Source organism: Equus asinus, chromosome 8, assembly GCF_041296235.1.
Source record: "Equus asinus isolate D_3611 breed Donkey chromosome 8, EquAss-T2T_v2, whole genome shotgun sequence".
NCBI classification, from domain to species: Eukaryota; Metazoa; Chordata; class Mammalia; order Perissodactyla; family Equidae; genus Equus; species Equus asinus.
The window spans coordinates 11,702,394-11,846,572 of record NC_091797.1 but is presented as its reverse complement, the minus strand read 5'-3'; the positions used below and the strand labels follow the sequence as shown (position 1 = coordinate 11,846,572).

At 36.6% G+C, this 144,179-nt stretch overlaps 1 protein-coding gene across 2 annotated transcripts; it reads left to right on the top strand.

Annotated features, from left to right (window-relative positions):
* The first annotated feature begins 26,163 nt into the window (after positions 1-26,163).
* On the top strand, positions 26,164-132,072 carry HCRTR2 (hypocretin receptor 2). 2 transcript variants are annotated; one of them, XM_070516822.1, is made up of 8 exons: positions 26,164-26,559; positions 97,600-97,778; positions 105,106-105,349; positions 110,036-110,151; positions 124,283-124,503; positions 127,165-127,286; positions 129,371-129,597; positions 131,900-132,072. In XM_070516822.1, exons 1-8 carry the CDS (start codon positions 26,337-26,339, stop codon positions 131,951-131,953), a joined length of 1,386 nt encoding a protein of 461 aa, XP_070372923.1. In that variant the 5' UTR covers positions 26,164-26,336; the 3' UTR covers positions 131,954-132,072. The 2 variants fall into 2 exon arrangements, with proteins under 2 accessions (XP_070372923.1, XP_014707254.1); XM_014851768.3 differs by lacking the exon at positions 131,900-132,072 and having other exon boundaries at positions 129,371-129,879.
* The last annotated feature ends 12,107 nt before the right edge of the window (positions 132,073-144,179 follow it).

The window sequence follows — 144,179 nt, the reverse complement described above, 5'->3', positions numbered from 1 at the left end:
AATCGGGAAGCTTGAGAGAGTAGCTAGCTAAACGACCAGAGCGATTTCACATTTTAGAAATCAAAGAAAAGCCTGATTTAATGGACAAAGGGTGAGCTGCAGTGTTAAACGTGCTGGCTTTGGTTCTTGATTATGCCATTCATTGAGCCTCAGGCTGGCTGAATATAAGAAAGATATAAACATTAACACCTGTCTCATTGGGTAATTGTGAGGAAGCAATAGGAGAATTTGTATGAAAGCATTCTCTAGACTGTAAAGCACTGAAATAAAACTTAGCTATTATTGAAAGTTGCGTTGATAGACAGGAAGTGAAAGACCAAATTGTCTGACACATAAGAACCAGGGTCTGACCACAGAAAACGTGACCCGAGGAAGTTTCTGCTCTCAAGTTTCTTTCCTTCCTAGTTCTTACTGCCATTCTAAACATGGTGTACTCTCTTCTTCCTTCCTCTCTGCAGGTACAAGGAATTTAGAGGTCGTTTTATAGGTAGGAACAATAATCACTTTTAGAACTACTTTTTCTAAATCTATTTACATGATCAGTGAAAAGCCGTTACATCTTATCAGTGAAAAGGTAAAAAAGAAACAAAGAAGAAAAGAACCTGTAAGTTTCCAATCATGCTGAAAAAAATGTAATAAAGATTTTGTTCTGATTTGTTAGTCTATAAAGATATTCTATATGATCGATATGATGAGACTTACTCCATTTCAAGGAAGATGTAGTTTGCATATTTATTTCCAGCAAGTAACATGAACTCCTTTAAACAAAATGTATTTCTGTGAGATCCTGCAATTTTTCATTGCTGAGGTGAACTTGATTAAATAAATGAATAATTTGATCAAACAAATGAAGAAACTAATAATTCACTAAAATTAAATCTTTCCTGCATAAAATACATGGCCAGTGTTGCAAAACAATATATGGATCCTGGCATGGTGCTGGTATTTTGGTTCAAGCTAGTGGATTGGGGAATAGAACTGTTTATTGGCTATAAACAGTGTTTTATATGAACAAATTCCTTCTCAAGTGTAATCATCATCTTCAGATTTTTTCTAGAGCCCAAATTTTAACATGTGCTTTCTTTGGAGGGGTGGGGGAGCGGGGTGAGGAGATTGGCCCTGAGCCAACATCTGCTGCCAATCTTCCTCCATTTTGTATGTGGGTTGCCACCACAGCGTGACTTGATGAGCCGTGTGCAGGTCCACACCCTGGATCCAGACCTGTGAACCCTGGGCCACTGAAGCAGAGGGCGTGGGCTTAACCACTATGCCACCAGCCAGCCCCACATGTGCCTTTTTAAACTGCCTAAACAACCAGAGGGTTAGACATTTCCTGGAAAGAAAATGCTTCCAAATGCAGGTAGTTAGTCACATCTCCAGCACACTTATGAATATTTCCATATGGACAGCCTAACATGGGCAAAAACCCAACCTTGCTATATCTCTTCCCTCTCAAGTGGATTCATCCATTTATTTACTCATTCATTCATTCATTCTATGTATATTTGTTGAGACTTATTTTGCTAAGCACTTTTCTAGGTGCTGGTAACATAGCTGGGTAACGGAATAGAAGGCAAATGTGGGTGTCATGGAGGGCCTCCTTGAAGAGTTGTGAGTAAGCAGAGACCTAAATCAGTCAGCCATACAAAAGTGGAAGTGCAAATTTGGAAGCACAAATTGCATTTGTGTCCGGAAGGAGAGTGTTCCACAAAAAAGCTCAAAGTCAGACCCTTGGTGTATTTGAGAAAGAAGCAAATGTGGCACCTTGGCATAAGGAAGTGAAAGAAGCGTCTTTGAAGCTAGATCCTGGAGGGCCTCAGAGTCAGAATGAGAAGCATGGATTCACTTTTGGATATGATGGCAGCTATTGGAAGTTTTGGGGTAGGAGAGTGACATGACTAAATTTGTGTTTTAAGGACTACCCTGGCTGAATTCTGAAGGCTAGACTACAGAGGAGTAGTGTGCAAGCAAGGAAACAGTTAGCAGACAACTGCAGCAAGTCAGAAGCCCATAGATATCCGTATGTCAAAGACACGGAATGATTGTTATCTACGGTCAGATTAGCATACTACCCTAACTGAAGACTGGAAGCTCGAGAAGCCCACTTTTGATATGTGGCTGAACTTTGTGACTCTGTTTTCTTACTTGCATAATACTCCTTGAGGAAGTAGACAAGTTCTGAAATCTTTAAAGTCTCCATTCCACTTATCAGTCAAATAGAGCGACACTTGTATTTCTTTCCACATGTAATGGTGGCAGGACCAAAGGAGATAATGTGTAATAAAAGCATTGGGAAAATCATAAACTTGAAAGCATGGCTCTCTACAAATGGCGGGTGTTATTCTGCGTAATTATTGGTCCTGATTTGATTTTCAGCAAAAAACTGTTTGTTTTCTGTAGATTGGTCAAAGAGGAACCAAATATTATCGTAAACTACAACTAAATCTTGCTACCTAATACCCCAAGTAAAATAAGTGGAATCTGAAGATGATCATTTAAGATTTTTTCTAGAAAGGGTGTTTTCCTTTGAAATTTGGGAGGCGTAGAATTGACCAATTTGAAAGACTTTAAGCTGTTGGGGTAACTTTTCAAAAATATCTCTGAAGTGTCACTGTTGTCCTTATGCACCTGAGCCATGGTGGTTTACTTGACTATATGGAGGTTTATAGCTAGACCTCACAACACTCCGACACCTGTCTGTGGCCCGGGCACACTGACCTCCTGTCCCCACAAACCACGAAGTCAAATGAAACAATACTCTTGATTTTTGTAGAACTTAATCTAATCTAACCTTTTTGAGTGACTAGAGAACCGACGGATGTCTCCCACAATCTCCCCTTTCTTCTTTCCATCTTACTTGTCCAGTCTCCTTTGTTTCCCTCATTATATTAAAAATAGTAAGGCCTATAGAGAAGTTGAAATGACTAGTGAAGGAGCCCCAGCCTGTTTTTGAAGCGTTCTAGTCTATGAGGGCGTCCCTTGTTCTGTATTTGACTAATCGTTTCTTCATAATTAGATTCGGTCCTTTATCTAAGCCCTTCACTCAGATCTTCTTGCCGCAGTTTCCTGGGAAATGATTCAACAATCAAAAGCCTTTTTATTCAGGAACAGATAGAGGTGAGGAAGGGAGGAAAGAGAAAATCATTTTTCAAATGTTGCCGTTCCCTCCCATCAAGCCCGTTTTTGGATAATATCACAACACATTATTTGCAATCACAGCTAGCATTTATAGAGATTTAGATTTTACAAAATGCTTTTTATATATTATCTGCTTTAAAAAAACGTAGACACACATACTCACTGTGAAAGAGCTCACGTCATTTTCTGATACAGAACCTGAAGCAGATGCACAGAAGTTGTAGAACCAGGAAATTAACATATGCCTTTCCATTTTAATTCCAATTTTCTTCTACTGACTCCTAGTTACCTAGAAAAAGTGTGTTGGTATGGTCTTACAAATGTACACTCACAAGGAATTTAGTATTTTAAATCAGACAGGTGTATCTGCCCTAAGGGACATTGCGAGCAGAGAGGAAAGGGGGCTTTTAGGAGATGGCTGCACCTGGGCTGGAATTCCTGCCCCTCCCATCACTGGCTTTTTAATAAGTGTTCATTTATTCAACAAGTATTTATTGGTCACTTATCAAATGGTGGGCACTATGGCAGGTCCATGTGTCAGAAATAGCTAAGTCTCATTTTCTAGATGAGAACACCAGGAAAGAGAAGCAAATTACCTAAGCTTACAAAGTGAGGTGAGGAGAAGGAAATATTCCTGAACTCCAGTTTAATTCTCTGTGCATTACGTCATACTGTTCTCCAATTGCTCGTAAATATACTGATTTTATTTTTTTAAACAATATGAGTTTTGCTTAAAAAATATTTCAATAAAAGAGCTTATTCTTTAAAAGAAGATGTATTTCAAATGGATAAAATAGTTTATGGCATGTTTGGATCAAGCTGTCAGGTATTTAAAAATCTACAATTCCCAAAGAGGCATCTATTCTTAAACAACCACAAGTAGACAGAAGTTGGAGAAAGGCAGGAAATGAAAAATCACTTTAACAGATAACATACCAGTGATGGCTATTAACTTATATATACATATTTAGAACATATGAGATATGTACAAAGAAACTATTGCCAAAAACAAGAGTAAAAGCTGTCAAAACCTAAATAAAATATACCCAAGAATTTTTCTTCATAACTTATGAGACATAGAATACCAAAAAAGGGGAAATATATTATAAAATTATGCCAGTGAAACGTTTTACATTTTAATCATCAAAGAAAGGACAGACAAGTCCAATGTGGTTCAAGAGTGAGATCAAGATGTGATGGATGTCAAAACAGTGGATAAAGTAAATTAAATGGTGAGATTTATCTTCACTAAGTCTTAAACACTTTAATAAAGAGAATTAAAGAATCTTCAAGAGAAATGATGGCATTTATTAGAGCACATTTCAACAGAGCATTTAGTTTTTTTAAAAGTGACATTAACAGCGTACTTATTTTCTTGCCTACAAGTCTGTGTGTCAAGGGGTTTTAAAAACCTAAATATATAAGTAGTTGATAGAGGACAAATATGTCATTTTTCTTGTTTTTAAAGCACAGTTCTCCAAGTGTTTGCTTTTGCATCTTTTTAATTAAAGAGGTAGCACTGAGCTAGAATGGACACACCAAGATTTAATGATAATGTATTTTCCAGCTGTGTGTGTTACCAGACCCATAATTCTGAGTCATCCACATTACTCTTGTTCAAGGAAACACCTATGATTCAAGCCCATTAAAAGTGGTCAATAGAAAGAATATTTTGAGGTAAGGAGGTAACATTTTTGAAATGCACACACTTCCATTCCCATAACATCTCAGAACCTGGACACAATCTACGTATAAATAGATAGAGGCAGATGATAGGTAGGTAGGTATATAGATAGATTGATAGATGATAGATAGGGAGATAAATACTGTAAAACATTATGCATGGAAATTGCTATTTCTAGATAATCAGAGAGTTTTTAACTGTTGGGCAAAATGTGCTGCTTTAAAAACATTTTTTTGTTAATAGAAAAGCAGTTTCCAGTATTTATCAATTACTGTATAATTAATGTTCTAAACAGCTTGAAATGTCATCCCTCAAATTCTCCTATTTTAAAAAACAGCCTTGTTGAAGTATTATTGATATACAAACAACTGTCAACAGTTAATGTGTACACTTTGATGAGTTTCAATCTCTTGATTTCTTATAGTATGTTCCAGACATTTGATTTTTTAGTTTAGGAACTCTGCCATCCTTATTTACCATGTCTTCTTTTGTATTTTTCCTTGCGAGGCAGAATAAAATTATTTCCTCCAATTTCTGTAATTATTTCAATACAATGAATCCACAGACCCACTATTTGGTTCCTGCTATTGAAACTTTCAACCCAAATATTTCTGCTTTTCCCAATGCAAGGTTAAAAAAATAATAATTCTTTCAAAGGGAAAGGTTGCCAGAAACTTTCTGACTTGCCTGGAAAATGCTTTCTATTTCTTTGTGGTTTTTGTCTTATTTGGAATTGTGAGTGTGACTGATATAACCTTGGAAGATCCGAGGCAAGCTAAAGAAACATTTTGTTTATAATATTAGCTAACATTTATTTAGTGCATATGTTTTGTGCCAGTTCTTTCTAAATGCATGAACTTTAGCATCTCATTTAATCCACATGATAATTGTATGGGGGTGGGTAACAATGATACCCATTTAGTAATTGGGAAAACAAGACATAGAGGGATGTAAGTACCAAACTTGGGATCATTTACATATGATGGTATGATGAGTAGAGCCAAGCTAGGAACACAGGTGGCCTGGGACCAGTCTTCCCACCTAACAGCCTCATGCTGACTGTTCTGTGATATGGATTAAAGCCAAATTTTAAGCAGCATTGAATTAGTCATTAACAGTTTTTGTTGTAATATCTAGGTTGATGTATTGGTTTTATGTAATTATCAGCCCTTCAAAAAGGGATAGAACTCACACATTAGTCATGAATTATGTTTGGAAAAACTGAACAGCAGCAGACCTTGACTGACACACAATTATTCTCAGTTCACTTATTAAAAATGCATTGTGACATCACTCCTTCCTGTCTCTCTCACTTTATCACAGCTCTTTCTCAATGTCATCGCAGAATCATTTTCTTCTATGTTTTCTTCAGATATTGATGGTGTACAGGATCTTAGGCTCTGATCTCCTTTCCATCAATTTCTGAGTGATATGAACCCTTCAGCATCAATGGCCATCTGCGTTCATTAACGACTTCTGAATCCTTTTGGCTAGACCATGCTTTTCCGTGAGCTCTGGATTAGTATATACCATTCTCTCCTTAAGAGCAACACTAAGGTCTTCCACAGGGATAAGATACCAGAATTAAACTCACCAATGTACTCCCTAGCCAAACTGCATTTTCTTCCTATTTTTCTTTGTTTCAGGTATTAGCCTCATCATTAGCATATTACCCCAAAGAAAAGCCACTAGTCGCTTTGTGGCCTCTCTACCTTTCCTTTCCATATTCTCCCAATCATTAAGCCCTGTAGATTTTACTTCCCAAGCGCTGTTTAAATGTGCTCCCTCCTTCTCATTCCTTTTATTACTGATGTACTTTATGTCCTTATATTCTGATATAAGGAGTTAAAACAAACCCCTACTTGGTCTTCATTGATTTTTCTTCCCTCAGCCTTTTCTATTTTCCACTTTAAAACCCAGTATCCTTTCCAAAAAGAACCACTTTTCTTGATATTGCTTGCATGTTGCATCCTCTGACATTTCCACATGCTCAAGGAAAATGGCCTGTATCTTTGATGTGGCATATAAGGTCACACAACAATCTTGCTCAACCTTCATTCCCCCCTCCTTTACCTCATCTCCTCTCACACTGCACTATAGCCACACCCAACTTCTTTCTTTTCCCTGAGTATGATATCCTTTTTGCATTTATTTTTGAAAACTGGCATCCAATCTCTTTGAGCTCTCTTTCTCCATTTATTTAAACCAGAATAGTCCTACATCTTTTACCCACGATATTAATTGCAATCTTTCCATCAAAGAACAGTCACTGCTAGGAAAATTATTCCCTTTTCTCTGTTTGATTACACTCTGTTCTTTCTGCTGTTGCCATGATGAATTTCATTTTTCTTAATTTATTGGTTTCCCAACCTAAATTTCTTTTTTCCTTTTTTTTCTATGATCATCAGGGATATTGGCCTGTAATTTTCTTTTCTGGTAGTGTCTTTGTCTGGTTTTGGTATCAGGGGAATGCTGGCCTCATTGAATGAGTTTGCAAGTCTTCCCTCCTCTTCTATTTTTTGGAAGAGTTTGAGAATAATTGGTATTAATTCTCTTCTTTAAATTTTTGGTAGAATTCACCAGTGAAGACTTCTGGTGCTGGACTTTCATTTGTTGGGGGACATTTGGTTACTGATTCAATCTCCTTATTAGTAATTGATCTGTTCAGATTTTCTGTTTCTTTGTGATTCAGTCTTAGTAGGTAGTATATTTCTAGGAATTATCCATTTCTTCTAGGTTGTCTAATTTGTTGGTGTATAATTTTTCATATGATTCTTTGTATTTCTTATGATCTTTATATTTCTGTGGTAGCAGTTTTAACATCTCCTCTTTCTTTTCTGATTTTATTTATTTGAGTGCTCTCTCTTTTTTTTCTTGTTGAGTCTGGATAAAGTTTCCTATATTTTGTTTATCTTTTCATAAAACCAATTCTTCGCTTCATTGATCTTTTCTATTGTTTTTTTAGTCTCTATTTCTTGTATTTTCACTCTGATCTTTGTTATTTCCTTCCTTCTACTGATTTTGTCCTTGATTCTTCCTTTTCTAGTTCCTTGAGGTGTAAATTAGGTGGTTTATTTGAGATCTTTCTTATTTCTTAATGTAGGCAATTAGCCCTATGAACCTCCCTCATTGAACTGCTTTTGCTCCATCCCATAAGTTTCGATATGTTGTATTTCCATTTTTGTTTGTCTCAAGATATTTTTAAATTTCTCTTTTGATTTCTTCTTTGACCCATTGATTCTTCAGTAGCTTGTTGTTTTATCTCCACATATTTGTGAGTTTTTAGTTTTCTTCTTGTAATTGATTTCTAGTTTCCTAACGCTGTGTTCAGAAAAGATGCCTGGTATGATTTCAATTGTCTTAAATTTACTAAGACTTGTTTTGTGACCTAACATATGATCTATCTTGAAGAAAGTTACATGTATGCTTGAAAAGAATGTACATTCTGCTGCTTTTGGATAGAATGTCTGTAAATGTTTAATAAGTACATCTGGTCTAATGTGTCATCTAAGTTCAATGTTTGTTTGTTAATTTTCTGTCTCAATGATCCATCCATTGATGAAAGTGGGTTATTGAAGTTCTCTACTATTATTCTTTTGCTATTTCTCCCTTTAGATATGTTAATATTTGCTTTATATAAACCTAGTTTTCAAGATGAATTCTATAAGGTATTAGTGGTAAAGACTTTGTAAAAACTTCCCCTGTAAAATTTTTTGGTACATAGTAGACAAGCAGCAAATATTACTAAACTAATAAATGATTGAATAGTAGAGAATAATTATAAGATTTACATGGAATTGGCATAATTAATATTTATCTCCAAATGCAACAATATAAAATATAAGCTATCTAGTTTGGATGCCATGAAACCTGAAAAAAGAATACTTGCATTAATGAAAAAGCAATAATTTATTCACATAATAGCAAAAAAAATTCCACATTGTTATAAAATTCTTATTCCTACACTGAAAAAGACTTGCAGACAAGACATTAATTTTAACAATACAGATCTATAACAAAACTGACATTTTAAGGTCAAAAATGCTAATTAAGTCTTGGGCAAATGCAAGATGCCTTATTGGGAATAAGTTGGAATAACTTATCTTGCAGATAAAGTACCTGATGTTTGATTAATAAAATCAGAATATCAGGTTAGGGTAAAGCTTGGTGAAACAAATGAAGGCTTTTCTTTTCCATTAAGATTATCATTACAGACACTTTTGATGCCCACAATTTTGCTCAAACTATTTTCTATATATATTATTCTACTTAGGAATTTTGTTTAATTTATCTTTTAAATTGCATTTAGTGTTTTTCAAAATTCAACATGTGTATGAATCACCTGGAGATATTGATAATAACATAGATTCTTGATTTAGTGGGTCTCGGATAGAGCACATGCTTTTGAATTTCTAGCAAGTTCTCAGGTGATTCCAAAGCTGCTATGCTTTAGATAGAGAGGATTTAGGGCAGTGTTTCCAAATTTTACTGCACATTATTATAACCAGAGGATCTCTAAAAACTGGTGCCTGCACAACAAAAACAAAAATCAACAAATGGGACTACATCAAACGCAAAAGCTTCTACACAACAAAATAAACAATTAACAACATGAAAAGACAACTTACAGAACGGGAGAGAATTTTTGAAAACCATATACTGGATAAGGAGTTAATGTCCAAAATATATAAATAGCTCACACAACTTAAAAAAACAAACAATTCAATTTAAAAATGGGCAGGAGAACTAAATAGACACTTTTCCAAAGAGGATATCAAAATGGCCAACAAGGACATGAAAAGATGCTCAACATCACTAATCATCAGGAAAATGCAAATAAAAACCACAATGAGATATCATTTCACACATGTCAGAATGGCTATCATCAAGAAGACAAGAGGATGAAGTAAAAAGGGAACCCTTATACACTGTTGGTGGGAAGGTAAATTGGTCCAACCACCATGGAAAACAGTATGGAGGTCCCTCATAAAATTAAAAATAGAACTACCATATGATCCAGCAATTCCACTTCTGTGTGTATACTCAAAGGAAATCAAAACAGGATTGTGAAGAAATATATGCATTCTCATGTTTATTGCAGCATTATTCATGATAGCCAAGAAATGGAAACAACCTAAATGCCCATCAACAGATGAATGGATAAAAAAGATATGATGTATATATATATATGTTATTCAGCTATGAGAAAGGAGGATATCCTGTGATTTGCAACATCATGGATGGACCTTGAGCACACTATGCTAAGTGAGATAAGTCAGACAGAGAATCACAAGTACTGTATGATATCACTGATATGTGGAATCTAAAAGTCAAACTTGTAAAAAAGAGAGAAAAATGGTGGTTATCAAGGGATGAGGAGTAGGGGTGTAAGAGTGATGTTGTTTAAGCGTACAAGCATACAATGAGTAGTAAATAAGCCAAAGCAATCTAATGCACAATATTATGAATATAGACAATAACATTGTATTATAATAATTGAACTTGCTAGGAGACTGAAATGTAATTATCCCAACCACTAAAAAGAAAGAATAATTATGTAATGAGATAGAGGTGCTAAATATTACTGCAATGGCAATCATATTACAATATATAAATGGATCAAATTAATACATTGTATACCTTAAATTGACACCATGTTATATGTCAAATATATTCAATACAAAAGTGACAGGTCCACTTCGATTGCAAACATTGACACAGAAATTCTAAATAAAATATTTACTAATTAAATTAAAAAAAGAACTACTAGTGCCCGATTCTCATTGCAAAACATTCTAACTTAATTGGAATGAGATATTACCTGGGCACTGTGATTTTTAAAAATTGTGAATCGATATTTGGATAGAAGTATAGAATATGAATATATCCATGATATTTTACCAAAAATCTACATAACTGATGAAAATAAATACTATACCATGACTCTCTTATAGTGAATATACAAGGAAATATGTGTTATTTTGACCACTAAAGTTGTGGGCTTAATAAAAATATTATGTCGGCATATAGACTAGATGTTCTTTCTCTTGTATTGAGTGACTGTCAGACATTGACAGTCTTACCTTTCCCCATTCTATCACCCTCTTTTACAGGTGTTTACATCAAAATTGAGTGAAACAGTTGTTCCAGAAGCAGGTAGCTAGAGTAGCCTGCAGGATGGTTGCTAGGGAAACCTAGCTCTGCGATGTGATGGGAAACGAATTCCCTCCTGCTATGGAGCTTTGGTTTATGGATGCTCCTTAATCTGTGGCAGGAAAATGGCATATCTCCGAGGTGCTTCCAATTGCTAAGATTCTACAGGGCTGCAGTTCTGGACTTGGAAGTTCATGGATGGGTTGCAGGCAGTATGCACATATGTTTATCTGAACCTTTTGATGGAAATAGGATTTATTGCATTTCATTAAACACTTAAATGTGTATGGGAATCACCAAATTTTAAGAACCACCACTTTAGAGGGATAAGTGCATTCAAACGCCATTTTACAGACAGAGAATTCGAAGCATAAGAAAATGCAATGGCTATTTCTGGTGGAAATTTTCTTTTTTTCCCCCTATTTCATTCATTAGTTGTAAGCTTAGATATTGTCATGAGTGAGGAAAGTTAATATCTTTCATTAAAAAATATTTACATGAATACTTATAGCCTAAGGACAATTATCTAGCTGATTACTCTAGTGTTTTCATCAACAGAGGACCTTATAAAAAAGAAAACTTCCCTGTCACATACACCCTCAAATCTTTTTGTTCTCTGTCATTTGTTACCTTTGTCATTTTTCTAAAGTTCTGCTTTATTTTCTTTCAACCAAACACAAAATTTATTTTGCGGGAAAAAAAAAAATCACTTTAGTGCTGAGAGTCCAAAGTCTGTTTGCTCATATTTGTTATTTTATTTCAAAAGAGGTCATCAGCGCATTTAATATTTAGACTAGTGTGGGCACCCAACAGGCTTTAATGTGACACAGCGGGGCTCGTCTCTGAGATAGTGCAGATGTGGTCACTCTTTTTCAGGATCTTACGTGCAAATGCAAGTGGACACAACAGACGGTAGAAAGTGAGATGGAGAGATGGCTATTACGATTAATTTTAGCTGTGCTTTCTGTTCTCTTCTTTTTATCAAGCATGAATACAAGACAGGTTAAATAAGGACACATAAAAACTTTTTGACAAAGCCAAACACGCCATCCATAAATGAACAATAAATTAGCAATTAAACCTAAGCCCTTTAAACACAGTTTTAAATAAAGTGTGCCAGCCATCATTCACACTTTTTCATCATGATATCAATGTCTCAAACGTATGAACAACTTAAAAAACATTCTAATGACGAAAATGAATTTAAATGATTTAAAGTATATTCTAAGAGAAGAGGGAATTTACCTGTCCTGAATCTCTATCTTTAATTGCATCTATATAAAATTTAGATACTTATTTTCAGAAATTGTTTGGAATACACTACTTAAACAAGATAAATATGCTTGGCTCTCAGAACTCGTAATTGGAAATCATTTAGAATGTTTGATAAGATTAAAACACTTCAATGCTGCACTTGGCTAAACTTCAAATTTCTTAATTTTGAGCACTGTCTTTCATAAAAATAAAAAATAGTGATCTAATATGGACCCTGTCTTTGATAGAGGCACCAAGGGACATTAGCAGTTATGATGTCTCCCTCAGGTCACCTCAGCATCCAGAATGTGACCCCAAAAGATACATATGACTCACTTGCATTCTGTTGGAAACACATTGGTCACATGTCTTTAATGCTATATGTTTAAACTGATCAAACCAATCCATGGTTTTACTGCCAGCTTATAATAGGTTTTCTTTTATTTTTCTGACTGACTTCACTAAGTTTCAAAGCCTGGTCCTTAATTTTTATGTGAAATATCAGATAACAAACCCAGTTAATGAACAGAAATATCTTAGAGTTCTAAGCTTCCTTTAACTGCCAAGTTTGTATTTGAATAACGTTTTACATGTTAGCCCAAAAAACAGTTAAGGACGTCTAAGTCAACCCCAATTCACATTATTACCAGAGATCTAAAGAAAACAGACAATAGCTTTGTTTTTGTCTTTAGGGGAAGATATTCTGCCATTGGTAGTAAATGTTTTCTGTAATGTGCAGTGTTTAATTTCAGAAACACTTGTCTGAATTGCCAAGGCCTAAGAGGTATTCACTGCAGAAGCATGCAAGGGTGGTAGGTAGGCATTTTCAATATGCATGATGTTAATTCATTCCAGCATTATATAAAAAAAAAGGTTTAAAAGAAGTGAATTTTCAAGGTGATAGGAAAAACTAAGTTAATTCACTCTAAGTTTTAAAAATTTAAATCCCTTGGTTATTTCCAGAAATGCACAAAGTTTTTGAAGAATACTTGAACAAAATTTGATTTATCTTATTTACGTAGACATGAAATCAGCTCCCAAATGAGAGTGAAAAATGACTAATTTCATGAGTATTACTATGTCACAGATTTAACTGATTTTCTGTGACTTTCGAGCTGTGTGATCTTGGACAAGTTATCCGAACTTCAGGTACCATCCTCACTTAGAAAATGAGGGACAATAATGACACCTTCATCAGGGTGTTGTGAGGATAAAATAAGTTAATATATGTCAAGTACTTGTGGCAGTATTTATTCAATATATATAGTATTAGTAATATATTATTACTGTTATATCATTATAGTTATTATTAATGTGGTTATTGTAGCACAACTAGAATAATTGTGACTCATTTTGTAGATGCTGTAATGAAGACCAAGAGAAATAAAGTATAAGAATCCTAGTTAAGGTCCATATGTTTCTAATTCTACCACTCCACATACTGCTTTTCTTTCCTAACACCCACACCAACACTTCTTATAGTTTGAGATAAATCCTGTGATTGACAGCTTACAAAGCACTCAGAATAATCTTATTTACCCCTCACCACAATTTGTATGGGGTTATTATTAACCCAGAGATGAGGAGTCTAAAGCTTTAAGTTATTGACTGGTTTCTCAGGTTCAAACATCTTGTGACTAGTAAAACTGAAATCAAAACTGGAGTCTCTCTATAAGGCTGGTATTACTCTGGTATTAAAGTACGACAAACATCTTACAAGAGATAAAATTATAGACCAATAGCTCTTAAGAATGTAGATGCACAAATCCTCAACAAAATGTAAGCTAACTGAACCCAGCAATTTATTAAAGGGATTATATACTGAGGACAAGTAGGATGTATCCCAGGAATACAAGATTGGTTAAATTTAACCAATGTAATACACCATAGTAATAGCATAAGCGGGGAAGAAACCTCATACGTGATCAGCTCAATGGACATAGAAAAAAGTTGACAAAATCCAACACGTTATCGTGATAAAAACACTTGACAAATTAGGAATAGAAGGAAGCGTCCTTAATTGGACAAAGAGCATCAGTGAAAAACCACAGCACATCATACTTAATAGTGGAGGACTGAAAGCTTTTTCTCTAAGATCAGGAAAAAGTCAAGGAGGTCCACCTTCACTATTCTATTCAACATTGTACAGGAAGTTTTAGCCAATTAGGAAAGAACAAGAAATAAAATGCACAAGATTGGAAAGGAAGAAATAAAACTATCTCTGGCTGATGACATGATCTTATATATAGAAAAGTCCGAAGACTCCACATATACAAACTGCTAGAGTTAATAATGAGTTTGGCATTGTTGCAGGATAGAAAATCAATATGCAAAAATCCATTGTATTTCTATACGCTAGCAACAAATAAACTGAAAATGGAATTAATAGAACAATTTAATTTATAATAGCATCAGAAACAATATAACGCTTAGGAATAAATTTAACCAAAGATGTGCAAGTTTTAGAGACTAAAAGATATAAAATGTTGTAGAAAGTAATTAAAGAAGATCTAAATAAACTGAAAGCTCCTATGTTTGTAGATTGGAAGTGTTAATATTGTTAAGACATCAACACTCTGTAAATTCATCTCCAAATTCAAGACAATTTCTATCAAAATTCCAACTGTCCTTTATTTCTTTTTTTCAGAAATGGATAGGGTGACTCTAAAATTCATATGAAATTGCATAGTATCCTGAATACCCAAAACAATCTTGAAAAAGAAGAACAGAATTTGTATGTTCACGTTTCTTGGTTTCAAAGCATACTACAAAACTGAAGGAATCAAAACATTGTTTTTTGGTATAAGGATAGGCATATAAACCAATGGAATAGAATTGAGAGTCCAAAGATGAACCAATATATCTAGGGCTAATTGGTTTTCAATAATAGTACCAAGACCATTCAATGGAAAAGAGGAGTGTTTTTTTTTTTTTTTTTGCTGAGGAAGATTCACCCTGAGTTAACATCTGTTGCCAATCTTCCTCTTTCTGCTGAGGAAGATTCACGGTGAGCTAAGATCTGTGGCCAGTCTTCCTCGTATTAGGTATGTGAGCTGCTGCCATAGCATGGCCACTGACAAGTGGTATAGGTCTGCACCCAGAACTGAACCTGTGCTGCTGAAGCAGAGCAAGCTGAATTTAACCACTAGGCCACCCAGGTTGGCCCAAGAAGGGTTTTCTCAACAAATGATACTAGGACAACTGGATATCCACATGCAAAAATATGAATTTGGACCTCTTTCTCAAACCATTAACTCACAAATTGACTCAAAATAGATCAAAGACCTAAATGTAAGCACTAAAATGATAAAAATATTAAAAGAAAACATAGGTGCAAATCTTTGTGACCTTAGATTATACAGTGGTTTTTAAAATATGATGCCAAAAGCCAAAATAACAAAAGAAAACAGATAAACTGAACTTCATCAAAGTTAAAAACTTTTTTGCATCAAGAGACACTATGAAGAGTGTGAAAATATAATGCACAGAATGAGATAAAATATTTGAGAATTATGTTTGATAAGGATCTAGTAACCAGATATATTTTTAAAATGCTTACAAATCAGCTGTGAAAATACAAAAATAATTTTTAAATAGGCAATTAATTCAAATAGATATTTCTCCAAAGAAGATATATAGTTGGCCAACAAGAATATGAAAGGATGCTCAGTATCATTAGTCATTAGGGAACTGGAATTCAAATCCACAATTAGATATCACTTAGCTACCAGCATAGCTAATAATAATCACAATAATAAAAAGAATGGAAAATAATAAGTATTGGTAAGAACACGGAGAAACCAGAAAACTTGCACATTGCTAGTGGTAAGGTAGAAGAGTGTAGCCACTGTGGAAAACAATTTGGCCATTCCTCAAAAAGTTAAATATAAATTTACCATATGAAACAGTAATCCCACTCGTAGGTATATCCCAAGGAGAACTGAAAACGTAAGTTCAGAGAAAAACGTATACATAAATGTTCATACAGTATTACTTATAATAGTTAAAAGGTTTAACCAACACAAAAGTCTATCAACTGCTGAATGGATAAATAAAGTGTGTTATATTCATTCAATGGAACATTATTCAGCCCTTAAAAAAATACTGATATATGCTACAATGTGGAAGAACCTTGAAAATATTATGCTAAATGAAAGAATCCAGAAATGAAAGCCTACGTATTCTACAATTACATTTATAGGAAATTTTCAGAATAATTAAATCCAGTTGCTAGCATATGGGAGGATAGGTGAATAGGAAGTTATGAGGTTTCTCTTTGGGATGATGCAAATATTCTGGAATTAAGTAGTGGTAATAGTTGCACAACATTATAAATATATTAAAAACCATGGAATTGTCTCCTTTAAAAATGTTGACATGGTGACCTTTATGTTATGTGAATTTTATCTCAATTATAAAATAAAAAATAAACATCAACAACAACAAAAAGAGATTTCCATCCAATGCAGGTTCCATAATGCCACTGTGCCATTAATGATTGTATTTTTACCTGAGTAAAAGCTTGAAGTGTTGCTTTAATGTTGGAATTCAATACATGACTCTCTTTCACACTAACTATATAGAGTGTATGCCATGTATATTTGTTAAAATAGAAATCTCTGCAATATCTTTCAGAGGATAGAAGCAGAGGGAATACCTTCTAACTCATTCTATGAGTTAGGCAAAGACAACACAGGAAAGGAAATTACAGGCTAATATTTCTCAGGAACATACATGCAAAAATACTGAAAGAATATTGGCAAGTCAAATCCAAAAAGTATAAAAAGAGTTTATACTACAAACAAGCGGGATAAATCCCAGGTATGCAAAGCTGGTTCAAAATTCAGAAATCAGTTAATGTAATCTGTCACATCAACAGGCTAAAAACAAAAAATTATGTGTTCGTATCAATAGATGCAGACAAAGCATTTGGCAAGATCCGACACCCACTCATGATAAAAACTCTCAGTAAACTAAGAATAGAGGGAAACTGCTTTAACTTGATAAAGAATATCTACAAAAAACTTATAGCTAACACCATACGTAATGGGCAGAAACTCAAAGCTTTTCCTCTAAGGTCAGGTACAAGACAAGGATGTCCTCTCTTCTCACTCCTTTTCAACACTGCAATGCAAGTCCTTGCTAATATAATTATACAGGACCAGGAAATACAAGGTATACAGATTGGGGAGGATGAAATAAAACTGTCATTGTTCACACATTACATAATAGTCCATGTAGAAAATCCATAAGGATCAATTAAAAAACTCCTAGAACTAATAAAAAATTATAGCACAATTGTAGGATAAAAACTTAATATACAAAAGTCAATTGCTTTCCTATATACCAGCGATAAACAAATGGAATTTAAAATTAAAAACATAATACCATTGACATTAGCACTCAATAAATGAATTACTAAGTATAAATCTAACAAAATATGTACAAGATTTTCATATGGAAAACTACAAGACTAATGAATGAAATAAAAGAACTAAGTAAATAGATATTCCATGTTCAGGGACAGGAAGACGATATTCTAAGTTGTCAGTTCTGCCCAACTTGATGTATAGATTCAATGCAATCCCAATTAAAATCCCAGCAAATTATTTTATGGATATCAGCAAACGGATTCTAAAGTTTATATGGAGAGGCACAAGACGAAATATAGCCAACACAATAGTGAAGTAGAAGAATAAGTCGGAGGACTGACACTGCCTGACTTCAAGACTTACCATAAAGCTGCAGTAATCAGGACCGTGGTTTTGGTGAAAGAGTAGACAGATCTATGGGATAGAATAGAAACCCCAGAAATAGACTCCCACAAATATAGTCAACTGATCTTTGACAAAGAAACAAAGATAGTATAATGAAGCAAATATAGACTCTTCGGCCTATATCATTAAAACAAATGATGCTGGAACAACTGGACACTCACACAAAAAAATTGAATCTGGACACAGACCTCACATCCTTCGCAAAAATTAACTCAAAAACATATCACAAACCTAAATACAAAATGCAGAACTACAAAATTTGTAGAAGATAACATGGCAGATAACCTAGATGACCTTGGGTATGTCTATAACTTTTTAGATACAACACCAAAGTCATGGCCTATGAAAGAAATAATTGATAGACTGGACTTGATTAAAGTTAATTACTTCTGCTCTATGAAACACAATGTCAAGAGAATGAGACAAGCCACAGATGGGGAGAAAATATTTACAAAAGACACATCTGATAGACTGTTATCCAAAATACACAAAGAACACATAAAACTCAACAATAAGAAAACATATAATCTGATTTAAAAATTGGCCAAAGACCTTAACAGACATCACATTCGAGAAGATACACAGACAGCAAAGAAGCATACGAAAAGATACTCCACATCATATGTCATCAGTGCAATGCAAATTAAAACAGTGAGATACCACTACACTACTGTTAGAATGGCCAAATTCTGGAACACTGATAACACCTAATGCTGGTGACGGTGTGGACCAACAGGAACTCTCGTTCATTGCTGGTGGGAATACAATATGGTACAGACACTTTGGAAGACAGTTTGACGGTTTCTTACAAAACTGAACATAGTCCCACTTTTTGATACAGCAACTGTGCTGCTTGGCATCTACCCAGAGGAGTTGAAAATTTAAGACCACAGAAACACTGCACATGAATTTTTGTAACAACTTTATTCAAAGTTTCCAAAACTTGGAAATAACCAAGATGTCATTTAGGAGGGAAATGGATAAATAAACTGCAGTACATCCAGACAATGGAGTAATATTCAATGCTAAAACAAGAAATGAGCTATCAAGCCATGAAAAACATGGAGAAACCTTAAATCCATATTCCTAAGTGAAATAAGCCAATATGAAAATGCTGTGTAGTATATGATTCCACCTATATGCATTCTGAAAAAGGCAAAACTATGGATAAAGTAAAAATATCAGTGGTTTTCAAGAATTAGAGGGACAGGAAGAAAGAATAGGTGTAGCACAGAGAATTTTTAGGGCAGTGCAAATACTCTGTATGATAGTATAATGATGGATATAAGTCATTATACATTTCTCCAAACTCATAAAATTTACAACACCCAGAGTGAACCACAATGTGAACTATATAGACTTTGGGTAATTATGTTGTGTCAGTGTCAGTTCATCAGTTGTAACAAATGTACCACTCTGGTGGGGGATGTTGAGAAGGGGAGAGGTTATGCATGTGTGGAGGGAGAGAGAATATGGGAAATCTCTGCACCTTCCTCTCAAATTTACTGGGAATCTAAAACTATAAAAATAGTCTTTAACAAAACAGAATTAACTTGACTTTAGTGACACAAGAAAATGGATAATTTATTTTATGGAAAATCAGATCATGTGCCTTAATGGTTACATGCCAAACCCACCGCTTACCTAAGAGTAAATTTCTGCTATCTCAGCCAAGAATTATTATTTTCAAGGAAGAGGAGCCCAGTCAAATGAGATCAAGGAAAAATAACATTTATTGGAAGAACATAGGGGTAACTCAGTGAACCCAAGCCCAAGAGTAAAGTAGGATCTCATGAGTCCCAGGGACTGATGCTTGGAAAGGCAGATAGTACACTCGCACACCCCTCTTGGGAGGCCATGCTTCAGAATGGCTGAGGACAATGGAGAGTGCTCAGAAGAGTGCCTAGAATGGTCAAGCACCTCAAAGGTAATAGTCTGCACTTTAGTATAGGATTGCAGTGAAACATTATTTTTTCTACTCTTTATTATTTTTTTTATTTTAACCATTTGCCATTGTAAAAAGGAAAAGAATGTTTAGATTATGGAAAGGGGAAGTGAATCAATAGAGTGGCACATTAGACAAAAAGATTAAGTCCTTTCCAGCCTAAAGATTTAGTAATAGGCACCAATATACTTACATATTGAGGAATTTCCATGGCTTTACATAAACCACAGTGACACATATGCATAATTTTTCACAAAATATTCACTTTTGAAAAGGAATCCCTCCCTTCAATTCAGATCAGACCTGATCAACAGGTAGTGACTGACCATTAGCTACATGCAAAGTGCTGTGCTAAGTTCCGGGGATTTAAAGATAAACTGGACAATGCTTATGCCCTGTAGTATGGACAAGAACATTTATACCTGAGAGGACATAGAAGGAGATTGATTCACTTTGGGGGAGACATTACTCTGAGGGGTATAACAATTTCTCCACAATTTTGCTCTTCAATACAGCTTAAAATATAACAGAAAATTTTAAAATATATTAAATTTATATAAGTTTACAACTGTATTTTTTATGTGCGCTTTCTACTTCCCAAAGCCCCAGTGCATGGTTGTATATCCTAGCGGTAAGTCCTTTTAGTTCTTCTAAGTGAGCCACCATCACAGCATGGTGACTGACAGATGGGTGGTGTGGTTCCGCAACCGGAAGCGAACCTGGGCTGCCAAAGCAGTGAATGCAGAACTTTAACCACTAGGCCATCAGAGCGGGCTTACAAATGTGTTTTTTAAGAATCAAAACTTTACAACATTATTACTACTAATAAAGAAACAGCTGATCATCCTGAAAAGGTTTTGATTCTTTTCTGTGGAAACAGAATAAAACAATGGCAGGAAAAAAAAAACGTGTTTCTGGAATTGGTTTGAGAGAATTCTGCTCAAAGAGTCTGCCACTTTCTAGCTGTGTAACCTTGGACAAGTTACATAACCTCTTCAACCTTGTCATGTCTCACTTCCTTCGTCTGTAAAATTGGTATCATAATTCATAAGACCTCCTCCTAGAGTCGTGAAGATCAGTTGGGTTAATGCGTGTCATGATCTTGGCACAGAGCTTGGCCCAGGTAAGCTCTCCACAAGTGCTGAGTGTTCCTGTTCTCTCACAAACAGGTCACTTGCTTCCATCTAGTACCAGCTGTCTCTCCCAGCCCTCTCATAATCTGGTTACCACTCTTCATTTCTCAGTTCTGAGCTTAGATGATGTCTCCTCCAGATAGTCTTCTTGAACCTTGATAGAGGAGATGTCTCCTCTTGCACTTTCAAACTTTCTTAGGTCTACTCCTCAGGGCATTTGCTTTACTGAATTAAATTACTTGCTTAGTTCTCTGTGCTTTTCATGAGACAAAAACTGAATAAGACAGGAAGAGTGTCTGTCTCTGGTCAGCATGAGATCGGAAGGAAGCAGGAGCTTCATACGTTGTTGAATACAAGAACTGTGAGGGGAAAATGTCAGACCTGACAATGCAGGAGAGGAGGCAAGAAGGAACAGAGAGAACTTGGTCTGAAAGGAGACGTAATTAAAAGAGAGGGGAAGGGTAAAAGAAAGATAGGAAGAAGGAGAAACTGAGAGACAGAAATGTTCTGTAGTGATTTGCAAGTGACTTTGATTGTTAACGCCTGAGTCTTTCAGGGCACAAGTTTATTCCTTTCTCAGTAACTCACTCAAAAGTTACTCCTGATAGCAACAAGTTATCAAAAGTCCCTTTCTCCCTTTTTATCTGAAATATAGGTTTCTAGGCACCCTCTTGATTCAAGGATTTTTCAAGAAAGACTTAGCTCAAGGTCATACCATAAGAAAATGTGGTGTTTGGAGCCCAGAGAGATCAGATAACTTCCTGCAAAACTAATACCTTTATTTGGGGAATACGTAAACTGGGTGTAGTCATTACCGAGAGTGCTCACATTTGGTTTTATTTTCATTCCAAGGGAAAAGAAGGAAGGAAAACAACTTATTTTCAAATATCAGGAAGTCAACAGTGGGACACCTCTCTGTTCATTTTAATTTATTCTTCAAAATATAGAGAGAAACAGAGACATCAACTTTAAACATACTATTTCTATGTAGTTAGCCTTCCACAAGGGAGCAATAAATAAAGATGCCTGCATTCTGGACAGTATCTATTCAAGCCATTGTTTTTGAATAATACCCAGCTCCCCTCAATTCACACAACCACTACCTTCCTTCTGAGAGTAGGCCATTATGTTGGTCTCCTCCCTAGTACCCTTTCTTCAGTCTCACCCTTCTTTAATCCGTTCTCCAAATGACTGCCAGAAATTGTCATAAAAGTCTGACCCTGCTTATTTCACCTTGCTTTTTCCCAAACACTCATGTTTTCTCCTCATCCCAAGTCTTCACGAAATGCTGCTCCCTCTGCCTGAACACCTCCCATTCTTAACCACTTGGTAATCTCCTCCTTCTCTTCAAGGGGTCAGCTCGAGAGTGGCTTTCCCTGTGGGGGAGCCATCCATTTTGGTTTTCTCCAGGCTGAATTACATGTTCTTTCATGTCCTTATGACACCCTGTGCATCCGTCTACCCTGGAAACTCAGAGAGTGATTCTATAATCATAACACCTCTAATTCACGAGTGGACTGTGAGATCATTGAGGCTAGAGTATGTCTTATTGATCTTTACGCCCCCAGCTCTTAGCTAAACCGCTGGGTATATAGATACTCAGAAATATTTATTGAAATGGATCCATAAAGGGATTATATGGCTGCAAAAAGTAGGGTCTCTCATGGGGGGTAAGAATATAAAATCTGGGACAACCCATACATACTGTCTGAAATCTCTGAGCAAAGTAACTACAGCCACTGAGAGAAAGAGAAATAATCTGTTTGAGATTTATTTTCCTTTTTGTTCCCATTTTAATGTAGTCAGCTTAGTGGAAGATCTAAAATAAAAGCAATGGGAAAAAAATTAAGCTGGATAGTTAAACAGAATTACTAAGACAATTGTGAACTACATTTCTTTCTATAAAAAAATCTAACACTTAGAATAATTGATATGTATAGCAAATAATATTCATACCACAAGATCATATAGTTTTAAATTTTATTCAATAAACATTTTCAGATCACTTTCTATATACCAGACACTGTTCTAAAAATATCAATTCATTTAATTCTTGTAACAACCCTAAGAGGTCATCACTGGACAAACTTGGAACTTTCTTTATGGTCTTGTGATATTGGGCTGACTCCTTTTTTTCTAGAGCCAAAAGAAAGGTTTTGAATTGAAGAGAATAACAATATCTACAGAATTAAAAATTCTTTTCAAATGTCCTAAAAAGTTTCAAAAGACCTAAGGAAAGTGACCATATCAGAATGAGTACTGCAATATTTGTCATCTCTAAGGTGTCTGCAAAAGAGAAAACAAATACTTTGAAGATTTGAGTGGAATTTTTGGATGGCATTGGAGTACCACATATTTAAAATAAATCACCCGATAAATCATGGACAGAAGGAAATGGAATTCTTGTAGGATCAAGATAAATCCAGGCTTGTCACAATACAAAGCAGATATCAGAATAAAATCCTGAAAGTATCCTCATTTCTCCTTATTTACACTTTTAGTAAAGATTGATGATTAATTGCAGATGGAAGACTTTAAAAGAACAGGTTGAAGGATAGACAAGTTGAAGCGCCACAAAATGAAAGCTAATGCACTGAGTACTTAGGAAATAGCAGACAGGGTCCATAATTCTGGATTGTCAATGACAAGGAATTTGCAGACGTTAATCAACTACCGAAAGTTGCAACCACCTTTCCCATTTTGAAGAGAATAGTACACAGAAGAGGAAAGTACAGATACTAAGAACTCCGAGGAATGCATTATGCCATGGGTTAAAGTTAGCAGATTTGTATCACTGAGCTTGAATGAAGCCAAGACGCCCTGCTTGTCAAATTTACTGACGACAAGAGGTCTGGAGAAATGGCAAATGCTGTGGATAACAGTATCAGCATTTAAAAATATCTGCTTAAACTCCAAATTAAGAAAATTAAACTGACATATGCATGTATCATTTGAGTGTCCTACACGCATGTCACCTCTTCAAAGAGGCCTTTGGGACCATCCATTTCGAACTTGGCCTTTGGGACGGCCCAGTCACCATCACCTCACCATGTCTGGTTTTCATCATAGCACATATCCCTTCCTAATATTTTTCTTATGCATTTACTAGTTGATTTTTTTCCTTTCTAACTTCACTAGAAAGTAAAATGCATGAAAGCGCCAATCTTGTTTAACTTGTATCATTGAGTGGAATAAGAGCACTAAGTCTATACTTGTCAAAACAATAAAATGCCTATTTATTCTCTTCTCTTAAAAAGAAATTTGAACAGTGAAGATTGGGAAAATACAACATAGTATTTCTTGTGCATTATGACATCTGCAGAATAATAGAAGCACCGGGCCAGGATCAGAAGAAGTGGATGGTTTTGCCACGGATTAGTCACTTGACCTTTGGTAAATCATTAAATTTCCCCAGGAACAGTTTCCTCATCTATAAAACAGGGTTCATAATAGCCAGCCTCCGAGGATTTTTAAAATAATGTGTATGAAAGAATTTTGTAAACTGTAAAGTACAAAATGGATGTGAAGAATTACAATTGGGGGTAGTCGGGTAAGGGCTATTGACTAAACGCTCAATAGGAACCAACCGTGTCTTGCGACTATTAAAAAATAATTAGGTACAGGCATCGGTTGCTTCAAATAACAGCGTACATTTTGTAGTGGCAAGACCCAAACCAGATTACTGCATTTCCTCTTAGTTGTGTATCATGCAAGATATTGACTACTGTCTTAAGGAAGACCAAGTAAATATAGGTTGTGGGAATAGTGTCATTTCAAAAACAATGGAAATAATTGGGGAAAGTGAAGTAGGGAGCATGGAAGTGGGGGGCTATGATGCTTACTTTTAATATGTGAAAGATTGTCATATGGAAGATGTATTCCATGTAACATCAAGATGCAAACTAAGAACTGAGAGTAAAAGACTGAGAAAGACAAATGTTGATTTAAGACCCTATTGTAATGTAAGGAACAGTTTTTTAACCTTTAGAGCAGTCCCATGATGGTGGAGGTAGTGAATTGTGGTGGTCACATCCAAAGCAGGTGAGGACACATCAGCAATGTTATCAGAAGGCTTCTAATATTAAGCTGAAGTTCAGCCTAGATGATTCCAAGGCCCCTCCAAAGTCCAATATTATAGTCAATCAAATGCAATACTCTTATCACAGTTATTGAGAATGAAGAGATCCTGAACTCATACTTTGACAAATCCCAAAATACTATTCTTATAGACAAAATCAATTCATGAGAGAATGGCAGGTGACAGCAGGCCTGAGGCAATGAGAAGAAAGACTGGCGGGATGGTATCCACTAGAGAGAGTACTCTGCTTATACCACTGCATCCTACTCAGAAGCTGATTAACGCTCTTCGGTGTGTTGGTGGTCTCCTTCACTTGACAACACTAGCTATGAGCACATTTATGACTCTTAGCATCCTGCTGCTGTATTTCATATGACACTTGCTGTTGCATACACAAATTTCAGCTAAATATCTCCTTCAATTCAAAAATGGTCTGGTTCCCCAGTTTGGAGGAAGGGAAGAGGAGGAGATGCCTTGAAGATTCAGCAAGTGCTAAATTGGCAGAACCTAACAAATGAGAAGACATTTGCCTGAAAGGACTTTTGCATAGTCCTGCTTGAGGAACACCGTGGCTCCTCCTCGTTACTTTTATATTTACCTTACAAAGACAAATGCATCAACGGATCGTATATCAACCGTGCACTGGCATGCTTGTCTGTGGAGACCTACACATGTCTCTCTGTGGTCCATAGAAACTGCACGTGAGAAAGAGAGGAAAGAGTAAAAGAAAGGGAGATTTAGCCCGCAGAGAAACAGGTTAAAATAATTTTCATTACTTTTTTTTCCCCCCCACTTCAGCTTCAGCTCTCCCTGGGCGCGGGAGGAGGCTGTGGGCTGCGGACTCGGTGCTGGAATGAGGACTAATCGAGCTTGAGCCGAGCCAGAGGTAGCTCTTTCCTGCCGGTGTCACTGCTGCAGCTCCAGAGCCTGGCGCCTAGGTCCTCAACTGCCTCCCTTCTCGGTGCAGAATCGCCTGCAAAGACAGCAAAGCAGCCGCAGAAGTTGCCCGGCCTCAGACTCCGGAGGCATTGGCTCGATAACTTTTCACGTCATTTTCTGCTCCGGAGCCCCTTCTCGCCTCTCCGCGCTGCCTTTCCCGCCGCACATCCCCAGTGCTCATGGGGCAGGGGAAGAGCAGCCTGCAGCACTGAGCCGAACCGGACTGGAGCCCGTGATGTCCGGCACCAAATTGGAGGACTCCCCCCCTTGTCGCAACTGGTCATCGGCTTCGGAGCTGAATGAAACTCAAGAGCCCTTTTTAAACCCCACCGACTATGACGACGAGGAATTCCTGCGGTACCTGTGGAGGGAGTACCTACACCCGAAAGAATATGAGTGGGTCCTGATCGCCGGCTACATCATCGTGTTCGTGGTGGCTCTCATTGGGAACGTCCTGGGTGAGTCTCGTCCGGGGCAGCCCTCCAGGGGGCTGTCGCGTCCCCTCCGCCCCAGGCTGCTAAGGCTCTAAAGACCCCTCCCTCCCTCTGGGATGCAAACAAAGAGGTCGCTGCTCTCGGGGTGGGGTTTTCTATTAAAAAAAAAAAAAAAAGTTTTCTGATTGTACAAAAACCAGGATCCAGCCCTGGAATGGTGATTCCTTTTTCTGCAGAGAGAAGCGGGAAACCGCGTTTCTTTCGCAAGCGTCTAGGTGACAAGCGCCGAAAAGGGGCAGCGACCGGGATCTCCAGGCGGATTTTGTTGAGTGTGGGGAAATTAGTCATCCTTTTGTGTAAGGTGGCTGGGTGTTTTGGGGGCTTGGGTAGAAGTAAAGGTGGCAGAATGCAAAGCTGTTCCCTTAAAGAGCAAGGTCTCTGGGGCAGTTGAAGTCACAAAGGATTTGTGAGCTGGTAGAGTGCCCTTTGGGGAGGAGGTTAAGACTCTATCTAGAGGTGGTAATCAAAGGGCAGGGAATGGAGACAAAAGCAAAGCAGGAGGGTGCACTCACGCACTGAAGCTGAATTCAACGGGAACCATGCAGCGAGCAAGCAAGAAGGAGGGGCATCTGAGAAAAGTGCCAGGGAGATTGCAATCATTCACGCATCCATCCATTCATGCATTCATTCATTCATCCACTCGACCAATACTTTTTCCAGAGCATGCTTGTTGCCAGGCTCGGGGAATATTTAACTTTGTTTTTTTTCTTCAAAGATGAGACCAAGCTTAATACTAGTCTCTATTTATCCCTGTCTAGGTTTGCATGCAAATATAGATGTCCTCACCCACTCCTCACCTCTGCACAATTTCTGAGAGCTGGGGAGGGAGTGCAGTGGTGATAGGGTGGCTGTGGGATGTGTTTATTAGGGCAGCTGGGGAATCCACTTAAAGAAAAGGAGTTTTGTCAGGGAGGGAGGACTTAACATGAATTGTGAATGGAAGAAGCGTGTACCTTGATGAATGGAGAGTGGGAGGTGTTTCAAATGCAGAGGGCAGTGTGGAGGGAATCTCTGTTGAAAATAAGAAGAGATGGGGGAGGCTGAGAGAAGATGCTCTTGGTTTTCAGTTATAAAAAGGGAGAGAAGGTGAAGGAGGTCAGAGAGGCTGGGAGGCTTTGAAGACCAAAGAAAGAATTTGTAGCTGCAGTGGAGGATGGTAAGGAACTTACCCGGCTTTCAACACTAACCTGATTCTTACCTTCTCTCCCCAAGTGTGTCAATCTTGGTAGGAAGCATTCAAAGTAGTGTCTCACCCACTCAGCAGACAGAGTAGTTGGTAGGACATGATTGAGAGGCATTCTAGAAAGAGCTGGTAGAATATTATTTGATAAGAGAGATAAGAATCCTCTGAGAACTTTAGTTGGCTCTTTCTGTATTATTTTCAGACTATTTTCCTTTTGTTGATTTCTTAAAGGTATACATAAAAGGAATCTTTTAGGGATGCAAACAAGGTTATGAAGCTGGAAACACACATGATTAGGGATCTTTGTTATAAGGATAAGTCTGTTAATAATAACGCCTTTCTTGTCATCCATCCTTAGGGTTATGATTATTAGGACACATGGCCACTAGCACAGCAACATTTCACTGCATTATGCCGACACTTAATGATAAGTAAATATTGAACAAATTGAGCAAATTGAACATCTGTTGAGTACCTACTGTGTGCCAGACCCCTTCACATACACTATCTCACTTAAACCTCAGAGTAACCCACATTTGACAGAAGAAGAAGCAAGACTTAGAGAAATGAAATGACTTATTAAGGAACATGATTTCCATTCAATTCCATTTCTTCTGACCTCAGATCCAGAATTCTCCATTGATATTCCACTCTAGAGCTAGAAAGCATATAGAGAATGAATTCTTTGCTCCTGGTTGTCTGCAAGCCTATTAAATGTGCTTCCTGTTCACCCCTGCATCTATGTCCACTGTTAATAAATTACCATGAGAGGTTAATGGCTTTGTCATTCTCTCCAACAAAAACTATCCGGAGAGGAAAATTATTGCATTGCAGTAAAAATTTGACATGGTTTGCAGGGATATGTACAAATCATAGCTATTTCTCTTTCCTAATTTTATTTCAGGCTTAATCTCTATGATAAAGTTTGCTCCTCTTTGCTGTTATTTTATTCTGGCTTTGCACAGATTTGTGATGTATAGTCTTTATGTCCTAACTGCATAGTTTAGGGGTACATGTTTGCTAGCCTGGGGAGTGTTTTGGTCTCAAGAAGAAAACACCTCTACAGTGAGGCTACTTGTTTTCCTGTTAAGGAAGAGAGCACTGTCCACAGCCTCAAGTGCTGAAATAGCCAATTCCATTCAGTTTAAAAAGAAAGGTTTACTCAAAGCACTCTGCTCTGAAGATACTGACAGCTATTTTCCTCAGGACGAAACGACACTGAAATTCTCTCTGGCTGAACTGAAACCCATTCTTTACTGACATATTCCCTGAAAGTTGATGAGGTTTAAGTTTGACATTTAAACAAATGAGCAGTGTCGTTATTCACAGAGAACTTCCTGCTCTTTGATGCCACTGTCAAGTTTGCAAAACGAATTAGATTGAGAATTGCTTTTTTGCCCCTCTGGTGTAAGTAATTTTATGCAGAGAGTGGCAGGACAAGAAATCACATTATTCATGCAAGATAACGAGGCAACATTAGGTATGAAGGTGAAATACCACAGTGTGGGCAGCAGATGGAATCACTGACCCTTCAGGTCAGTTCAGCATTTGTACTTTCTTGTAACTGACTACTTGGAAAATCTCAACATTGTTGAACTTACAAATACAATGTAATCAGTTAGAAGTCATTTCTCCCACAATGTCCTTTTGTGAAATTATCTAACAGGATATGCTCTGAGCAGAATGACACAGTCTTGATCCTCCCCCCTCTTTTTTCTTCTCTCCACGGTTCCTCTCTCTCATTATATCCTCTCTCCACTATCAGATGTTTCTTTGCAGAGGTGGAAAGCAGTTTCTTGGGGAAAGTTGTGGCAAAAGTCATTCAAAATAAGGCAAAAATTACATGGAATTTCATGAGTGTATTTGTGTATGTACATAGATGCACTCCAATAAAAGATGAGTGCATGTCTAATTACACAATTTTAAGTCCTAGGAAGGAAGATGGGACAATGTTCTTTTGGGAAGCAGCGTTTCTTCAGTATCATCAAAATTATGCCACATATAACCTGTTCCTAAGTATGTCTTGTACTGTAACAAGTAGATGCATCCAATCATTTGGATATCCAATATCCAACCAGTACATTTTGAGCAATAACTTGTTTTTAAAATTAATGAGTGTGTGGGGGGCTCTTTGGGACACTCAAAGGAATATATTTGATGCAATTCATACTTGTTCTTTCTTGAGTGAAACTGGTTGGAGAGATGGGTTTTAGTCAGTTCAAACATTAAACAACTGGAAGAAAAGAGCAGTTCTCCACCTCTCCTGCTTCTGCATTCAACAATATCATGATATTCACCTGGAATGCTTCTATCTTCCCTGTTGTCTCCATATAAAAAATGAGGAGAACATTCAACAAATGACCTCAGTCCAGCTGTGCTTCTTGTGTGACCATTAGCAAGTTATTGAACTCTCCAAGTTTATTTTTTCCAATTGAAAATTAAGGTTGATAATGCCTGCCTGTAGAAATCTTATCAAGATATAATATATAGCTATCTTCTGTATAGTTATATATGTGTATAAATGTGTGTATATATTTATTTTTTTCTTGCCACATAGTAGACACTAAGTGCCAACTTCCGTCCCTCCATTCTCACTTGAAATCTCTCCCTGATGTGGTTTGCAGCCATCTCCTGCCTCTATGGCCAGTCTGTAGCTCTTTATGGCCTCTGCTCTAGACTTTTTCTCAATTTAGTGTTTTACTAAAAGGCATTAGTAAAATGAACCTAATCTAATCATGGTGATTTTCTCTCTCTTTTTCTCAGTTTAAATTTTCCTGCACTGGCTCCCATTCATCCAGAGTTTCTGAGTTGTTAGTTGGCTGGTCTATCACTATGAAAGTTTTAAAGAGTGCGTGTGCACACACGCACATGCACACACATACATGTACACTGTTAAAACGTTGATTGAACTCATTTAAAGCACACTTCCCGGTAAAGCATTTACCCAGTAACAGTTAAGCTGAATTGAGTGGGTGGGATGAGAGGAAGATCTGCAATAGGGTTGTTTCTTACAAACCTAATGTGATTCCCCAGATATGAAAATGGCAGAGTTGCAAGTTCCGGCTACGCCGAAGCCTAAGAGACATTTCTTTTCTGCTTCTCCTAATGCCCAGTTCAGCTCTGTGGATGTTTGTAAACCCACCCTTTCCTACACAAGAAGCAGAAAGAGGTTAGAGATAATACATTACTCATCTCTGCCAACATCCTGTAGAAGGCATGAACAGTGACTGCAATAGACATATTAGCCATTATGCTTTAAACTTCAGTCTTTTTAGTTACAGAATGCCAAACTTGCTTATCTGAATAAGAATTAAACTGATGCCTCAATATCTTTACTAAAACCGTAACTACTTAGTTTTACTGGGTAAAAATAAGTCATGTTTTTGACTTGAACAGAATCTCAGTGATAACTTTCTAAGTGGCTGTCTCACAGATAACAGCAACATTTGTCATAGACAGACAATAATGAGATAATATGTACTATTGATAATTTAAATGTAATGGATTCTTCCTATAATTAAAAGAAAAATACATGAGGAAAGTGAAATAATGAAAACAATACCAATTTTCAAGAGACCAAATCTAACACTCAAATACAAATACAATAGTCCAGTTTTTAAAATTTTTATTGAACTTATTAGGGCACACATATGTATTTCATATATTTATATGAATCTCCCTTATTTCATATTAGAATATATTTGCAAATCCTCATGTACTGCAGCCACGGTAGCATTGCAAAATCCCTGAATTCTCACTCAGCTCCTCAAGTTTCAGAAGTATCCACCGCTGGTGTTCTCTCACTGGTGAAAGAAGATCCTTCCGTCTTTCTTCCTGTAGCCTTCTGACATGTCCCACACCCTTAGAGATGCTGGCTCTGTTACGTAATGGCTCACCGGTAAGGTCCAGTCAATGACATGTGACGGGTAAAGCTGAGGGGATTCATCTCCTGTTCCTCCTCTCACTGTAAAGGGAAATGAAGACTATTTACTGAGTACCGTATGCCAGGTCCCAGATGCTAGGCTCCACAGTGAATAGATGTATTTCATTGATGCCTCACAACAGATTTATAATGAAGAGATTAATAGCTTTGTTTCACAAATGAGAAAAATGAAATTCAGAAAGATATTTTAACTTATTCCGAAGTTCATTCAGACAGTAAGTAGCATCAGTAGATTTCAATATGAATTTCAGGTTCCATAGCCCACCTGGGTTCCATTACTTCATCCTGTCTGTCTCCCTTCCTGCTAAGCGTGACTGAGAAACACAGAAGAAAAGAGAGTGGAAATGATGCTTAGGTGTGCCCTCTAAACGAGGGACAGAGTTGCTCTGGCAAACTGCCACGCTCTTCCTCTGCTAGACGACGGTTCTTCAGCTATAAGAATGAGCTCACTTGATAAGCTAATCAAGGTCAGGCCAGGGTCACTCTAACAGAGAAAATTTCAAGGTAAAATAGGTGCTGCCAAAAATGCTTTTGCCTGTTTAGGGGGGTGACTCATTGGATAAATGGTAGATAATTGTGGCCAAGGATTCTTTTGTCATTGAAGGTGTGGTCTTTAGACACAATTTAAGATGGAGGGCCTCAACTTTTGATAACTCAGAAAATCTCAAGATCTTTCTATCTCCTCTTTCAGTTTTCAAACCTACTCATGCATTTTCTTTTTCTGACATAATTAATGTTAACCTTTAAAAAAGTTATGTTTCTATTGATTACACCGAATAAGTCAATCTTTACGTCACATAATAGTGTTCCTAGAGCATATATGTCCGAAGAGGCATTACTCATCAAGCCAGACATGAAATGACCTTAGACACTGACAATGGAACACTTTGAGATGCTGTTGGATGAAATACATGACATATATGACCAGTTTTTTGAACAGCTGACTCTTAGGACTGAATTTACTCATTTCACTTTTGTTCTCAATGAGAGATGACCGCTTAATCAAGTAAATGGGTTGGATGTATATTTAAAACAGCATTTGGGACTGGCACAGTGGCACAGTGGTTAAGTGTGCACATTCTGCTTCGGAGGCCCAGGGTTCTCCAGTTCAGATCCTGGATGCAGACCTACACACCGCTTGTCAAGCCATGCTGTGGCAGGCTTCCCACATATAAAGTAGAGGAAGATAGGCACAGATGTTAACTCAGGGCCAGTCTTCCTCAGCAAAAAGAGAAGGATTGGTGGCAGATGTTAGCTCATGGTTAATCTTCTTTAAAAAAAATTAGAAATGAAACAGCATTAAATTTCTTTCCAGTAGAACTGTTTTCTCATAAGCAAAAAACAAACTGTTCAGAATAAATATGTATTTTATTCTTAAAAATATCTTGGGATATTTCCATTGTATCTTTTTTGGTAATTTGCTTTTAATATTAAATACATATGAACAATGTTTAGTATTTATATAGTATTTGACCCTACAGAAGAGATTGTTACACGTATTGTCTCATTCATTCTCCACAAAAATCTTATGAGGTAGGTCTTATTTAGTGAAAAAGTTCAAGTATTTGAAGCGATTTTAAGTCACTTTAAAAGAAAAGTTTGAGTACGTGGGAATATCAAGGGTGATGTGTCAGTTTGGCAAAAGCTTGCCAGTTTCTGGTATTCCAAGAGGCCAGGAGAAAGGATGACAACTGTCTTTGTCCGGCCTTCAGGTATGATGTCTTTGTTACCAGATTTTGTCAACATTCTAAGTACAGATGTTTATTAACCAAATTCCTGGGGAACCTGGCACAAAAGAAAATAAAAAAAGAACTCCAATCTTCTAATTTTAAATAAAAACTTACTCTTAAAGATCCTAGAATACTTGAAGTCCTTTAAATTATCACAGTCTCTTTCTGTAGACATTTGTACATGAAGAGGTTTTTTGGTCTGAATAGCCAGGCCATGCCATAGTAGCAAATAAATCCTGAATTCTCATTGGCTTAGCATTGCGAAAGTTTATTTCTTGCTTATATAACATCTAATGTGGGTTGAAGAGTCTGTTTCATCCAATGACTCATGGCCCAGGTGTCCTCCACGTTTTATGTACAACCTCAATATGTGGCCTCTGTGGTAACCAGCCTCCAAGATGGCTCCCAATGTTTCCCCATCTCCTGGGATTCACACCCCTGTGTAGTCCCTTTTCACACCGTGCCAGAACTGGTTTGGGTAGCTAACAACATACAACAGAAATGATAGTATGTCACTTTCAGGATTACATTATAAAGGATTACAGCTTCTGTCTTGTGTTCTCACTCTCTCTCTTGCTCTTGGATTTCTTGCTCTGGAGAAAGTAAGCTGTCTTATTGTGAGTAACCCACATGGTGAGGAACTGAAATGCCCATCCGACAGCCAGAGAGGAAAGGTGGCCTGCTAACGACACATGTACGATCTTGGAAGCAAATCCTTCAGCCAGATTGAGTCTTAACGTGACTGCAATAGCACCCCACCTACCCAAGCTTGACTGAAACTTAAAGAGAGCCTCTGGGACAGAACTGTCTAGCTAAGCTTCTCACAGATTCCTGACCCTTTAGAAGCTGTGAGATAATAAATGTTCGTTGTCTTAAGTTTTTAAATTTGGGGATAAGTTGTTATATAGCCTCTAAAGTTGTCATGGTGGGAGAAGAATGAACGTTAAAAAAATATACTGGCACTTAACTGTCTTTGCCAAAAAGCAACACGTGTCAGTCATGCTCATAATCATTTGGTTAAAACCAATCACATTGTATCAACCTAACTACAAGTGGGACTGGAAGGTGTAAGGGAATACTGTCTCTGTGACAGAAACCATAGTTAAAAGTACTTTAATTTGCATAGACTCAGAACAAGGGAATTTAGAGGAATCAAGCATTTAATGGCATAAGACTAAAATAAGCTGATCGATATATCCACTTCACATTTTTGATCTCTGCCAATAGAAGTAACATATATATTGGGAGACTTTGTGCCAATTACTGTGCTAAGGGTCTAGAGTAAAAAGATGATAGAAACCAAGGAACCTACATTCCAGTTGAAGAAACCGACACGTTAACAGATAATATAACGTGACAAGTGCTCTGATAGATGAGTTACAGGATGTAATGAAAACACAAAGGAAGGGCACTTAGTTCCATTTGGGGGATTAGAGAAAGATCCAGGAGGAGATGATGCCCCAACTGAGTTTTAATGCATGAATTCAAGTTACGAAGGTGAAGAAAATTGGGTAAGGATGTTCTAAGCAGAGGAAACAACGTGAACAAAATCAAAGAGGCATGAAATAGCATGGGCTATGAAGAGAATATTAAGCAATTGGGTAACTCCAGTGCAGTAAGGATGAGCAGAGTCTCCAGATGAAGCTGGAGCATTAGATAAGGGCTGGGTTACGAAAGGCCTTGTGTGCCCTCCTGAAGATCTCGGCTGGCTTTGACACTGTAGTTTAAGGGGAGCCCTTCAAAGACTTTAAGGACAGTGCCTTCATTGGTTTGCATTTTGGCCGAGAGCAGTCTGGGGGTAAAGTAAAGAATAAATCCAAAGGCAGAAAAACTCATGAAGGTTTTCATACTGAGGTTTGTGTCCTGTTTGGGGTTCATTTAATCAAGCCTATTTTAATGAAAAAAATAAATAGTAAAAGACATAATCAAAATTTTCTAGATAATTACTTCTAGGAGGCTTCTACGTGCTGAATGAGGAAGGAAAGGAGAAAGTGAAGAAGAAAGAAAGAAAGAGAGGGAAAAAGAAGACTAAAGGAAGGGAAAAACTGTTGCTATTTTTGCTTTGCTGAATATTTAAATTTGAGAAGTAATTTCTCTTTAAGATAATTTTGTGCATTTCTTTCCTGAAAGATGTATTTATAAATCTTGCAAGTCATAGGTCTATTAATATTTTTAAATAGTCTATAAACTTTTTCATTAAAATCATTTTTGTACTAACTTATTTGGGCGGTTCCAACGGGTCTCTATACTCCTAGCCACCCATCATTTTGACCTTTAGATCACTCACACTGAAACTCAAAAGCTTAAAAATTTGAGATCTGATAAAAATTTTTCATATTTTGAAACTAAGTCCCCAATTTTCACTCCAAATTACTTGAAACTTTCTAAATATGCTCTAATGGGCTCTAAATATGTTCATTTGAAAATTTATCTTAAATGGCATTTTTATCATTCAAATCATCAATGAAGATATTACACTGATGCTAGGTCAGCCCTCAGAGAATTACAAGGAACATTTCCCTACTACAAGTTGACATAGTAAGACTTCAAAATTTCTAAAACTTGGTTAGTTTAAAAACTTCTATTTTCTATTCCTGGCTTGCAATGGGAATATGGCAGTGATTAAAAATTGTAATATCCTTTTCTAGATTTTCAGTGAGTTTCTAATTCCTACTAGGTGACTCTAAAATGAATTTATAAAGTACATAATTTACAACCTTGTGGAAGCTTGATTTGATCACTACATTGCTAGAAATGGGGTCAGAAAGCCACTGTGTATAATACTTTATTTCATCAATTCAGAGTGAATTTGATGAGTCATTCACTTCAGTACAGAAGTATATTGCTTATAAATATCATTTTGAAGCCACTTTGTCTTTCTTAAAATGTGCAGATTGTGCTAAACTTTCTGGGACAGAAATAGCGAAGTATGGTTAGGTGCTTAAGAAACCATTTTGTCACTGGGTGAAACTGAGTCAACTTTTCATTATGAAAAATAGCTAAAAACTTAATCTCTCCAGTTAGAATACTTAATATAAAAGTTCCCCAAGTTTAGAAAGCTCAAAAACAAATACGTCAACAAATCTCACCAGCTGAGACAGGAAAAGAACTTCACAATTATCTGGACATTTATGTGCTTGGGCTTGATTTATAGTTCAGACACAGGAAGCCTAGAAAGACCTCGTTCTTTGAAGTCATCAGAGATGATGATGGTGACTCACAGATTCCTGAAAGTCAATGAGATTACCTTAGTTTATAAATGGATGTGTTTTTCCCCCCAGGCATAATAAACTTTGCAACTTGTCACTGATAGGAAGCCAAACTATCTCAGTGGAAAAGGGGAAAATAAGAATTTAAGAACTTAGAGGGCCGGCCTGGTGGTGCAGCGGTTAAGTTCGCACGTTCCGCTTCGGCGGCCTGGGGTTCGCAGGTTCGGATCCCGGGTGCGGACATGGCACCACTCATCAAGCCATGCTGTGGCAGGCGTCCCACATATAAAGTAGAGGAAGATGGGCACGGATGTTAGCTCAGGGCCAGGCTTCCTCAGCAAAAAGAGGGCAGCAGATGTTAGCTCAGGGCTAATCTTCCTCAAAAAAAAAAAAAAATTAAGAACTTAAAAACATCAGTGAAAACGTGCACACGTACATACGCATCACACACACACGTTTTGGGGATTGTATTATATGATTAATATGATTTTAATACACTCCAGTTTTCTCAACAGCATTAAGAAGCTACCTTCCAAACTTTAACAATGCCAAAAACTGGATATAAGGCATTGACTTTTCCAAAATCGGGAGATATTTTCAACTATTCCCTAGGTAAATAAACTAACCTTCAGGGAAGCGAAAAAGAGAAATACACTAGAGATGAGTCAGTCTTTGAATTAACGTTCATGTAAGAAGGAGCCTCCTTGGGTGATTATCATTGTAGCATAATTTCTTTTCTTTGAACAAACAATATATTCCCGCTTTACAGCCTTCACAATTTCTAACCCCGTCTGACCCTCTCATGGGTGGCTCTTGTTCAGCTCACGTCATATCTTCAGGGATGGTTTCTAAGAAGGCCCCGTGTGAATTACTACCCCCTTTATGTGCTATGATAACCATGCCATTTTATTTTTGTCCTACAACTTACTACTATTTGAAATTATATTGTTGGTTTGCTTGTTAATTTTTCTGTTGTTTCCCTTCAGTAACATGCAAATTGCGTGAGAGTAGTTTCTTTATTTTTCTTTTTTGCAGGCGCTTCCTCAGTGCCAGGCATACAGCAATTTTTTGCTACCAAATGAATTAAAGTATTAGACTTCCACCAGGAGGAAGACTTTAGATAGATATACATTTTAAAATTGGGTATTGTACGCTTTAAATTTCTTCTGTATAAAAATTTAAAATAAAACCTCAATAATTTGAATTATGTCTGTGATAATTTTGATTAGTATCTTAAGGAACGCACACAATCAAATAAGTGGGAGACCATTTGGAAAATCTCTCCCTAGCACTGAGATCCGCTTGACGTTACCATGAAGCTATTTTGTTCTCATGGAACATAAATGGAACTTACAAACTGTGGCAATAACTGAGGAGAGGACATAATGTGCAAAAATTACTTATGCCCTCTTTCTGTCAAAGTATTGCCTAGTTACTTTTCACGTCTTTATAAAAGTTGGAGGAAACATTTGACCATTCGTGTCCAGATGAGATAAGAGAGCTGAGAGTGAATGTTCCCATGACTCCATACTTTCTGCAATAAAAGCCCTGGATGTTTCAGGAATGCCCACAGAGTCTCAGCCTTAGGAATCCTTTGTCATGCTCCCCCATCACCAGTGATTAATGCCAATTCTGTTACACTAGACTGTGCAGACACTTGAAAAAATTGTAATTTCAGGAGGAGCTCAAGAGCAATGTTGGTAATAGCTGGATAGTTCTAGATACTTCACTTAATGAGGAATAAGAGAAACAACAAACTCTTTTGACCAAATCTTTCAGTTTCCTTACATATCAGTGAAATTTAAAATTTTTTTAACCTTTTCTTTTTTTTTTAATTTTTATTTTTTTTGGATGTACATCATATTTCAAATTCTGGATACATTACATCATGTTCACCACCGAACGCTAATTATAGTGCATCCCCTCACATGTGACCCTAATCACCCCTTTTGCCCTCCCCCCTCCCCCCTTCCCCAATGGTAACCACCAGTCCAATCTCCAATGCTATGTTGTTGTTTTATTTTTTCTGTCGTTTTTATCTTCTACTTATGAGTGAGATCATGTGGTATTTGACTTTCTCCCTCTGACTTATTTCACTCAGCATAATACCCTCAAGGTCCATCCATGTTGTCACAAATGGCTGGATTTCGTCATTTCTTACGGCTGAGTAGTAGTCCATCGTGTATAAATACCACATCTTCTTTATCCATTCGTCCCTTGATGGGCATCTAGGTTGCTTCCAAGTCTTAGCTATTGTGTATAATGCCGCAGTGAACATAGGGGTGCAAGTGTCTTTATGCCTTTGTGTTTTCAAGTTCTCTGGATAAATACCCAGCAGTGGGACAGCTGGATCATATGGTAGATCTATCCTTAATTTTCTGAGGATACTCCAAACTGCTTTCCATAGTGGCTGCACCAGTTTGCACTGCCACCAGCAGTGAACAAGGGTTCCCTTCTCTCCACATCCTCTCCAACATTTGTTGTTTCCTGTCTTGTTAATTATAGCCATTCTGACCGGAGTGAGGTGATACCTCATTGGAGTTTTGATTTGCATTTCCCTGATAGCTAACGATGTTGAGCATCTTTTCATATGCCTGTTAGCCATCTGTATATCTTTTTTGGAGAAATCTCTGTTCAGATCTTTTGCCCATTTTCTAATTGGGTTGTTGGTTTTTTTGTTGTTGAGCTGTATGAGTTCTTTGTATATTTTGGATATTAACCCCTTATCTGATATGTGGTTTGCAAATATCTTCTCCCAATTGTTAGGTTGTCTTTTCGTTTTGTTGATGGTTTCCTTTGCTGTGCAGAAACTTTTTAGTTTGATGTAGTCCCATTTGTTCATTTTTTCTTTTGTTTCCCTTGCCCAGTCAGACATGGGACTTGAAAATATGCTGCTCAGACCAATGTCATAGAGCGTACTGCCTATGTTTTCTTCCAGAAGTCTCATGGTTTCGGGTCTTACATTCAAGTCTTTAATCCATTTTGAGTTGATTTTTGTGCATGGTGTAAGAGAATGGTCTACTTTCATTCTTTTGCATGTGCCTGTCCAGTTTTCCCAACACCTTTTATTGAAGAGACTCTCCTTTCTCCATCGTATGCTCTTGGCTCCCTTGTCGAATATTAGCTGTCCATAAATGTGTCGGTTTACTTCTGGCCTCTCAATTTTGTTCCATTGATCTGTATGTCTGTTTTTGTGCCAGTCCCATGCTGTTTTGGTTACTATGTCTTTGTAGTATAATTTGAAATCGGGGAGTGTGATACCTCCAGCTTTGTTCTTTTTTCTCAGGAATCCTTTGGCTATTTGGGGTCTTTTGTTGTTCCATATAAACTTTAGGATTCTTTGTTCTATTTCCATAAAAAATGTTGTTGGAACTTTGATAGGGATTGAATTGAATCTATAGATTGCTTTAGGAAGTATGGACATTTTGACAATGTTAATTCTTCCAATCCAAGAGCACGGAATATCTTTCCATTTCTTTGTGTCTTCTTCGATTTCTTTCAACAATGTTTTGTAGTTTTTGGTGTACAGATCTTTCACCTCTTTCGCTAAGGTTATTCCTAGGTATTTTATTCTTTTTGTTGCAATTGTAAATGTGATTGTATTCTTAATTTCTCTTTCTGCTACTTCGTTGTTAGTGTATAGAAATGCAACCGATTTTTGTACATTGATTTTGTATCCCGCAACTTGACTGTATTCCTTTATTATTTCTAAAAGTTTTTTAGTGGACTCTTTAGGGTTTTCTAGATATAAAATCAAGTCATCTGCAAAGAGTGACAGTTTCACTTCTTCTTTTCCAGTATGGATCCCTTTTATTTCTTTTTCTTGCCTGGTTGCTCTGGCTAGGACTTCCAATACTATGTTAAATAAGAGTGGTGGCAGTGGGCATCCTTGTCTGGTTCCTGTTCTTAGAGGGATAGCTTTCAGTTTTTCTCCACTAAGAATGATATTTGCTGTGGGTTTGTCATATATGGCCTTTATTATGTTGAGGTATTTTCCTTCTATACCCATTTTACTTAGAGTTTTTATCATAAATGGATGCTGTATCTTGTCAAATGCTTTCTCTGCATCTATTGAGATGATCATGTGATTTTTATTCTTCATTTTGTTAATGTGATGTATCACGTTGATAGATTTGCAGATGTTGAAGCACCCCTGCATCCCTGGAATGAAACCCACTTGATCATGATGTATGATCTTTTTAATGTATTGTTGTATTCGATTTGCTAGTATTTTGTTGAGGATTTTTGCATCAATGTTCATCAGTGATATTGGCCTGTAATTTTCTTTTTTTGTGTTGTCCTTGTCTGGTTTTGGTATCAGGATAATGTTTACTTCGTAGAAGAAGTTAGGAAGCCTCCCCTCCTCTTCAATTTTTTGGAAGAGTTTGAGAAGGATAGGTATTAAGTCTTCTTTGAATGTTTGGTAGAATTCACCAGGGAAGCCATCTGGTCCTGGACTTTTATTTTTTGGGAGGTTTTTAATTGCTGTTTCGATCTCCTTACTGGTGATCGGTCTATTCAAATTTTCTACATCTTCTTGGTCCAGTTTTGGAAGGTTGTATGTTTCTAAGAATTTATCCATTTCTTCTAGATTATCCAATTTGTTGGTGTATAGCTTTTCATAGTATTCTCTTATTATCTTTTGTATTTCTGAGGTGTCCGTTGTAATCTCTCCTCTTTCATTTCTGATTTTATTTATTTGAGCCTTATCTCTTTTTTTCTTGGTGAGTCTAGCTAAGGGTTTGTCACTTTTGTTTACCTTTTCGAAGAACCAGCTCTTGGTTTCATTGATTTTTTTCTATTTTTTTTTTTTAGTCTCTATTTCATTTATTTCTGCTCTGATTTTTATTATTTCCTTCCTTCTGCTGATTTTGGGCTTTGTTTGTTGTTCTTTTTCCAGTACCTTTAGGTGCACTTTTAGATTGTCTATTTGGGATTTTTCTTCTTTGTTGAGGTAGGCCTGAATTGCTATAAACTTCCCTTGTAGAACCGCTTTTGCTGTAACCCACAGATTTTGGCATGTCGTGTTTTCATTTTCATTTGTCTCCAGGAATTTTTTATTTCTTCTTTGATTGCTTCATTGACCCAATCATTGTTCAGTAGCATTTTATTCAATCTCCACATTTTTGTGGCTTTTCTGGTTTTTTTTCTGTAGTTGATTTCCAGCTTCATACCTTTGTGGTCAGAAAAGATGCATGGTATTATTTCGATCTTCTTAAATTTATTGAGACTTGTTTTGTGGCCTAATACGTGATCAATCCTGGAGAATGCTCCACGGGCATTTGAAAAGAAAGTGTATTCTGTGGTTTTTGGATGGAATGTTCTGTATATATCTACTAAGTCCATCTGGTCTAATGTGTCCTTTAAGGCGAGTGTTTCCTTATTGATCTTCTGTTTGGATGATCTACCCATTGCTGTAAGTGGAGTGTTAAAGTCCCCTACTATTATTGTGTTACTATTTCTCCTCTTATGTCTGTTAATAATTGCTTTATATATTTAGGTGCTCCTATGTTGGGTGCGTAGATATTTACGTGTTATATTTTCTTGTTGGATTGTTCCCTTTATCATTATGTAGTGCCTGTCTTTGTCTCTTGTTACAGTTTTTGATTTAAAGTCTATTTTGTCTGATATAAGTATTGCTACCCCCGCTTTCTTTTCTTTGCCATTTGCATGGAATATCTTTTTCCATCCTTTCACTTTCAGTTTGTGAGTGTCTGTCGGTCTGAAGTGTGTCTCTTGTATGTAGCATATACATGGATCTTGTTTTTTTATCCAGTTGGCCACCCTATGGCATTTGATTGGAGCATTTAGTCCATTGACATTTAAATTAGCTATTGATAAATGTGTATTTATTGCCATCTTGTCACTTTTTCTTTTTTTGGGTGTTTTAGTAGTTCTTCTCAGTTCCTTTCTTTTTCTCTTGCTCTCTTCACTTGCGGTTTGATGGCTATCTTTAGTAATATGTTTGATTTCTTTTGTCTTACTTTTTTTCCTGCTTGTTATAGGTTTCTGGTTTGTGGTTACCATGAGGATCCTATTTAATATACTATGCATCTAACAGTCTATATTGAGTAGATAGACTCTTTAGCTTGACCTCTTTCTAAAAGCTCCACTTTTTCACTCCCCTCCTCCCACATTATATGTTTTTCACATCATATATAGTCTTTTGTTTAGTGTGTGTATATCCATTACCCTATTATCATTGAAATAGGTAATTTTAGTACGTTTGTCTTTTAACCTTCATATTACCTTCACAGGTAGTTGATCTGTGCCTTTACTATACTTTTACCTTACAAGTGATTTTATTGCCTGTTTTTTCTTGTTGGTGTTTTGGGTTTTTTTGATAATTTTTTTTTTATCTCTATTTGTGGTCATTACTTTCCCATTTAAATAAGTCTCTTCAGCATTTCTTGTAGAACTGGTTTCTTGGTGATAAACTCCTTTAATTTTTGCTTGTCGGGGAAGCTCTTTATCTCTCCTTCCATTCTGAATGACAGCCTTGATGGATGGAGTATTCTTGGTTGTAGGTTTTTTCCTTTTAGCACTTCAAATACGTCGTGCCATTCTCTTCTCGCCTGTAGGGTCTCGGCTGAGAAGTCTGCTGACAGCCTGATGGGCTTCCCTTTATATGTAACTTGTGGCCTTTCTCTTGCTGCTTCTAGGATTCTCTCTTTGTCTTTAATTTTAGACATTTTGATTATAATATGTCTTGGTGTGGGCCTCTTTGGGCTTCTCTTGTTTGGAGCTCTCTGTGCTTCCTGAACTTGGATGTCTGTTTCCTTCCTCAGGTGAGGAAAATTTTCCTCTATTATTTCGACAAATAAATTTTCTGCCCCTTTGTCTCTCTCTTCTCCTTCTGGGACCCCTATAATCCAAATGTTAGCACGCTTGATATTGTCCCAGAGTTCCCTTACACTGTTCTCATTCTGTCTAATTCTTTTTTCTCTTTTCTGTTCTGCTTGGGTGATTTCCTCTAATCTCTCGTCTAGCTCGCTGATCCGTTCTTCTGCTTCCTCTACTCTGCTATTGAGTCCCTCTAGTGAATTTCTCATTTCAAGTATTGTATTCTTCATTTCTGATTGGTTCTTTTTTATATCTTCCAGTTCTTTGCTGATGTGCTCACTGTGTTCATCCATTCTTCTCTGCATATCTGTGAGCATCCTTATTATATTTTGTTTGAATTCCTTGTCAAGGAGGTCACTAGTTTCTGTTTCACTTAGTTCTTTTCTGGTGTTTTGTAGTGTTCCCTTGCTTGGAAAATATTCCGTTGCCTCCTCATTATGCCTCTTTCTCTGTGCTATTTTCTTTGTACTAGGTGAGTTGGCTATGTCTCCTGATCTTGGAGAAGTGGCCTTATGTATGAGATGCCTTATGAGGCCCAACAGTGTGCTTCCCTCTCGTCACCAGACCGTAAGAACCAGGAGTGACCCCTTTGTGGGCTATTTGTGTTCTTCTGCTGTGGCAGGGTTGCTCCCACTGCAGGTAGCCAGGGAGTCTGATCTTTCCTTTCCTGACCAGCTGTTTGTAAATCTGGTTTGGAGGGGCCTCAGCACTGTTGGCTACAAAGTCTATTAGCACACTCTTATTGCAAGTGTCCTCTTAATTGGGTTGGTACCCAGTGTAGCTGGTTGCTAGGCTCAGGGGCATACAGTTGTGATAGGCCTGAGGCCAACAAGGCTGTTTTCAGTTCTCTTAGGAGTGCAGCTGAGTGGGGCTAGCCCTTGGCATGGAGGCACTCAGTTGTTTCAGGCTTTGGAAGGTTGGGCTGATTTTTTTTATGGCTATTTGTGAAGCACAAGTCTTCTGCCGCTGATAAGCCTCACCCTCCTCTGGACCACATACACTGTCAACACAGTCCTGGTCCATGCACACTTCTCAATCCCCTGGAGCATACCCCACTGCCACACTGCAGAGACCCCTACCTCTGCCCCAATGCCCCCCACAGTTCACCTGGTCCTCACACAAGCCCTGCCCCACAGAGGCAGACACCCTTGCCTGCCTGTAGAGGATCAAGGCACTCAGTCAATGCAGGCTGAAAAGTAGCCTGAGGGCTTGCTGTTAGGTGGGGCCAGTCCCTAGGGCGGGTTGCCTGCCCTGGCTGAACTGGATTAAATCTGTGCTCTAGTGGGTGTGGCAGACCCCTGGGCTAACAGCCCAAGGGACACACCTCAATGGCCCCCACTGGTGTCCTATCAGCAGCCTGGACCAGCTCAGAACAACGGCCCCCACCAATGTCTCAGTATCTGGAGATGATCCTGCTCTCACCAAGATGCCCCCAGAGCCCACCAGGTGAGTCTTGTTTCACCAAAGGACAGTCAGCCTTCTCTCTGGTGATTTTAGGTTGCTGCAATGTGTGAGTTTGTGCGTGGGCCCTTTAAGACCCAGATCTTTTTGGCTTTCGGCTGATAGCTTTTCTGGGGTGTCCTCGCAGCAGTTAATAGCCAGCAAAGCCAGACAGTAAGACCCCCGCTCTCAGTTGGGCTGAGTCCGAAGGATGGTTATAGCAGCATTGCCCTCGTTCCGGACCTCACTCCTCCAGGGAGGGCTCGTACCTTAGGTTGGCTCCCGCCTGGCCAGCTGAGAAGCTCCGCTGATCCCAAAGGTGGCTTTTTCCCTCTCCGGCCAGAGTTACTGCCTCTTCTGCTTTCGTCAGGACTGTCCCTTGTCGTGGGGGTTCTTTTTATCCAGTTTGCAGTTTTCAATCCAGGGTGATTCTTCCCAAAATTGTTGTAACCTGGTTGTGTTCATGGGAGGAGGGGAGTTCAACGTCTGCTCACAGCACCGTCTTGACGAGAACTCTTCAAATTAAAAATTTTTAAAAGTCAAAGTGCAGTCTTGCCCAAAGAAGGGAAGCATTGCTAATTCTAGCAGACCCTTTACCAAATGAACCAATTTCATCAATATCTTTCATTATTGTGAATCAAGTACATTACAGTAGAATTTACTTGTTAGGCTTTTTGGAGTTGTTATATTGCTCTAATTACACAACTCCTTAACAAAAGTATTTGTCATCCACCATCTTAGTTAATTCTACAACAATCTGTGTGGTAGAGCTATTATTTACTTCTTTTCCCAGGTAGTGAAATTTGGTATTAGAGAGCAGCCATTGTGTTAGTTGTTTGAATAGCTTTACATATTATGACTTGGCCTCCCCATTCCGGAACAGCAAATAAATACAGTGCTCTTATCTCCATTCCATCTCTTCTTTGATAGTGCATCTATGCTAGTGTGCACAGCCAATTGAAACATATGATGTGTGTAATTTAAGGAAAACACAAATTCTCCTGTATGTTTATTTGTAAACTCAACAGAAAGGGACTGGAGTTTCACTGACTAATCCCCGCTGCCCCAGTGACCTGTAACTCATTGTAGGTATCTGATCAGAGACTAGAGGGGAAGAGGAACAGCAGCAAGAATCAAGCCTGGCATAGATTTTCTCTCCTGGTAAATTGGAGTTCATAAGACTTCTCTGCGGGCTGAGTCCCCATCAGCAGCAATGGCAGGATCTACAGATTGTTGGTTTGAAGTCATGCAAATATATCTTCATCCTCCAAATGGAGGTAAAAGCAACATCGAGAAGCAGAGAGCTCAATCCAGCTGCAGCAGCAAAAGGCACATGGAAAATAAAGCAACCTGAACCAACACACTGGCTTTCTAGTGCTTATCTAATTTGGAGCTATTTCCTTTTCTTATTTCATTCAGAAAATATTTATTGAACGCCCACAATGTATAATGTGTTCTATTACATTCTGTGGAGGAAATACAGCAGTGAATGAGGCATGGTCCTTCCCTACAAGGAATTCCTATTCTTGTGGGAGAGACCAGCATGTCAACAGTAGATTATAGTGAGAGGGTTATTGACGAGGCGTATGCAAAGGGTTAGAACATAGAAAAACAAAAGTTGGATCTGACATGGGGCAGGAAGTACTGTTTCACTGAGGAGGTAGCCTCTGAGGTATTGTTGACATGTGAGTATAATTTTGAAAAGCTCCAAAGGGTGAAAAGAAATTCCACATAACCTGATAAAGCAGTAAGAGTAAATTTATGATGGTTTACAGATATATAAATAACTATGCTGACAATGTCATTCAGAGAATTCCAGTAAAACACAGGCTTTCATGAACTTTTCTGGGTAATTTCAAGTAATAGAGACTTCAAGTAATCTCCTGATGCTTTGCATTGGTTTCATGTCTTCTTTATTTTGTGAGTATCTGCCATGATCTTGCCTGTACTGTTATATCATGATGGGCTGCATTAAAAGAATTTGAAATCCCTGGAGTTATTTGAAAACGAATTCTAATATATCAGAGCTTCCCAAAGGAAGATTAATCTGGGCAATGATAAGAATGAGTTGAAGTTATGAGAAACCAGATACTGGGACGCCATTTAGAAGTCTGTTGTGACTCTTTTGGAAAGTGATTATGAAGGTAAAACCAAGGCAATGGAATTGAATACAAAAAAAGAAAGAGAAAAAGAAACAAACATGAAAGATGCTCTGGAGATAGAAACTGGCAACTCATCAGACGTAAGTAATTGATAGGAACAGAAAAGAATCTTCTGATTGATAGAAGTTTTGGGTCAGAGAAAGTACAGTGATTGTCTTATTTGTCTTTTTCTTAACAGAGACAGGAAATGTAGAAAGAACAAGTGTTGTGAGTAGAGGGGTCATGATGAATTTGGCCAAGGCAGGTTTATTTGAATGGCTAGAGAAGTTTACATATATAACTGTCCAGTAGGAAGTAGGGCTTTCTCTCCCACATGCCATTCACAATTTGCTACTCTGAGAGAGTTTTTTCTTTGTGGCTAGGCAAGCAATATATACAATTTATATGAGAATTACTTGGACAATGTCATCTGGAATAATTAAAAGCATACAAGGGAATGCAATTTCCTAATGGGTACATCAAGTGGCAAGACCTTTTTTGCAACACTAAATAAATTCACTGGTTCAAAAATATTTATTGTGTGCCCATGGCAGCAAACCAAGGGACAAAGTCCCTTCTCTTAGGAAACTTACATTCTACTGGTGATATTTAGTACATATTTTGATAGTAGAACTAACAGGATTTGCTGATGTACTGCATATGGCTGGAGAGAAAGAGAGGAGTCAATATTTTCACGCCAAGTAGATGAATGGTGGTACCATTTATTGAGTTATGGGATCCTGGAGGAGGAGCAGGTTTGAAGTTGGGAAGGAAAGAGAATCAAAAGTTTGGTTTGGGACATTCTAAATCTGAGACAGTACAGGTAGGTGTACGGTGAGTATTTGAATATGAAGTCAGGAGTTTAAGTAAGAAGACAAGCCAGGGAAAATACACCTGAGATTTTTAACCAATATCATGTTTTATGTCCATATCTTTTTACATATTCCCCATAGATATGAAAGACTATAGAAGGAACTGCATAGTGAATAAGTAATTTCTTTCTTACAGATCCTTTTGAGTCAGATACTTACTGAGTCAGAACTTCAGCGGGTGATGATTCTAGAATCTCATTTTAAATAGGGTCCCGGCACTCTAAATGTAAGACTCCCTGCCCTAGGAAAAAGTCAAGATAAGCCTCCTCTTATTTGAGGCCTCCTGTTTTTGGAGGCCAGGTGCTTTAACATTGGGCAAAAATTCAATCGTGTCAATAAAGAGCTACTAAAGGAAAGAAGATTAAAAGACCTGCTTTGAAATGGGATTAGGCGGATAAAAAAGAAAATGAAGGAAAAAAACCCAATAGGAGGAGTTAGAGAAAAAATAGAGGAAGGGTTAATGCCGCAGGAGCCCAAAAAGTTCTCTCAGTGATAACTTTGAAGTCATACTTAGTTATGGGACATTTTAAACAGCGGTATCAGTGTGCACATTGGCTCCATTTATTATTGTAGCTGTTGGTGCTCATTTTTTGTTATACAACTTTACCAAAAAGAGATTTCAGAAGTCTGGCATGAAAAGCAGAATTCACTGCATATAGAATTAATAATGCAAAGATTTAGGAAAATTCTAGAGAAAAATAGAATTAGTAGTGCAAAGTGGCTTTTATTTTTGTATTTTCTAATTTATGATTTTCTAGATGAGGCCATTGTTTCAGGTTTAAAATGAAATTTACCTTTTTTTACTGTGTGTTTCTTGAACCATTAAATAAAGTCTACACACATATTTCTATGCATAATAAATATAGCTAATCAATTATGTCATGGAAAGAATTGGAGGGTTGCCATGGAAATAAAAGGTATTTGACCACACAAAAGCATGTGAAGGATTGACTCTAATTTAGATCTAGGGATGCTGATTTATTAAATTATAAATGTCACGAGTTGTTAGTCACAGATAGATAGTAGGATTATGTGAAATTCTAAAAACGTCAAAAACCTTTCAGCAATAATATTGAAGATATGGAAATACTGGATGGATATAGATTAAAACAAGGAATAAAAACTCTCCTTCAAGGACTTGTCCACATTAACATTTTAAAAATGTAATTTTTCACTGAAATAGCCTTAATTCTCTGTACAGCAACAAGGAGGAAACATAAGACTCTAGCAAGCTCCATCTAATCCACTGAAGATAGATGGTTACCTCTCCTTTTCTTCAATATATTGCAGTGTGCAAATATTCTACCTCCAACAAGTAGGTGTTACAAAAATATTGTGAAAGATTTACAAAACTTGAGATATATTTGCCTATACTGGGTTAGAGAAGAAACATTTTTATTTTGGACTACAATAATTCAGATTTGGATTATGTAAGTCTAAATTTTTCCCTATATGTTGCATATATGTTGTATATATACATAAAAACCTGTGTATGTGTATTGTAAGGAGTTAGTAGTGGCATTATTTATAGATAATTTGATTCTCCTTTATATTCAGTTTAAGCTACTCAAATTTAAAGCTTCTATTTTCTTTTCAAGAAAAATATGTAGGATCTATCTTGGCGTTTGGTAAGAAAGCCGTTATCTTCAAATGAATCCCAAGTTATTTTTTTGAGTTTACTTAGGGTGTTGATAAGTAAGATAAACATCAATTGATAAAACATTTTAAATTCATTCTTTATTGAATTTAATGGTCTTCTTTGGCAGTCAATCTCTGAGTACTATATGTTTATATGCTCTGAAAATGACACAGGAACAGGATATATGTTGTAGTATTTCTGCTATTTTCTATTCAATGCTATAATTAAGTGCTTAAAGTGCTTAAAGTCCATTTTTAGCATTATCTGACCATAAGAAAACACAATCGGTGCTTAGATTTAAGAAGCGAAGAAAATTTACTGAAGGTTTCTGGATAATGATTGCGAAGTTATGGGAACTGATTCCTTTAGAAGGTCATGGACTACGGTTTTCTCAAGAGAAAATGTCAGCATCCCTCAGCCTGGATCCTGAAGTTCTCCAGAGATCTAATTTGGATGATGTGCTACTATTGAATGGGTATAAATTAAATCTAAATAATGAAAGAACATTCATTCATAAAACAATTATTGAGCCTCTATTTATTGCTAGGCACTCTCCTTGACACTAGAAGAAGCAAAGATGAAAAAGATATCAGCATTTTCCTCAAGGAGTTAATAGTCTCCTGGAAAGGACAGTAATGCATTATATTAAAGGAAAACACAATGTGGTTTCTACTATTAAAGAAATATGAGTAGTGCACTGAAATATAGGATTATATATACAAAGTTAGCTGAATGGATGAGAAGAAAACATTAACACAGGAGATCAGGCATCAAGGAAGTGACTGACAGGAGGATGGAAGATGAAGCAAAAAGTGCTATGGAGGCAGGACACAAACAAGCTAAACATTTGCCACCTCTAGATTTTAGTATCCTCGGAATGATAAAAGAAACAGTCTTCGTCCTCAAGAATATTTTTTCCTTTTCTCTCTAACTGGCAAACCTGGGGGGTCATTCACCTCTCTGGCAAACCACAGTTTATGGAGGAATTCCCACGGCTCCCATCTCATCCTCCTGTTTACCTAGGAGACTTGATCAAAGTATTATTATCTTCAGATTTATCACCAAACGTAATAGTTTGGTTGTCTCGGCCTACAAAAAATAGAATTCAGTATAAGAGGCAAAGTGTTTACTTGGGATCAAAGAGTTACAATTCAGGGAGCACAGATTCAGGTAGAAAATCAAATAGTGTTCTGCTAGTAAAGTGAGGTTGTATTACAAAGAATTTTAATTGGAGCTGGAGGCAGAGAGTTAGTTTTGACTAAACAATGATTGACTATTGATTGTATCTTCAGAAAGTCCACAATCCTTAATCTTTGTGATCAGGATGTCTATTCTCCTGCTGACTTCTCAAACAATTGCTTGTAAAACAATTGCCGTTTTAAAGGCTCAGTCCAAAGGTTTGGGCCAATCCAAGGTTCAAGACAGCAAGGCAGTTTCTCTGAAAGGGAGCTCCAACTCCATTTTAAAATGGCTCTACTATAGTCAATTTGGAGAGTTGTTTTATTATTACTTTCTTTTAAATTGATTTTTGAAAATATCCTCATAGTTAACATCCTTAGTTTTATCAATGTAGGACTACAATACTACACATTTAATTATACTAATAAGTTGATATCTTTTGCTTTCTGACCTTTGCATGCCCCTTCCACCTCTGCCCCTGCCTTAAGACTGGTTGTTGGGGCAGGGTGGCGCAGCGGTTAAGTGTGCATGTTTCTGCTTCCATGGTCCGGGGTTCACAGGTTTGGATCCCGGGTGCGGACATGGCGCCGCTTGTCAAGTCACACTGTAGTAGGCGTCCTACATATAAAGTAGAGGAAGATGGGCATGGATGTTAGCTCAGGGCTAATCTTCCTCGAAAAGAAAAGACTGGTTCTTAGCTAGCTATCACCTCAGCAATGGAACATAAAAGGGTGAAAAATTTCAAGTTAGTTGTCTGACCCTGTAACACTGGGCAAAGTTTCACTTTTTCATAACGGATTTAAAAATAGTGTCCTAAATAAAGTTTTTGTTTCATTTATTTAAATTTCCTTTATTTTCCATCATCATAGAAAGTTGAGTTAAAAGGACAGTATCTCCTACATTTGTATTATTAGCATTATTCGGAAAGAATAGACTCTCGCCTAAATGCTTGGGTTTACTTATTTGCAATAGCTTTAGGACGTGTATGATATTATAGGAAACATTGGTTATTTTCAAGTTCATTTATTTAAAATTCTATTCAGAGAAAGTATTTTATGTTGCTAAGTAACCATGTGACTTTCCTTTAGAAGAGAATAATGCTTTATTTTTGAACAATAGTAAAAGAAGCAGAATTCATTTTAAACATGTACTTTCATATTATAACCCATTCTGTTTAAAAAATAGCAAGTATGTCATCTGGAAACCCTGAACATTTAGTGGAATTTCAAAAAGTGATTCAATATGTAATTAAATATGGATATTCATTTTCAAATTTAAAATAAGAAAATGTGTCTGAGATGCTGACTAATCTCTATTTGTTATTCCTACTTCACTATCAACACTATAGGACCTAAAATATTAATATTAGAGTCTGATAATAAAGATGAACAAAGTCATAGAAATAAACTTGAGGTTTACTTTGGGAGGTTCTGTTCTGTTCAGCTACATAATATTCAGTTTCTGTGAGTTTGGTATTTAATTATACGTCTTCATCACTGTGTGGGCGGGAATCATTACTGGGACATCAAAACAATGAGCCATCGATGACTTCTTTATCATTGAATCTGGTGCTCTTTTAATGAAAGAGAGTTTGGCCTCTTGTATTTCTGTAAACCAAAAATTTTATGGCTTTTAATGAAAACATAATCATATGGGAAGACAAAATTAGATTAAAAACAAACATGGAATGATTCATAAAAACTATTTAAAAATCTAATAATGCAGACAGAGACATGTTTTTTCCTCTAGTGATGTTTTCCAGTAAAATTATCACTAAAATACTGTGAAAATGATAATTATGAAGTTATTAACTTTCAGAATAAATGGCAGACAGAAAAGAATGAAGGGCATACCCAGGAACAATTAGAACAGAAAGAATAAATGAAAGAAAAATGAAAAATCAATAGGATATTGACTTTTTTAAAAGACAGAAATATCACAATGGGAAATATCACACACACAAAAATAAGAATAATGCTAATAAAATGAAAGGAAAAGCATACCAAAATGACTTGAAGACTGACTTAAAACTTTTGAAATGTGTTTAGGCAAAGGTATCATGAAGAAAGTGTTATATCACGTTGTTCTGGGTACTCACTGAATATGTACCAGAAACAATGGCTCAAACTAAAATCAGAGAGAATTAGAGTAGCTGAAACAGGCATAGAAAGAGTACAGAAGATAAAAAGGAACACAATCTTGTATATCTCAACAATGCCTAAAATGCCACGAATTTAAAATTTCACTACAGCACAGGAATCTGTAATAGATACCCGTTGCTTTTTGTCTTCTCCGCAATCACATTCCCCCTTCGTGACGTATCAGCATTACCTTCTCCTTTAGGAAACTGTCCCCATGGAATTCCATGTAAAAGTGGTGGGGGAGAGGGAAGAAACTGTCAGTCATAGGACCCCTACTCTGAAAATCAGAGACAGAGAGCCAATCATTTCCCATCCCCCAACCACTGTACTTGATAGATGATAATTTGATCCAAATTGAAATAATCAGTTTGTTGAATTTGATATATCACTTCTGGGAGATGAATGTTTTTCACCCAAGGTTTTGCTACTTGGGATGATTAGAGTAGGAGTTGCCTAAGATCATTCCCTTTGCCACAGAGAAGAAAATCATCTATAGTAGGAGAATTAGACTAGCTTCCAGAGATACAGACCAAGAGATGGAGAGAACCCTAATGATATTGTTGGAATCCCCAGATCTAGTTAGACCATCCCTGCCCACGAGCATGTGCTTTATTTTGTTTACACTCATTAGATTTGGATGGTTGTACTGCAAAGTACTGATTAAAACAAGGATGAACCTGTATTATAGAGGTAGTAAGAAGGAAGAAGGAGAGAGAAAATTAGAGTAAATGGAAAAAACGAAGAAAAAAATGGAGAAGGAAAGTGAGAAACTCTGACTATCTTTATTTTCTGACATAGTTTGCACTCCTCAGGCATGCTTCTTCACTAAGTTTTTGTGGAAGGATGAAGATGATACCTGTGCTTTTAGCCTTTGTGGTCCTCCAGGAAGCCCTGACTGAATCAAGGCGTATACTGTTCCCCCAGGAACCTCAAATCTACCTTTAAGCCCTAACCGTACTGTAACAATAACAATCAACCTGATTCTCCCTATAACCCTAACTGCACCCTAACATTAACAATCCTACCTCTAAACCTAGCTTAACACTAACCCCAAAACTAACTCTGATTCTGATTACAGCTATAATCCCATCAATCCCTAACTTTGACCTGAAAACCAAGTATAAAACTAAAATCAACTTTATCTCTAAACCTAAGCCTAAAACTAACCATAATCCTATCTCCGTACCCAACTATAAAACTAACCCCATCCGTGTCTCTAACCTAAGCCCTAACATTAACCCCAAACCTATCTAATACTAACTCTAACGCTAACCATAATTCTAACCTCAAACTTACCTCCAAATCCAACTATAACCCAAACTCCAACCTACCCCAACGCTAACTTTTACCACAAATCTAACTCAAACCCCAGTCATAGCACAAATTCCAATCTCACTTCTAACCCTAACCCTGACACTAAATGCATCTCCAAATATAACTCTATTCAAGGGTTTAAAACTAAACACAACCCTAACCTCAACCTACCTCAACTCCAACCCCAACGCTAACCTCAATTCTACCTGTGATCCTAACCCTAATATTGGCATAAAACCTGTCTCTCACACTGTCTTTAACACTAACCCTAAACTACCCTCACACACAACTCTAATTCTAATTCTAACCCTAACCCTAAACCCAGCCCTACCTCTAACACTAACCCTAAAAAGAATCCTAACCCTTTTTCTTACTCTAATGCTAACACTAACCCCAAATCTAACTCTAATTATAAACCTAAACTTATGACTAACTCCAAACCTACCTTTAAGCCTAACAAAAAATGCAGGCCTTTCTCTAACCCCACCCTAACTGCAAACTACATCTAATCTTAAACCTAAAGCACAACTCACGCCAAACCTGAACCTTAACAAAAACCCAAATCTTACCTGTAACCATAATCCGAATGCTATCAATAATTCTAATCCTAAAAGTCACCACAACCCTTATTTCTCCCCAAACCCTAATATTACCCACACCCCATATTTAACACAAATTTTGTCTCAAACTACCCCTAAGCCTATCTCTAACCCTAATGCTGACATTTACCTCAAAACTATGTTTGACCCTACGTCTAACTCTAAAACTAACGCCAAACCTAATTCTTACCCTAACTTTAAAATTAACCCCAACAAGATCTCTAACTCTAACCCTAACGTTAACCCCAAACCTACCTCTACCTCTAACACTAGGCCAAATCCTGCCTCTAACGCCAACTGTAATTCCACACCTGATCCATAACTTCCCTCGTACCCTCTATGCTCTGAGCATCACTGCTTTCTTCACCCTCTTCCAAATTTCCTCACTGCATTTTGATCATGGATCTGGAAATAGCACTGGGGAATCAGGAGCTTTGAACTCTTGTATTATCCAGGATTTGTTCTGCTGCAAGTGACAAAACACAGAAAACTTGCCTAATAAAAAACAAATAAATGTGTGTGTTTTGAGCTGGGGCAGGGGGTAGTTATTGGCCCAAGGAACTGAAAAATCCAGGATTGCATTTCACAGATAACTGGATTCAGAGGTCCCAATACTGCCATCAGAATCTTGTCTGTCTCCAACTCCAGACTCTTCTGTCTTGGCAGAAATTTTCAAGTTTCTTGTGACAAGATGGCTGCCAACAACTGTAGGCTTGTAACATACCAGGATCAATTCCAGTGTAAAAGAATCCTATTTTTCTGGTTGCTCAAGCCTAATTCTCAGGATTAGTTTAGACTGAACCTAATTGACTTTGCTTGGATCAGGTTGACATCCTTAACTAATCATGACTCAGTGATGCTCTGATGTGGCAGCTCTGAATCACATGCCCACTCCTAGAAATGGGAATGGAGGGGAGCAACACCAATGGATTCACTTATATGTAGAGTGAGAGGCTTGGAGACTCCCCAGAAGAAAAATCAGCTTACTGTGAACAGGAGAAAGGGAAATGGAAGATTGATGGCAAAAAGCACAAATGTCTATTACAAATTTTGAGAAAAAATTTTCCTTCATTGTCATCTAGCCCAACTTTCCGATTTTAGGAATAAGAATATGGTGGGTTAAACTATCTTTTTAAGGCAACACGTCACAAAGTTGGGGATGAGTTAGCATCTTGAAAATGTGGAGACTCCTTACGTAAAGATGTTTAGAAGGGGAAAGAGTGAGTACTTTCAGGAATGTAAACAGTGGCCAAGAGAGAAATCTTGGGCAATGTAGGTGCTTGCTAGGAAAAACTGACTCATGACTCCATTTTTCTTTAGCACTATTTTTTTTAGTCTCTAAAGTCATCTCTTTTTCTTCTCCTATCTATCCACCTCAAGTACACATATCCAACGTCATATATTAGACTGATTTTTCTAATAATACATTCTATCCATCAAAAAAGCAATGGACTAGGGCCAGCCCCGTTGTGTAGTGGTTAAGTTTGCGCACTCTGCTTCGGTGACCGGGGGTTCATGGGTTCGGATCCTGGGTGTGGTCCTACATGCTGCTCAGCAAGCCATGCTGTGGTGGCATCCCATATCCAAAATAAAGGAAGATTGGCACAGATGTTAGCTTAGCGACAATCTTCCTCAAGTGAAAAGAGGAAGATTGGCAACAGATGTTATCTCAGGGCCAATCTTCCTCACAAACACACACACAAAAGCAATGGGAAGGTAAATACAAAATATAATTATGTACATAAGGATAATAGTGTTGAATATCTCTTTTGTACACTTTAAAATAATTACATTTGTTTTATTTTGAAAAAAATTAACAAGAAGATGTAATTTGGGGATAATTTAAAGGTAGGGAACAAACCTTTCCCTATAATTGATGATGTGAGAAAAATATTATATTAAAATTCCAGGTTTCTCCCCTGTTTGTGTGAATGAAATGAAAAATTCATAAGGGAAGGATTTAATCCGTCAGTCAAAAATCTTAATCCATCAAAATATTATTCACTGCATACTATCAATGCATTTGGGACTTGAATGAATACATTAAAAAATCGACATTTTGTGCCATGAATATGAACGAGTGCAGCACAGTGGTTAAGAGTTGGTCTTTGGTGCCTGACAAACCTGGGCTGTGCTCCTCACTGCCCCAGGTGAACATTCGCATCCATCCCATTTCTCCACCTGCAAGATCCACTCTGATTGCAGCAATCAACATGAAAATGTGTATCATTTCAGATCCTTTTATAAACATTTGTAGCTGAAGCTAGATGCTCTTTTACCATATGTATTCTCTATCCTTCGAATAGCTTTTTCTTTTTTTTTCAATTTCACTGTATATGTTTTTGTGCCTATTTGCTTTTTTGTTTGTTTTTTAAAATCTTTTGGAGTGATTTTGAAAGTGGTACTTGCAGGCTTATTTCTACGATGGTTGTTTTTAAGCCTATCAATTGTTGAGTAAAGGCAGCCACAGCTCTTTCCCCCTCTGCTCCGCTTATAATTTTTCATGATTCCATAAATCTCTTTACTTATAGAATTTTATTTATTTATTTAATTTATTTATTTCCTTGATCCTACTCTCAAAATTAAAATCTATTCAGTAATTTCTGATTTTTGCCTTCCGTGATAAGACATTTAGTATAATTTTGACTCTTCTTGTCTACAATTACAGGCTCCATATATCTTATACAGTATTTTATATTCTATAAATCTTATTTTATATAATAGCTTTCAGCAGTTCCTTTGAATTCCGTATACATATTTACAAATTGTTGTTATTCTATACTATAATTAGTTTTAATATTTAGCTACAGTTATTCATACTTTGTTTTTCTAGTGTTTGATGTCTTCATTTTGATATATGTATTGATTTTGTAAATCCAAATTCCCCTCTTTCTGGCAGAGAGTGTAATCTCACTAGCTTTGCAAGTGAATATAAGATTGATTGGACATAAATTCTTTAGCAGTAAAGTTTAAAAATCTGATTCTGCACGCATTTGTCCAAATGTCTTTGCACTTTAGTGCTGTGAAGAAATAATTTTAGTAAAACCTGATCATTTTGCCTTTTGAGAAGTAACATTTTTCTCCCTCCCTGGTAATCACTCATATTATCTGAAATTAAATGAATATATTTCATCTGATTTGAGTCTTATGTTTAGAAAATATTTCTGTTCTTTGCCTAATGCTGAATTTTCTTCAGTAGAGCATATAATTCTTAGATCATATCTATGTTCTATGTATTATCCATCCTCTACATAGTTTTATCTCATTCTTTTTTCTTCTGAATTCTGAGATGTTTCTCTGTACAGTGTTAGTTCTAGTTTCTAGTGCTTCTGCTGTGTGTTTTCAAATTCTTCCCTTGAATTTCAGGTCTCATTGTAGTATTTTTAATTCATCTGCCTTTTGTTCCCTGCCTTCATCTTAGCTCATTCATGAGTCCTTACTCTTCTTCCAGAGGGACCACCATCCTCTTCCATTTTTGGAAAAACTCAAGCAAATGTTTCCCAAGATTTTCACCTGTTTCTTAGAATAATTTTTAACTATACCCTATTTTTGAGTCTTCAGCCTAATATTCTTTTTTCCTTACTCATGTATCTATCCATGCCCCACCCTCATCATTCATTTTGAAATTTGAGACATGATCTCCAGGGCCCCCATTGGTGAGCTCCAGAGGAGTGTTGCCTTCCCTTCCTGCCCACTTGAGTGCTGGCAGCTTTTCCTTCTCAGACTCAATCCACAATGTCAAGTTTATGAGCACAGTGTCTGCTTAAATTTATGAAATTCATAAGGCGGGCTTTCTGGGCTAGTTTTGAAGTCTTTCCTTGCCAAACTACAAGATATTCTAACTCAATTAGAATTAGCTACAGTTTTTAATTCTTGAAATTGAGTTGAGCCTAAAAGATTAAACAAATAATCCAGCAAACATTGCTTCCACCTCACCCTCCCTAAATCTACCCATATTTGCAATTTTTTACTTGGGTAAATAAGAATCCCATCTTGCTCCTGCTTGCCTCCACATTGCGTGCTTGCACGGGTATAGAAAGAGTTGAGCTGATGAGAATAGCAATTAAGGTAGACATGTTTGGTAAGTTTTCCCGAATTTTAGAGGATGACAATCTTCTTTTTCCCCTTGGTCATTAAATGTCCTTGTATCTTGGAATTAGGCACAGGCAGAGCAGCTGTATCAGACTCTCTCCTCCTTGGTGCCGTTTCTCCTGATCCGATTAGGCAGAGAAGCACATGTAACCCCAGAATTTCTATTTGGCTGCATCAATGATGTGATTAGTAAAATTCCATTCACACTTAGCCCTTTGCTGTTCTCTTATCTGTTTGTGTTTAGGTCATGCTAACTATTCTGGCAATCATGAACAGAAAACTTAGAGAAGGTACATTACAATACATATATGTTCACTTCAAAAACACGTGTGAAATTCTAAAAGTAGATTTTAATTATACAATTCTAATTTATGATAGGAAAAAGATGGGATGATTTTTTCTGCATTTATAAATGTATTATTAAATAGTAGACATAATACATAAATGAAACTTTTTCTTGCTTAGCTACATTAATCTCTTAGTACCAGAAGAAAATGCTAGGAAAAAGTAACTTTTCATGAGTATAAATGAACCCGTAAATGACATATACAATGCTTGGGAGAAATTTACATAAATCTAACAGTTACATTCCACCTCCTAAGCAGTTGGAGGTTAATTTAATATTCTATACTTCAAAAAAGTTTGACTAGACCTAGTTTTTTCTAGATTATTTAGATCTACGTATTGAAATTTTACAAGTATCTAGAAAAGTAAGCCAGAAACATTTACTATTAACATCTACTTATGTTGCTCAAATTTACAATATGATTACTGTTTTTCTTGGTTTCTAAATGTTTCTTAAGCATAGGTCTAAATAATGAATTCATTCAAGAAGCAATTTTAAGAGTCTAATATTAGAAAAAACCTAGAGATAAAACAATATTAAAAAATTAAACAAAAGTTCTTGCACTGACAGTAAAGGTAAGTTTGAGATTATGTGAGAGCCCATAGGCTTTCAGATTTGAGAGGGAGTAGAAAAAACTTTTCAGATTAAGTAATATATTAATTGAATTTTAAAGAAAAGCTTTGATAATATGGATAAAATTCATACTTTTTCATTTCTATTTTTGCTATTCAGTCAGGAAATGATACTTTCTAGCTCCATAGATCAGTTTCATTTCTTTTCACCACCTATTCTTGCTAACACCTTTTTGCCCATTCACAAAATTAAATCCCATTGGAAAGTATTTATTGACTACCCATAAGCAAGATGCCTCCCTTTGTGGAGGTGATAGATGTCCATTAAAGGGACAGTCAATCTGAATCCTAGCCTTAGTCCTTTTTGCCATATACTTGCCTGACTTCAAAAGCTGACCTGTCTTCATGGAATGACTTTTCTCTGGATATGGCCTTGTCAAAAACATGACAGGGAAAAGTAGTTTGGGGGTAACACACTGTCCCCCCAAACACACACATACATCACTTGAGCCTCAGCAGCTCAAATTTCATCTATGTAATATTTGGTTTAACATCGGAATTGTTTTAAATATATTTTCATTGCTTTAAAAACATGAAAACAACTGGTTTAGAAGGGATAGTAAGCTTTCATTATTCAGAGTTGTCCAGGTTTTATTGAAATGTCAAAATCAGAACTGGACACAACAACATAATTAGGTCAATGTACCCTGAACTCCCTCTCTAAAATTGTCCCTATAAAGAGATAACCTGTATGTCCTAAGCTTTATAAAGAGAATATCTATATATGAATGTGTGAAATAAAATTTCTCTCGAGAATACAAATTTTTCCTTTGTCTTATATATAAAAATTCATTTGACAAATAACATACATAACTCAAAGCTTGAGAAATAATTCTTTCCTGATTATTGGCTATGTCCCTTATTAAACAACCATAGTCAATGGTATTCAATACTGTAGCCTTGGTTTGAGTTTTTTTGCTTTTGTTTTTGTTTTTTTCTGTGTGAGCCAATCACGCACCCAGTTGTGTTAGACATACAGGGGATAGAGAAATGAACAAGACAGGAGCAAATCCCTGTCCCTATGGCACTCATTTCTATTAAGAGTTGACAGAAAATGAACACAAGCAACAAGTAAAATATGTACTTTAAAATTTTAAATGAAGTTAAGTGCTATGGAAGAATTAAAATGAGAGAGGGCTTAGGGAATGCCTGGTGGTTATGGGTTCACTTGACAATTAGATGATCAGAGTTCTCACTGAGAAGGTGACATTTGAGCATAGAACTTCAGAAAGAAGAGAGAACCCCATGTAGGCATCCAAGGAAAGAACATTCTCAACAAAGGAAACAGCTAGTGCAAAAGCCCTGCTGTAGAATCACGCCTAGGCTTCAGGAGGAAACGTAAGGAGTTCGTGAGAGGGAAAAGAGATGTAGTTGGGGATCAGATAGAATATCTCATAAGAGATTGTGAGCCATTGTAAGGATTTAAGATTTTTTTTTCTCCAAGTGAGATGGGAATCCATTAGAAAGGTTGGAGCGGGAAAGTGAATGATCTGATTTACATTTCATAGGTTCACTCTGTTGCTGGGTTGAAAATAGACTGTAATGTCATATATCAGATGCTGTATTGATTCCATCCTTATGTATTTGATGCTTAACTTGCCAGCCTGACTTCCAATTGCTGTGACTTTCTGCATAAAGGCTTTTTCTATGCCCTCTCATAAGGGCAGTGAGAGCCTAATCTGCCCACATATCCAGCAGGCTGAAAGTGCCACAGAGCACAGACCAGAAGCGCTCTCAACCTGTGACTCATGGTAGTTGGTGGACAAATACCCCAGCTATCTCTCACTTCTTGGGTAGGGTAACTCTGAGATCTGTTTTCTACAGTATCACCATGGGGAGGCCCTCTTAATTAAGCTCAAGTTACTTACAGTGATATCTTTCTCCACAGCATAATTTTATCACTTTTCTCCCCTTCCAACCGCACTTCTCTATTTCTCAACAGTGTTTCTGGGGAACACCTCCCAAATAAACTAAATTTGCTTAAATATTTTTCTTTCAATCTTTTTCTAGGGGAAGCTGAGCTAAGACTGGGGCTGGGAATGGTAACAGGGAAATACTTTGCAGGCTATTGCAGTGATACAGGAGAGGGCTTGGTAGCTTGAATCAAGATGGGAGCAATAGAGATAGTGAGAACTATCATACTCTGGGCATATTTTGAAAGCACAGAGCCAACAATATTTGTTGACAAACAGATTGTGGAAAATTATTTAAAAAAAAGAGAGAAAGAGAGAATTCAAATATATTACCAAAGTTGTCTTCCTAAGCAAATCGAAGCTTGGATTTGAGAGTTCAAATTCAAGAATATCAAAATTTTATTTTCAGATATTTGAATTTGAGATGTCTATTAGATATCCAAATAGAAAAACCAAGTAGGTATTTAAATATATGAGAGTGGAGTTTGATAGAGAAGTCCAGGTTGAAGATATATATCCAGGAAAAGTAAGCAGGTACTTAGTATTTAAAGTCATAAGCCTGGATGAGATTATTAAGTAGGTGAATATAGGTAAAGAAGGGAAAATACCCAAGGACTGAGATGTGGAGTACTCCAATAAATGCTGTGAAAACAATGAAATGAGAGGAGACTGGGAAGAATGGCCAGTGAAGAAAAAATTTAGGAGAGCCAAAATATTTAACTGTATTAAGGAGAGAGTAATCAGCTATGTCAAATGCTACTGATAAGCCAAGTGAGATGTGGAATGAGAATGGGCCTTGGGATGTAGCACTCTGGGGATCATCAATGACCTTGCAGAGAATGCTCTCAGTGTAGCAATGGCATGGGGAGAGGTTAAGTAGACAGATTCAAGAGAAAACAGAAGGAGAGGAGTTAGAGACATTGATACAGGCAATTCTTTCAGTGAGTTTTATAATTAAAGAAAAAAACCCACAAGAAATGGGAAGTGCTTGGAGGGTAGAATACCTGCAAGAGTGATTCTTGAGTTTTTTGTTGGTTGGTTCATTTGTTGGTTTTTTTAGATGGGAGGAGTATCATCATTTGTATGCTTATCCATGTTTTCATTCTTGCTCTGGCTGCCTGATATAACACATCTCCATTTATTGTTAATCTAGTATAGTTTACCCAGCCTGGATTTTCTCATACACTTCTTATTATATTTGCACTTCCATTTTTTTAAAAAATTTTATGTTCTTTTTACATTTATGAAATAACGTTTACAAATTTTTTGACTTATTGAAAGCATTCTCTCTCTCTCTCTCTTTTTATTTTTCAAAGATTTGGGCCTAAATAAATACATAATAAGCCTTTGCAAAGCATTTAATAAGACTAAGAGAAGGCCAATTGGCTGAAGAAAATTTCAGCTATTTTGATAGTAGAAAAGATTAAGTTACAACTCAACCAGTTTTAACACAAGTGTGGATGAAGTTATACAAATTACCAATTAATTTTATATAAATTAAAATCTTTATTTGAATTCATAATATTTGAAACAATTTGAAAATTAGAGAACCACTAACAATTATAAAAATGGAAAATTGCAAGACAATTATAAACAAGAAATGATCTCATGACAGGGATTACACCTGGGAATTTTCTCCATCTTCTTTGAAAGAAAAATATTTAATCTTCTATTTATATTTATTTTATGAAACTAGCTATGTGTTCAAAAGATGAACTAAGATAAAGTATGAGAAACGATACAAATTTTCAAACAGAAACTGGAGATAATGGAAACTGTGCAAGGCTACTAAGAATTTAATAAGCATTTGGTTTATTTTAAAAGAAAAATGAGAGCAAGAAATATTGTGAAAAATAGCATCTAGATATCAGAATTTGCAAAGCCACTGATGCCTTTCAAAATATCAACAAACTAAGAATTAGGGTTCGTGTCCTTGGCTCATCCTAACCAGATCAAAAATAATGGCTGCAAAAATAAGATATGTGGCATTTATTGAAAACATCAAAGGTTTTATATGCATTATTATACATCAGAAAGATTTCATCATTTAATTAATTTCAAAAACTTTTTCACATGACCTATTCCTTTGGAAAAGATCACATCAGAAAAGGCAAAAATAATTTAATGATTACTGTAGAATAATTTTTTTTTTTTGGTATTATCATGGACTGTGGGTCAATTTATGAGCTCAGGATTTATCATGCAATGAAAAAAAAATTGTTTAGAAGACTGGAGACTTCATTATATTCCTGTCTTTACAACTAATTGATGTGTGGTCATATAAAATATACTTATCCTTCTTGGCCTTGGTTTGCTTTTCTATAAAATGAGAGGATTGAAGATAACTTCCAACTTATCTCATAAGTAAAAATAACCCTTGCAGTGAGTAATGAGATTGATTCCTCTTACTATGTTTTATAGCAGTCAGAAATTAATTCTGAATTCTGTCTGATTTATATTCATCAATAAATAAATACATTTCACTAATAAGGTAAGGAAAATTTATTTTACAGACATGTGTTCCCAGCTTGTAAAGAATAACTCTCAATTATGAAAGTGCTTGTTGGCATTCTAAATGAAATAAGTAATATGTTAAACAGAATGTTTTCTTTTCCTCGAACTCAATTAAATGTAGAAATTAGTGAGTTACAGATTTGAACTTTGCATGAATTTAATGATCAATATCTCTCTTTTCAATAATTTCTATATCAAGTCTTAAAAATATAGATGTGATTTCTAAACTTGCCATTTGAAATAAACCTAAAAATCGAACTAGACTACGAGCATGTAGGAGACAAGGACAAAATTGATACTTTTGTGTAGTTGTATTAGGACAAAAGGGTGAAAACAATAGAGAGAAAATTTCAGCTAACAATAGGGAAGAACTTGTAAGAATTGCTGTAAGTGATGGAATAGGCTGAAATAATGACATCAGCTCCTAAACACTTCAAATGTTTATGCAATTTGCTACAACAGGGCTATTGTACTAAAGAGTTTTGCTCTGAGTGGGAGGTCAGAGAAGCTGACCTAAAAGTGACCTATTTTACTGTTAGAAGAAAATGGTACAACTCACTAACAGTAAAATAGCACAATTCACTTTTTCTCTGTCCTCTAAAAGTATCTAATCAAGAGAAGGCATGCAATAAACTATTGCTGAATGTCAATATATTTGCATTCATTAAAAAAATCTTTTACAACTCCAGATATTGAAAGAAACAATTTGTAATCTATGTGATCCTAGAGCAAATTTAGCTTTTAAAATCATGCCAACTTTTCTTGTCTTGATATACCTTCCTTGGATCTGGCCGAGCTTTAATGGCATCATCATGGGATATGGCTTGAGATTTACATTTAGAAAAGTTTGGACCAACAATGGATTGCCACCTTAACAAGGCAACATTCAGTCTTTTTAACAGGAGCTATTTTTTGTTTGCCAAAAGAAGCAGAATTCTGAATTTTATCTGTAAACCCCATTTAAGAATGTATTACTTATAAATTTGCCTCATTGTTGATTAGATCTAATCCTACAGGGATACATATTTTGAGAAGAAGAGAAAGGTTATCCCACGGTATTATCCATGTCATCTATTGATTTCTGCTCTGATTCATATGGATGAAGTTGCACCTCACACTTTAAGCTGGTGTCATTCTTCCCGCTTTCTGCTGTGATGTGCATTTCAGGACCTCTAGATTAAATCTGTAATGGAATTCAGTCATAATAAATATTTGTGGGTATATTTACATGGATTCAATGATGAGCTACGTTTTAATCACCACCAGACTTAGATGAACGATGTAAATGAAAGAATCACGCATTAAATTGACATTTGTGTAAAAGCATTACTCACTACAGTTCACAGGGAGCTAAGCAGAGTACTTGGAATACAAGGACTATCTTGAATTGCATTGTCATTTAAATCTGGTCTTTTGGGCCTTAACTCAAGACCCAAATATGGTACTCCTGCTGAGGCATCTCTAAGTAAGGCGATGTGAAGTACTGAAAAACATTTGAAATTAAAAAATTATTTTTATTTACTTACCATGATTCTTCTACTATAGATATATTCTCTAAGTTAATGCCTTATGTGTTCAGTTTTGTGCTATGTTAACATAACGGTAAGGTAAATCACACTGTTTTCTAAATCCATTAAAGTGGAGACTCCTAAGGGAGTTATAAACAATTATATTATAAACATGCCATATGTTATTGGCATGCTTCACAAGATATGATTTAATATCTTGGCTACCTGAATTCATGTACTAATGAGTCATATAATAAGGGAGGCTTAATCATGCTATTTGAATATCATTGAAAAAGGTTTATTGATCAAGAAAATCTTCTTAGAAAAAGATCATAGAATACCTCATTGAATAGAACAGTTCCTTTGCAAAGTGTCTCAAAGCGCCCTTTGGTTTGTCTTTCAGAACAGCACCATTCGAAAGTATCTAACTCAGCATAGCTTCTCTTATGTAAACAAATAAAATACGTAGATAAAGAGCATTATTAAAAATGCGTTATTTCTTGGGTAGGTATGATAATAGATATCGTATGGCTACATATGTGAAATTACTAAATACAATTAATAACACTGTTCCCACCCAAGGGGGGTCGTCTGCTTGCTGCAAGACATGCCAATAGTCAGGAGGCAAGGTGGTAGGAGAGAAAGGACTATTACAGCTTGTTAGCAAGAGAGAAGATGACGGATTCATGTCTGAAAGAACCATTCTCCCAGAACAAAGGCTACAGGCCAGTTACATATGGGGCTGGTCTCCAGGTAGGACAGGCGGCTGGTCTCTGGGCGGGGCAGACATCTGGTCCCAGTTCCTGATTGTCCTTTGTTTTACTGAATGTGAATCAGAGAATGCAGCAACGCCCTATACCCTGATCTTTCAGTTGACATTGATGATGGCTATCAGCATAGGCTCTCTGCCCAGGGTTATATCACATTCCTAAGGAACTCAAAAGAACAAATTTATCATCTTAAAGCAGCTTGGGAGGGGTCACAAAATCTACAGAGCATGTTTGGGCTAGTTAGTCAGGGGTCATTTAAAGTTACAACATGGTTTCTTTCCTACAATATGGCTTCCCTTATGTCAACCTTGTGTTGAGCCGGTATCAACACAACCATTAGAAGAGAAGAAGTCTCAGGGGCCAGCCCAATGGTTCAGTGGTTAAGTTTGCATGTTCCGCCTCAGTGGCCTGGGGTTTGCCATTTCGGATCCCAGGTATGGACCTATGCACCACTAGTCAAACCATGTTGTGGTAAGTGTCCTACGTATAAAGTAAAGGAAGATGGGCATGATGTTAGCTCAGGGCCAGTCTTCCTCAGCAAAAAAAAGAGGAGGATTGGCAGCAGATGTTAGCTCATAGCTAATCTTCTTCAAAAAAAAAACCACAAAAGAATAAAAGAAACCTTTAGCTTGTGAGTGCTGTAATAGAATTGTTGGGTTCATTCCCAGGTCAAAATGACACCATTTTGAGGGACCTGCTTTCTAAAACCATAGGATTGGATGGCCAGAAGACATGAACCCTGTCGCCCTGATGCTAATTAAATAGACCAGGTGTGGACATCTGTCCTGGGGCCACTCAGACGTTTTCTTCTTATACTTCGTAGTATGAACTGAGAAGCTTAAGCTTGTCTCTGCCATCACTTATATTAAAATAAGGAGAGTATTTATATCCCGCTGTTGCAGTGGGAATCTGAGAAACCCAGTCCACACAGAGAGCAAAAGAGGAGAATAAAATGGTTAAGCTAGGACAGGAAAGAGAACAAGACACGCAGAGATAGTCTTAATGGTTTTCCATTTCCTGATCACAGCTCCTTCCTATGGCCAGATAGAAACATGTCTCTGGGCTCTGAAAGACATGCTTTGCATCCTTACAACACATTTCTATTTCTTTTCATAAGCTAGAGTTGGTTTCTTCCACTTGCCATAAAAAGACCTCGACTGGTACAACCTTGCCACATTCTCCTGGATTTAAACGCCCTTTTGCACATCGATTGACTTTTTCTTTTACTTCTTAAGAGCATTATCAAGTCTACTTTATTTTATAGCATTTGATTATGAGGTCACTGAAAATAAATACAATTTTTAAAGGTACAGTATATTTCAAACTGTGAATGTCCTAGACTTTCAGTCTCACAATTATTTTGCAAAGCATCAAATGATTGTAATTCATTTCACTGCCAAAACACCTGCAATTAACACTCTGCTTGGTTCTGGAAAAGGCATTTTGCCTAAATATCGATAGAAGAATGTGGACCTGTTTTTTCCCTATCTCTGCAATCTCCATTTTGCTTAGTATTTCATTTAATTCAGGGCTTATGTGTTGCCTGTCCCTCTCTGTTCTAGAGCGGGGACAAATTCTAAATGCCTTGGTATCTTTAAAAGGCCTTCATGATCTAGCCCCATCTTTTATGACCTTCCTATCCATCTCTGGTCTCCAGCCTTAGTGGATCTCCCCCAGATCTTTTAATACACCATTCTTTCCTGACCTTTGAGCCTTTGCATATGCAGTGCTTGATGTGGAGCTACTGGGCCAACTCCTACGTCTCCTTCAGGTCTCAAATTGTACATTGCTTACTCTGGGAAGCTTTTATGATTCCAAAGATATCGGGCTATGTAGTCCCACACCACGCTGAACTGTGTATCACAACATCTACCTCACTTTATTATTATTTTTCAATGATGTCTCACCAACTAGCCCATGACTACTGTGAGAGCAGAAACCACGGCTGTCTTGTCCCCTTACAGAGAGCGTAGGGTCTCTCTGTAAGTGTGTGCTCAACAACCACAATAACAGATGTTAAATTAATTAAAACAAACATACACACACACCCAGAAATACCTGTCTTTACTGACATCCCATGAATATGCTGAATGTCCAGCATTTGTTCACAGATTTCTATGCTAGTACTGAGGATGCAAGATGAACATGACATGGCCGGCGAACCCCATTAGGGATGCAGTTCTATCCTGAGTATGAGGTTTGCTTCTAGTGTAAATAGAGGAATTTTTTTTTTTTAAAGATTGGCACCTCAGCTAACAACTGTTGCCAATATTTTTTTTTCGGCTTTATCTCCCCAAATCCCCCGGTATATAGTTGTATATCTCAGTTGCAGGTCCTTCTAGTTGTGGCATGCAGGGCGCCGCCTCAACATGGCCTGATGAGCTGTGCCATGTCCATGCCCAGGATCTGAACTGGCAAAACCCTGGACCGCCGAAGCGGACCACGTGAACTTGATCACTCGGCCACAGGGCTGGCCCCTAAATAGAGGAATTTTGACCCCTCCTTGCTACACATATTTGGAAATGACACTGAAGTGGACATGGTTATATAGCTGCCTATGCCATTCCCCCTTTTACCTATAGGCATCCCAACTTTATACTTGTGGCAATTTGCCCAGCTTCAATGATGAATTATGATTCTTCTAAAGCAATCATATCAATCCTGTTTCACTTTCCCAATGATTGATTTGGAGATGGACATGTCAATAACTTCTGGCCAATGGTATCTAAAGGAAATTGAGTTCTGGAGACTCTGATAAAGGCTTTTGTCTCTAATGGAAAACAAAAGTAGCACCAGGAAAAGATCCTTTTTTGAGTCCTCTTTCCCATCTCCTTGGCTTGGATGCAGTTATGAGAGAGTGTGATGCTGAAATTTGAAGTAGATATTTTGTAATTATCTGATGACTAACTTGAGGATGAAGAATCATAAGCTGAAATGGCAGAGTAGAAGAATGGAAGAGGTTGGGTGCTTTTTAATTTACATGGTGCTGATCCAAATCTGAGGCAGAATTTGTCTGGATTCTTGTTAAATAATAAGTATCCTTGTGGTTTAAGCTGTTCTCTACAAACACACACATCATAAATGATGCAATCTTCCTTTGGTTCAATCAGAACATACCTGACAAGGGGTCGTTCCAACTATTTAGGCATCCTAAATGAGGTCAGTGTCTCAAAAAATTTACTACAGAAGTGCTCATGTGGTCAATGAGGATAACTTCTTATGCTGTTTCATTGGCATTGTAACTGCAAATCTTGGTTTGCATTCTGGTGTGGATCAGATTGTGGCTGCGTGACTCTGAGGGGAGAGAAGTAAATTAAAGCCCAAGAGAGTAAAATGAGGTAGGAGGAGAGAGAGCAGATAAGAAGAACAGCCGGACAAGGTCAAACCCTGGGTAGGAATAAGAAGATACTAGGACAGAACGTAAAGCCCTGATGTGCTGGAGAATAGAAAAGGTAGAATAGAATGAAGAGGAAAGAATGTGAAATGCAACGTATAGAATCTTAGGGGTTACAGAGAGTGCTGGCTGTTTATTAAAGGTCAGGTTTCGATAAGGTGACGATCTTGTGACATCTTAAAATTATCAACATATAAAGTACACAAAAAATATTTAAATTATTTTCTATGAGTCTTACTACTTATTAAAAATTTTGGAAAAATTAAAAAGGAACCACTAGCACAGTGACATCAGCAAGATAGCAGAATGGGAAGCCTCAGACCCTTCTTCACCCAACAGAGACACCAACTCAAAAACAATACAGGGACCAATTCCCTTTGTGAGAAATTCATAAACCAGTTAAGAGGCTCCTGCATCCCAGGCAAACATGAAATGAGCCTCATCAAAACTGGCAGGAAAATTTGCAGTGCTCACTCACCCTGGTCCGTCCTCACAGCACACCACAGGACAAATGGAATAAACTCCATGTTCCTGGCTTCTCTCTGGGGAGAAAAGAGAAGACTGAAACATATATCCAATATTCAGACTTCAGGGGGCTGCCCAAGGGACTTGTTTCTGTCATGCTTGCATCTAACCATCGATGGGGAAGAGCACCAGGTTAGGGGCCACTGAAAAGAAAGGCAATGTTCAGACTAACATGAACTCACTCTTCATAGTCCCTTCACCTGGCTGAGTGTGGAATGAGCAGTAGAAAAAGCCCAACATCCAACTTCCTCCTGAGGAAGGAAAGTGTTGGAGCCCATGTTCAATGATCCAGCTTTTCAGGGGACTGCTAGAGGCACTGTTTTGCCATGCCTATCTCAGAGTGCTGATGGGACCCAGGACACTATAGATGCCTGAGGGCCACTGAGAACAAAAGAGAGCTAGACAGTTTGTTACTTCTCCAGAGGATCCACAGAACAGACGCCGGAAGGAGTAAGAGATTATGACCTCCTGAAAAAAATGGCAAATCTCTCTAAATAGGAATTTAAATACACAAGTCCAGAAAAGACTCATCCACAGAAAACCTCTCTGGAGTTTGAGAAGCCCCCAGAATCTCTAATTGGGCTGATTGGTGAAGGCCATCCCTTGTACAAAGTCAATCCATAAAGATTGGATGAGGTGGCTTTTTTTCAACGTGTGACCTCAACACAAATTTACAAGACACATGAAGAAACAGGAAAACTTGGCCCAATCAAAGACATTAAATGATTCTCCAGAAACTAACCTTAAAGAAACAAATGTATATGATTTATTAGAGAAAGAAACCAAAATAAGCATCACAAAGTTGTATCCCTATCAAAATCTCAATGGCATCTTTTGCAGAAATACAAAAAAAAAAAAAAAATCCTACAATTCATACAGAACAACAAAGTACCCCAAACAACTAGAACAATCTCAAGAAAGAAGAAGCCACACATCCTGACTTCAAAACCTGTTACAAAGGTACAGTCATAAAAACAGTATGGTACTGGCATAAAGACATTTATAGACCATGGAACAGAGTAGAAAGCCCAGAAATAAACTCATGCATATATGGTCAAATGATCTTCGACAAAGATGTCAAGACTATTCAATGGGAACATAATAGTCTCTTCAACAAATGGTGGGCAAAAAATGGAAATCTACATGCAAAATCATGAAACTTGATATTTATCTTACACTGTACACAAAAATCAACTCAAAATTTATTAAAGACTTAAGCATATGATCTGAAAAAGTAAAATTCCTAGATGAAAACAAGGGTAAGCTTCATAATTTTGGTCTTGGCAATGATTTCCTGGATATAACACCAAAAGCAGAAGACACAAAAGCAAAAATAGATAAGTATGACTACGTTAAACCAAAAATCTTCTGTGCATCATTGGGAACAACCAACAGAGTGAAAAGACAAGCTAAGAGCACTCCCAAAAATTAAATACTTATATATAAATCTAACAAAATATGTATAATGTTTATATGAGGAAAACCACAATGATGATCAAAATCAAAGAACTAAATAAATGGAGAGATGTTGCATGATCATGGGTAGGAAGACAATATTTTCAAGACGTCAGTTCTACCCAACTTGATCCATCAAGTCAAGGCAATCTCAAATGCAAGTTATTTTTTGAATATCAACAAACTGATTCTAAAGTTTATATGAAAAGGCAAAATAACCGTCATAGCCAACATAATATTGAAGGAGGAAAAACAACATTGGAGGACTGACACTAAGTGACTTCAAGACTTATGATATAGCTACAGTGATCAAGACTGTGTGGTAATGGCAAAAGAATAGACAAATAGGTCAGTGGAACAGAATAGAGAGCCAGAAATAGACCCTAATAAACATAGTTAACTGATCTTTGACAAAGGAGTAAAGACAATACAATGGAGCAAAGATATTATCTTCAACAAGTGATGACGGGACAACTGAATATTCACATGAAAAGAAGTGAATCTAAACACAGACCTTACACCTTTCACAAAAATTAAGTCAAAATTCATCATAGAACTAAAAGTGAAATACAAAAGAATAGAATTCCTAGGAGATAACATAGGAAAAAATCTAGATAACTTTGGATATGGTGATGACTTTTTTAGATACAACACTAAAGGTACATTCCTTGAAAAAAATAACTGATAGGCTGACTTCATTAAAATTAAAAACTTCTGCTCTGCAAAAGTCAATGTCAAGAGAATGAGAAGACTGTCCATAGACTGAGAGAAAATATTTGCAAAAGACACATATGATAAAGAATTGTTATCCAAAATATACAAGGAACTCTTAAAACTCAACAATAAGAAAACATGCAATCCAAATGAAAAATGAGCCAAAGACCTTGACAGATACCTCATCAAAGAAAATATACAAATGACAAAAAAGCATACAAAAAGCTGCTCCACAGCATATGTCCTCAACAGTGAGATGCCACTACACACTTTTAGAATGGTCAAAATTCAGGAGACTGATAACACCAAATGCTCATGAGGATGTGGAGCAACAGGAACTCTCATTCATTGCTTGTAGGAATGCAAAATGATACAGCCACTTTGGAAGACAATTTGGCAATTTTTCACAAAACTAAATCTAGTCCCACCATATGATCCAACGATCATGCTCCTTGGTATTTACCAAAGGAGTTTAAAACTTCTGTCCACACAAAAACTTGCATACAAATGTTCAAGCGGTTTTATTCATAATTATCAAAACTTGAAAGCAACCAAGATGCCCTTCAGTAGGTGAATGGACAAATAATCTGTACATTTGCTGGAGACAGCAAAAAGATCAGTGGTTGCCAAGCAAGTAGGGGAAGAGATGAATAGGTGGAGTACAGAGGATTTTTAGGGCAGTGAAAATACTCCACACTATAGTATGGATACAAGTCGTTATACGGTTGTCCAAATACATAGAACGTATAACACCGAGTGAACCCTAAAGCAAACTATGAACTTTGGGTGATTATGATGTATCAATGTAGATTCACCCTTGGTAAAATTGTACCATTCTGGTGAGTGATGTTGGTAATGAGGGGGTATGTATGAAAGGAGTACAGGGGAAATCTCTGTACCTCTTCTCAACTTTGTTGTGAACCTTAAAGTTCTCTAAAAAATATAGTCTTTTTCTTAAAAAAAAGACAACCTGTGGCTGGCCTGGTGGCATAGTGGTTAGGTTTGTGTGCTCTGCTTCGGCCGCATGGGGTTCGCAGGTTTGGATCCTGAGTGCAGACCTACACACCACTCATCAAACCATGCTGTGGCAGCCTTTTACATACAAAATAGAGGAAGATTGGCACAGACATTAGCCCAGGGACAATCTTCCTCACCAAAAAAAGAAAAGACAACCAACTGTATGGGAGAAAATATTTGCTAAGTGTTTCTCTGATAAGGGGTTAATATCCAAAATATAGAAGGGGCTCATAACTCAATAACAAAAAAAGTATAACTCAATTAAAAATTGGGCAAAGGACTTAAGTAGACATTTTTCCAAAAAGATATAAAATTGGCCAAGGGGTATAATCAGCATCACTAATCATTAGGAAAATGCAAATCGAAACTACAACGAGACATCACCTCAACCTGTTATGATGGCCATTATCAAAATAAATAAATAAATAAATAACACGTATTAGCAAGATTGTAGATTAATTGGAATTCTTGTACACTGTTGGTGGGAATGTACAATGGTGCAGCTGCTATGGAAGATAGTATGGAGGTTCCTTAAAAATCTAAAATAGAACTACCATATGATCCAACAATTCCAATTCTGGATATTTATCCAAAGTAATTGAAAACAAGATGTAGAAGAGATATTTGTACTCCCATGTTCATTGTCATGTTATTCTCAATAGTCAAGAGGTGAGAACAACCTAAGTGTTCATGGATGGATAAATGGATAAAGCAAACGTGGCATATACACACAGTGGAATGTTGCCTTATATACATTAAATGCTGCAACAAGGATGAACTTTGAGGACAGTATGTTAAGTGAAATAATCCAGTCACAGAAGGACAAATACTGCATGATTCCACTTATATAAGTTTTCTTAAGTAAACAATAGAATCAGAGAATAGAATGGTGCTTGAAGAGCTGGGGCAAGGGGTGTGGAGTGTTGCTGTTCAGTGGGTACAAAGATTCAGTCATGCATTCTGAAATGTTCTCGATATCTGCTGTACAACCATGGCATATAGCTCACAGTACTTTACTGTACATTAAAAATTTGTCAAGAGGATAGATTTCTATGTGTATTTTACCACAAGAAAAAACAAATGGACCAGTTGCCACAGAATTTGCCAAATGAACTTGCAGTGACTTGAGTTCACATAAGATACTCCTAAAGAAAAGACAAGAAATAGTGAAGGCTACTTAGTCAATATATCTCTATTGTCATTTTAGGGAATTTTTACTGAAGCAGCATATATAAAGTAATTTTTTATTCTAATGACCCATTTTTTCTAGTTTATTCCCCGCTTTTTTGTATCTGAACAGTTGGTTAATTTACCTAGATTATTGACACCATATTTGACATTTTGCTAAATTCCTCATTAGTCACTGGGATCCTTTCAGCTGTATCTGTGTGATGCCAAGCAATTAGATTTTGTCATGTCTGTGACTACAGTCCATCTGGTAATAGGCCCGTATTCAATTCTCTTTATGCCTTCTCTGAATTATCATTGTCCTATAAGCATGAATTAAAAATACAGTGTCACTTGTGGAACTTCCTGAAGGAACATATATATTTTTTTTTCTGAGGAAGATTCGCCTTGAGCTAACATCCATGCCAATCTTCCTCTATTTTTTAGTACGTGGGCTGCCAGCACAGCATTGCCACTAACGAAATGGTGTAGGTCTGCACCTGGGAACCCAACCCGGGCCACGGAAGCAGAGCATGCTGAACTTAACCACTAGGCCACCGGGGCTGGCCCCTGAGGAATTTTTAACGTCATGAAAGGGGTCCATTCCCTTTGTTTGGTGCTCTTTGACCCTAACTAACTTTTAGAAACAAACTGTACTTGCAAAATCGTTTTTAATTAATGGAGGCCGGGTGACCTTTTTTTTACTGTGTTTGTCATCACTTTTGTTACTTACGTTAACTCGGGTTTCTCAACTTAATGCTAGGTTTGTTATCTGTTGGTATTTTATCACTTGAATACTTTTTGTCATGTTTTGTCAACTTTCTATATGATATGCAGCCCCTCCAAATTTAGGATAAACTGTAGGCTCAATTAAATATTCGGCTATCCTGAAGAAAAACTCTCTGACAGTTCACGTGGCATAAAATGTAATCACACAATTCACACATATCACATACTCACTTTTAACTAATTGACCATTTTAAAATAATTTCACTCATTATCAATAAGGAGGAAATTATCATATGTAGCACCATTGATAGCAGTAAACTATAAGCCAAATTACTACCTGCTAAGCGTCAATAGCAGAATGAATTGCATGTTTCCAAGTGGACGTATTTTCTGCAACTCACTTTTGCAGACAGTTGCTGACACTCTTTCAGATGTGTGAGCTGATCCTTTATTTAGGTGATGAGGTATTTTTTCAGATTTAGAGGTGTCTAGTGAATATTCTTTAGGCTTAATTTAAAGTGTTCTATTTTCTTAAATAAATTTTGGTTTCTAAATGTTAATGCAGACAAATGAAAGGAAATTAGGCATTAGGATGTGAAAATTATTTATAGTGTATAGTATTGGTCTATACTCACATAAGTGTCTCCACAAATTATGCATCACATAATGATGTTTTGGTCAACAAGGGACAGCATATACAACAATGGTCCCATAAGATTAGTGCCATACAGCTTAGGTCTGTAGTAGGTTATAGCAGCTGGGTTTGTGTAAGCGTACTCTGTGATGTTCGCACAACGATGAAATTGCCTAACAACGCATTTCTCAGACAGTATCTCCATCGTTAAGAGACACATGACTGTGTACAAGTATACAAACAGAAACACGACTTCACAAATGGTGCATCTGGTCTTTTATCTCCATGGTTATGTTTTAGGCCCAATCTTTTTTGTTTTAATAAAATATGTTCTTCTCATTCTTGCTCCCACCCTCCTATGAGTTGAATTATTGACCATAATCCAGAGTAGTGATGTAGTGCTTTCATCCCCAGTGGTGAGCCGAAGGCCTGTGAATTGAGGCAAGCATGGTCTGTGCAGACAAAGTAAATAACTGAGCAAATGCTTCTTGAAAGCTTCTACTATGCTATGTTCCAGGATCTATGTAAGGCATAGACAATAAAATGTGAACACAAGTCAGTCACTCCCATTCATTCATTCAACCATGTTCAAGTTCCTGGTAATACCAACACAGTGTATTATAATTCCATATACGTATGCTTATGTTTTTCAGATGTATGCAAAATGATGTCATACTTAATAAACTGTAAACACATTTAAACATTTTCCTATAATCCAGTTGAAATTGTAATTAAGTATTTTCTGCTATTGAATGCCTGTGACATTCTTTGCTTTGTGTAAGGGTCTTTGTACTTGAAATATTTGGTAAGCCCTACTTCGTATGCTTAACATTGACAAACATTTTCAGTTGGTCTCCACCACAACACTGAAAGGAAGACAGGCTATGCTGTTTTGTGCTTCTTCCCTAAGTGGGCATCGATGTGTAAAGGGAGGGGTAAACACGATGATTTTAAGTTCAGTCCCATTGAGTTACGGAGGTTAAGAAGAGCGGCAGTTATCAAATGTCACCAAAGCACTTATCTTCGGAGTGTGCTGATCCTCCTGCCTTCTCCATTCTGCTCAATTTTCTCCCTTCTTCTTCTTCTCCTTTTTCCCTGTGTGACTTCATGAGTTTCATTAAGCCCATATTACAATATCAGATGAAGTCAAGTGTTCTAAATGCTTTTATTTGTTCAGGATGGAGTCTGAAAGAAAAAGAAATTCCTTATGGCATAAGGGAAGTGTAAGGACACCGAAATTCACTGTAACATATGTTCAATCTCTGTGCTATATGAGCTTGTGAAGTGATGTCACATCCCAGAAGATTCTTTGCAGTATCAAAGAACTCATGAAAACAAGATGTGGAAATTACTAAGGCATCTTGTTTCATTAAAAAGCACTTGCTCTTATTTCAGATTTAATGCATCTATTTTATAAAAGTGATAGAATTTAAAATTTAAAATATGGATGAGGTAAGGCCAGTGAAAATCAGCATAATCTAATAATGATTATAATTGATATTTACTGAGTATTTCTATTAGATGCCAGGCATTGTTCTGTTATTTGAATTTCCTCACTCATACAGCATTCTATGAGCTCAATACTGTTTTTACCCCCATGTTACAGAGAGGCTTAAGGGGCTAGCCAAGGCTATACACTAGTAATAAGTGATTGACAAGTACTCAGTTGGCAAATATTTATTGAAACTTTACTGGGAGGCAGGCATGGAGCTATCAACATGCTTTATTTCAGTTAATTTTTCCATTAACTCCACGAGGTAAGAATCAGTGTCCCATTGGCTTTAGATCATTGAAATGATTTGACCAAAGTTACAGAGCTTTTGCATATTGGAACCTGAATTGGAATCCAGCTCTGTCTGACTCCAGTTTCTCTCCCCCATCTCTTGAATGTGTGTGAGAGTGGTGTGCATGCACACGCATAAAAAAACCATCCTAATTTTCTGTAACACAAAAAGCATTAATATTTTAAACTGTGGGTTCAGGGAATTTGGCATTGCATTAAAAGCTGTTTTTGTGTCATATACCTAGCCAATCACAGAATTAAATATTTGACTATTGACTGTTCTTGTTTATTCTTATAATTGTTTTCTATTCCATGAAAACCCTATTATTCTGAGGACAGGTACTGCATCATATGTATCGTCAGTTTCTCCATGGTACGTGGTTCTTGATTCAAAGTAGAAGCTTTTGGTTATACTTGTTAGGGAGAATGGGGGGAATTAAAAAGGAAGAGTCAATTTCTATTGTGAACAAGGAAAGGAGAAAAGAGAAAGATAAATGGAATTAAACTAAAAATGAAATTGAGATTTAGGAGTATAGATAAATCTATATAATGAAGAGATCAACATCCTGGAACAGAGAGTTCAAAGAAGATATATAGGACATAACAATTATTATTTATCCAAATAAGTGGTAACTCGACAGCTGGAAGACAGGAGATTAGACACTGGGTAGAGTCTGGAAGATGATTCAGTAGGATACTTTGTTTGGGCCTAAGGCGCTGCGGTGCAAACAGACAGTGAGGGAGGAGTCAGTTAAGACTCAGAACAAATGCAGAAGTCATGGTTGAAGTAGTGAGAGGATTACCAGGACAGTGATAAATAACAGAATCTCAGCAGAAAGAGCACGCGGACCTACAGCATAACATGAATAATGATGAGACTGGGGAAAATAAGGCCAGTAGAATGGGGGCAGAAAAAAGGTTTGAAATTTGTGTGTAAGAGTTCAATGAAGGAAGTTAAAACTTGGAGAACAAAGAATTTTTACTTCCAATTAGTAAAGAATAAAAAAAGAGTTTAATAAGTAAAAGTCAAAATGCCAAAGTGTCATGTGTGCCATTACAGAGCTTGGCCACCCTGAGCTTGTGAATTCAGTTTGTGATGTTGTTTCCTAGCATCCTTAGCTTGAAATGTAGATTGAAATTTAAGACTTTCTGCATCTAATAGTCTGTGACTACTGAGAAGTTAGGGCCATAATGTTCATTACATTCAGTCTTTCTCATTGGAACCACAATGATTTCTTCAGTACATTACTAGTTATAGTGTGGATAGATGTTATAAATGAACCAAAAAAAAATTTTAATAACATGTCCCAGTGTTTTCAGCAATCAAAACACATAGTCCCTGAGATCTCATGTACATTACATTTTTCTGTTGGGGTCTCTTTCAACTTGCTTCTTAGACAATAAGTTTACTTGTATTCTTAAACTTTTTTAGATTAAACAATTCAATTTCCTTATCTTTTTTCTAAAATGACTTTCCTTAACAACAAAACAATTGAAACCTTTTCAAGTTCTCTCCATTCCATTTTAAATTCTGTAGTATAGATCTAGATATGATAAACTCCTAAGATTTGACCAACCACCATAAACTTAATAAATCGTTTGTTTTTATGGGTAGTATTTGCACTGATATCTCTAACAATACTGATAATAAGTATAACAACAACAAGAAAGAGTTTGAAATGACAGAATACTTCAAGCCTCATTACTTAAAATATAGTAATCCCCTAATACAGAAATTTAAAGACTTTTTTTAAAAATGTATATGAATTAAAGAAAATATGAGTTTATGCATGAATTTAAATGAAATCCATTTAAATGAATTAAAAATGTATAGTATAAAACAACAAAAAGATGAATTATGGAAATTATATTATTTCTCCTGAACTAATCTATCCCAGGATGTGGAGCAGGAAGTACTGAAGAAATGACATCATAGCATTTTTCACCATCACCTAGCGTAGTGACTGGTATATATATTAGTTACTATGTAAATTTCCACTGAATGTGAATGGATACACCAATACTTGAAAACAGATTAAAGAAACCCAAACCACAGTACATAGTTTTGTATTTTGCACAAAATGAGTGATCATATGTAAAAACATGTGTTAGTCATTTTTGCAAACTGAAATATTATCTTTAATAAATATGTGTTGAAAGAATGAATTAATAAATAAGAATTCAGACAAAAACTCAAGTGCGGTTCAGTCATCTGAATGTCATTACCCAAGGAAACAGTTCAAAGACTTCCTTCTGGTTCATTTCTAGCCAACAAGACCAAGGCACATACCACATATTAGTCTTGGCAATTTCCCTGCTTCAGAACAACCAACCACCCCGACCCCAACTTCAGCATGTACGCCTGGAATGACAGAGAATGTACTTCACTTCTGTACAAAATCCTTTACTGGGGGCTGTGAGTCAGCGAGAAAGATCAGGTAATTTAATATTTTCCATGGTTAGCCCAGGTGGTTGTTACTTCCCATAACTCCTATGTCCCTAGGCTCTTTCCCATGCCCCTTCCAGACTAGTGTGTCAGTCAGAGATGTGGTATGACTAAGCACAACAGAAAGAATTTTTCTGAAAAACATGGTCCAATCGATATCCTCCTTACACTAGTCATCTATGCACATTTCAGCAACTAAGCCAAAATGCATGAAATTTATAAATAGCAATCACTTATATTTATAATAACAAACATGGACTTAGATATTCTATTAAGGGTACATTTTAACCTTTGACCAGCAAAAATTTCAATATCCATTTTGATTATTTTTTTTAAGTTGCTTTAAGGATAATACTCTCTTTTAAGAAGGCAAACAAGAACAAAATATCCATATAAAATTATGCAGTGGATCATTCTCTTCATTTAAGGGAGAACGGAATTAAAAGGAACTCCACTTTAACAAATAAAAGTGTCAGGGTTGTTGATTTCTCATTTAGACTATGGTACTTGCATTTTTTTAAGGACAGGAAGCAAGATTTGTACAAACAAATGTCTACTTCATGTCTGTTCAAATTAGAAACGCATGACTTTAATATAGCAGGTTTAGTTATTATAAAGTATTATTTGATCTCCCAAAAAATGAATGAAAGGAAAAGAAGAAAAAACAATTAACTCAATCATTAAAGGAAAAAGACTGCCAAGGCTTGCAAAATTACGAGGTGGTGAAATGACAACTAAAGACAAGCCAATGTGGGCTATTTTGACAAGCTTTCCCTTTAATGAATCCTATATCATCCTAAGCGAGGCTCTATCTTTAATCACACGTTTTGTTGTTGCTTGAAATTTGCAGCATGGTACATCTCCTGATGGCGCTCATGAAATTCAACGTGTTCAGAATGAACCTCATAATCCCCTCACCTCCACCCTGCTCCTCCTACTGTGATTCATTTCTCCATCTTTGTTAATTGTCCACCATCTTCCACAGAACAGATGTGTCCTAACCCATTTCCCAAACACATTTTTGTATATCAAATTGTTTCCTTTTTTTTACTTCAAAGATCTATTCTGACAGAAACATTTGGCCTCAGCATATAATTAAAAACTTAACAATACTAATGGTTGTTTCAAAGAGCATTCCTTCTTTATCAATGTGCAACTATTTACATTCATTTGCATGTAATTCACTTTCATACCCATTCACTGGGGTGTGAATATTACTCAGTCGAATGGGCAATTAATTAACACAATCTTTACATATTCACTTATTAAAATGCACCACACAATTGCTATTTCCTTGGGAGTTCTCGCTGAATCGATGGGATGTGAATTTTGAACAGCTGTGGCCATTTATGCCCTGGCTCATGTTGTCTAGAGGAGCCAGGTAGACATTTCTTTTTATTTTCTTGGCTTGCATTGAGTTGAAATAAAAAATCTCACTTTTTCTGATGTGCTGTCTAGAAGGATGTCATCTTACCTTACTCAGTGGGAGCCCTGAAACTAGGAAATGTGTATGGATTACTGACTGCAGGTCAAGTTTTAACTATTGAATAAAATTTAGAATTTCCAGTGAAATCTTTAAATTATCCAGTGCTAGAAGTCTTTATTGTTTGATGAGAGAGATAACTTCTGGGAAATTTTATTAAGTTTCACTCTGTTGAAAAAATATAATTTTAGTGGACGTCTATCATGCATTCACATTGCAAGCTCTGTGCCAACTACTTATCTGTTCATTAAGACAATCCTAGCAGATAGGTAAGTATCTCAATCTTACACACATCAAAACTGAAGCACAGAGATGTGGAGTAACTTGCCCAAGGTTAAAGGATATTGAAGCTGGAATTTGAATTAGGTTTTTTAACTCCAAAATGTATGATCTTTACCACCATAGAATGTATTTTTGTTTGAAGAGAATAATTTTAATGCAAGTGGATTGATGATTTAAAAACTAGAGTCTCTTTTATTTATTTTTTCAGAAAACAATACTTTACACCACTCCACACTTTTAGCAATGATTTGGAGAATTGAGTGTCTCGTGACCCAAGAAAACTGAGAGAGATTTTATAAAGCAAAATGGGAGATGAAGGCCCACTTTTGAAAATTAATAAAGCTGGTTTTAAAAAAGGATTATTGTACAATATTATCCAACAATTTCAATGTCATAATCCTGGACAAGCCTAAAATCAGTAATATTTGGGGGAGACACAACTAGCCTTTCCTTCCACTTATTCACTCAGTTATTGCAAGTATATTCAGAGGTAGTAAGGGAAACATGGTTTAAAATTATTTAGTAAAGTTAAGCATGAGGTAATAAGTAGCAGATCCACTTATATTTATTAAATATAAATTACTATAAAATAGAAATCAGTGTGGTTTTTAGCAGAGATTGGACTTTTCATAATTATAATATACCTACGCCCAGCCAGAAAAGTGGCCCTTCAGTCTCTAGCTTAGGTACAAAGACATTTAGTGTGGCCATCCTATTATCTAAAAGGTCCTTCTGTTGTTCTGAGCCTTCCTCTAAGACATGCTCAGACGCTATTTCAGGGATTCATTTGAGCCGAATGTATAAAGTGCCAAAGTAGAAGTAGGTACTATGATTTACCTATATGAAATTCTTTTTACTCTCCAGGATCAAATAGTCAAGATAAATTTTCTAATGTCAAAACAAAATCTGAGTCATGCAAATTTTATACAATCCATTAATCACTCAGCCATTTATTGAGCATCTACTATATTCAGAATAGAGGCCCTGACTTTAGAAAATAAAATATAGGTTCTGTAAAATGTCACATACAATTTAAGGAAAGACAGCCCATATTAGATGGCAAAAATAAAAAAAATGAAAAGTACTATAGGAAGAGGGGAGACAAGCGACTGGATTAACTTGAAGGATACCTAGTTTTAAAACAAGTCCAGATTTAAACAAGGAAACCATCTCGTTAATTCTGAAAGAAATCACATCCTAAAGTTGCCATCAAATTGCCCCATAAAATTTTTAATGACTTCCTTAAAATAACAAAAGTCTTGGAAAGCAATGTTCTCTTCCATTTCCAAATAGCGAACAAACATATAAAATTATGTTAAATTTGACCCTACAGAATATCTAACATGAAAAAATACTGAAAGAACCAAATGTTGGCAAAAATATAGAGAACTGGGAGACTGACAACTGTTGGTGAGAATAAGAACTGGTAGTAAAATGAGCATTTTGGAAAGCATTTTGGCAATTATGTAATAATGGTGGTTATATGCATACTCTATGATAGCAATTTCACTCTTAGATATATAACAGAAACCCATACCTATGTCCATCAAAAGTCATACACAAGAATGTTAATAGCAGCCTTGTTTACGATAGTCTTGAATTAGAACCAACCAAAATACTCATCAATAGTATAGCATATAAATGGTAATCTAACCATACACCAGAATACTATACAGCAATGAAAATTATAGAACTATAGCTACACATAAGGCATGGATGATCTTACAAACATAATGGTAAGTGAAAGAAGTCAGACACAAAATAGCACATGTATTTTGATTCAATTTAAATGAAGTTAAAAATGGGTAAAAATTAGTCTTGTGGTCTTACAAATCAGGATATGGGTTTCCTTTTGGTTGCAGGGACATGTTGGTGGAGAAGAAATGTGAAGAGAGCCCTTGGGTTTCTGGTCATATTCTATTTCTTGGTCTGAGTAGTAGTTACAACACTGTTTACGCCTTGTCTAGCGATGTATTTATGGTTTGTCCATTTTTCCATGTGTGATACTTCAATAAAAAGTATATTGAGGGGCCAGCCCCATGACCGAGTAGTTAAGTTTGTGTTCTCCACTTCAGTGGCCCAGGGTTTTGCTGGTTCGGATCCTGGGCACAGACCTAGCACCACTCATCAAGCCATGCTGACACGGTGTTGCACGTAGTCAAACCAGAATAACTACAACTAGAATATACAACTATGTACTGGGGGCTGTGGGGAGAAGAAAAAAAAAAGATTGGTAGCATGTTAGCTCAGGGCCATTCTTAAAAAAAAAATGTATTAACAGTAACAGCAGCAAAGCCCATTCACTACAAGAGATAATTATGCAAATTGGTCTTTTTCAAATTTGAAAGGATTGGAAATATCTTCTCTCATTCTGTGGCGTGTATTTTCACACTCTTTTGATGACCGTATAACTTTAGGCTTGTTTAATTTATCAAACATTTCCTTTATGTTTAATATTTTTGAGGGAATCTGTTCAAGAAATGCTTATCCACCCTAAGGTTATAATGATGGGAGATTTATTTTTGATCTTTCATATTTAGATCTATAATTGACTTGGAATTGATATTTGTGTATGGTGTGAGGCAGAAATCAAATTTCATTTTTTCCATTTTGTTCAAGATTTTAGCATTTATTTTCAAAAGAGTTTATGAGCTTATGTCTTTCTTTCCTGAAATATCTTTTTCAGGTCTTTGGTATCAAAGTTTTTGCTGACCTCATAAAAGATTGGGAAGTGTGCTCTTTGCTTTAATTCCTTAAGATATTTTGAAAAATTTAATTTCTTTCTTTAACGTTTGGAAGAATTCATCAGCAAAGCCATATGGACTTGAAGTCTTTTCTGTGGAAAGTTCTTTTTCCAACTATAGGTTCAACTTTAAAAATTGATATAAGGCATCTCAGATTTTCTATTTCTTCTTGTATCAATTATGATGGGCTATATCTTTAAAAAAAACTATCTGCTTTATCTAAATGTTTAATTTTAAAAACAAAATTTTCTTATATTTTCTATATTTAATGCACATTAAGATCTGTAGTGAAGTTTCATTTTTTATTTCTGGTTTTAGGGTTTGTGACTTCTCTTGTTCTTTTTTATTCATCTTGCTATGAAGTTAATAATTTTACTAGTTTTCACAAAGAACTATATTAGCTTTTTGGTTCTAGTTTTTGCATATTTATTATATTATTCATTATTTCTATTCTTTATTTCTTTCTATTTGCTTTGGTTTTAATTTCCTGGCCTTTTTTTTTTTTAACTTTTTGAGATAAATACTTACGTCTTTGATTTTCAGCTTTTGTTTTTTAATAGATTTAAGGCTATAAATACCCTTTTGAGCATAATGTTAGCTTCATTCATGGATTTTTGATTGTTTGTGTTTTAACTATCATCTGTTCAAAATACTTTTAATGTATCCTGTAAGTTACTGTTTGTCTCATGAGTCATTTGGAAGTGCATTCCTTAAAATTCAAACATTTATGGGATTTTTTCCATTTTTTTTGTTGAAGTTTAGCTTAATTTTACTAAGTTCAAATAAGATATTCATTATGATTTCCATACTTTAAAGTTTGTTCAGACTTGCTTTATAGCCCAGGGTATGGTTAATTTTGATCCAAGTACTAAGCATACTCTGAAATAATATGTATTCTTCGGTTTGGGGGTACAATGTTCCAGGTAGATACAGATTGAGATTTACAAATATGTTAGGTCATCTGTTACTTACAAGAATATGAAATGGATTTTATTGTCTATTTATTCTGTCAGTTACTCACATATGTTTTAACGTTCCTGTATGAGTCCCATTTTTGTTGTATCATCTTTTGCTTTGTATGTTTTTGAGACTACGGATTGGAATTGTTATGTCTTTCTGAGGACTGATCCTGTCATCATTATAAGGTTTCCCTCTTTAGCTCTAGTAATTCTTCTTGCCTTAAAATCGACTTTGTCCAAAATTAATTTAGCTACATCTTTATTGTTTAAATTAATATTTGCAAGGTAAATAATTCCCAACCCTTGCTCTTTGTTTTGTTGCTTTCTTTTATTAAAAGTATTTTTTTTTTGTAAGCAGCATATGGTTGAGTTCTCTTTTTATCCTGATAATCTTGGTATTTTAATTGGAGTTTTAGATCCCTTTATATTTAATGTAATTACTGATATATTTGGGTTTAAATCTATCATCAGATTACTGTTTTCTCTTTGTTCCCCTTGTTTCATTGGTTTTCTTGACTTTCACCTTTTAAAAAATTATTTTTCTCTTCCTTAGCTTCAAATTTACTATTCTTTTAAGATCTTCCTAGAAATGACAACATGTCATTGATGATACATTTTAATAGAAATTATTATTCTTAAGACTTCCTGAACACTGCAGTAAACTCGGAACACTTACTTAATTTCACTTACCCCTGCCTTCTTTTCTGCTATTTTTATTTAAACTCCACAATACATGATGATGCTGATGTTTATTATTATTTTATATACTCAATCATAATTGATTTTATCTAAAATTTCCATTATTCTTTATTATTTTCTACATTTGTACTTCCAGCTGAAATCATTTTATTTCTGTCTAACTCCCTTTAGTTTGTGGATATTGTTGACACATTCTTTCAGCTCTTTTTTGGTCATTAAACAATTTTATTTTACTATCACTTATGAAGTATATTTTCATTGAATATACAGTTCTGGATTGTTACTTTCAGCATGTTGAAGATGCTATTTTACTGTCCTTTAGCTTCTTATTTTGTTCTTCTGAGAATTTAGCTATTGACCCCATTATGATGCTTTAATGGTAATGCATTTTTTGCCCCAAATTAAGATTTTTCCCTTTGTAACTGGTTTTCAGCAGTTTTAGTATAATGTAATTGTGTATAGTTTTCTCTTATATTTATCCTCATTGAGATTTGTAGCACTTCTGAAATCTGTGGATAGATGCCTTTAATTAGTTTTAAAAAATTATTGAACAATATTTCATCTTGGTTAACATGTTTTTAATATTGTTTCTGCCTCATTCTACTTTCCACATATTGAGAATCCAATTACATGTATTTTAGAATTTGCACCATGTGTTACTCATATTCCTTTCTGCATTTTCAATCTTTTTTCTCTATATTTTTTAGTTCGGATATTTTTCTATTGCTTTGGATAGTGATATTAGGTGGCTCTGTCTCTCTAATCTTCTGTTAAATCCATCTGTTGTGTTTCCAGTTAACATATTTTTAAGTTCCACAATTTCTCTTTGCATATTTTTCCAGTTCTTTATTAATATTGTACATAATATCATGTAATTTCTTGAACTTATTAATCCAATTATTTTAAAATTTCTGGAAGCTTTATTATTATTTATTTTCTATAGACTTTGGTCATATTGGTATTGCCTTCCTGTATGCCTGATGATTTTTTATTGAATGAGTGACATTTCATATGAAAACTTGTAGAAAATATTTGATGCTCTAGATATGTTATCTTCTTCCATAGAGAATTTGCTTTTGCTTTGACAGGCACTTGGTGTTGGATCAGAAATCTATATCCAGTCAGTAGTGAAGGCATTTGAAGCTGGACTTCCTTCTTTAGGAGGGCTTGTCTCCTTCAAGTTCATCACTGCTAGAGTTCACCCCTTGGGGCTGCAGCTGAAAGCCAAGGTTGTTTATCCAGTTGATGGACCTTGAGCTCCAATTGTTGCCCTCTGTTCAATAAGACTGCTCAAGTTCCTGCTCAGCTTGTCATATTATTGGCTGCTGCTTTTTCTCCTCAGTCCTTGCCTGGTGCTTGTAAATTGCCAAAAGCTTTGAGAAGAAAAACGGTGCTGAACGTCAGGTGAACATCTGTCATCTTTCCTTTTCTCCAGGATATCAGTGTCTTGGTATCCTCATTGCCTTGGTAGCTTTCTAATATCTTAAACAGATATGTGACACTTCTAGCTGTTTTAGACGGGAGGTTTGCTCTGCAGCAAGCTTTTCCGCCATTACCAGAAATGCAAATTATTTTGTAATAGTAAAACCTATCTATCCTTCATTACTATGCAATTTAGTCCTTCTGAGGAAAATTGGCACTTCTTGGATATTTGCCAACCAAGAATATGTGGCTGAAATTGCACAGCCCCCTGGATATGACTCACCTTCTTCTCTTCTTACTCTGATTGTATCCCTGGGTGATCTTATCCACTCAACTGGCTTTAATCACTATCTCTGTTCTGATGAATCCCAAATATTTACCTGTAACTGAAATGTATCTCCTCAAATATCAACCCATAAATCGAAATGCCAAATGTCTAGTGATAGTGGCATAACTCATCAGTGTTTCCAACTCACGTAGACAAAATGGAATTCTTCATCTTTTACCCCTGCTTCCAAATGAAGCCACCTCATTCTCCTTCATTCCATAGCTCAGTGAGCAACATGAGCTTCTCCCCAGCTTCTAAGCATTATTCCCAGTAATCATCTTCAGTTCTTCTCATTTTCTCATCCTCTTATCTAATCCCTCAGCAAGGCCTTATATTTCAACCTCATTATTATTTCTTGAATTTGCTCATTTTTTCCCATTCTTTTGTCATACTCTTATTTCTTTGGAATCCTAAAACAGTCTCAAAATTGTTCCCCCTGCTTCCAGTTTAAGAGCATATATAATTTCCACAGTCCCCCTAAGTCATATTTGAAAAATAGAGAAAGGATCTTGTCGCTACCTTGTTTAAAATCCTTCAGTGATTCTCCATAATCTGCAGGACAATGCCCAAATGCTTTAACAGGATATATATACATTTCATGATTCATGAGTAAAGTATGAAGTAAAGATACAACATCTAGAATAGAAAAATACAAATTTTGGTGTGGAAAGCAAGAGAGAGAGCCAAGAACCAGAGTCAAAACTTTGGGAATTAGTCTGCTAGAAATGAGAATTAGTTGTGAGTATAAATAATAACAAAGAAGGAAGAAAAAAACCCAAAAGGATTGAAGAATATAAAGGATGAAAGAGGGAGAATTTTTCTGCAAAGGAGACCAAAAAATAAGTTCATTGCAGGCAGTAACATAAACAGAAGCCAAAGTTATGAGAAGGATAGTTTGCTTGGGTGTGTTCATTAGTGCAAAGGGATTGAAGATGAGGACTGACCATATGTCGCTGAACAGCTCTGAGGGCAGGCTAGAGATCCAGACGCAATTCTGAGAGCCTGCACTGGGGACAAGCCCTTGTAGTGATTTACCTGTAAAGAGTGAAAAGACATGAGTAACCAGGAAGTTAATGTTTCCCCCTTAAACAAATTCCATTGAACTGAAATTACAGCTACTAGATGTAGCCATTACTAGAGCTGCAGATGCTAAGGCCATGGAGCCTTCCACCCTTCTAACCTTGTCCACAGGCCAGCTTAAAGCCCTAGAAATACCTACTAATAACAGGGCTGTTGTGGTCGGGGGCAGCTCCTGTACAGAAGCCTTGGCGCCGAGGAGGTTGAGCACCCCCGAGAGGAATCGTGCCACTCACAGAGAGCTGATAAGCCAAGCCCAGTTTCTCACTTTCCTCACTATATTTTTCCTCTCTGAAAAAACTTTTTGGACTTGATTCCTTTGAATTATTATCTCCTTTGCGTTTCTGTTTCATAACATTCATCTATGCGCAGTTTCTCCCTGCACATTTCCGTGTGTGAAGATACTGTCTTTCTAAATCCCTTCCCAGACGAATTATTAATTGTGGTGTCTTCATTATTCCCACACTGCCTCACTGGTGTCAACACCACAGTGACATCATTAGTCTCCATGAGAATTACTGCCTATGTTAACATAATGAGCAGGTGCCAATGAAAACGTATTTCTCAAATTGTAGACTTTTATATTTTCGTGAGAAAATATAACCTTTTGGGTGGCAAATTTTATGCCATAAATGTGGTTCTTGGCAGTGTCCCTCTGTCAGACTCGTAAAAAAGAAGTAGCATGTTTACCTGCTGTTCTTCTGAGTACAGAAAGACATTCACAGACAACCTTGCCAAGGTGTTGGGGTGGAGAAGGGGACATCAAGTCAGGCAGATTGGCATATTGGCCCAGGAAGAGGAGGAGGCAAAATCAACAATAGAAAAGAGGGTGAAGGCCCAAGTGGTGGGATGAAATGAAGGTGGGAAAAAGGAAAATACCTCAGGATTTTGAGGAGAATTTGTTTTACTTTTTTTAGGACTACACCAATAGTCAACTTCTCTGATTCTTTTTGTTTGTTTTCTTTTTGAGGAAGATTAGCCCTGAGTTAACTGCTGCCAATCCTCCTCTTTTTGCTGAGGAAGACTGGCCCTGAGCTAACATCCATGCCCATCTCCCTCTACTCTTTTTTTGTATGTGGGATGCCTACCACAACATGGCGTGCCAAGCAGTGCCATGTCCACACCCGGGATCCAAACTGGCAAACTCTGGGCTGCCAAAGCGGAACGTGCTAACTTAACCACTGCACTACTGGGCCGGCCACATGTGTTTAAGATTTTTGAGTGACATCATTATTGGTTCAAAAATTTTATTTTCCATTGTATATTCCCTTTTTTCATTTACCGTTTTTAATCAATTTTAAGTGTACGGTTCACCAGCATTAAGTACGTTCACATTGTTGGGCAACCCTCACCACCATCCCTCTCCAGACCATTTTCATCCTCCAAAACTGAAACTCTGTTCCCTTTAAACAATGACATCCCATTCTCCCCTCCTCCCAGCTCCTGGAGACCTTCACTTTGCTCTGCATCTTAATGGATTTGACAACGCTACATACTTTCCATCAGTGGAATCACGCAATCATTGTCCTTTTGCATCTGGCTTATTTCCTTTAGCATAACATCTATACCTTGTTTTAATGTTACAAAAATTAAGTAAATTTGAAAATGCTTAATATAAAATTGATACACTTAGTATAGATCTTTTCAAGATACTTGGTAACACACTAATTATACACCACGCATAGTCACTTCTTGATATCATAATATCAATTAGCTGACATTTCAAGACCTAAGTGTATGTTTAATGAGAGATGCAATATCACCTGTGTCGTGTACATGTTCTTAAGTAGTATCACCAACAGATTAACAGTCTATCACCTTAGTCTATGTTTTTCCAACTGAAAGTATTGATTTGACAGAGAAAGTAACTTTGTCCATAAATGGATCTGATAGATATTAAAACAAAAGTCAGTTTATTATAAGTTCAGATTAAAATGGCAAAGACATTTTTTAAACTAGTATTTTCCTCTCCCATTTGAAAGTCAGTTAATCTTCGGCCCATACAACAATAGGAAAATAGCCTAGGTTATTCCTGAAGATTATATCTATATATTATTTTAAATATCCCACTTTGCATCACAAGTTGCAGATGTTCCCACAGAGTTTGAGGCACTTTTCCATCTGTCAGTTCTGCAGAGAAAAGACAGGAGCTTTGTCATCAGACTTTTACAGAAGAAGAGATGGTAAACCAAATGCGCGGGTGAGAGAGAAAGGAATAAATGAATTTTTATCTTCTTGGCACCTCTGCATCTCAGAAATGTGGGTTTCAATGAAGTCTGTATTAGAGGTGGAGCTTCATTGACTGCATTCTTACTTCTTGTTATCTCCTTTCACCCCTATGTGCTCAATTAGTCCCCAGTTGTTCCTGGACAATGGAGGCACACTCTTACGTGTGGACTAACTGCAAATGGACTTTAATATCAGTGTATCATGATTATTCAGAGAACTGATTTCAAGAGTAGTACCCAGTTCATGTGTAGTGACGTTCCAAAGCTCATCAGAAAGTGGTGTATGGAGAATTGAGAGCCAAGAGAATAATTGACAAGCAACTAAATTCTCTGTCATCTGTCAGACTTTGTCCAAAGGAATGAAGAAAATAAACACGCTATTCAGACGTTGGGGTTTTTCTCTCCTTTTCAAGAAGCTCATGGGTAAATGTACCATGCCCATGGTGGCAACATATTGTAAGCACAAACAAATCAATGCCATGAATGTTCACTTATTGCAAAGTATGTTCCAGGGAGTATTTGTATTGGGAGAAAAGCTATAGAAACCAAGAAGAGTAGGAGGAAGAAAAAGCCCAGCTCAAAATGATAAACAGCTGTTGTACCAGTAGGGAAATAAGAAAACAAAAAACAAATGTCCATAACAATCCATAATAATTTTAGAATGTGATTTGTGACCAGGAAAGATACAATATGTACTAGGATTTTTAAAAAGAAAGAAGTCATGTGGAGTTAGGCTAATTAAGAGAGATTTTGTGAAACAGAAACCTTTTGGTTTGATTGGTTTGGGATGGTTTTGGTAGGATTTAAGTAGCTCAAAAAGGGGTTGAAATGGAATATGGTTATTTCCAAACAGATGAATGGCATTAGCAATGCCCAGTTTATGGGCAACATTGCAAGATACGGGGGAAAGTTCAACTAGAATTTAATAGTAGAATGACTATTTGAGGATTTTGTACTTAATGATGGAGGAAAGGAGAGATTCTGTTGAAATGGGTAGAAGTAAAGATAGGCGGGGTACAGGATGAACTAATAGAAGGTCATTGCAATACTGTAGCTAATGGTTCAACAATCTGGGTATTTGCGGTAGGAATAAGAAACTATGGACGTAGGAGATATTGGGGGGATTTCAAACATAGGTACTGGGAAGAAAAAGGAAGGTCCTTATACTTCAGAGAAATATAAAATCCAGATTGAGAATATAGGAAAAGATGGTGAGTTTAACTTTGCATAAGTTTGATGTCCTATCAGGAGAAAGTGGTGTTCACCTTGGGCCTTTAATGCTTTGAATGGGTGATTGAACAAATGGATATTTGTTCAGAACAAATTTAGGAGAGATGCATCTGAAGATGTGTGTGTGATTCTGGATACTCATTTAGAGAGATCTACCGGTAATCTGCAGCATTTTCACAATAAAGAGACCAGGGTGATGAGAGAGAAAATCCTGCTATTATTTGTGAAGGGTCTGATGCTGTTTACCCCAGAGAAGTGAAGTCCTGAGACACAGGCATAGCCGTGGTCTTCATATTGGAATGTATATAATGTGAACTCCATACTTAAGGTATTTTAAAATAGCACAGTAATATTATCTAATATGAAGTCCAAATTCAAATTTCTCCAATTGCCACAATAATCTTCTTTATAGATTTCTTCTTTTCCCTTCTTTTTTTAGCCCCAAGACTCAATGGTAAAGAAATATCTACACCAGGGAACCAATTTCTAGTAATTGTATATATGTGCGATCCAAAATGTATGACTTGACTGTAAAGAAAGCTAATAAGATCTCTGTCTGTCTTAATAGAGAGATACTGACCAAAATAATCATCCTGTTCTTTGCTGCCCTGGTTAGGCAGCACCTGGAAATGTGTGTGCAGCTACAGATGGATCATTTACTGATAATCTGGAGTGTGTACAGAATAAAAGGGTGAGGTGGCATGCAAAATGCTGCAGTTGCGTGCGAGGATTCTGGAGATATTTAGCCTGATAAGGCAGAGGGTTGGGGTATGGACACAGCTGTGGTCTTTAAATATTTGAATGACTACTGTTATGGGTTGTACAACACAAAGAGAAATGACAAAGTCCTAACCCTCACTACTTCAGGATGTAACTTTATTTCAAATATAATTAGTTAAGATGAAGTCATACTGGAGCAGGGCTGGCCTTGAATCCAATATGCCTGGCGTCCTTTAATAAGATGGCCACCTGAAGATAGAGACCCAGAAGAACGCCATGCAGTGATGAAGGCAGAGATTGCCATCATACAGTTGCAAGCTAAGGAATGCCAAAAATTCCTAGCAAACCACCAGAAGCTAGGAAGAGGCAAGGAAAGATTTCCCTACAGGTTCCAGAGGCCAGGGCCAACACTCAGGGTTGAGAGGTTGTGGCCACCAGCCTGCTGAGCTAGGACAAGAGAGCATTAAGCCACAGAGAATTATTCTTAAGCCTTAAAACCTAATGGAATTTTCCCTGCTGAGTTGCAAACTCGCTTTAGACCAGTGACCCCTTTTTCCTTCCAATTTCTCCCTTTAGAATGGGAAAGTCTCCCCTATGCCTGTCCCACTATTGCATCTTAGAAGAAGACAATTATTTTCTAGGTTTCACTGGTCCACAGATGGAGAGGAATTTTGCCTTGGGAAACACCATACTCCAAATGTAACCCATTCTTGATGTAGACAAGGTTTAGATGAGATTTTGGATTTAGAGTTGATGCTGGAATGGATTAAGAACTTTGAGGCTGTTGTGATGAGTGAATGGATTTTGCATGTGGGAAGCACATAAATTTTTAGGGGCCAGAGGACATCATTATGGATTGAATTGTGTCCCCTCAAAAAAAGATGTTGAAGTGCTAACCCCTCGTACCTCAGAATGCGACCTTATTTCAAAATAGGGTCATTGCAGATATAATTAGCTAAGATGAAGTTTTATTGGGGTGGAGAGGGCCCCTAATCCAATATACCTGGTGACTTTATACGAAGACAGCCATTTGAAGACAGGAACAGAGGAGAATGTCACGTGATGATGCAGGTAGAGAATGGAGTTAGGTAACTGCATGCCGAAGAATGTCAGATAACCAGCAAACCACCAGAAGCTAGGAGGGAGTCAAGGAAGGTTTTCTCTGTAGGTTTCAGAGGGATCTTGGCCCTGCTGACACCTTCATTTTGGATTGCCAGCCTCCAGAACTGTGAGGTGATAAATTTATGTTGTTTTAAGACACCCAATCTGTGGCACTCTGTTACAGCAGCACTAGGAAACTAATACAGGTACAATGTAGAAAAAATAGAGAAGGTTTATTCCTTGGGTTCCAGGAAAGATTAAGAATCCATGAGCAGAAATGAAAGGGAAGGAGATACCAAGTTAAGATAAACAAAAACCTGCTAGTAGTTAAAGCCACTGCAAAATGAATTCAACGGCTTTAGCAGGTCGTGAATTCCCTACAAATGTTCAAGAAGGATGGATCAGGGATTTTGCAGAGGTGACTTATTCACCAGATGGCAAGCTAGACTGGATGATCTCCCACTCCAAAATTCTACAAACTTGTGTTAAAGTCTTGTCAAATGAGGGTGGCGTCTTCCTTTTCATCTTTGCTTCCATAAAGGGTATAATGGAATGCATAGCATGGTAGATAAGATTTCAGTCCAAGCTCTGGTGCTTACTATTAGCTATGTCTGGCTATTTGTCTTAGGTGGGTTCCATAACCTCTCTAGCCTCAGTTTCCCGTCTGTTAAACTGAGGGATAGTAATAGTAATCACTTTACAGTGTTATTATGAAGATTAACCTAGTTAATAATTTAAATTGCTTAGAGCAGGGCCTGGTGCAAAGCAAGTAGCATAGAAGTGTTGGCTGAAAATTTACTTGCTTTCATATTGTTTGGACATAATGTGTTAACACTGTTTTCCCATCACTGCTAGAACTGGTTCTATTTTTTAAAGTCTTATTTTCTTTTCTAGATCAGAAATAATACCATTTCTACCATTTATTGACCAAATATCAGCAGTGGGATACTTTTGTCAATTTTCTCATAACAAGCTGTGATGATGTGTTAGTCAACTGCTAGGATGGGTTTGTGTGTGTATGGGTTTCAAGAGTTTCTGAGCAATAAATAATTCAGTAGCATCATTTTCAGATAATAAAGATTGTAGCTTACCCTAATAAAGCTTACTTGAGTTTTTGGAGTTAGAGGAAGATGTGAAGTTTTCAAAATTAAATCCCCAGAAATTCAAGTATTTTATTAAATGAGTATCTGTTAGTGACTGAAGGGTAATTTCAGCTTCAGGAGCTAGTAGAAGTGTTTTTCAACATATGAAACTCTTAATAAATGGTACATAATTGTCAAAAAGAAATCTTCATTCAGTGACAAGTGTAACAAAATGTGCTTTTATTTCTTCACTATATAGGGTTACTAGTCATTGCATTATTTGGGTGCCTAGGTGACAGCTCTGACAGGTTAATGATACCCCAGGCAAACTCACAGCTACTTTCAGTGAAGCAAAGCCATCAATTAATGTGGGCAGCAGTGCTAACACCTATAGAATCCTGCAGCCAGTGATTATGTAACCGTTGGATACACCAGACAGAAGGAGGACAGAGAATCAAGGAACTGGATGTTCTTTCCGTAAAGAGCAACTGAATGAGATAGCACAGCTTTTAAACGTGAGGATGTCCTGAAAGGCAGTGAAGAACGCCTGATTGTGAAAGTATTGAAAAGTATGTTTGATTTAAGTTGGTGTTTGGAGGCCATTAAGAGTAATAGAAAGGAGAGAGTTTCTAGAATTTATACGTGCTTTGTTATAACTCTTTCATTTTCACAAAGGAAGGCAACCCATGTGGTGAAAAGACCAGCCCTTCACTTGCTGTTTCATCCCAGTTATGACTGTAGTTCTGTGCTTTGTGAGCCATTTGTCCTTAGACAAGTTCCATGAATTCCCTGTGTCTCGGTTACCTCATGTATAAAATGTTGGTAATGAAGTCTTCCCTTGGGATTGTTATCAAAACTAAACAATCCAAGCATATGAACCGTCTAGCTCAGTATTTGGCAATAATAAGGGCTAAATAATTACTGACTTTTGTCTTTTAAACCTCTTCATCTTTTAAAGGTTCCAAATGCAGGGTTTGTGAGCAGATAAGGGTGAACTTCATAGATGAGGCAAACCACAGTTTACTGAAAATACCTAGCTCCTGATTCATCTCAATTCGGTAAAAATTTCTTGACTGTCTCCTACACGCTGAGCACTGAGGGAACAGAAAGAAGAATCGAAGATTGTTCTTTAACCTCTGGGAATTACAATTCAGAACCAAGTAAAAGTAAACACAGCCTTATAATCCATTGAGAAGTGCCTTGTGTGGTGAATGAACTGATGTTAAGCATGTATTCAGCTTCCACACAGATTGACTGATTCAGTGAAGACACAGCACAGCTGTCAATTATCTTTCCTGTTCAATATTTATTTGTAGATTTTATAGGCATATTAATTAGCTTGGCAGTGTTTCTTCATCAGTACATATTTTCTTTCTCTAGTTACTGTCTTGGTCAGTTTGGGCTGCTATAAGAGAAAAGCATAAACTGAGTGGCTTATAAGCAACATAAATTTATTTCTCATGGTTCTGGAAGCTGAGAAGTTCAGGATCAAGTCACTGGCAGATTCAGTGCCTGGTGAGGGGCTGATTCCTGGTTCAGAGACAGCTGCCTTTTCTCTGTATCTTCACATGGTGGAAGGAGTGAGTGATCTCTCTGGGGTCCCTTTCATCTGGGCATTAATGCGATTCATGAGGGCTCTACCCTCACGACCCAGTCACCTCCCACGGGCCCACCTCCTAATACTATCACATTGAGAGTTAGGATTTCACCATGTAAACTTGGGGGGACACAAACGTTCATCCATAACAGTTACTATTCCTTTTTCTTTCCAAATTAGTTTGTGTGGCAGTGTGGAAAAACCACCACATGAGGACGGTAACCAACTACTTCATAGTCAATCTTTCTCTGGCTGACGTGCTCGTGACCATCACCTGCCTTCCAGCCACGTTGGTTGTGGACATCACTGAGACCTGGTTCTTTGGACAGTCCCTCTGTAAAGTGATTCCTTACTTACAGGTAATTCTTTCTCACAGTTTTTTGGTTCAAACACAGAAGCTTCTGAAACTATTTTCAATTATAGTCATGGCCCTCTAATAAATTAACTAACGAGCTAAGAAAGAAATATACCTGCCTAAGAAATTGGCAAACTTAAGAAAAATAATACTTGAGACTTTCTGGGTAAACGAGTTAAGTTCTTGGCAAAAATAAAACAACAGAATCCTCAAGTCATCATTAGATGCTGCACAAAACTTTCACTTCTTTGATCTCTAATTTTCTGATTATAAAATAAAGAATTTGAACAAATTGACTGTTGAGCCTCTCCTAGCCCAAATAATTGAGAGTTATCTGTTTTTATAAGTAGTTTCATTTCGTACTGAGAAATTAAGAGCTATGTGATCAAAGCAATCCAGTAAGACAGGTTTTAGTGTAGGTTCTGAGTCAAACTGCTAGATTTGGAATCTCTGTTCTGCATTCACCATTTGTATGCTATCAAGTCAAATACATAAGCTCTTTGCAGTTCACCTATTTAAAAAGGATAATAATTTTAATTATACTTATCTCCTAAGGTTGTTACAATAGTTTACTCAGATAATTTATATAAATCACTTGGTAAAGTGATTACTCTCTGAAAAATGATGATTTTATAGAAACATAGTATGTTCTGAATAAATGTTAGTCATCATCCTCATCATCATTAGACGTTTCATTGTTCAATGGTGAAAGCAGCTTTTCTATAACTAATTGCCCTATGAGAAATTAAGAACAAATACTTTCAGAGAGTAATTTTCTGATTTATATTCTGATAGCTCTAAAACCTTTGAAAAAAATTCCCAAGCTAACAACCACAGTCACAGTACTCAAGGACATGGATTCCCTTTAGCAATTGGAAATGAGGGAAATGGTGGCCACTCTCTACTTGTCTTCCCGAAACCATCCTCCACTCACCAGTCCTTATTCCATCCATTCTCTTAGATTGTGTCCATGATATTTGGCGGAAATAAAAATATGCTTCCAGTAATGAAAATTGGTGCAGGTAGAACAACTGGACATTGGTATGCCAAAAAATGAATCTAGACACACGCCTTACATCTTTCACAAAAAGTAACTCAAAAGGGATCATAGACCTGAATGTAAAACACAAAAGTATAAAACTCCTAGTAGATAACATAGTTCTGAGGAAATCTAGATGACCTAGGGTGTGTTGATGACTTTTTAGATACAACACCAAAGGCATCATCTTTCAAAGAAATAATTGATAAGCTGACTTCATTAAAATTAAAAACTTCTGCTCTGTGAAAGACAATGTCAAAGAGAATGAGAACACAAGTCACGGACTGGAAGAAAATATTTGCAAAAGACATTTCTGATAAAGGACCGTTACCTAATATACAAAGAACACTTAAAACTCATTAATAAGGAAACACCAACCTAATTAAAAAATGGGTCAAAGACCTTAAATACCACACCAAAGAAGATATGCAGATGGCAAAGAAGTATATGAAAAGATGCTCCTCATCATATGTCACCAGCAAACTGCAAATTAAAACAATAATGAGATACCATTACACACCTATTAGAATGGCCAAATTCTGGAACACTGACAATACCAAATGCTTGTGAGGATGTGGAGCATTCATTGCTGGTGGGAATGAAAAATGGTACAGCCACTTTGGAAGACAATTTGGTGGTTTCTTATAGAATTAAACACAGTCCCACCATACGGTCCAGAATGCACTTCTTGGTATTTACCCAAAGGAGCTGAAAACATGTCCACACAAAAAAGTGTGCATATAAATGCTTATGGCAGCTTTTTTCATGATTAACAAAACTTGGAAGCAACCAAGACGTCCTTCGGTAAATGAATAGATAAATAAACTGTGGTACATCCAGACGGTAGGCTATTATTCAGTCCTAAAAAAAAGAATTGAGCTCTCAAGCTATGAAAAGACATGGACGAAACTTAAATGCTTGTTACAAAGTGTAAGAAGCCAAGCTGAGAAGGCTACATACTGTATGATTCCAATGATATAACATTCTGGCATGGGCAAAACTATGGAGTAAGTAAAAAATCAGTGGTTGCCAGGGATTGGAAGGGATGGCATAAATAGGCAGAACATAGAGAATTTTTAAGGCACTATAATGTATGATACTATAATGGTGGACACATATTGTTAAACATTTGTCCAAACCCATAGAATGTACCATACCAGGAGTGAACTGTAAAGTAAACTGTGGACTTTGGGTGATTATGATGTGACAATGTAGATTCATCAATTGCAGCAGATGTACCACTGTGGTAGGGGATATTGATAATAGGGGAAGCCATGTATATGTGGGGTCAGGGGGTATATGGGAAATGTCTGTACCTTCTCCTCAATTTTGCTGTGATCTTAAAAGTAGTCCAAAAAATAAAGTCTTAACAAAAACAAAAGTTGGGGGAGACCACAAAAGCCCATTACTAAAACTTACATTGATTAGGCTTTTGGATCTAAAAAGTTACAGAGAGATGTTTTTCTCGATAGTTCTTCAATGACCTTTTATAAAGAGAAGTGATAATTTTTTAGGTCAGACATCATTGGTAAAACAGTAAATGAAAAATGCCATGGAAGTTATAAGCTTTGTTGCAAATATGAAATTTAACTATAAGTTTAGTTTATGTCAGTCGGCTGAAAACCATGAATGGGTTACCAAAATAAACTGTAGCAAAATTTTTGAGAGAAATAGTACATTGAGCAACAGAGAAAATTATCCTCACAGTAAATAATCAGTTAGAAATGGATCTTATGGTGTTTGCATGGAGACACTGGGGAAATCATAAATAGCAGAGAATTCTAATATTTCACCATCTATGGTACTTCCAGCAAGACTTTTGTTTCTCTTGGTTCCAGTAACCACCCAGGGAGAAATTTTGGAGATCCTCTTAAGTTTCAAGCTGGCTTCAGTTGTTCAGAATCTTCTATTAGCTGAAAATATTTCATGCTCTCTCTATGAACAGAAGATTCCCCCCACCAGTAGACAGTGGGGTAATGAGGGAACGATGCATCGCCCTGTGGTAGGTGCAGTCCTGCTCTAATCCACAGTGATACTTTTTTATAGACCTGGCATTCCAGATTCTCCTACGAGCACTCGACAGATCCTCGAGAGGGCAACCAGTGAGCAATGCTGAGCATGGAGTGCAGGACATGGTGCTCCTAAAGTTATTGACAATATTCTTTCACACTGCACAACTTGTTAACAAGTCCTACAGCTGAAGGATCATCTTCATCTTCTGATAGATTCTATCTGCTTCTCCGTAAACAAAGTCCACTCTAGTTAACTCCTCAGTTGATCCCCTTCTCCATCAGCCAAGGAGAAAGCTACCGAGTAACCACAAGATCTGAGGCAGATGGAACAGACTAGGTCCATTCATTACCTCATTCAACATTAGTTCTTGATGGAAAGTTGTAAATGTGCAAAACTATGGGTGCACTGGTAAAGCTAGTATCTCTAAATTCTATCAATATTTATTGTCCATTTTCTATAGACTTTTTCCAAATAGAATGAACAGTGCCAATGGGCAAGAAGCCAATCACTTAAATTGGAGTACATTTTCCCTTAGCTGTGGTGTTCTGAAACTGGTTGCTTTTGTCCCTGATAGGATGCTTATGTCCTACTGAATAATCAAAAACATATCACCAAATACTCATTTAAAGATGAGTGTTTAAAGTTTCATTTAAAGATTCTTTGGATACTTACTCATTTTCTATTATTTATATGCTCTCTTTCTTCTAAACAGAATACAACCTTTAGATTTATGAGTGAAACACTACAACCCTTCGGCATATGCTCAAAAATCTGCAAAATCTCACGGATATAATAAAGCTTAGCTGAATAATTAAAGTAATGCTTTTGTAACTTTAATAATTCTATAAATCCAAGACCATTAACATTTATTGGGCAATTTGCTGAATAATTATCATGAATTTCTTGGGAAATTATAATATATTTTATTTTTCTTACACAAGAGTAGTTGGCTACTTTTACAGAGTGACTTTTTTTTTTTTGGTGAGAAAGTTTCACCCTAAGCTAACATCCATTGCTGATCTTCCTGTTTTTTTGCTGGAGGAAGATTAGCCCTGAGCTAGGAGCTGTCCCAGACTTCCTCTATTCTGTACGTGGGATGCCTCCACAGCATGGTTGATAGTGGAGTAGATCCTTGCCCAGGATCCGAACCAGGCTGCGAAGTGGAGTGTGCAAATTTTAACCACTGGGCCACGGGCTGGCCCAACTTTTCTTTTTTAAGTGCAGAAGAGGCTCTGCACAGGCAATACTAGGAAAAGAAGAACAAAAGCCAACTGAGATGTGAGTGGTGGGTGCTAGGTGGTCGGAGAGGATCCCTCGCTCTCTCAGTCACACTGTCCTACCTTCCAGTCTATTAGGACCTGTCATTCAAATCTGTGATATGGCAAACTTTCCATTTCTACTTGTCATGGATCTCTGAGGGTCTCCTTTTGTCATATCTATGTGCTAGCATAAAACAGACTCATTCTCTGCCAGAGAAAATCTTCAACATTTCCCTGACCACAAGGTGCCCATAATATGGGTGAGAGGTCAAGCGCCTGGCAGCAGGAGAAGTTCACATCATCTCATCTACTTGATTCACAACATTCATACTCCCTACTAGATTCATTTCTCAAATGACTTACAATCAGGTCAATTTGAGTTTGCATCAACATCTAAATGAAAAAAGTACCCAGAAGTACACTCCTAGAAGTGAAAAACGGCAACAAACTCTCATTTATAGTAACTTATGATAAGACGCAATTTTATGTCCCTGCCAAGAAAATCTTATAAATTGGATGTGTGTGTACCATACAGCAGCAAATATAGTAATCAAACATTGAATATTAAATTATTGATTGCCAAGGGTCCATTCAATGGATTGTGCTGTTAGATTAACCAGACCAGCACATTCTCTCATGTTGCCACAAACAGAGAAGGCATCGCACCTTGGCTCACTGTTGGCACTGGATGGCAGTCTTTCATATGAACTGTTTTGAATTCATTATTGCTGTCTAATAATAGAGGGAAATACTAGAAATGACTTTTGAATTTGAACCATGCTACTTCTATCCCATTCACCCATGTAGATTAGAATTCATGAATAGTAAATCACTCAGCCTTGTTGAACATTTTACACTTCTAATTGCTAGATTGGATAAATATAGCCCTGGCCCAGCAACTGTGAAAAGTCAACTGTGCAGATCTAGACTGCCACAGTTCTATTCTCAAATTAGCAATAGCATTGTGGGGCCCAGGGTGCTTGGCATATTTGCAGGGAAAGAAGGAATGGAGGTTGGGAGAGAAAGGAGATTGATTTGAGAAGGAGACTTGAATGCACTCTAAGATAGTGCCATGGAATTCCCAAGAATCATCAGCCAACCTAAGCCAATTCTGATAGAGCTCAGCCCTTTAAGATTACACTTAAAATGTAGTTAACCTCCAAGAATTTAGCATAGTTTATACCTTTATTTGTGATTCCTATGACTATTCTTCACCAAAAATCAGTCTGCTCCTATTAAAAGCTTGAGGATGGAAGAGGAAACTAATAGTGTAAGGATCATTTTCATCACCATAAGCAAAGTGAGAAACAACAAGCACACAGCATGTGTGTGTCAACCCTGGGCTAGGCATTTCACATCTCAACCGATTCCGCTACAATTCCATGGTTGTGTTCTGTTATCACCCAGTTTTACAGATGACAAAACCGAGGCATAGAGAAGTTAACTCACCCAAGATCACACATCTATGAAGTGAGATGGGATTCACGCCCAGGAAACCTGGATGCAGAATTGATTCCAATTATACTCTGCTGAGTTTCTCAGAAAGAATCAAACGAATGAGAGTGGCAAGAATCTTATCTTGTCGATTCCACTCATTCAGCAGAAAAAATGACAATACATACACCTTAGGCCTAAAGCTGTAAACTGGGTGACCCCACATTGCACAGCTGGCTGGTGGGAGCGTGAGAAGAGATAGGTCATGCTAATGCTTATCCAGATTCCTTTCTCCTGTGCAGCACTGGCTCCAAGATCCTTCCACTCATGTGCACCTACAGTCAATGCATCAACCGGGAAGGTCCGGATGTAAGAAGCAGAGATTCCCGCCCTTCCACATGTTATGGCATGAGCAAAACTAGGACAGGATGACTGGACCACAGCTATTACCTTACATTGAGGCTTACAACTCTTCATTAATTAAAAAAACCTACTTATTAAGCAAATCAAACACTGTGCCAGGTACAGGGGACATTGTTGTGGGGAAAAAAAAAACAAAACCCAAAACAAGCAACATAATAGCAGCCTCTCCTGCCATAGAGCTTTGTTCCAATAGAGAAAACAGAAAATAAACAAATGTATTAAACAAAATAATTGTACTATGTGATAATTACTGAGAGGAAAAGAAATACAAATCTCTAATAAAAAAATAACAGAAAGGAGAATGAGGTTTCTTTTTTAAAGATGGGATTTCGAGAGTGGTACCAGAATCAGTGGTTCATCCGGTATAGGAGACTCCAGTAGACGTAACTGCATAAACTGATCGTGTGGGTATAGGTGTACTTAACACATTTCTTTACTATTTCCTTAAGTTCTCAGTTAAAGTATCATTTGTGGTGTTGTTAATTACATGGAAATCTGGATGAGGTGAACTTATTTGGATTTTAGAGGCAAGTTGTTTATACCAGCAATGAGCAAACTATGGTAAGGAGATCCATATACAGAATTTTCTTTTAACATGACTCACGTTTTCCTTTGGGTGCAATATGTTGGAAATGAACTGATGTACAAATAGCCATTGTTATCTGAAAATATGAAATGAGATACTCAAAATTCAAAAATCCCAATTAAATGCAATTGCAATCAAATTCCTATATGATAATTTGAAAGAAAGACATGTCCTATTATTCTCTCTAAGTGAAAGAGAGATTTCCCGTTCAGACTAAATATATGTTTTATTTTTTCCATTTGAGGATGTGATTTTCCCTATCAATGGAAAAGTTTCAAGACAAAATAACGATAGTAATTATTCAAAAAATGCCATATTACAGAAGATTTTGCATAAAAAAGATTGTAATGTTTTCATAGCATCTTCTTCATGTTTAATAGGAAGTATATTTTCCTAATATATTTCAATACTATTTTTTGGTGAAGTTTTTTTTTAATAGAAAGTACTTGCATGAAATGCTTTTTGGCAACCTCAAACATGGTTATCTATTGTGATTACCTTTCTAATACGGTAAAAATGTTGAGTGATCCATTTAACACCTGGTGCTTCTTTTTTGCTATGCTCTTTTTTTCTCTAGACCGTGTCAGTGTCTGTGTCTGTCCTCACCCTGAGTTGCATTGCCTTGGATCGATGGTATGCGATCTGTCACCCTTTGATGTTTAAAAGCACGGCCAAGCGGGCCCGGAACAGCATCATCATCATCTGGATCGTCTCCTGCATTATAATGATTCCTCAGGCCATTGTCATGGAGTGCAGCACCATGCTCCCTGGCTTAGCCAATAAAACCACTCTCTTTACAGTGTGTGATGAACGCTGGGGTGGTGAGTACATCATGGCCCACAAGCTGACATTGATATTATAGCTGCAGATTGAACATTTGATTTGCATAACCATTGTAAAGCTGGCCTCATATATTTTATTGGAATTTGTTAATATAGTTTTGCAAAAGCATGAAAACAAGTTGAAATCCCAAATAGTTTCGCAGAATAACTACCTGTCTCGGTCCCTTAGAAATGCTATGCACTATTCTCTAGTCTTCAGATAGAGAAAGAAAGGAGGAGCTTATTCCACAATTCAGATTTGGTTATGTTAGTTTTTCTTAAATTCTTTAAAATGAAAAGGACTCATTTATACAAATCCAAATATGTATTCTGGAATGGTTAGCATTTTATAAGATGGTACATTATCTTGCCTCAAGTGTCAAGTTCCCTGCTGACTTCAAATACAACTGAATTTTTTCATTTTAAACCATGCCCTATCTAGGAACATGACTGGAGCTGAGTATGTGGACATATGTTCTCTGTGCCAAATTATCTAGATTTGCTTCCTCTATTCATAACATACTAAATTGATAAATTTTACCAGTGACATAATTATTATATGATTTAAGAATTATATTAATTAGGAATCCTTTGTGGTTTCCCATCATAGGTATGGTAATTAAATTTAAAAAAGCAGAAATTAGGAGTGCTTGTGCTGCTTTGGTTCAAAACTTTCAGTGACAGTCTTTGCAGTTTTTCTGTAACAGCAGAAATCTTTCTATCAGTAAGGAAGCTTTTATCAGTGCCTGGTGATGGCACAAATCTGGACACAGCAAAGAATGACAGGAAATAAAATAGTCCTGCATTTCAGAATAGCATGCACTACTTACAAAATTATCCCGTGAAATTTGAGAACAATCTGCCCTCTTCTGGATAAGTATGTAACAATGGCTCATATTTACATAATTTAAACATTATGAAAGAATTTGTTTATTAGAAAGCTGTACATTTATGCTTGTTAGAAAAACGTATCAAAAAAGCAGTGCATGCAAAAGATTCCTTATGGATCTGATATTTTCAAGTATTTGAATCTTTGAATTTATGTTAATTCCTACCTTGGTACTTTTATTGGCACACTGAAAAGGGAAAAAGTCAGCAACTGAAAAATTAGGCGTATGCTTTCACTATAGCAATATAAAATTTAGAAGACACTGGGATTATTTCATATATTATCCAAAGACCTATAATAACCAAAATTGCACAATTTGCTTTATCTATTACCTCAAATGTTAAATACTCTTTTTTTCTTGTTCCTTTGTAACATTGTTCCCTTTTAACATTAAATGTTAATGTTAAGAACATTATTTCTTTAACAGAAAGTGTCTGTACTTTCTCTGGATCATCTTCAGTTTTTTCAACTTTCCCCATTAACAGTGCAGATGAAAAAAAAATGAATGGAAAGTTCCAAAATGGTAGGAATATTTCTTAGGCGTCTTAAGTCTCATTTGTTTAATGTTCAAACATCATCTTGAGTACTTAGGATATGTCAGGAATTGTGCCAACCTGGAGAGAAATAGACTCTGCCTAAGGGAACACATTCTATCCGGTGAGGCTGAAAGGCAAATAAACAAATGTTTACAGAGGGATTAGCATTCTAATACACTGATATACAAAGTGCTAGGAGCACAAGTGAGAGGACAGACAGTCCTGGCCATCTGAATTCAAGTTTGCAGAGGAGGTGCTAACCTTTCAGCAAAGCGTTAAAGACGAGCAGGAATTCTCCAGACAAGGAAAAGGGTGTTCCAGGGAGCAAGAAAACCCACACCATGGGTCCCATCACTTAAGAAGAAAGCAAGATGGTCCACACTTGTAGCTTCTGGAATGTAGAGTATGAAGTCTAAAGAATTGTTTGGAAAGAAGATGGATTGGGACCAATTGTGACATGTCTCTTATGCAATTTCATACAATGAGTTATATTTGGAAAACAGCCTAAAGATCTCTGGAGCAGAATGCTTTAGTTAATTCATGATAAAACTGAGCCACAAATTAAATTGGTTGGTCAAGATTTTGAAGCAGACAAATATATCTAAATCTAAGCTTCTAACTCAAAAGTCGGGATCCTTTAAGTTTATCGAGATGGAAATTAGATAAAATACCCACCTATTATTTAATGTATGCCAGGAGTATTATCTCTAAACTATTTTGGTAATTAGTTTCATTTACATGAGCTGCTTTTATGAACTTTTTTTTATGTTGCCCTGAATAGTCAAGTAGCGTTAACCCCTGCTAACCAAAAGACTGCCAAGCTAGGCATTCCCATCAGTACTCATGATTAAGTAAATAGCCACATCATTTTCTAATTACCTTTGAGCAATAAATATAAATACATAAAATTCATTTCAACCTCTATCATTTTATTAGCTAGCTCTAGCATGGACATTTCTTTTAAAACAAGGAATTTTTGTTGAATACCAAAAAATCTAAACTCAGCCTTCAGAAGTCATTTAGAAAAGCTATGTGAAAGTGGTTTAATATTAGCCCATAAGTACTTAAAATGATTATAAAGGCTAAAATAGGTGATACTAAATTGAGTTGACCATCCACAAAATCAGAGTCTATGAAATTAGCTTTTTGAATATTAAATGGATTGTTAATCACTTAATGTTTTCAAGAAAAATATAAAAGAATTCAAAGCATTTTGCTCATTAGACATTTAGTTTATTATGATGATTTTACTTAGTAAAGACACGGATTTTTAATGGTTGTCAATCTTTAATTTGCTGTTTTCTAATTTAGGTAATGCTTAAGTGGAGCAAATTTTCTGTAGCCACATTCTAGGTTACATAAAAATGTCTTAAAATATATTGAAGACGTTGCTCACCCAGGGCAAAGAGACTTCAAAGGTAGTTTCAATACACACAATTTAAAATTTCAATGGCATTTCTGGGTTTTAAATTAGCTTAGACTGTAAGCATGAAATGAGGAATTTCAGACTATCATGTTTCCCCAGTTATCTATAATAATCTCTTTATTACAACAATGGAGCCTAGCCTGCAAGCATAATTTTGCTTGATCAACTTTTCTCTGTGTAGGTAGTCATTATCGTCATATGCATTTGCCAGTCAACTACGTATTTTGCAACTATTCATAAATACACTGAACGGCAGAATGAGCTCTCTTCCCATCTGTTTAAAACTATAAACCGTTGTCACAGTGATGGTATCTGTAGCTGCAGTTAGAAAAAAAATTAACCTATCAAATGTACCCTCCTCCACTCACTCAATTTAGTCTGATGCAGACATCAGGGCTTCACCGGTATGTAAGCTTCAAAGGTATATTTTTATGTGGGAAGCTCATGTGACAACTTCATCAAAACAAATAAAAGTTCAAAGCCACTCAGGTGCCTGAGAAGTGCTGAGGTCACTCTCCAGTTCCTTTGAAATTGGCTGGCCAAATGCTGCTCAGGCTGTAGCACTTCAAAGGAAAGGCTGTTTGTTATTTCTCCAGTCAGGCTGCTGGAATTCTATCACTTTTTATGTAACTCGGCTGTTTTACAGGATAACTTGAAAGGAAGTTAGAAACTGATGAGCAAGGTGTGAACCACCTGGGCCTCGGAGAAGCTAAAAATGACACCTCAAATTGGTCTCTTAGACCTCCTAGTGGCACACACACCCTGCTGTCCCTCCAAAGATTACACATCTATCCAAGAAAGAAGACAGAATTTTAGAAGGAAGAATGAGAATATTAAACCCAACCAACTCTAGAAGATATGGCTATGAAATCAAGATTGGGCAGGATATTCAACTCAGAGATAGGTTTGAAACATATTCAGTACAAATTAAATGAATAATGTTCAATAAATGTTGTCAATTATTATTATTAATATTAAGCCACAATGCCATTCATTAATTGATTGACTCTGTAATAAATGCCTAATCTGTGATACTTATCACCTATGTACATAGAACTAGTGATAAACAAGAAATCGCTACAATCCTAGAGATGCTAATGCCTAATAAGAGACGAATACAAAAAAAAGAAAATACCCATATTGATTTGAAAACTAACTTTAAAAAGCCTTAAAAATCTCATTTTTATTAAAAATGCATGCATGCATACATATACACAAACACATACACAACATACTTAGGAAATCTGAGTTCTAGTAAGTCAACAAAAAATAATCATTATCAGATGTTTATTGTATTTATTTTTCCAAAATTTTTCTACATTTGCATTACACGTACAACTTGGAATAGCTTTCCTTTTTTAGGAAACACATTCTAATGGGGAGGAATCAACTGAGTTTACCTTCTCTTTCCATTATTAACAAAAGCGTTAGTAATTAGGTTTTGGTAGAATCGTGTGACTTCTTGTAACAACTATAAGACAACTCAAATTAATTTTTATTAATTAGTCACAAGTAATCAAGACAAAAAGGACCATTTGGGAAATGAACATAACTTTGGATAGACTGTGACAGCACAAATTAAGAAATAGCAAATTGCTATTCCTCCCTGAGTACATTAAATGAAATTAAGACTTCACATTTAGTATATGTATACACATGTATTGAGCAAATGTAAGTAGTTAAATATTGTAAGCTGTTTTTCCTTTTGTGTACATAACAGGCCAGTGAAGTAATATGAAAGGTAAATGAGTACTTTGAAGCAAAAATATTGACAGATGTATCTTTAAAAAAGATCTATGAATTATAAGACTTTATTATTTTGACTCTCATTCCAGGTGAAATTTACCCCAAGATGTATCACATCTGTTTCTTTCTGGTGACATACATGGCACCGCTGTGTCTTATGGTATTGGCCTATCTGCAAATATTTCGTAAACTCTGGTGCCGACAGGTATGTAACTTCAAATAATTTCCTTGTGTTTTCTTTAGGAAGTGCTTAAAAACAAAATTTAAGAGTGGATTAAATGAACATGATATGCTTAGCAATAGCTTGTGTGCTCTGCTAAAATAATGAGTCCCTAGCCATGCAAATACATCTAGGCATTTTTTTTAGAGTGATATTTAGGGAATGTATTTTATAAACCACTGTAATAACTTTAAATCTTAAACCTCTGAGATTAATTGACTTAATTTTTGTCCAGGACTAATATAATTAATTTTACTTTTTATAAGGAATGGCAAATAAAAATTCCTTTAAAGTTTCCCTAGACTGTGAGTCTAGAACATCGTATTTTTGATGAGATTTACGTAATCTATTTTTAACAGATAGGTTAAATCTCCATCTTCAAATATCTTATTTTTTTTTTACAATAGTAGAAGAATCAGGCAGAATTTAGAATATTAGAAACTGTTTATGCTGCTGATTTGGGAGGAAAGAAATTGTTAGGTAATTGTTTGGCCATGTCAGTGAATGTTTGTATTCATTCAGTTGGTTACTCATTCATCAAATATTCATCATATGTCTTTTGCATGCGTGTCTCATAAAAAGCTAAAAACTCCAATCTATGCCATTGATAAATTCATAGTCTAGAGGGGGTGCAGATGCAGTCAGATGCAGAGTGAAAATCACTGCAATATCTGTAAGCCCGGAGGATCAGAGGAAGGCATGGTGGAGGGGGATCTGGTTCAGAGCAGGGAGCATTTAAGCTGAATCTTGATGACTGGAAGGAAACCACCAACAAACACATGTAGTGATACAAAGGATATAGCTCAGCCTCTTGTACTTGAAAATTGTATCTTGAAATGCCACAGTTCTTAGAGGTTCATCTCTATCTTTCTCCAAACTTATTGCCAGTACTTTGAGCCTATGAGGCTTGTAGAAAGCCACCCTCTTAGTCTGTTTTCTCTGATGTATTTTATCCAGTTGAAAGGATTTACTCTGGTCACTTTAATTCATTAAAAGGATTTCACAATCTTTTAGCTGAGGATGAGTCTTAATCTGGGTCCTATTCAGCCCTGCTTATTCAAAGCATTTTTCAAGATCATCTTTTACTGGTTGGATATCAGCAACCATTGCATGTTTCAACCCTGCATGTTTCATAATTTCAAAATTTTCTCTTTTCTTCTATTTTTGCAAAGAAGCCATTTCTTTTATGACTTTATAAATGCAACCAGTACCAACACTTATTAGATACATGAATTTTGTCAGTTACTTCAATTTCTGTGCCTCATCTTTAAAGTGGGGTTATATAGCATCTATCTCACAGGGTTGTTACACTTATTAGATGTATTCAAGTGACTAGATCATAGAAAGTATTCGTTAAATAAAATACCATAATAGTATATGCTGTTATTTGGCCTTTCAACTGTAGGGGAGGAAAACATTTCCACTACCTGCTCTGAGTTCTCCTGGCCAGAGAACAAATTGAATTCACATAAGACATATTAACAGGAGAAAATTAAACAAAACTTTATAACATGTATACACGGGAGAGGCTCAGGCAACCTGAGCAACTCACCAAAATGGCTGAAGCCACTACCTTAAATATCATCTTCAGCTAAAAACAGAGGAGGATGTTGGGGATGGGGGGAGTCAGTTACTGAAGATTACCAGACAAGTACAGTAAACAAGGGTCAGGTTATTATGCAGATTTAAGTCCTTGCCTTCTGCATTGATAAGAGTTTCTAGAGATAAGGTCATCCCCCTTCTTCCTGTACAGAGAGGGAGACACCTTTGCAGATGGAGATTTCCTTTACAAGGTAAATGTTTCTTAACAAACTGTAAGTAAACTCTGCTTTTCAGAGTTTCTTTCCTGTCTGCAGTTTTTAAAAGTAACCAGCCCCAAATAATCTTCATGCCAAAGAGACATATCGTGGGGTGGCCAATTCCCCCAAACAACTAATCTGTTTATATTTCTAAAACAACAAGCATGTTTTGCATTAGTGTATTTGATTACTTTCTTAGCAATTTTAATTAATATTATAATGACTTTTTTATTTGTCTATCTCTTCTACTCTACTAAGATGAAGACAGTACACTCTAGCTTTAATCTTGTATCCCTCCAATTAGTACATGCTTAGCATACATCAGTTGCTCAATAAATACTTTATAAAAAAAAGTGAGTAGAAATATAAGAGAAAGTGCTGGAAAAGTTTAGATACAGAAGGATAGGGGAATGCATTGCCCAGTTACTTGGGGAAAAGTTAATAGACAAATTAGAATTTGAAAATTTTCTTAATGGAGAAAAAGCATTTAATAAACATTGAGGATAAAGATATTTTAGATTGAGATCGAGATTTTGACTAGGAATGTTCAATGTTAAGAGCATTCCCTAGTTCCATATTTTTACTGGTTCATGTGCATTACATGTGATAGATGTGTATGTTTGCTTATTCATTTATGTACAGACTGACATAACTTTAAAACTCCTTGGGGGTACCTAAATCTGTCTTGTTCATCATTGTATCCCCAACACTTAACATAGTACCTTGTACAAAGAAAGTATTCAAAAAATGTTTGTTGAATAACTGGATAACTACCAACCCCCAACCAATTTACTTATCCATTGTTTAAGCTTATAGTTCTCCATGTGTCAAACTCTAAAATAAGTTTAAAATTGTATTACAGGTTCAAAAATAATCCACATTCTTTTGCTGAATTGTCCTGGTTGGTACTAGCCACATGATTCAGAAGATTTGCAGTAAAATGCCTGGGCAGTGAAACTAAAAGCATTTACAAAACAGATTGGAATGGAAAATGGCAAGTTCAGCTGAGCTCACTTTAGCGGCCACAATAAAGTAAATTAACCCCAAATGAGTGATTATGTAGAATTCTGCTTGAGCAACTCTCAATTTCCAACTGTTAATGTCTATAAGCAGAGTTCCTAGGCATCATGTTTGCCATAGGCTACATCAAGTGAGCCGTCACATGGAGGGCCTGTCCTACATGCTTAAAATAAAGGAGAAGCATGGATTCTGCTACATACTTTGGAATTATTAAGTATATGGTTTTTAGGGAGCAAAGTGTGTCCTTGTCTGACTTTCTCAAGAACTTTAGGCCTCATTAAAAGAATTATCCAATGTTTTGCTATAATCAATGTCTTAAATTCTCTCTTTCTTTGACAATGTGACCCAGAGGACTCATTCAGTCTAGAAATTCTAGACTCTTCTCTAAAACTCCTCTTTTTAAGATGTGATTTATCTTAGTTTACTTGACCCTGTGTGACATCTGTCAGCATTCTTTCCAGTTCCAGCCTTCACATAATTCAACACTTCAATCTTAATCATCATGTGGACTCATGTTAATTTATTCACAAATAGTTATTAAGCATCTACTATATGTCTGGTACTGTGTGACAAACTAGGGGGTGAACTGTAATAGATTTTTGAGTCAGAAACTAAATTTCAACTTTCCAAAGTCTTTCCAAATTTGAAAGACTTTCTTCATCTCAACTCTTACCACAGTTTCTTCTACTGCCCTTTATCCTCCAACACTCTTCTCAGAGAATTTAACATAATTGACATTAGGTGATGACAAGCCAGCTAATGTGAAGAAATAGACTGCAAATTGTAATTTCAGAGGCAGGATAAAAAGGCACTAATTTAAGTCCACGCATAGAAATAAAGAGTATCAGTAAAGGCAAGTACCTCGGTAAATGTCAAAGAAAGCATAAATGGATTTTTGTTTATAATTCTTTTCATTTCCTATTTTATTTAAAAGACAATAACATAAAGCAATAATTATAAAACCATGTAGATTTAGTTTACAATGTATAAAGATGTAATTCCAAAGCAGGGGAAGGGAATGAAGCTATATTGGAACAAAGTTTGGTTTATTATTGAAATTAAGTGGGCATTAATGCAAATAGATTGTTTAAATTGTTAATTGCAATCCCTAGGACAACTACTAAGAAAATAACTAAAAAAAATTTAGCAAAAGAAACAATGAGATAACTAAAATTGTATACTAGAAAATATTTATTTAACACAAAGTAAAGCAGCAATGGTGGGATAGAGGAACAAAACAGACGTAATATATAGAGAGGATAAATAGCAAAATGACAGATGTAAATCATACCTTCTCAATAATTACATTAAATGTAAGTCTGTAAATCACTCCAGAAATTGGCACAATATAGAACACAAACAAACAAAAAAGAATGATCCAACTGTATACTATCTCCAAGACACACATCTCACGTTCAAAGATGCAAATAGGTTAAATGTAAAATAATGGGAAAAGATGTACCATGCAAACAATAACCAAAATAAAGCTGTAGCGGCTATATTAATATTGAGAAGAAGAGACTTTAACAAAAATCATTACTATAGATAAAGAGGGACATTTCATAATGATAAGTCAATCTATCAGGAGGATATAAAAATTATAAACTTATATACATTTAACAACTGAAGCTCACAATACACGAAGCAAAAACTAACAGAATTAGGGGGAGAAATAGACAATTCAGCAATAATAGTTAAAAAGTGTAATACTCCTCTTTCAGTAATGGATAGGAAAACTAGGCAGAAGATCAACAAGCAAACAGAAGACTTAAACAAAACTATCAACCAAATAGACCTAACATATCTATAGAACACTGCATCAAAATCAGCAGAATGCACTTTCATCCAAACTGTGCATGGAATTTTCTCCAGTCTGGATGCTATGATAGGCCATAAAGCAAGCCTCAAAGCACTTAAAATGACTGAAATCATTAAAAAGTACATTCTCCTACTACAATGGAATTATATTGGAAATTAACCATAGAAAGAAAATTGGGAAATTCACAAATATATGAAAATTAAACATTAAACTTTTTAATTAACCAATAGGTAAAAGACATGACATGGGGATTAGAAAATACTTGGCAATAAATGAAAATGAAAATGCAACATACCAAAATGTATGAAATTCAGCAAAAGAAGTGCTTGGAGGGAAATTGATAGGTGTAAATACCCATGTTCAAAAAGAATAAAGATCCCAAAACAATAACCTAACATTCTATCTTAAGAAATTAGAAATAGAAGAAAATATTAAAACTCAAGCAAATAGTAGAAAGTAAATAATAAGGATTAGAGGGTAAATAAATGAAGTATAAAAAGACAATAGAAAATAGTCAATGAAACTGAAAGTTGTTCTTTGGAAAGATCAGAGATAATGACAAATCTTTACCTAAATTAGCCAAGAAGGAAGAGAGAAGATTCAGATCACTAAAATCAGAAGTGAAAAAGGGACGTCACCACAGACAATACAGAAATAAAAGAAGTAAGGGAATACTACGAACATTGTATGCCAACAAATTAGATAATGTAAACAAAATGGACAAATTCACAGGACGACATAAACTACTAAAACTGACTAAAGGAAAATTAGAAAATCTGAATAGACCTATTACAAGTAAAGAGATAGAATTAGTAATAACGACATTTCTGGCAGAGAAAAGCCCAGCTGGCTTCATCATCAAATTCCAGCAAATGTTTAAAGAAGAATTAACACCAAGTCTTCACAAACTCTTCCGTAAAATAGAAGAGGAGGGAACACTCTCTATCTTGTTCCATGACGCCAGAATTAGACTGATATTAAAAACAAACAAAGATATCAGAAGAAAACCACAGACCAATATACTTATGAATATAGATGTTAAAATACTCAACAAAATGCTAGCAAACCAAATCCAATATATAGAATGGGCTATGCATGATGACCAAGTGTGATTTAGCTCAACAATGCACCATGGGTTTAACACACGAAAGTCAATCAATGTAATGCAACATATTAATAGAATAAAAGACAAAAACCACATCATCATTTCAATAGATGCAGCAAAAGCCTCTAACAAAATACAACACCCTTTCAAGATAAAAGCACTTAACCGGCTAGGAATAAAAGGGACTTCTCAATTTGATACAGAAATCTACAAAAACCTCACAGCTAATGTTATACTTAACAGTGAAAGTCTGAATATCTCTCTTCTATGATCAGGAATAAGACAAAGACATCTGGTCTTATCACTTCTAGTCAATACTGAATAGAACTAGATTTTATCCAGGTCAATTAGTCAAGAAATAATATTAATAATAATGAAAAATAAAAGGCATCAAGATGGGAATGTATGTTATCCTGGAAACTTACTGAACTAGTTTATTAGTTCTAATATTTTTTTTGCATGTGAATTCTTTCAGATTTTCTATATACAAGGTCATGTAATCTACAAATAGAGATAGTTTATTTCCTTCTTTCCAATCTTGATGCCTAATACCAAAATCAGTTTCACTTCTATACACTAGCAAAGAACAATCCAAAAATGAAATTAACAAAACAATTCCATTTAAAATAGCACCAAAAAGAATAAAATACTTCCAAATAAATTTAGTAAAAGAAGTATATGACTTGTACACTTAAAACTAAAAACTATCATTAAAAAATTAAAGAATGACAAAATAAATGAAAAGATGTTCCATGTTCACGAATTGGAAGTCTTAATATTGTTAATAGAGAAAAAGTCCCCAAATTGATCTATGGATTCAACACAATCTCTATCAAAATCCCAGCTGTCTTTCTTTTTTATTTTTTGTTTGCACAAATTGGCAAGCTCATACTAAAACTAATATGGAAATGCGAAGGACCAAGAATAGCCAAAATAGTCTTCAAAAAGAAGAACAAATTTGGAACACTCACTTCTCAATGTCAAATCTTATTATACAGCTAAAGAAATCAGTATAGTATGGTATTTGCATAAAGACAGTCATATAGATGAATGAAATAGAATTCAGAGTTCACAAATAAACCCTTATATTTATGATCAATTGAGTTTTGGTGCCAACAATTCAATTGGGAAAATCATAGTCTTGTCAAAAAGTGGTGTTTGAATAACTGTATATCCATAAGCAAAAAAATAGAGTTGGACTGCATCTCACACCAGATATCAAATTTAACTCAAAATGGAGTTATATACTATACTATACCATAATATACTATAAGATCTAATACTATAAAGCTCAGAGGAAAACATTCGTTAGGTAGCCTTAGTCATATATCGTATGACTTTGGTTTAGACAACGCTTTCTTAAATGTGACACCAAAACCACAAGCAAAAAATGAAAAAAAAAGTAGATAAATTGGATGCTATTGAAATCAAACTTTTGTGCATCAAAGTATACCATGCGGAAAGCAAAAAGACAACCCACAGAATGAGAGAAAATATTTGCAAATCACATATCTGATAAAGGACTTGTGCCCAAAGTGTATGAAGAACTCTATGACACAACAGTAAAAAGAAATAATCCATTAAAATGGGTGAAAATTTGAATAAACATTTCTCCAAAGAAGATATGCAATTGGCCCATAAGTACGTGAAAAGAGGCTCAATAGCGTTAGCTATTCCGGGAATGCAAATCAAAAGCGCAGTGAGACACCTCTTCACACTCAATAAAATGGCTAAAATTAAAAAAAGAATATTAAAAAGACAGACAATAACAATTGTTGGTGATGTGGAGAAATTTGAGGACCCTCAGACGTTGCTGGTGGGAATGGAAAATGATGCAGCTACTTTGAAAAACAGTCAGCAGTTCCTTAAAGTCTTAAACAAAGAATTACTGTGTGTACCACCGATTTAATCCCCAGGTATATACCCAAGGGAACTAAAAACATGTCCACAAAAAAACTTACACATAGATATTCATAGCAGCATTACACATAGTAGCCAAAAAGTCCAAACGTCCATCAGTGGATGAATGGATAAACTAATTGTGGTATATGCATTCAATGGAATATTGTTCAGCTATAAAAAGAAATGAAGTACTGACACATGCTACAACATGGATGAACCTTGAAAAGATTGTTAAGTGAAAGCAGCCAGATGCAAACAACCACATACTGTATGATTTTATATACTGGAAGTGTAGAGAATAGGCAAACGTATAGAGCCAGAAAGATTTGTGGTTGGCAGGGGGTGATGGGATGAGGCAATGCAGAGTGACTGCTCGTGGGTTTGGAGTTTCATTTTGGGGTGATGAAAATGTTCTGGAATTAGATAACGAAGCTGTGATAATTACACAACTCTGTGAATACACTAAAGACCACTTAACTGCAGTGTTTAAGGGACAAATTTGTGGCATGGAAATTCTATCTCAATAAATCTGTTTTTAAAACAGAAAGAACAAAAAATGACAGGTTTTTAGAAATTAAAGAAATAATTTTAAGATGGAGGGAATTTATTTTAGAAAATTTTTCTACTGAAACTGTAGGAAAGGAAAAGGTTCAAACGCACAATTTGGCAGGTTGATGTAATGACAGTATATAATGGGACCTATTGAAACGTTTCTTCGTGACTAAAGATTTTAAGGCCTGTATATGTGCGGAAGCAGGAGAGGGCCAATTTAGTGAAAACTACATGTTGGACCCTAGGAAGGAGAGGGGAAACAAATTTCTACAAAGAAGAGCTAATTGACTGTGTGATGGAGTAATGCTGACAGACAACAGATTCCAGGATGGACAAGAGACAGGAGGCATGGGTTGAAGGGTTGAGTAAGAGGATCAAGGACAGAAGTTGTGGTTCACATGGGCTGTCTGTAGAATCTGAATGTAGAGTTATTTATTGTGAGAGTGAAGTGAAGAGATGAGACAAAGAAAATAATCATGATCCATATCATGAGAACTTAGCCGGCCAGAGGTGGCGTAGTGGTTAAGTTCACACACTCTGCTTCAGCAGCCCGGAGTTTGTTGGTTCAGATCCTGGGCGCAGACCTAGCACTGCTCATCGAGCCATGCTGAGGTGGCGCCCCACATAGAAGAACTAGAAGGACCTACAACTAGATATACAACTATGTACTGAGGGGCTTTGGGGAGAAAAAAAAAAAGAGGAAGATTAGCAACAGATGTTAGCCCAGGGCCTGTCTTCCTAATCAAAAAAAAAGAAAGAAAGAAAGAACTTAGCAGGTGCATTTAAACTGTAAAAGAGCAGTACCAGGGTCAAAAATATTTGTCAAGATGTCATAGAGTTAAATGGAAAAAAGTCGGTGGGTCTCGGAACACAATCATCCCCAAATGGTACTGGGTAAGAAAAAGTCCCATTGTTCCTACCAGACAGAGAAATGTAAAGAGGGTGTTGTTTCATATGAGAGAGCACTACCAAGCATCAGTTGAACTCTATTATGATAAAATGGGTAATGAGTTAAAGCAGAGGAGAAAGCTAAAGAAGACCTGTGCTCTTGGCATTTGTTAAGAACTGAAAAAAAGCATCATCCAAACTCTTAGACCCTTCCAGCTACCAACTTAACTCTTCGCTCATCCTCCTCCTAGCTAAAGTTCTGGACATTTCCTTTCATTGGCTTCTTTTTCTCACCACCCCCCACCCCGCTGATTTCTCAGCCCACTTCATTCTGATTCAAGTCCCATCACTACACTGAAACGGCTCTCGCTAAGATCACCAATGATTTCCAGAAAATATTTTCCTGCAGATTTCTTGCTTGATCATTTGCCAGCATTAGGCAAGGTTGTTCATGGCCTCATCGTTCATACACTCCCTTCTCATGGCCCTCCTATCTGTGTCTCTCCGTCTCCTTGCTTGGAATAGTTATCCTCCCTTCCCTGGGAGCCATTAAATGACTCTTTACTAGGTTCCTTCATAACTCCATACCATTTTCCAGGTGATCTCTTTTCCAGGCACTTTTTTAATGAGATAACTTGCAAACTGTATATATCAGGATAGTCCTCTTCTTTTCTCCGAGATACACACAATCACACATACATATACATACACCTTATGTATACAGCTTTACTATAAGTCTCGAAATTAGATCACATGAGTCCTCCCACTTTGTTCATTTTTTAGTACTGTTTTTGCTATTCCAGGTCCTTAATATTTTCATAAAAATTTTAAAAATCACTGTTTCAATTTCTTTGAAGAGATTGCTTTCATTTTGAATATCATTTATTGCATTCAATCTATGGATCCATTTGGGAAGAAGTGCCATATTAACAATGTGAAGTCTTCTGATCCATGAACGTGGTGTATCTCTCCACTTATTTAGCTCTTCTTTAATACCCCTTAATAATTCTCATAATTTTCTCTATACATATTTTGTCCACATTTTGTTAAATGTTTCCCTAAGAATACATGTTTTTCCTGTTGACACCTGTTATTTTGTAATTTAATTTTCCAATTGTTTACTGTTAGTATGTAGAGATACAATTGGTTTTTGTTTATTGATTTTGTGTCCTGCATATTGCTAAATTCAAGTATTAGTTCTAGAGGCTTTTTCATAGATTCCTTAGGATTTTCTTTGTAAGCAATAATATCCTCGCAATAGAATCAGTCTATGTGCATTTTATCTATTTTTCTCATCTTCTTGTACTGGCTAGGGTCTCCAGTACACTGTTGAGTAGAAGCAGTGAGAGAAGACTTCATTGCCTACTTCCCAATCTTAGGGGAAAGTGTTCATCTTTCACCATTAGGTAGGATCATTGCTGAAGGCTTTTCATAGATGTCCTTCATCAAGTTGAGGAAGTTTCCTTCTATTACTAATTTACTAGTTTACTGAGAGTTTTATCATGAAACAGTGGTTGAATTTTTCAAATGCTTTTCCTTTATCTATTGAGATGATCATATTTTTTCTCTTTTATTCTGTTTATATGCTAAATTACATTGACTGATTTTTGAATGTTAAACAAACACTGCATCGTTGGAATACACCTGATTGATTTATTGAGCCAAATCTATTATGCCTTTGTATATTGCTGGATTTGCTTTGATAATACATTTTTAAAGAGTTTTTCATCTCTATTCATAACAGATTTTCTCAGTGGGTTTTTTTTTTGTTGTCGTCATGTCTTTGATGATTGGGGTAACTGTGGCCTCATAAAATTAGTAGGAAAGTATTATCATTTTTTTGAATTTCAGAAAAAGCCTGAATAAGATTGGTATTATTTATTCCTTACTGTTTGGTTGAATTCATCAATGAACCTATCTGGGCCTGGAGTTTTTTTGTAGCAAGGTTTGTAATGATACTGTCCCTTTTGGTAATCTGTTTTTCCAGGTGTGTATCCATTTCATGCAAGTTTGCAGAGTTATTGGTTGTTCATAATATTCTCTTATGTCCCTTTTAACATCTGCAACATGTTTGCCTTTTGATTATAACTTTATCCCGGTCACAAATACTTCTTAAGCCAGGGCAGATTTCAAGGTCCATTATTTACATGATATTTCCGATTCGTAAGTATGGTAATACCTCTTGCAGGATGTATTTTCATGTCAAAGAGGATTTTAAAGTTTATTTATAATAGTGGAATACAAGTGGTGTGTCTGTGTGTGTGTGTGTGTGTGTGTGTGTGTGCACCTTGTGCAGGAAGAGGTTGCTGAACCGTTACTGACATGGCAGGCGAAAGACCTTCCCACATGGACAGTTCCCCAGGCTGGATCTCTCAAAGCCCTCTTGCATGGTTATTATTGCTTTTATATAACTAGGCATATATTTAAGAATTTACCGACTTCCATATCACATTATGTTGAAGTTTATAAATGGAAACCTTAAATAACAAGGGGAAAAAATGAGCATTACAATCAGATAGACCTGAGTGCAAATTCTGGCTTGTCACATGTAGACTTGGATATTTTATTTAATCCTTCTCAGTGTCTGCTTGATCATCTAAAAATTAGGATTGCCAATAGTCTGCTTTTAGGAAGACATCAATGATGACTCAAGATTAGGCATAGTTTCTGGTGCTCAGTTAATACCAGTGATTTCTATTAATGTTATGCTGACTTTCTCCAGACATAGACAACTTGTCAGTGGGGAGAGTTGTATGTCTCCTCAAGATGAGTGCAGGATTGAACGTCTTCCATCCTTATTTAGATCATCATCTAAAAGGGGACATTCTCCCCACTTTCTTTTCTCTGACTGTAGGGAGCATAGCCATGCTCCCTGTGGCATTTCTGTTTGTGGGGACTCTGTTTCTGATGGTTGCAGAGCTCATCAGATGCAAGATATTGGTTCTTCCCTTGAGGGGAGTGCTTCATAATGAAAGTGCTAAAGTTTAAATGATCTCTCAAGGATCATTTAGAGAATAGTTCAAGGCCATTTAGCAGACATTTATAGGGTTACTCATGCCAGAGTTCTCCTGGAACTTTCCAGCACCCATTGCAACTTCTCTTCACTTATTTTAAAAATGACTATTTAAAAACAGACTCACAGAGAAGGAATGATTCTCAGCTTTTGTCTCCCCTCAACCAATGGACAAGAAGATTGAGCGGGCCACCACTGTGTGAAAGGTCAGTCTATGTGACAGGACATAGAAAGTGACACGACATGTAGAGTCAGAAGGGAAATAATTTATCAAGTTTTTTCTATTTAAGGGCAGATTTTCATTAATTTCACTTGCTTCTTTTTGTGAGAGAATAGTTATGGTCAAAGGAGCATCATATTAATTTGTGTGGGCATCAAAGTAAAATTCTGTTCTCAAATTAAGGATTATCTAACAGACTTGGATCTTGTGATGTAGAAAGCAACTGAATCCATCCAACATCCATTCTGAGAGACCACAGGGATACATCGCTCTGTCCCAGCTTGCAGCACAGAGATAAAAGCAACAGCTGAATAATCTTAATAGAACTAAGACGGCTTTGCAGTGTGCTTGTTGGCAGATTTTCCTCTTTAAAAAAATTACACATGCTGAATTTTATTGTTTTGCTCACTAAGCCCTATCAATCTTCATGAGCTTATAATGAAGAAAATATTATACTTGGAGGGCCTCCCTGCTATTATCAAAAAACTTTGAAAAGAAATGGAAAAGTACAAGTTGTGTAACTGTTATAACAAATTCCAGCTATTTGAAATGTTAATGTAAGACCACAAGGGTTTATGTTTTCATGCGCATTTTAAAGGGTTGCAATATAAAACTGGCTTCAAGCAATCTCGTAACAATAAATAGTAAGCAACAAAGAATGTGTTATTTATCTTTTATTCCTTTCATTCAATGGTTTGCATTGGTCAAACCTCAAAAGCAGAAAACCTAACAGAAAGCCACAGGTCCTTAGGTCCCTTCTCTCCATCTGGCAGCAGATGGCAGTATTGATGCATGAAAAATCCATGCAGGTCCCTTTTGCAATTACCTGTGAGGTTCTCCTTCTCTTTAAACTTAGGTGCTTGAGCTGAACCAGAATGCCTAATAAGACAATATGGTTGTAATCATTTTACTGCTCTTCTTTCTCAATCTTTACTTCTCTCTTTTTTAAACTAATACCCTTTTTTGTTGTTGTTTTTAGAGCAGTTTTAGGTTCACAGCAAAATTGAGTGGAAGGTATAGAGATTCCCATATGGTCCCTACCTCCACGCTTGAAAAGCCTCTCCATTATCAACGTTCTCCGCCCGAGTGGTATAATTGTTACAACTGATGACCAACACTGACAAAGCATGACCACCCAAAGTCCACACTTTGCCTCGCGGTTCACTCTTGATGTGCATTCTGGGGGTTTGGACAATGTATCCAAATACATCATATAATGTATAATGCCATGTAGCCATCATTATAATATCATACAGAGTATTTTCACTGCCCTAAAAATCCTCTGCGCTCTGCCTAATCATCCTCCCTTCTCAACCTGTGCCAACCACGGATCTTTTCCCTGTCTCCATAGTTTTACCTTTGCCCGTATGTCATAGATTCGGAATTATATAGTATGTAGGCTTTTCAAATTGGCTTCTTTCACTAGTAATATGCACTTAAGTTTCCTCTATGTTTTTTCATGACTTCATAGCTCATTTTTTTTTAGTGTCGAATGAGATTCCATTGTCTGGATGTACAACTTCTCTTTCTATAAAGAGCTTGCTCTTCCATTTGCAGCTCTTTTTAGACCTTGACAGAATTGTGATGTTTCAAACTTTTTTCCACCCAAACTCCTATTTGGCACTCAACTGTATTACTCAAGAACATACTCAACTCAGCAAATGTTCTGGGGAAACAGGCCCTGAAACCTCCCAGACCACTGACGCCTGGGACAACCTCCTTACTGTGTCTTCTAATTACTTCTCCAAAGCAGAGCTTTCGAAGTTAGATAACAATAAAGGGTCTCTGCTCCTTTCAGATCCCTGGAACGTCATCTGTAGTTCAGAGAAAATGGAAGCCCCTGCAGCCTGTTTCACAGCCTCGAGGGCCAGGACAGCAGACCAAGTCCAGGATTAGCGCTGTGGCCGCCGAAATAAAGCAGATCCGGGCCAGACGAAAAACAGCCCGGATGTTGATGGTTGTGCTTTTGGTGTTTGCAATTTGCTATCTACCAATTAGCATCCTCAATGTGCTAAAGAGGTAAAGTTCACCTATTATTTGAGAATGAAGCAATCTGTCATTTCTTGGTGCTTAATTAAGAACTTTATTTTTTCAAGCCAGAGAAAAATCTAAACCCTCATCCTAGATAGCTTGTCAGGCCACGTAACTCCATGTGTTGTTACCGACAGGTAAGGCGAATAGCCTTTTGAGTACTCAGGCTCTAAATGCTCGTGTTCATGCAAATTCTCTGTTGAATGGCAGACATAAAGCAGATGTTCCTCTGACGGCTTGAAGCTAATTGCTAAGCTTTAGAAGCAGAAAAAGTTCTAATGCAAAAAACTCATTTACAACTTGGAGTTCTTTTTTGATCAGAACAAATGGGTTTTCCAAAACTTTGTTCTCCAAGACACAGAGAATCATGACAGAACGCTATCTAAAGGATAAAAGGAGATAAGTGTTTTGTTAACATTGTAATTATACTTAAAAGTACATTTGTGAGCACTAAAAAAAAAAAAAACAAAAAGAAAGGATCACGGTACATGCTGTGTTTTGAATGTTTAAATAGAAAGAAAGAAAATCATTTCCTGAGGTCATTGAATGAAGCTCAGGGTGAATATTAATAAAAATCAGCACAAAATTTTTAAGTGAGAGAAAATATGTTGTTTGTTACGTGTTACATTATTCAGTTAAAACAATTGACTAACACAAACAGCCGGGGCAGGGGCAGCGGTAAGCGGGAACTTCACAGCCAGCCAACCGTACCGGGAATTATCATAACCATTGCACAGTCTGCTCCCAAGGTAATACTAATTCTGTTTGTAATAGGCTCGAACTTAAACTAGGATCGCTCCTCTCTCTTTTCCCTGATTCAGAGTTAATATCATATTCCTCACAGCTGGGGACCCTGGAGAGAGGCCGCTTTGGCTGGACTCACACAGATGAAAGGTGGTATAACCAGCTGCAAAGATTTCTCTTTCTCTTTGGCCCTTGTTTTTGATTGCTTCATGACTTTTTCAATGGAGAAGAAACAGAAAACGAACTTTTGTTCAGAAGTATTTACCACAGACACCGCCTTAAAAGTGTAAGATTTTCGGCAGCTTGGGTCCTGGAAACGTATACGGGCTCACAAGAACATGAAAGCTACTTTACCCTCCATATCTTTTCATAAATCCCTCTTATTTTTCTTGCCCACAAAAATCTCATGCAAATTTATTCTAGTCTTTTGCTGGATGATGTTTTCAGCTCTTAAGAACTTTAAAAACATACCATGATACTGGATGGGTTTTCTCTTCTTTTTTGTTTTTGGATTTTTTTGGTACCTCTATTTTAGTCAGTCTAAACTCAATGAAAATTGGATTTACTGCTCTCTACATTGCTCATTCTGATTTCCTGCAGCTCAGCACTTGTACCTTTCCTTTAACTAGTTCCAAATACCTACTTGTCCATGAAATTTCTCTTATTCTTCTGACTTAAATATCTTCCTTTCCGAGGAAAATAAGTGACTTTCTAAAGTTCATGTTAAACTTAAAATGTATTCAATTTTTTGAGCAATCTGCTCTTTTCTACAAAATAAGACCTGAAATAACCTTCAAAATTGTTTTTCTCTTTACCAAACGCATTTTCTTCAAATGCTTATCTGCTTATTTCCCCTTGCATGACACATCTGTGTTTTCTTTCTCTTAAAATAAATTCCTAATTTCTTTTCCTTGAAACTTAATTTTTTGCCTGACTAGTCCAAGCCAACTTCTTTAAGGCAGTGCTGGTTTCTCTAGGACTTCAGGATATACTGTGGTAGAAGGTTATAACACATTATTAATTCCTTTTGTCCATGTTGTTTCACTCCATATCGTACTTTGTAAAACTCCAGTATCCCATAGAGCATCGCATTATTCCAGAAATGCATTTCCTTTATGGACACAAGCTACATAATTAATGATGGAGCCTCTGGCAGGAAATGAGTTATAATCTTCAGCCTATAAATTTATTGGGTAGCTATGCAAGTTACCTGCTGTTGGCTAGGGAATGGAATATTTCTAAGTTTGGAACAAATCTTAAAAATGACCTTTAAGGATATCACAATGAAATATTTTTCAGAGTTTAAAATAATAAATACAAATATTAAAACTCATGAATTTTAAGAAATTACTAGAATTTTGCCTACTGCAAACTAGTTCTTCTCTGGGTATAAAAAAGTCCCAGAAGCCAAATTTCAGCAAAGCTGGGAATATTGGAGTTGAAGAAATGTAGTATTTCGATCAGTGCCCAAACGAAAGTAGCAAGGACTTATAGACTGCGATTTGGGATGCTTTCTAAATGACACACAAAATGGAATGTTAACAAACATTGCTCAATTGTATTTAGAAACAAAATGAAAGAAAGAAGACAGAAATTTAACCTCTGTATTCTCACCCACAAGAAATATTACTGCATTTGCTGTTTACAGGAGAGAAAGACCCTTCTTCTCTGATCTGATCTGAATTTTGATTTACTAATCATGCCATGGAGGCTCTGTGGCCCGTGCTGGGATTATTCTAAACCCACTGCGGTGCCATAAACCCATCAGTGGTCAATGCCTGCGGCAGGGGAAGGCAGGGATCAGGAAGCTTCCATCAAGGGCTTTATTCACCCTTGAATTTAGCTATTTGAAAAGCACTTTCCAGAATCACACTGGATTTCCTGTGACTATTTCTTTTCCTACAGAGTATTTGGGATGTTTACCCACACTGAAGACAGAGAGACTGTATATGCCTGGTTTACATTTTCACACTGGCTTGTATATGCCAATAGTGCTGCGAACCCAATTATTTATAATTTTCTGAGTGGTGAGTTTCAACTGTTTCTTCTGTATAAGCCACAATTGTAACCAAGGGTGAGGGATCAATGACTGCAAGGTTTGGAATACTCTCAAACTGTACGAGGAGCTGAGTTGCCGTGGTACGAGATATTTTTTTCTCAGATATGATTTGTCTCAAGTTTCTTCCCTTATGAGAGGGAATAGTTGTTACCTAACTCATCAGAGACAATTATCTAAATCATTAATTTCCATAAAATTTAGGAGAAATGTTGAAATAGGAGAAAAGTGAAAATTGTGAAAACTGAGTAATACAGAATCTTGCTTTTCATATGGTTATGCTTATGATTTACAAAAATGTAACATAATTTTTTCTGAAAATAAAACAGCCTTGCTATATTATTTCCTTTGCCAACATTTGTAGACTAATTGAGACTGAATTGGAACCTTTCCACTTTTAGGTATTTTTCTGTGTTTACATTTCTCTGGTGGGTAACATCTCTTGAGTTTATCTTGAGATTTCTTACTGAACACAAAAAATATTACTCCTAAAGAACACATAAGATAACACCCACAGATACACCCATCTGTAACTGATTTAATCTATCTCTATTTAGGGAATCACTATAATTATAATAATCATTTAATTAATTATTGTTTTATTTACAAACATTTTGCCTGATTGACTATTAGAATTGTGTTTTAATTAGCTATATCTTTACAATGTCTTCTTCTCTAACTGGTCAACTATTTCTTTTTCATTTCTATCTCATATGGAAAAATAAGAAGTTCATTTTATTGCATACTTACTAAGTATGTGTATTTTCCAACTTCATCTTTGGCTTTCTCAGTTGTATAGCTTATATCAGTTGTATAGTTTATATATATATATATATATATATATATATATGTATATAAAAGACAACCAACTAGTCAATTAGATTTTTTAATGACTTCTTTTTCCATCATGGCATGTCCCTGCTTTATTTCACCTTGGAGAGAACCAAGTGGTGTATATGTGAGGCTTGTTTTGTATCCAGTTCCCATTTTCAGGCCATCCCCTGCCACAGCCAGTCCCAGTCTCCAAAATAAAGATGACGTTAGGTCTGGGACAACCAAATACCACTGCCCCGTGCTATGTTTGAAGGGAGAAGGTGCCGTGTGGGGCTGTGGCTCGGAAAGCAGTGGCAAAGCAGTTGCCATGGGGTGAGAAATGACTCAAGCCCTGAGCCTCGCACTAAGCAGGTAAAACCTATTAGGAGGTTATAGGGAGAAGCATTTGAAGCGAAGACACAGAACCAACTTTTAAAGGTCTATTATGGGGTCAAGAGTGAGGCAGGGAAGGTGACCAGTACCCACTGAGGACTTGTTATGTGCCTGCTGTTATCCTAGGCGCTTGGACAAGCATCTTCTCATTTGATCACTCAATAACCCAGTTTGGTCCTTGAGGCTCAGAGAGGAAATGATGATTCCCAACACTGACATTTACCCATAAAAATGTTCATTTTCATACTTCTCCAGTTGCAAGTTAGCAATTTAAAGATAAGGAATAATTTCTAAAGTCATTATTTTTCCTTTAGTGTTTTTATTTTGTTCTGCCTTATGCTCATTACTGAACTTTAGAAATTTTCTTGATATTTTAAGATTTTTTTCTAGATACTTTGTTGAACTGATCGTGTCAGTAAAATAATTTCTTCAGAGTACAGTGAAGGGGTAATTTCTGTATAGCTTTGGCTATGTACACATAGGTGTCACCATTTTGGGAATTGTTAAATATCCCTGGGTGTCCTTCTCCCGATGGTCACTTTTATTATAGTTACCTAGTTAAAAATAACCCCATTCACAAATATACGATGTTTGACTCTAACAGAATGAAACAGCCTCCAAACATCACACATGAAAAGCAGTCATTATTTTATGGAAATTCCTCATTGTTTCATGAGTCTACCATGCTCCCAGTAATGCAATTTCCTTTTCCTTTTTTCCCCACCTTTGCAAAATATTGCACCTCATCGTTAGTTTGGCTCAAGGGAGCAAGTCAGTTGTACCCTATTCATGATTTGTTGAAACATATTTATGCCTAATTTGTTCCTTTCATTCTCCCTGGTTTGCCAGGAAAATTTCGAGAGGAATTTAAAGCTGCATTTTCTTGCTGTTGCCTTGGAGTTCACCATGGCCAGGAAGATCGGCTTACCAGGGGGCGAACGAGCACTGAGAGCAGGAAGTCTCTGACCACCCAGATCAGCAACTTTGATAACATATCAAAACTCTCAGAGCAAGTTGTGCTCACCAGCATAAGCACACTCCCAGCGGCCAATGGAGCGGGACCGCTGCAGAACTGGTAGAATATTCATCCACGTGACAGGGAAAACAATTATTTTTTAAAGCTCTGTACACAGAAATTTTATTATCCTAATGATCTGAAGCTAAAATTACTTTGTGGAGCCATTTTTCTTTTTTTCAAAATCGGTTGATATTTGGAAATAAAATACGACAGTTTAAAATAATTTCTCAACTTTTGATTTAAACATGTGAGAAGTTTAACTTTCAACTGAATTTATTGCAGGCTATTTCACTTTTAGTTTTGTGTATTATGATTCGTCAATTAAATGTTTGAACATTTCTAATGCTAATTGTTATTTTAATCTCTCACATTCAAATTGCTTGCAAAAAATGACCAAGAGTTATCCAATGACTTTCTTTGGCTACTAAAAGAAGTAGCAATTACCAACTGAATTAACAACAGATATGTTAGCTGACTTTATAGTTTTAACAAAATCACAAAAACTGTCATTACAATGTGACATCGGAGAGAATATTTATATACAAAATAGCATATATATTAGATAATTTGAAAGCTATCTTTCAAAACCATATAAAAATATACACTATTAAACTTTATTTTTCATTACTTTTATCATTCATTTACACAATTTTCTCAGGTTTGTAACTTTCCCATTGCTAGCATATCTCATCTCAACATATGGCCAGTAAGATGGTATTAAAATAAAAATTTTGGAGTAACTACAAACACATCATCATTTCCATCTCTAAGAAAAGACTTTGACATTTAAGGATAAGATAAAATCACATTGCTATATTCTTCTAACCAGTAGAAATGATGTGTGGCCTTGCTAGATTAAATCAAGAAAGCAATTTACTAAGAAAAGAAGTAGTGGACTGCTAAATCACACCTGGGCTCCATATTGGGCAGGTGAATGCCATGGATATTTGATAGTAAATATTTGCATTTGTTTAAATTTCATAAATATTTATCAAATACTTAGCAGGAAGCACCCACTGTGCTAGGTGGTAGGGAATGGGGGGAGGGGGGTTGGATCTAACTGTGCCTTCAGAAGAGCTCTAGGCTGCTGAGGGAGACATGTTGACAGAATGGGCAGGGAAGCAAATCACTGTGGGGGACAGATTCGGACAGGCGGAGTAGTGAAGCAACCTATGATGGTGTTCCTCACCCAGACGCTGGCCATCAGGTTGTGCTGTATTGTTTCTGATTAATTACAGTCACATTGGCCATGACAGTGAGTTGCACCTGGGCCTGCAGCTGACAGCCAGGTGATTAGAAGGATGGAGGGGCTTGCTCTGAACTTACACACAGATTAATAGGAGCACAGCATATTTTGTACAAATGTAAGATCTGGGCTTCAAAGCATGAATAGTTCAAATTTGTTCCTCTGAAAAATTCTTCTGGTTCAAATATTCACTTTAAAACTAAAGTTTGAAAAGTTTAATTTTCAAAAAGTTGAAAAGTTGCTCTTCTCATAGTGGCAGGCGCTCTTATTTTATTGAAACAAAAGATACGGAGAACAATATTTAAGATTTTCATAGACGATAAAAATTATCTTGTTCTTTTCTTGCTTTTTTCCAACTCATCACTTTCAGAAAGAAGTAATACAACCAAATTAACCCCAAGTTGTTTGCATAGTTTAGGATTTGGGATTACCTTGTGCTTTTTACTACTCAAAGCAAAAACTACGCTCACATATGAAGTTTGTTGAAGTGATATTGCTAATATCAGAGTGATATCAATGAAAGCAAAGTATTGCAACTCTCTCCTTTCTCCCTTATACATCTGAGAACTTTTTTCTTAGTTATGCGGCATGAAAGGAGAGTTATAATTTTCAGATTCTGGCGGAAGCTAGCACTTTAAATAGTTTGAAGATAACCTCAAATAATATTGATAACATTCCTTAAAAGTTGAGAGATATCTCAGAGTGAGAGCTAAATTCTTTAGAACCTAATACGTATAGTTCTCTATTACTTAAGAAGGAGAGAGATTGTGAGAGGGGGAGAGAGAGAGAGAGCCTCAGAGAGGTGGCAGTTGTGTGATTGTGGGTTAAGAACAGACTTGAAGTCAGAATTCCTTTGCTCTAAATCAATGACTCTCCACGTGTGGTTTTAGAACTATCATCATTTGCATCACCTGACAACTTAGACGCGCAAATTTTCACCCTAGCCCAGATCTACTGGATCAGAACCTGTGGGGGTGGGACTGAGGAATCTGCGTGTTTACAAGTCTTCCAGGTGATTCTGAAGCTCCTTAAAATTTGAGAATCACTGCTCCAAGTGATACCACCAGGCTCCTGTTTGTTAGCCCCTGTGAAACAAAGTATTTTACTGCACCGTTATCTACAACAGGAACCTCCGTCATCACTACTGCCAACCTGTTTGGAGGTATGAAACAAGAGGCTGAGTATGAATGTGGAGTGTCATTCAGTGTCACCTCACTCAGAGATAGTAATTTATGAGACAACTGCCCCTGTTTTACAAGTGCAGTGTGAAAGAAGACGGGTTTTACAGCCCTTGTACGCTTTACGTGTATCTGGATGACTTGAGTTTCTAACTAAAACTTTCAAATTTCCAACTTTGTTTATACTTACTACAGGCTAAGTTTTGCAGGAGCAGACAGTTTCTAAGAATAATCATTGCCTAGAAGAAAAACAAACACCAGTACTTACAAGAAACTGTGGGGGTGAAATGGTATACCGTGCACGTTGCTCCCAGCACAGTGATAGCAGGAATCCTTCTGAGAGGTCTGGATTCAGTATGGTTACCTTAATAGGACAAATGGTAAAGAAACAGGTGTTCCCAAACCCTGCCAAGTTGGAGGGATAAAGGGTCAACTACTTACCTCATTATGTGCTAATAACACAAATGAGAAGACTTCTTATGAAAGAAATATGTTGTGACTGTTTTATGCTATACATAGAATATGTATCTTTTTTTGCTATATTTCAAAGATTTAATGTAAAGTGTCATTAATGTTACTGAAATTTTGTTATCAATAAGGCTGAGATGATAATTTTATCTAATATGGAATCCATTTGAACTTCATGATTTCTGAATTTCTGCAAACCCATGAAAACTTTGATACTTGAATGCATTCATTCTTGGCAAAAGATGACTCAGTTTATGGGGAAAATGACTTCTAAGTTCTCCAAGGCTTGGAGCACTTCTTGGGTATTAAATAACTGTTATAAATCATTGATGAGTTAATTGCAAAAGTATTAGACATGACGATATTGAATGTCACTTTCAATGTACATTGTTCTAATAATGATACAGGTAAATATGTTTGACAAATGTACTCTGAATATACACGAACCTGAAATATCAGAATGACAGACCCCAAAGATACTTACTGCACAAATTGTGAGGAGGGCTATTATTCTTTTAATACTAGTATGTTTTGCACTTGATATGAATCATAATAGTAATCAACTGCACTTCAGAAAAATCTGAGTAGTTATTATAATTTAGAAAGCTTTACAATTCCAGTTAATTTTACAACAGATGACTTTTCTACCTACAAGTTACAAATCAAAAAAAGAGTAAATTCTAGTAGGTTATGTGCAATTAATTTTCAAATGGCATCAAGCAAAATAGACTTTTTTTAGAGACAATATGTAAACAGACAAAATATTGCTAACTTAAGTCTATTCTATTACCTTATGTACCACAGAAAATAGAGTTCACAGGCATGAAAAATACTATTATCTCCCAAAATTCAACGGAGATTGTTTTCTAGAGAACAATTGCAATTAACGAGGGGGCGAAAACCTTCCTCCCACTTGCCACGTATTTCTATTATCTTAAATTTTCTTTATAAGCCTTGGAATTAGAATGTCTTCTAAGTTTTTCATGAAATGTATTTCTATAATTGTTGTATCCCATGTGTGTAACAACATGTCACTTGCTTAACAATTATCTTACAAATTTAAAGTCCTTTGTGCTTGCTTCTACTGTGTCTTCGTGAGGAAATGTCTTACCAAATCCAATGTGATTGCACACCAGCTGCTGTGAAGGATGGTCGTTATGTAGTTTTTAAGTAAAAGTCATATTGAGTATTCTATAATCACATCCACACTGCCCTCTCTATTGTATGAAAAATCTTGTTGTTGCTGATTAGATAAGTTAGATATTCACTCATAACTAGTGTCAAACCTTTGCAGTTAAGGATTAAATTAAGCCCTCTGGTGCAGTACCTAATGACCCAAATATTTTTCCCAATAAGTTTATATAACCAGGGATAATCATGACGTGAAAGGTTTCTAATGTTGTTTTTAAGAGCAGGTACTATAATAAAGATGATTAAGATTAATACGGAAATATTTCATAAAAACCGTAAAACCACACACAGATAGCATTAAATTTTGGAGGTTTCATCTGAGTTAAGAGATTTAATCTTATTTTGACTTAGAGGAAATGATAATCTTGTGATTTTCAATTTATTCCTACAGTACTAGTAAGTATGGCTTTTACGTAATTAAGCTATTTTTTTCTCGGTCATTATATACAAAAGTTTTAGCACTATTTTAAGTTCAATGATAAATTTTAAAATGTATATTTTATGCTTTTCATTTACCTAAATGTTTCTGATAAATGACAGAATCAACTGCCAAAGATTTTAGTGAAAAAAATCCATTTTTATTCAACACTGTTTATTCTAACTCATATCAAAAATTGAGCCTAAGTAACCAGGCAAAGCAAATGCTTGTCTCCTAGGGAAATGGGATGTGAGTGTGTGTGGTGAAATTTCTAAAGACAAAGTGAAGCCACCAGCCTGAAATCTCAAGAAAGGCTAGCTATTTCAGTGGTGAGGATATTTTGCTTTGAGTAATCCATTGTCAGAGGCCAGGTTCAGCAGTTTCCCATTATCTGCAGTTTCGCTTTCCCTGGTTTCAGTTACCTAGAGCCAGCTGCCGTGTGGTAGTCCTCCCTTATCCAAGGTTACACTTTCTAGGGTTTCAGCTACCCGAGCTCCACCGTGGTCTGGAAGCAAATGATCCTCCTTCTGGCATATTGTAAGAAGGTCAGGAGTAGCCTAACACCATGTCACAATGACTACCTCATTCATCACCTTTCATCTCCTCATGTAGGCGTTGTATCATCTCACTTCATCACAAGGAGGATGAGTACAGGACAATAAGATATTTTGAGAGAGAGAGACCACATTCACATAACTTTCATTACAGTATACTGTTATAATTGCTCTATTTTATTGTGAGTTATTGTTTAATCTCTTACTGTGCCTAGTTCATAAGTTAAACTTTATCCTAGGTATGTATGCATAGGAAATACATAGTATTTATAGGGTTCCGTGTTAGCTGCTGTTTCAGGCATGCACTGGGAGTCTTGAAACATATGCCTGCGGATAAGGGGGGACTATGGTACTTGTCCTCTCCTCCTAGAGTCAGCCCTGAACAGAGGTCACCTTCATCTAGGCCAGTGGCCATGAACAGGAAGTAGGGTAACAAAGGAACATTTCTTGAGGCCCCTTTTTGGCCTTGCCCTGCTTTCACAGTCTTCTCACTCTCAGCTGTAGTCCTTGCCCCCAGTCCTACTCCCAAGCTGAGCACCGCTGCCTCCCTGCACAGCCTGCCTTGCCCTACAGAGCTCCTGACCTTCCTTCAGCCCAACTTCAGCCCGTAGACACGACTCATTGCTTCAGGTTCTTGTTATCTCCGGAGGTGAACCAGTGGCAAGTGGCTAATTTGAGAACAAAGGAGGTAGATCTCTGGGGAAAAAAAATACATTTTTACATCCAAAAAAAGCCATTTCTTTTCTTCCCAGAATATCTATGTTTATCGGTGGTCCTCTGGATCTGTGTCAGCCCCCTCTCCAAGCCCTTGCTAAGCTTGCTAACTCAACTTAGAAGGGATCCCAATTTTGAGACTCTTAAGACCAAAGACAGGTCACTAGGGACAAATGCCTGAGGAGGTACCTTGTGGAACCTTCGGAAACAAAACATCTGTTCCAATACTTTTCATAGATCCGGCCCCTATGCAATGGCAGAACGGTAAAACTCAATTAAAAAAAAAGTTTATCGTGTAATCAACTTCTAATTAATTTCAAAATATTTGGGGTAATACGTTAATTCTCAAAGGGAGAATGGTACAAACAAAATGTTTGTGGGACCAGGAAATCCTTAACGGTACATGGCAACATGAAGCTTAGTTTACTGCAGATGTAATAACAAGAGCATTTCCAGAAAGAAATGATGTTCCCTTTCACAGGGGCACAGATTTAAAAGCTCTCCTTATATGGTTCAGGGAGATGAAGTGGAGAATTCGTTTATAAAGTTGTGTCTGATGATGCAGAATATCCATTAAGGGGGAAAATTATTGTTTTAGAGTATTATCCACGTATATACATACATGCATGTGTGTGTATAGCTGAATGAGATATATATACATATGCATGTATGAGAATATCCCACAATGTTTGTTAATTTCACATCCCAGCCTTTTAAAGATTTCTCTTCTTATCTCTTAACTTATAACCCATCTCTTATCTTATATTTGGTGGGTAGTTTGCCTCCCTCTTTTTCAAGTATCTAGCTTCCATATTTCTCCTATTCTAGGCAGCCTTTTTTCTAAAACCATTCTTTTTCTATTTATTTACTTATATTACTAGCATTTATATGATTATAGCAATTTAGGACAGGTGAAAAGGAGAAGTCTGTAAACTGCCTATCTCCTCCAAAATTCCACGTCAGTAATCAGTAAGGATCTAAGGTCCTTGATGCCACAGAGCTTCTCTGTGTTGTTTACTGCTATAGCCTCGGTTCCTAGATCGGTGTCTGGCACAGAGAATTCATTTGGTAAATATCTCTCAAATTAATGAATTAATAATAATCGCATCGAAATTCTTTCCCAATGCATCCTTTTGTTCCGTTTTCTCCCACTTCCTTTGATGTGCCCTCTGGAACTCCCTTTCCACTGTGAACAAAGTGCCCTATATTCTCAGAGTCCACACAGCTCATTTTTTTTTTTTTTTACCAAAATTAAATCATACATTGAGAATACTAATTCCTGTTCTCCACCCACCATCAAACTGGGAGGTAGCACCAGCATTCTCCTTCTCACCAATCCTAGGCTCAGATGACTACTCTTCCATAAGTAAGTAAAACCTGGCCCCTTTGAGGGGCTTTACCATGTTCACCTCTCTTTGTTGCTGGCACTGTCAGCCTCTTGATCTCTGTTCCCTTCCCTCACATACATTAGTGTGAAATCATACTCTCCAATCCCTGAGTCCCTGTGGATGATGCATCCAGGAATCCAGCTTCACATTTCCTTGGTTTCCTTAATGTGAAAGACTTTGACATCCACTGCTCTTCATCGAACCACTCTCGTAGTTTTGCATAATGCAGTTCATAGCTGTACCTTGTACTTATTATCTCCTATGACAATAGATCTTCTCCTGAAATTCAAAACTCAGTCCATTCTGAGCCAACAATTGCTTACCCATCTTTTAATCTCACGCTTATGTTCTCACTACAACTTCTCTCCCCAACCCCAGAAGGACTACTGGATTCTATGCCCTTTTATTTTACTCCAGTTTATCAGTCCCATCCTAGACTTACCTTCTTCCCCACCCAGAGAAAAAACCATCGGGTGGTATTGCACTCATTACTAGACATGATTTACTTCAAAAAATTGTTACTTTTTGGCCTGATGAAGATCATGACAGTTTCCACGCAACAGAGAACCTGCTATCCTGTTGGATTGAAAATAAATGAGTCAAGCAAGGCATAAAAACCTTACTAAATTAGATTTCCAGGCCAGCAGAGCCAGCCACTCTTCTGTTATTCGGGACTGCACACCAGAGACTCAACATCTCCAGGTGGAAAGTCTGCATGGCATTAATTACATCACTTTCTTTACCCTATCACTGCTATCACGAGCCCTTATTATCTTTTCTCCTGCATAAGAAGCTGTTCTAAAAATAATTTCAATATTTACAAATTCTCTTTAAGACCATACAAATTTGCTTAATTTGATCCTGCAAATTCTCTACAACTCTTACTTCTTATTGTCCAGTCTTAGCTTTTAACTGTGTGTTTGGCATCAGGAGTAGGTCATCTTAATGTTTTCTTAGCTAGTTATTATTAATTCTCTTATTTACTCGTCTTTTAAAAAACATTAAATTATCCGTTTCAAATGCATTGGCAGCTGGGCCTCTTTTGCTTTGTAGAATCCCGTGGCTTTATTCCTTCTGTTGAGAGCTGTTGTAATCGTAGAACTCACTTTTCCACACTCTGGCATCATGGAAATGCAGCAGAGCTCCCTTCACTTGGTTATAAAGCTAATAATACTGCATTTTTTCCCACTTTAAGAGGAGGATTCTCCATGTGCTCCGTCAAGCTTTTTGGCTTTTAAGAATTGACTTAATTAATTAAAATATTTTGATTAGAAAACTATACCTTTCTGTTTACAAAGTTTGTATCCTCCTTTGCATCTATATTATACCAATTGTAAAAGCCCACTTTCCTCATGTGAAAATCTAGCCTAGGCCTTTAGGATATAATATTATAAGGAAGTATCTTTAAACCATGTTTTTCTTTGTTTGTTTTATCAATAGTATCAGAATATTTAGCTTCAAATGTTCCTCCATGTTTGTTATATTCTTGTCGTTGAAAGGGGCCATCCCCTTGTTACCTGCTTGACCCTAAGCTGTGTTCTTCTAACGATTCACTTTGCACATAACTGGAATGGAGTGAGATCACGGAGCTCAGGAGATTGAGAAAGACAACACAATTCCCTCATTCCATTAGCAGAGATCTGTGGTTCAAAACTTAACGGCATTCTACATATTCTTGTGGGAGATTTTTCTATGCTTATCACTCATCAACAACTTCTAGGCAGGTTAAACCAGCCCTGAATGCAACTTGTTCAAGAAACCAAACCATCTCCCTATCTCTTTGCCAAAGAGTGCAGGGGAGCCCTGCTGCTGATGCTTGTACGGCCCCTGAAGCTCAGCATTTTCTCAAGAGTCAGGATCTGTCAAGATGTTCCCCTGAGATGATTTTCTAATGGGATGACACAGTAGTGAGTTCTGCCCCCTTCTTTAAACATTTGAAAAATATGGTTTAATACAATGTTTCAATCTGATAGATAGAAGACCCCTTTTCCTGTTACAGGGCACAGAATGATGGGCAATATTTTATACACATATGACAAAATCATTTTGCCACTAGGAGTATTCAGAATAGACTATTGAAATAGCATTCTAACTACTACCATCCAAAAGGGGTGTAAATAAAATATGTTAAATAAACATTATTATTTTGTATAGGTATGCGCCAATAAGGCCACCAACCAATAGTTGTACAATTTGATGCTCCTGTCCTAAGATTTTACTGTACATCATGATCACCCATATAGCAAGACACATCATCCAGTCATGTTGATATTTAGTTTTCAACCAAGCAGTCTTGGAGGATATATCAATATAGTGACGCTTAAAGCTGGGCATTCTGTGAGTGATTTACTGGGGCATTTTTAAATAGCTGCAGCGGTTGATTATACCTTATTTCCAAGCTAAAACTACTGTGACCAGGCTTTCAAGTCAGGTACCACCAACCCTTCTCTGCTTCAGAATCCCCTAAGATTCTTGTTAAAAATGCAGATCGCCTGACTCTACCCCAATAAACTATTTTGGTTGGTCTAGGATGAAACTCAGGGATTCTGATTCAGTTGCTCTAGAATGACATTTGACCTTTGATTTATTACCTGAGACTCCAGAGGGTCAACTGTTCACTTCTCTGTTTTAGAGCCAACTCTATTATATCTTGAAAATACTTGTAGCCTATGGGCCTCTCTGCCTGCTCCTGACTGGAGCGGGCAGCATTTCATGCAAGCTGTTGTCCTTCTTTGGCTTCTTATTTTCAGAAAATATCAACACAATCCAAGTTTTATGAGAACTAAATTATATGACTGTTCTTTTCTTGTTAACATAGCTGTAGTCCAGGCTCTTATAAGATTCAAAGGTATTCTCACACTTATTAATTTTCAACTAACAATATTTCATAACAAAAAAGTTATAAGTCAAAGAAAAACTGCTTCCACACCACCAGACAGCATCACTTTGGACTTACCTATAAAGAGACTTCAAATGACCTTTCAGAAACTAACTGGAGATAATTAGAAGAACTTAACAGAATTCACTACTGCCCTTAGCATAGCAAATCCTATGACAGGAAACAACATCTTTGGAGAATTTTCTATAGGATAAGCAGTCTTTTTTTTTTTCTCCAGTTATATTAAAATCCATCCTTATATTATTACCGGGTGGAGCTCTGTCTTCTTATTCCATTGTGTGTGTGCGTGTGTGTGTGTGTGTGTGTGTGTGTGTGTGTGTACAAGTATAAAATAAATCGTAGATTTGAGTCTTTGATTTAGGCATTTTCTTCCCTATTAGCAAGTAAGTTATTTAAAAGGCAGAAATTGGGTTGTATTTGTAGGGTCTGTGTGCCCACCCAAAGACCAGCACAGTGCCTCATAAGATGTAGGAACTCAATAAACCTTCGCTGACTAAATCAGTAAATGAAGACCCTATGCAATGTTGTACTTTATTTCACTTAGTTCTGAAAAGTTTCAGGAGTAATATGAGACATGACTCAGGGAGAAAAAACTATTGAGTGTTTACTACTTTTCTAAAAACTACATTAAGAAAAAATATACAGATCAAAGGGACTAGATCCCTGCCCACATTAAGCTAACTCTTTTGAAAGGAAGAAGGTAAACAAAGTTAAAAAATCAATTTTTAAGTGCTAAATATTAGACAAGATGAAACTTTTGGCTCTGCCTAGAGCAAGGGGTTTTTGAAAGACAAAGCCTTTCCTGGAGCTTGAAGATGGCAAAGGCATTCTGGGCAGAGGGGACAGATCCACAATGGGATAGGCATGTCAACAACATGGCTCCTTCAGGGAATTGCGCATAATTTAAAGGGAAAATGGGGGCCCACGGCAGGAAATAGCATTAAATGAGTGGGAAGGGGTAGATAGTAAAAAGCTTTTCACAATATTCAAGGAAATTTAAAACATATTATGTAATGGAGAACAATTTAGGAATTCTATCTAGAGGAGTGATGTGATTAGATTTGAGTTCTCGAGAGTCTGTTAACAGCCCTGTAGCTGGTGAATTTGAGAGCTGGACATTGTAAGTTTAGATCTCAGATAAGTTTTTATGAACTATTCATCCCCAAGAATAGCGATTGGAGCTAAACCAAGGCAGTGGCAATGAGACTGGAAAATAAACATTAGATTTAATATGTAGATGAAGATTTGGGGAATAAGAGAGGTCACACTAGTGTTTAATTCTATTTACAATGGATCTAAGCCACCATCCACTTTAACAGAGACAGCACTGTTCCAGGAGTCCTTTCCTTATTCATACGCTTTTTTCTGACGGCGTGTGTTTATGGAGGAGGTAAAGTCAGGCAGATGTCCACTCTGTGAGCTGTCCTCTTTCTCCTTTACCCCCAACCAGTGCTCCCACCCTCTCCATCTGGCATACGTTGCCTCAGGCACCCAAGCAGGGCTGCCAATTTGCTAGTGTTGGAGCCAAGATTCTGCCACCACCTGGACCATGACAGCCTGTTCTGCTGGCTGCTCCCCTGCTTATGGTGGCCTTGATGTACAAGTACGGCCATCGAGGATTCTCTTCTCTCACCCTGTCTCTTCAAGTGTGTGTTTGTGAATGTGTGTTTGTGAGTGTGGGTGGGTCTATTATAAGTAGGAGACAGCAGGCCACATTTTCTCCTCTTGCGTGATGAACATCCAAGGGTGTTTCACATCAAAAGCTGCTCCAGGTCCAAGTCTTAGAGGCTCTTTAGTGGTACAGCTTATATTTGGGGTGCTCTTCCTCAAGGGGCCAGCCTGCCGTCAATTAAAATTCAACATCCCGCTTTAGTGCCCCAAGCCTGTAGTCTCTCAAACCTTTTTGAATTCTGTGCCTAGGCAGGAGCAGAAGTCAGAAGTCTGTGAGTTCCAAATTTGGAGTAGGTCAAACCAAAGCAAGGCATTTTAAGACATTTAAAGTGTCAGACAGAATATTTTCCAGGAAGATAATTGTAAAAAATTACTTAAACTAAAATGACATTTAAACTAAGATCTAAAAGCAGGAAAATGAAGATCAGAAGAAATGGGCTGAGCAATAAAACTGAAAGAGCACTTGACAAAATACAACATCCTTTCATGATAAAAAGACTCAATGAATTGGATATAGAAGGAGCATACCTCAACATAATAAAGGTCATTTATGACAGATTCACAGCTAATATCATAGTCTATGGTGAAAGACCGAAAGCTTTTCCTCTAAAGTGAACAACAAGACAAAGCTGCCCTCTTTCACCCCTCTTATTCAACATAGCGCTAGAAGTCCTCACCAGAGCAATTAGGCAAGATAAAGAAATAAACAGCATTCAGATTGAAAAACAAAAAAGCAAAATTGTCATTATTGGCATATGATATGATCTTACATACAGAAAAATCCTAAAGACTCAATCAAAAAATTGTTGGAACTAATCAACAAATTAGGTAAAGTTACAGTATATAAAATTAACACAAAAAAATTAGATGCATTTCTGTGTGCTAACAATGAAACGTGAAAAAAGAAAGAAAGAAAGCTATCCCATTTACAATAAAAGTGAAAACAATAAAACATTAGGACTAAATTTAGCAAGGAAGTGAAAGATCTCTACCGTGAAAACTATGAGACTTTGTTGAAAGAAACTGAATAAGACTCAAACAAATGGGAAGATATCCTGTGTTCAGGGATCAAAAGAGTTAATACTGGGGCCTGCCCTCGTGGCGCGGCAGTTAAGCGCCCATGTTCCACTTCGGCAGCCCAGGGTTCACTGGTTCAGATCCGAGATGCGGACATGGCACCCCATGGCAAGCCATGCTGTGGCTGGTGTCCCACATGTAAAGCAGAGGAAGATGGGCACAGATGTTAGCTCAGGGCCATTATTCCTCAGCAAAAAGAGGAGGATTGACAGCAGATATTAGCTCAGGGCTCATCTTCCTCAAAAAAAATTAATTAATTAAAAAAATGAAAAGGAGTTAATATTGTTGAAACGTCCATACTACCAAATGCCATCTATAAATTCAGTGCAATTTCTATCAAAGTTCCATTGACATTTTTCACAGAAATAGAAAAAAAAATCCTAAAATTTGTATGGAACCGCAAAAGACCTCAAATAGCCAAAGCAATCCTTAGAAAGAACAAAGCCAGAGGCATCACACTTCCTGATCTCAAACTACATTGCAAAGCTATAATAATCAAAAGAGTACAGTACTGGCATAAAAACAAACACACAGATCATTGGAACACAACAGAGAGCCCAGAAATAAACTCATACATACAGTCAACTAATATTTGACAAAGGAGCCAAGAATACTCAATGGGGAGATAGGCTCTTCAACAAACAGTGTTGAGGGGCCGGCCCCGTGGCCCAGTGGTTAAGTGCGTGGGCACTCTGCTGCGCTGGCCCAGGGTTTTGCTGGTTCGGATCCTGGGTGCGGACACGGCACTGCTTGTCAGGCCACGTTGAGGCAGCGTCCCACATGACACGACTAGAAGGACGTGCAACTTGAGGACATTAGGCTAAGTGCAATAAGTCAGAGAGAGAAAGACAAATGCTGTATAATGTCAATTATATGTGCAATCTGAAAACACTGAAATTATAGAAACAGAGACTAGAGTGGTAGTTACCAGGCACTGGGGGTGGGGGAATTGGGGAGATATTGGTCAAAATGAACAAACTTGCAAATAGATGAATAAGTTCTGAAAATCTAATGAACAGCATAGTGATTGTGATCAACAATACTGTATTATAAACTTCAAAGTTGCTAAGAGACTAGAACTCAAATGTGCTCCCCATGAAAAAGATAAGAGAATTATATGAGGTGCTATAGGTTTTCACTAATGTTATGGTGGTAATCATATTGCAATATATAGATGTATCAAATCAACATATTGTACACCGTAAACTTACACAATATTATGTCAATTATATCTCAATAAAAAAATTAGCAAAGCACAGATAGTATAAAAATAAAAAACTTGATAAAACACAAATTATCAGGCAACATTAATATATATTTATTGGAGAAAGTAATATATCAAACAAAAATAAAAATTTATGTGTTTAAATATTTAAAGCATACATGTGTATACTATGTATCCTACAAAATAAACATATAAATTATCTTCTTAAGATGTTGGAACATTTGAAATAATTGATCATATATTTGGCTACTTAGAAAACCTTAATAAATCTAGGAAGGTAGAGATATTATAAGCCAATTTAATAATAATTTAAAAACATTAGGGATGAACAGAAGAAGTATTTATACAGTGATTGTGCACATAAACTGTGCAGTTAGCCTGGTTTTGTGGTGGAAAACTTCAAAAGTTGCTTATCTTGTCTCCACTGCAGTTATCATAATATCAGGAAAATAATAGTTTCTGCAACATAGGATTCTTCTGAGGATCAAATGACTCATTATATATAAAACTCTTAGAACCATTGTTGTAATATTGTATGTGCCAAATACGTATTAACCTAAAAAGTTAAGACACATGCTCTTAAATATTTGATTTAGAATAAAGTGAAAACT

Coding starts and splice junctions, on each gene's coding strand:
- HCRTR2 (XM_070516822.1), top strand. CDS start 26,337: ATGTCCGGCACCAAATTGGAGGACTCCCCCCCTTGTCGCAACTGGTCA. Junction 26,560..97,599: donor TCTCATTGGGAACGTCCTGG/GTGAGTCTCGTC, acceptor TTTCCAAATTAG/TTTGTGTGGCAGTGTGGAAA. Junction 97,779..105,105: donor AAGTGATTCCTTACTTACAG/GTAATTCTTTCT, acceptor TTTTTTCTCTAG/ACCGTGTCAGTGTCTGTGTC.